Genomic DNA, 142,411 nt, shown 5'->3' with positions numbered 1-142,411 from the left:
CAGAGACAACCTGTCATGACCCCGCAGGCTCAGCCGTCCACTGCTACATGCTCATTTAGCCTCTGAGAGAATAAAGGGATCATTGCTTTCTTCATACCCTCCACTTTTTTGGTATTTTTTTTTGTCAACATCCTGCGTGGAGTGGCTGTAGATTCTTCTCCAAGGCTTCCTCTTGTTTTTATAATTGCTGCTGCTCCAAACTCCCAGTACAGTCAGTATCTGCCCCGGGGCACAGAGAGAAAAAAAAAAATAGGGCTTTTAACTTTGTTCAGCGCTATCTAAAATTACACACAAAAGCCTTTTCCTTTTTGAATATTTAAGATTATGTACAGTGCAGCCAGATTAAGAGCCCCAAATAGATTTTTTTTTTGTGATAATGTTCAACTTTACCCCTTTTTTGTGCGTAGGAGGGGTGAGAGTTAACATTGGGCCATATCCCAGATTTTTTCATGCAGTTTTACCAGAAAATGCTTTGTTGTCTTACCTTGAACCTGAACAGTACATTTCTGACTGGGGCTTTCCATAATGTACTGTTGCTTGTCCTGTCCCTGTCATTCTCTAATGGAGTCAGTCAAACAAAGCAGGGATGCTTTAATCTTTATAATAAAAATGTTATTCCCCCTATATCAAAAAAATGAGCTCCTGTGAAAGGGTTGAAATTACAGCTCGAAAATGTAAAAATCAACCATCAGTTACTGGTGCTTTTCTCTTTCACCACCATAAGGAGGTTGAGGTTCATTAATCCTATTTTCCAGGTAGAGAGTGGGGTCGGCGCTTTCATCCGTTCCCAGTCAATCCCTGTGAACCGACTAAAGCGGCGAGAGGCATCCTCCCCTCTGTGGGAGTCTGACACAGCCTGTCTGGTCGGTTTCTTGGTATTCAGAGAGAACTGAGCAAACACAAGTGGAGTTTAGATCCCCGCTCTCAGGGTTACACCGGGAGAGCCGCCCCAGAGGATTGTGGGATTTGGCAGGGGGTATCTGGAGGATCTGCGGTTTTTAAGATTCTCTGGAAGCTCGGATGCCGTTCTGCTGCAATTCTCCTTGCCGGGGGGACGTGTGAAATCCTCAGGAAGAGGAGATAACAGATAAAAATCTCACGATAAGATTTATTATCTACATATCTGAAGGTGGATCGTTAAGCAAACAAAATCGTGATTATTTTGATTTAGTCATGACAAAACTGAACGTGGATGTTTCTTGCATTTCACATCCCAGTTTTGGGTCTATGTGCATGAAATAAAACTGGCCCTCACAAGGGTCGTCGTTAACCGGGCATGTCAGCAGAGCTCGGTTATCTGTTCTGTGCAGGAGACAGTCAGCGGCTGATGTGCTGCAGCAGCCTGCGATGGGAGCTTGGAAGCTATCTGTCGCGCTCGCAGCGAACTCCGAGGCCGGCGCCTTGAATCGGAGAAGCAGAAAGATAGAAAGATTGAGCGAGAGAACGCGAGCGATCCCTTTTATGTTGCACATCAAACGGCTACATCCGCCCACTCTGCCCCGTCGACCCGGCAGCAGAGTGTGCATACGATCTCCCCGCTTTATCATTCCATTAATAATCCCCCCAGTTATCTATCTGTCCATCCACCCCCAGCCACCCCTAGATGTCCCGTTGGAGTGCACTGTCCTGTCCTGGAGTTCAGATACAGCAGACAGAGTTGAATGGGCCATGCACTGTTGCGTCCGAAAATGAACAGTCAGCCGGCGATCCCAGGAGATTAAGAATGACTTTTGCCTTGTAAAGCACACTGCAGTAATTTCTGGCCCCAGTGTAGTCGCAGAGCTTTATACGCCTGTATAATGGCTGCGTGGTGGAGGCTCCTGGGCGCCGCTGATAAGGCAGAGCGAGCATTTATCATTATTTATCCATACAGAGGATCGTATTTCACCACATGAATAACACCAATTATCAGAGCGGAGTGGAAGATGCTGAAAAGCGGGAATGGGAATTTGATAATTTAATAATTTACAAGGAAAATCATTTACAAGGGAAAACCTGCCGTGAATGCTTCATTTGCATTTATTGTATAATGTAAGCTTCTGGAGATGGGTGTAACTCGCAACTTTTGAGGCTCAAACTTTGGTGAAGAGGCAGCAGAGCATTATAGACGTTCTCATTCAACCTTCCTTTTGCTCAAAAGGAATTAAAATAGTCCTGAGATGCATTTGAGTCGGGCTGTTTCACTGAGAGGGAAACATCCATCCCCTTGGCCCTCAAGAGCCTCAGTAGTTAGGCTAATGGCCACATTGAGCAGCGAACATTACAGCAGAATCCACACATTACTTCTTCTTCATTCATGGATATAGCTGGATATGTTCTGAATTAATCAAGTTAATGAAGTTTTTACTAATTAGAACAGATCGTTCTCCCGCAGCTTGACTTAGCCCCCAGAAACACTGTGGCACTTTGTAGCTTGATGGAAAATTAGGAGGCAAACCCGCTAATTGCGAAGATTACGTAATGAGACGGCCCATAAATTACTGGAGTCGGAGTGGATTTCCCCCTTTAAAGTCCCCATGAAATGAACTCACATTACTTTTACTTCCTGGAAAACACAGTATCTTTACCAATAAAACCAGCAGATTTTTTAACAATCCCACCCCTCCCATCAAATAAAACTGCCTTTCTCTCCCTGATTCATATTCCATTGGTTACTTTAGACTTTTGAATGCTGCATTATGTCCCGCCCCAACATCCTGTTTCAAAAGGAAATGCATCAAATCCAGGAAGTAAAGATGCCATTTCATGGGGTCTTCAAGTTTTAAGCCCTAATTTAAATGAACTATAATAATCTGGCACATTTAGTGGTGTGGTGGTGAAATGTGTGTTTGTTTATGACAGAAGCCAGCGACCGTAAGCCCGGCCTCCAGGGAGGAGCCTGACAGCCGGCCTCTTCCTCCAGGCTGGAGATGCTACATGTCACCTGAGGGACAGAGGTATTACGTCAACAGCTCCAGCAAAGGTAAGCTGCAGTGTGTCAACACACACACAGCAACCCTCCGCCCGCCTCTGTAGATCACCTGGGATCAATGCATACTGTTCCCATGATGTCACATGCATTTCCTACCAAAATGGTGCTTTATCATACACACAATCACCTGTTATTCCTACCAAGATGGCCGTTTGGTGATGTAACAGAATGGAGGCAGAATCTCATTGGCTGAGTTAAAACTGAATAGGCGGAGCCAAATAATCTCTTTTTTTTTTTTCAGAGCGCAAGTTACCTAACTGGCAAACGAATGGAAAAAAGGGAACTGTGGTTAAAATATTAATTAACAAATGGCAATTACTTCTTTATTCATTCATTCATGACCGTGGTATTCATGAGCAGGCAAGCTAACTAGCTAGATAGCTATAGACTAGTATGGCTAATTTGAACTTGGAAGGTCAGCTAGGCTAACTAGCTAACCTAGACAATTTAGTATGGTTAGATTAAAATTGTTCAGTTAGCAGCAGAGCGCTAGTCTTCATAATATTAGCTTCCTCCTCTCTTACCTCTTGCCTTGTTCACTTGCCTTCAGTCTAAAAACTGTGGATCTTTGGCTCCGCCCACTGAGGTTTAACTCAACCAATGAGATTATTTCTGCCTCCAGAACTAAAACTCCAATCTGCCAGTTCCAGTAGACTCCAGTAGACACAGTAGACTCACCCTGGCTTGCATTTGATCTGCAGATGAAATGCTGTAGCCTACTTTTGATGAGTAGCCATGCAGTGAACCAAGTATTTCCACTTCACATTGCCACTTGCACTTTTTTATCATTCATCTTCATAGTTTTTATAGTGTTATATTTATCTATATTGCCTTTGTCCTTTCTGCACCACTCGACTGGACTCAAACTTACACAGGAGTTTTTTATTCAGCTGGACTTACCACTGACACTTTAGACACTTGAGACACTTTGGAATAGTTTTATATCTATGTTGTTTATCTTCATAGTTATATAGTGTTATATCTATATTGCCTTATATCTTCTCTGCACTATTTTTATTTTTACTTACCTTATTATTTTTTACCTTCCTGTACTTTGTTTTGCCATTGCACCGTACAGTGCTGCTGTGACACCCGAATTTCCCCTGGGGGATCAATAAAGTGCAATCTAATCTAATTCTCAGTGTTTTGTTTTGTTACCTCGGTGTTTAGCTCTCGCTCTAAACACTGTGAGCTCTGAGGGCTCATTACCATTCCTCAGACTCATCGTCGTCACTGCAGTCCATTCATGTGAAGAGGGGCCCGCACATCCGATCCACTTTAATCTGATTATCTTAAACGTGCGGCACTGGAGGCCGAGCAGCGCTGCCAGTATCTCAGCAGCAGTGTGATCCGTGGCTTCAGTGGAGCAGGGACGTTTCTATAAACTGTCTTCCACTGTAAAACACTGTTAACCTACAAGAAAAGGAACTCTATTAATACCATGGCTAATAGGCAGGCGACCTTTCATAAACATGTGTGTTGGTGTGTGTGTGTGTGTGTGTGTTTTGCACCTCATTTGGGAAGGAGTCCAGGGGGACAGGACAGGCTCCTGCGGGACAGACCGAGGCTGCATCAACAACAGCTCTGGCAGGGGATCGCACGGCTCTCTGGCGCACAACCACACACCGGAGGAGAAAAAAAATACCCAACGGCTATTTTTACTTTCAGCAGCCATATGCTGCAACAGTCACTTTGAGTCTCTCTTCACATTGTTACAGCATCGTTTTGTTTCATGGCGTAACCGTGGAGCTAAAATCAGTTCAGAAAGCTGTTACGGAGAGCCAAATGGCAGCGCTGCCAGTGTGTACCGCGGTGTTTAAAGTCACATAATTAGCAGAGCAGCTTGTTGTTTTTAGTCTGAATCATCTAATGGGGAAAGAGGATGAAACCTCGGCGCTTGGACCATTTGGAATTGCAAACATGACAGTGTGATTGGGAATGACCAGAAAAAAATGACTAAGAGAACTTGAACTGTTGGTGTTTATGATGGCAATTACATTGGTAGCAATAACTCTATCTATCTATCTATCTATCTATCTATCTATCTATCTATCTATCTACCTGTCTATCTATCTATCTATCTGTCTATCTATCTATCTATCTATCTATCTATCTATCTATCTATCTATCTATCTATCTATCTATCTATCTGTCTGTCTGTCTGTCTGTCTGTCTGTCTGTCTGTCTGTCTGTCTGTCTTTGACATTTATTGACAGATTGTGTCTTAGCAAAAAGAAATGATTTGTAAGTGATAAATAATTCACTGTTGCTTTAGTAGTCAGCTGTGGGTGGGAGCGTATTTGGAGAATCGGGGAACGAGCCAGTAAGAACATGAATGAATGCTGATCAGCTCAGGAAACTGTATTGGCAGAAACCATTTAGCCTAACAGGCTGTGCAAAAAAAAAAAAGGGGGGGATTGACATAAACAGTTAAGTTTGAGATAGAGTGCGTGTTGATCCAGTCAGCATGAAGGAAAAGAACGGGGGATTGAATGAATGGGCATGAAAAAGAGAGTAATTCCCATACACAGGATTAATGTGTACCATAATTAATGACCATGTGTTCATGAATTCTAATGTGCATGTAAACAGATTTGCGTGACGTGATATACATTTACAACTCCTTCTTCAAAGGATTTTATCTTTCCATACACACTCATTTGAACAGTGCTTTGGTTTTAATTAACTGGAGAGAGGGAATTATTGCCACCAGATATGTTTGTAACCGCACTGCCAAAACAGATTAGCTGATATATGCTCCAATTTTTTTTTATTTGAGAAGCAGCTTGATTGGGCGTCAGAATTCAACAACAACAGAGAGCAACACCAGTTCACCCACAGCTATTAGAGCGTAAAGGACCTCCTGCTCCACTAAGTGGAATGATTTGCAGTTGCTTGTGTGATAGACAGCGAACATATACAAAGAGAAACAGAATATTTCTCCCTGTTTTGTTTTTCAGAAAATAACCTTAACTGAGCTTACCTTGCCCTCCTCACATTTGGTGTGTTTTAAGTGGTGGTAGGCTACTTTTCTACAGAAGCCAAGAGCGGCCATGGTTGCTCATAATGTCTTTTGTAACCCTGTTATCTCAAGATCACAACTTAATTATCTCGTTATTTTGAGATAACAAATAAATGGTTTTGCGTTTATTACATACACAACATACACAATGTGCAAATGTGTGTTGTATACCATTTTTTCAATGCCACTACCAATTCCGAGTACGAAAATTGAAGTATCGGCCGATACCGAGTATTGGGGTCAATGGACAAAATTATTGAGATAAAATCCTTGTTTTTCCCACCATTTGAGAAATACAGCCTTCTATGTGCCACAAATGCATAAAATCAAGACAGTTTGCTTTTATTTCTTACATGTTACTCATGGCTTTGGGTATCGGATTTTAGTCTTGGGTAAAATCTCTGATACCGATTTTAGCCTGGTATCGGCAACGATACCGATACCAGTATCGGTTCACACTGTTAATTCACATTAACAGTTCTACAGAAGGCCATACATATGTACAGAAAATGTCCTGGGGTGTATACATAGGTGTTGCATAAACACTACATCTTATCAATATATTGATTTTACACATTCACTTAACATATCTACAAAAAGTGCTGATTAAATTATTAGCTGTCCCTTCATCAAAACTCCAGACGGAGGTGGCATATGTACATAAAAATGTGCAAAATGTGCAAAAAAAAACGCTGTGAAAGAGTTGATGCCATGTGAAATTGTTTGCTTCTCTTTTAACTCTTTCCTTGTGTCATTCCAGAAACAACATGGCGGCGTCCCTCTTTGTCAGTCGGGGAGCCGCAGAGACCGCTGGCACGACACAACTCCTCACCATATGGTAAAACGGAGCCTTGTTTTTCCTCTAAGCGTCCCTTCCACATTTCAGTGCTGTGTATGTTATCATGAACATCAGTTGGTGCTATTGCCTTAATGAGCGGCTTGTGATGTGCCATTGCTGCCAACATCCTTACTAACAACATCTTCTTAGCGGAGAGCAGATGGTTGTCTTCTTTCTGCTGGCATGTGGCCTAAACACACTTAGAGGTAAAAAAGAGTGGGGAGGCAGTCAGCTGCAGGGGAGTTTGTCAGCGTTCGACCCAGACAAGTGCGCTCCTCCCGGGGGAGACGGGAGGTAATGAAGGCCAGGTTTAGATCAGCGCTGCCTGGATATCTCCTGCAACCTCTAACCCCGAATACCGGCCCGCTGGAGAGGGAAACCAGGAAACCGGGGATTGGATTCGACTAGGCTAGACAGAAAGATAGAGTGACGCAGCGTCCAACAGGATAGGGTGCTGAGATAAGATGGTGTTTCACATACATCTCACCTTTCAAATCCTTTACACCCACCATCTCCACTCTGCACTCAAGACTCAAGCCCTTGCAAACGTACAATACAGCCCCAAAGTGCACACACACGCACACACACACACTTAAAGGTGCCGTTTGTATCATGTTTACGTCGATAAATCATTACCACGATAATTTTGAGACATTAGTATAATGTAAACATTTGAGACCATCACTGAGAAGATTGTCAGCCTCTACTGGACTCTACTCTGTATTTTACATTGTGTGACGCCGGGTCGGATTTGGCGGGAAATCTGCTGGATTGCTTTACGGCACAAAACAGGAAGAGGGTGCTGTTCTTCCAGAGCAAACGGAGCTAAAGCTTTCAGAGTTTCTGGCAACGGCAGATGATGGAAGGAGTGAAAGGTAGATGGAAAAATCACCTTCAGCATGTTTATCCTCTTCAGTAAAGTGAAAGAAGCGACATCTTCTTTTCAACAGGAAGCAACATGATTTATGGGAAATTTTGAGAAACACAAGATAGAGGCTCCCAGTCACCTCCACCATGGTGTCATTTGTTTACGGTCATTATACCACGGTATTACAATTATTTTTACAATGATATATTTAAGTTTAAAAATACTACATGTAGCACATTTAAACGTGTAACAAGGAAGATTTTCACTGTCCCCTTGCACAAAATGACCATAATATATCTGCGGGGGGTTGATAGGGTTGTTGATCAATACCAGTGTCTCAACAATTACTTGGCCAGCTGCTGAGATATCCTGGCTTTCAGAACTCACTTTCTGGTCCGTAGCCCGATTTGGAACATAAACTCCCCGCCCACTGGACTTTCAAGACACTTCCAACCCCTCAACTGCTCCATGATAGAGGATGGAGCAAGCGACTGGTGTTGCAAAACACTTCAGCTACGAAGGCTAAAAAGCCTCGTTCTCAAGCCCAAAAAAATGACACAGCAGTATTATTATTCCAGCGACGTATGTCTGCTCTAATTAGCTAGCTTACTCCTCTCTACTGTGATAATGTGACATTATTATTTATGTCAGTTACAGGCCACCGTAATCTGTCAGTGTCAGAGGCCTGTCGATACTGTTGCAATTCCTTGGTCGTCGATAGAGCTCGATAAAGGCCACAGATTATTTAATGCCCATTTAAACTCACTGAGCGTCATCACCATTTTTTTGACTCCCGTCCATTTTCTGCAGCCTGGTCCTTCTGCAGCCAGTGTCCATATCTGTGATGTGTATCCTCAGGGCGTCACACTGCCAAGCTCACGTGTTTACCTTCAGCTGGAGATGGGCCGATTTGATATGCGACGAGCGGACAGCCCATGAATCACAGGCGATGAAGAACCATTAGTGGCCTGCAGGATGAAACCGGGGACATTGCTACAGAGCTGGGCTGTGAAGCAAGAGATAACCCCCAGGCCAGTCTCATTAATGGCATCCCTATACGGTATGTGCTCCTATGCGGCTCTGGAGGAGAAGAGGAGGTATGCAGCACCTACCTGGAATAAGCAGCAGTCATTTCCCCAAGAGAGTCAGAACGGCACATCTTAGCCTTTGAGATCCCCCGTAGCATTAACAGACGCTGTGCGAAATGCTCGTCGCTTTGGTGCGAGGGCGAACAAATCGGTTTCTGTCTGGAAGATGAATGAGGAGACTTGTCGGCCCACTGTGAACACGCAAACTACTGCTTGGACACCCCAATATTAAGACGTCACATTACAACCTCAGCAGAATGTGACCTTTTCACTATAATTGAGTCATACACTGCCTCTCAAATTGTCAATTGCTTGCTCCCCGCCTGCTCATTATTGTCAAGTTATTGCACAAAAGTAAGCCTTCATCTGTCAATCTTTTCAATAACGGACACATTATAATCTATTTGTCCCCAGCCAATGGATGTCACAGCAGTAAAAAGGCCAATCACCCCGTAGAGATCGCTGATGTTCCTCTAAGGAGAGCCACCATGGATAAACAGGTACAGCTTCAGCCAAAGTAGACTATTAAAGTGATGGTGAACTTTGGTAGTACCTTGGGTTGTGTAGCTTCCTGGACATGATAAAACCCCAAAATCGACAATTCTCTGTTATCTGTTGCTCCGGTAGAGACGATTGTAGAATTGTTTTTTTCTCTATCCATTCACTGCCGTTGTATGGAGGAACAGGTCTGAAAATCACACTTCTAGCACATAAACAAATGCAAACAAAGCAGATTCTGACAATATATATAAAAAAACTAGTCATTCTGCTGATTTTTTTTTTTTAGTGAATCGCTGTTATTAAACCTTTCAGTTTGAACAAGTGTAAAACCAAAATCCGGTCTGAAGAATTTCACTGTTACAGGGTTAGGGCTTCTACCTGAGCACCGGGCAACAGATAACAGAGAATCACCAATTTTGGGGTTATATCAACATCACTTTAAGCAGTACAAATTGTCAGTTCTGTTTGCCCACTACTAACGCACATTCATTGATTTCATGGTGAGCAGCTTGCCCTTGATAACAAATCAATCCACTATCATATTCTACATTTTCCTGTACTGGGCCGGCTTATTGCAGAGACACCCAACTCCACAACACCTAGTGCTTTCTTCCATATGTGCAGCATTTTCCGGTATCAGTATTTCTGTGGGATAAAGCTGCCGCGCTCTGTCCAGTGAAGCCAGGGCCACTCCCGTAGCACCGATGAACCCGGGCCAACATCGATTACATGCCAACCCACGTGACTAATTACGAGTCAGATGAGGGCATACCGTGTCATCATCATCGCACAGGAGAGGAGATGGACAGACAGTTGGGCCATATGGGCGACTGAGATTTGGACTACACATCTCACCGAGTTTGTCGGCTTTTGAAAGGAGGCCAGCCAAGATAGCCTAAGCTCACGGCGGGAGCGCTGGGGAACACCCGGGGCCCGGGACCAGTACGCCGGCTGGACCGCCACACCCCTCCCAGCAGCCCGGACGGGGACCGTGCTGGTCAGCGTGCTGCCCGCCGCCATGTTCTGTACCACGAAGGTGAGAGCGAGAGTCCGCGGCGATGCATTGCACGGTGGCATCTTCAAAGGGTTTGTACTGGCTTGTGTTGGTGTTGTTGGCCCAGCGCAGGCGGATGTTGTAAGGAGGGCGCGGAGAGCTGCTGCCCCCCGCGGCGATCACGTGCGCCGTACAGTAGCTGCTCCGCTCCGCTCTGCGCGCGGCTTGCGTTTGGCGCCTCGGGTGTAACGCTGTCATATGAGAAAGATGATAACGATGTAGCTGCCGCTGTCTTGCACACACACATGTACTTTAACATGCAGACGCTGCACACACACACACGCATGCTAGCACAGAGGCGCGCCCGTTGCACACATAGACATATGCGGACACAAATAATCAAGTTGTCACATTATGTTTACCTCACAAACATGCATCCCTCTGCACACCTTTTAACCCCTTGCATCTACTGTCTCCACTCTGCACACAATACATTTTCTCTCTCTCTCTCTCTCACACACACACACACACACACACACCTCTAAAACACATCTTTCCAAACACCACACGTTCATAAATACACAATCAGAGAGGCTGCATTTCATTGGCTGCCTTTTTTTTTCCTTTCCTGCCCTCTCTCTCCTCTCCCGTTCCTCCAGCTTCCCTCCCAAATCGTAATTAGTCCTTTAGAGATCATCATTCAACCATTTCCATCAAACCACCACCCACCACTGCTCCCTCCTCCCTCTATCTGGCTCTCCGGGGAGAGAAGAGGGAGGGAGGTGTGGCGAGGATCATGTAAATAACCCCCACACACACCCCCCTCCTCCCCCCTCTCCCTCCCCTTACTCTCTCTGTCTCCCTTACTGTCTCTGTCTTTTCCCATTTCTCTGCCTGTGTGTTTTTCCTTCCCCTCGCATCTCGCTCTCTCTCTCTCACACTCCATCCATGTGCCGCCTCAGTGGTCTCTCTGCATGGACAGCGGGGGGTGAAGGGGGGGGGGGGGGGGGGGGGGGGGGGTTGGGGGTGAGGGTTGTGGGGTGGGGGTGGGGGGGTTACAAAAAGCCCCTTGTAGGCAGCATCTTTCTCTCTCCAGCCTTCAACCTCAAAAAACTCGTGTGACAGCGGCTTAACCGGAGGCGAGCCTCGTCACGCTCCCAGTGCCGCGACCGATCACCCCACCCCCACACCACCCCCCACTCACACTACTCACTCCTCCTCCTCCTCACACACCCCCCCCCCCCCCCCCTCCATCCCCCCACCCCCCTCCTGCAACGCGACTCCTCTCCGCTCACTCTGTAGCTTGGCAGCGCAGGCTGTGAGACTGAAGGCAGCCTCAGTGAGCAGCGGACAGTGAGAGTGAGAGAGAGAGAAAGAGAGAGCGAGAGAGAGAGAGGCTTTCCCAGAATAGAGGAGCAGGAGGAGGAGAGAGGGATGATGATGGAAGCCAGCTTTGACACTGAGGAGAGTTTTGACGATCCCTCCTGTCTCGCCCCGCAGCCCCCCGGCTCCGTGTCGCCGGCCAAGAGGCAGATCAAGGAGGTCAAGGAGACCAAGATAACTGTGAGTACCTCCAACTCCGTCTCTCCATCTCTCTCGCCTCTTCCTCTGCTGCCTTCTGCCTCTTTCTCCCCCTCTCTCTTTCTCTCTCCCTCTCTCTCTTTCCACTTTCCGCAGAAAGAACTTAATGTCTATTTTTAAAAAAAGGAATGCTTTCTTTTTGCATCATCTGCTAACATCATCTTAAAGCTCACACCTCTCCAGCACACAACAGTAAATCATAATGCATTGTGGGTCCTCGTGGAGTGTGTCTGTGGAGTAGTATGGGGAACCCTCCATAGACATCCTATTGGATACAGCATTAGTCTCAATGATGGAGCTGTCCAGGAGTCCCGCGCTAATCTTTATCTCCCGGACCGACTGGCCTTGCTCCACAGTATTGATCCTGCTGGCTTCACAAACACCTGTCAGAGATGCATTTATACTCTCAAAGATGCATTTTCAACACGCTGAAACGTGTTTTTTTTTTTTCCCCTCTTCCTCTCAGTTTGCAGAAGCAGACTTTGAGCAAGAGTAGATGCCAGGTAGCCTTGCTGTGATTTTCACTGTATTGCGATGGCTTTGAAATGCCTGAAAAGCGCAAAGCCTTTGTAGTTTACTGCAGACGGCTGTGGGTATTTTTAGAATCACACTGTCTTGTCTGTCAGATAACGAAGTCATCTTGATCTCCAAGTGTTTTTCTCATCAAGATGTTGCTCGGTATGGTACTGTAGGCACCCCTCCTCCTCCCAAAAGGGGTCCACAGATGAATCTGCGGGGCAGTGCAGGTCACACAGCACTGCAGTTGTCAGCCAGCAGTGTCTACAGCATTTGGAAAGTAAGCACTTTGTGCACAAACAACTCCCTCACCGCCTATAGTAGCAAGCATTCTGGCTACATGCTCTTTTGTAGTTATGCATACACAATCAGAACGATCGCTGATTACACCGAGCACATTTTCAAACAAAGGAAACAAAAATGTGCATCAATCTTCAGCAGCATATATTCAGATTTACATAAAATATCGCTTTGTCTCAAGTTGCCCTGACAGTGGCTCTGGTTATGTAATCTCGTGGTCCATAATGATGACTGTGGGAGGAGAAGAGGCGAGGAGAACGTGTGTTGGAGATGGCGCTCATGTGCTTTGCAGACAGACAGAGGTGGTTTTGTGTCTCGCAGGGCTGGTTTTGCGCTCGGTGGGCTCGCTGACCTGCTGCAGCCACGGGAGCCGTCAGTCTGGCTATTGTGAAAACCCACAGACCTGCGAGAGATGCAGCAAGTCCAGTTTCCATGGTGACAAAAGCAATAGCACTGATTAATGGGTGTTGAAATGGAAAACACTGCCATAGGAGAGGGAAAAACCATTCCCATATTCACTGAATATATAATGCGTGTAGAAAAATGATTTTTTTTCCAGGCCTTTTCAAAGGCTTTCACCACTCATAGATCTCAAATTCTTGACAGCAATTTGCCTCGGCTTCACTAGTATCCCATGAATTCCCATGTAGTGCTGAGCCATTACGACACTTGGCAAGCAGTTTTTCTATTTTAACACAATGGATTGCGCAAAAACGTTGCCTTCTGAAAATATAAAGAGGGTCATTTCACATAATTTGACATATTTTCACATAATTTAAGTGTAAACAGGCTTCATGCACAGCTAAATATTTCTGTTGCAGTTGAATAAAATATTCAGTCAGAAATAAAAACAGGTGTTTTATGGATGATGGGTGATAACAGCTGAATCCGTAGCTGTGTGGCTGCATGACGTCAGTCCAGAAAGGTGTCTTTTTGTTTGCCATGGTGCATCTTGCGTTACACAACCCTCTACAACCCTGCAGTTGTCATGGAGACACGCACATCCATGACTGGTAGCAACATGGACACCAAGGGCTTCTGCATCAGATAGGAGAAGGAGCTGTAACCTTGTTTTCACCTTGCCTTCTCCATCCTGATGTGTGAATGTGACCGATACGCAGCCATCCGACCGAATGCCTCAATGTTTTTCACCTTATTAAACATTCATTCACGTGCCGTTTGACTTGTTGCTATGCTCAGTACAGTGGAGACTCAGGGAACAGCAGCTTGGGAAGAGTATCATCTGGCTTCGGATGGGTCGTTTTGATTGGACTCTTCCCGGAGCGGACAGTCGCACGATAGTAGCTGATGTAAAATGAATCAGAGAAGAAAGGACCGGGAGAAGAATTGGCAACAGTGAGAATAGTGAGGACGTCTCAGATTGTTTTGTTATGGAGGATGGAGGAGGAGGGGGATGGGGGGGGGGGGGGTCCTTTACAGCAAAAGTAATTTGTCGCTTAGCAACAGTGGCGGAGCACCCTACAGTCTCATTCGCTGTAGCTGAAATCTTCAGTGCTTTTGCTTAGAAATGGGTGTGAGAGAGAGAGTGAGTGATGTGGAATAATGTGTTACAGAGTTGTTTGTTTGCCTGCCAAACCATTATTTTTATGTGTCTCATGGGCCATTTATTCTCAGACTATGTCATGTAATATTTCTGTCTATTCAGCAAAACAACAACAACAAAAAACAAAAAAAAAATACACCAAAATGTGTAATGAACCATTGCCTCTAGCTTGGATACAAAACCCCATGAGAGCGAATTTGTTTATGAATGCTGAGTGAGGACAAAATGTCCTGTTTCACTCTACAAGACTGGCACTGTTGTACATTGTTGGCAGCTTAAAAAAAACCATTATGTTGTGTTCATCTGAAAGGACATAATATGCCATATTAGCTACACAGCCTTGGGAGTCTGGACTTTACTGTACATTGGCTCTCTTCTTCTTTCATTCGCCTCTTAAAATAAGTCTGCAACACCTCCACCAGAATGGCTAGATCCTCCAAAAGGATTTATTACACCGCGAGCGTCATAAAGGTAATCTATATTAATATTTCAGTCCTAACCCCGGAGCACCTCACTAAGCACCCATAAAGGAGAAGTGAGTTAGGGAGACAGCCTTGCTTTAGATAAATGGTCTCATTTTCTGCTGGATGTGAGAGGGAGATAAACAACGATCATGATAGATGTGGAGCCGGTGTAATGGAAAATCTGGTGCCCATGACAATCAGTATGATCTCTCAGGCAGGAAATGAACAAAGTGACTGGTTGGCACGCGGAGTAAATCACGCCACCATTTCTTTAGATTAGAAAGTCTTACCGCGTGTTAATGTATGTGTTTGTATTGTTTGTGCGTGTCGTTTTCGGCGGTGATGTTTTATTTGTTTTGTTTCTACCACATGAGTGCATATGAATCTATCTGAATGGCAACCAGCTCGCCCTCTGGGTTTTAGTGAACATACCTTTCGAGATGAGAGGAAAGCACATTACTCATCTGTTTCTGCAGTTGTTTACGGATCCTATTCAAACCAAGTGGTGCAGAGGCAGTGTAGAGAATGAGGAGGTCAGTGAAGAGTGTTCACTGCCACTCCAGCTTTTTCATGCTGAATTTGTTTGATAGTTAAAGCTGCACTAAGCAAGATTTTTTTATGTAGAAATACAAACATTTTATCCACCTAAATGAATCAATAGAGGAGAGCCCCATTAATTGAGATGCTGTAGATTCATCCTATTTACCCAAATTCAATTCTGGTGCTGAGTGTGGACACTTCTCCAGCCACAGAAAGTGATGAATCAAAAGTTAAGAGTGAAATCCAAACTGTCTCCTAAACAGCAGTGAGCAGCATTAGACATTACATCTTTTTCCTCTCTCGTTTCTGTGGTTTCCTTTGGTATAAAGCATCACAAACCGGCTATATGAGCGTACTGTGTGCAGTTTACTGACATCACCTTATAGGAATTCTGGGTATTGAAGTTCAAATGATTCAAACACCAACAACGTGCAAAGTTGCCCAATGCAGCATTAAATGCTAAAATATGTTACCTTTCTTTTGTTTTTTATATCTATATTCAATTTGCAGTGGAAAGAATGAAGCAATTCAATTCAGTCAATTTGTAACGCATTCTGAAACGTGTGTCTTTGATCAGTCTTTGTAAAGGGAGTACTGTGATGGGCTCATGCTATAAATATTGTGTGTGTGTGTGTGTGTGTGTGTGTGTGTGTGTTTGTCGCTGAAACAGCATGTCTGGATGCCCATGTAGTTTGCAGCAGCGGCTGACATGGCACAGAGGGTATCTTGTTGTGCCAGAAGGGAGGGCTCACAGATGGTGAACATTACATAATTGCAGCCCTAAGAGTAATTGAAGACGCTGTGGAGCAGGGAGTGTGTATTCAGTCTGAGGGCCGGCTGTGTTTATCTGCAACACCACAAATTCCCCAGTGTATAAAGCTGATTGATTCGATTTGAGGGAGGTAATGGAGAGGGGTTTTTTGTGTTTTGAGGGGGTGGGGGGTGCTCTCTCTCGCTCTCTCTCTCTTTGTATTTTTCTCTCTCTCTCTTTGTCTTTCTCTCTCTCTCTCTCTCTCTCTCTCTCTCTCTCTCTCTCCCTCTCTCCCTGGAGGCCCATGGGTCACCTTCTGGATGACCAACAACATCGCCACATTCGTATGTTTACTCATGCCTGACCTTTTCCCTCTCATCAGCATCAGCCAAACGCAGCCCGGGCCTGCAACCTCGCTCTCCAAAAGACAAAACGTAAATTACAACAACTCCCACAGACTCCACTAGTCATGTCTTCCTCTGACTAGCGCAATCCACAGTAAATCTCAGACAGGTTCCTGGTTCACAGCCTCAGCAACTCTGCTGTTTGTCACTGTTTTGAAACACAATCAAATCTTTGTTTTTCCATCTCTGTGTTTCTCCTCTTTTGCTTCAGATCAACTGCGTCACTTTTCCTCTGCCTGGAGAAGGACCGGAGCAGCAGCTCCTCAAGCCCAATGAGTGGAGCTACTGTGATTACTTCTGGGTAAGACACTCTGCCCTTACAGACAAGACAATACCAACGACCCCTTTTATTCCCCACAGTGAAATGGGCTGATAATGATCCAATATCTTGTTATTTACCAGTACACAAGATCTGTAACTATCCCTTGTGTTATATTGATGAGAGCACCTACTGAATGTAGATACCTAGCATGGATGGAGGAAAAAGGGTGAGAGACGGTACAGTGTGTCACTGTCAGATGTTTGGTTGAATTAGAGCCACAGAACCCAGAACTACCAAAATCTGATAGATTTCAGAATTCAGATTTCTTTATAACATGTCTTTGATGGTAAATGTATGATTCAGATAAAAAATAAATGCAAGTAAAAAAAACAAGGTCCTGCACTGACGGACAGCAGTAACTATGCTTTTTTGCCAGCGATAGATGGATTCAGCGCACTCCTCCTTGTTTAACAAAGGACATAATTGGCTTTCATGGTGGAGTAGTTGGATCACAGGTGGAAGGCTGATCGACCGGCCTCTCCGCAATTGTCCGAGTACAAACACGGTGATAATCCCTGCTTCAAATGCCCCCCCTAGCGGGTCCTGTAATTTTTCAGTTTCCATAAATTTCCATACTAAATTTGATTTATATCCAAACTCTTGAGCCGAGGCCTGTTTCCTTCTCCTCTACTGCTATTTCGCTCCTTGCTTGTGTGCTGTTGTTTGTGCTGGTTTGTACATCCGGCGACCTGCTGCTCCAACCTGCTGTGTGAAGTAAACCTGCCACCTCTGTTCCACGCGGCGACGCACATCAGTCCCTGTCAAAAACAAGAGAGGGTGCTGCACCTCGCTGAACCCTGTTAGGCATTCCTTTGCACACAAACACACACACACACACACAAAGACACATCTGCCCATCAGCAAGTGACGCACATACACACACACACACACCAACGCATGCCCTCCCTGACATGCACGTGTGACTCATACATTCATGCACATAGTTTCTGACTCACCACCCAACTCCCATTCTCACAAACTCCTACAAACGTAAACAACACTGAGGTGCTATTTGACATTCTGTCCATGAACTGATAGCTGTGTATTGGTCAGTTTATGTGTTTGAGTGACAGTCTGCTCTCCCTCAGACCGACAAGAAAGACCCGCAGGGCACCACCTCGGTGGCCGGCTTCGAGGTGCTACTGCAGAAGCAGCTGAAGGGCAAACAGATGCAGAAGGAGATGGCCGAATTTATCCATGAGAGGTAACAGCATCACGCCGGAGAAGGCTGGACTGCTCCGCTGTTTGGTTGAAACAAACAAAAAGGGGCAAACAAAAGGGAGTGTGAATTTTGCAGACTGGAGTTTTAATTTCTCAGAAGCAGAGCTGCGCTGAAGGCGGAAATACTAAATTTATTGGTTGAGTTAAATCTCAATGGGTGGAGCCAACCAAAAACGGTAATTTTAAGTTCCCATGTTTCCTACTCGGAATTACCAGTCTGAGGTTGGCGTGAAAGTTTTTTCCCGTTCAGAAGCTAGTAATTACGATAAGTCCCACATGACATGAACGCAACATTAGCCAGAAAAACTCTGGTTCTTCTTTAGCTCCGCCCACTGAAGTTTAACTCAACCAATGAGATTACTCCTGCCTCCGGAGCAGCTCTGCCTCTGAAATGCTTGTAGAACTAAAGCTACAATCTCTGTTTGTTGAAATCAGCAAAAGGGAGTGTGTGAGCCGTGGAGAGAATATGCTGTTATTATCTGGCCTTGTCTTATCGCCTCTGATCTTGTTTTATTTTGAGCTGTGTTTAATGTGCCTTATCAGTGTTCAATAGGGCTCTTGTAGTTTTATCACCGTGTTATCATGGTATTTATAATCCATTCCTGTGTTCTTTTGCCCTTGGGATATATGGCACCATGGAAACTTTACGATATTTATCACTTTTTGGGTTGGGGTTTGGGGGTTCAATCAGATATATTAATACATACATCAATAGATATCACAGGGGAGACTACTGTAGGCTCAGTGGGGCTGGTTATAGCACAAATAATTCAAGTTAGAAACGTAGGTTAGAGTGGCATTTACTATGCATAATATGTTACTGCTATGCATGCAATGCTAAATAGTGCTGAACAGTAAAGAGAGCCTACTGGTCATTTGAATCTACAAAACATACACTGGACAATATCAATGAATATCTTAAGTTAAAAGGTTTTAAGATGACTTTCAGAGTGGACTTGCATGACTAATTACTGTATGTAGACATATAAAACATAGAGGCCCAGATTCACTAAAGGATTGTGCAAGGAAGAGTGTCACCAAAATAACCAAGTCAGAAACCCATGGAGAGTGTGCCTGATAGTGCTGGTCAAAAACAGCCTCTCTGCACCTGTCATGAACATGCATTTATATGTAAAAACTCATTATTTTGCACACATAATATTTCTTTGTAGGTGAGGCCATGCAAATCGAGATTGCACCCAATTCACTTTGTAACACCAACTTGGCCAAATTATTGTAGTGCATATAAGATCTTTTGAATATTGGCATAAAAACCTGGCACAGAGTTTGGCCTTTCAGAATGGCTGGTATGATTGCTGAAAAACTAATGTTGTTGTGTTTTACATGGGGCAGACATGACCATCAGAGACTAGGGAGGGGAGGTCCAGCACAGTGTAGTTCCCAGAGAAGTTCAGAGCAGAGAACGCTCCAATTATAAAGGGTGCTTTAGGGTGCAAGGGTGCCAGCCTTGGTGGATTACTCTTACAGCTGAAACAAGCAATTTACACTTGCAATCGGTAATCAAGGGGGCTATTTGCTTGCGTAGTGTTTTTTTAAGGGCTTGTTTGTGCCGTAACTTGTTTTGCATAAATTTCTCAGTATATAAGACAAAAATTGCACTCTCTGTTCAAGCAACTCGGGTACAAAAAACACATAGATTGACAATCTTAGTGAATCTGGACCGGAATGTCCAAAGCAACACGAACAATAAAGAATTCAGTTAAAAGTTTTACATCCGATCCCACGCTTCTCTATATAATTAGCTCCACCTAATCCTACAAAAGCTCTATTCACGTCCCGGTCCTGGGGAGTTAATGAACGCTCCCCTTTGAGTGTACTCGCACACTCGATTCAAGAGGCTACAGTCGCCCAAATCCTTCAAGTAGATTTCTATTCAGCGCTGACCTTTATGTGTTGTTTCGGCGGGTTGCTTTGTGCCTGGAGTATCCCGACATCAGGTCACCAGAACGGGCCTCGTGACCTTCTTTAGGTGACGGATTTGCTCAGGTGTGGATGGTTAATGTGAAATTAGTCGAGGATCTGAATGTCACAAGGGGCAAAAAGATGGCTATACTCGCTGAATGGCCCTCAGGATGCATGAATTTTCTTATTTCCCTCCCTAAAATGGAAATGTGAATGGCCATACCGAAAAATGGGGCTGTTCTGTCATATATTGCTGGAGAATTTTGCAGCAGCACAATGGGATTACAGATGTAGCGGGGGGTCATGGCTGTGTCTGCCATTTGGATTTCAGCCTTTAGCAGCAATGTATTAAAAGTTTCTGTCGTTCTGCTGCAGTGCTCTCCTGAAATTGTCTGTGTTTAAGCGTTTTTTTTTTATTTTTTCGACTTCACTAAAGCAGTGCTGGCCCTCCCTTGAGCCAGGCAGCTCAGGGTTTTATATCTGTCTCTCTCACTGTTTCAGGATAAAGATTGAAGAGGAATATGCCAAGAACCTCTCCAAGCTGTCTCTGAGCCCCCTGGCCGCACAGGAGGAAGGGTGAGTGCAGCACAGCAGTAAGATAACACTGTGTGCATCTTGGACTTGCCATCTCCCTTTCTAAATCAGTATGCTGGTTTTATAATTAACAGACCTGTGTCTAAAGATAGGCCTGTTTAAAAAAAAAATGCTTGGTCCCACACTACTTTTTGTGCATTTGATTAAATGTGTTTGATGCAACTCTAAAAGATTGTTATTGGTTCTGTTTACACCGTTGTTAGTTTGTCTGTCTGTCAGCAGGATAACTCAAAAATGTATAAACAGTTTTCCATGAAATTTGGTGGACTGATCGGCCATGGCCCAAGGAACAATTGAATAGATTTTGGTGATGATTGGGACCTGGGATTTCTACTATTGGACGATTTTTAGCCATAATTATGAAACTAACAAAGATTTGATTTTGAGGGCTAATATTCCTGCTAAGAGTCCATCATTTTAAAAACAACACATATTAAATACACTTATACAACAACAACAAGAGAGAGAGAGAGAGAGAAAGAGAGAGAAAAAAGACAAATCAACATTGCAACGGAAAATGTAGCAATAATGAAAAGACAATCTTAGAGACATGAATTCCAGATATTTATGGTCCTGTGGATGAATGTCCGTATTCAGTGTTTATCCTTGGTAAAGTGAAGTGATTCTTGTGTCTACGTCTTGTATTAACAAAGATAGGGACTTGATTCCAAATCCTAAGGAAATGTTTCAATCAATCAATCAATCAATCAAGTTAACTTTGATAGGAATGATGTCTTTGGGTGTAACCAAGAGTTGGAGAATTGTTCAGCGTTGGCGTTTTATGCTCTCCGAGTGCCTTCTAGTTCTATCAGATATGCTACACCGTTAAAGTCACAGGTTTTATTTATTTCAAATAGATTTCAGCCCAACATTTCACTGATGTGTATTGCAGGACTCTTGGGGAAGCCTGGACCCAACTGAAGAAGAGTCTCCATGATGAGGCTGAGGTCCACCTAAAGTTCTCCAACAAGGTAAGGTCTACCTCACATCCTAAACATTTTGGAAGCAAACTGCCCCAAACGTAACTTCAAATAAAAGTTACAGTTTTCATCAGGTAATCACTAATCTTAAACCGACAACATTTTGAAAGGAGTCGTCATCTATTCCTGTGCGGATGCCTTGGTTTGAGAGTTTTGTGTGACTTTCAGGTCAAGTGTTGAAGAAGTGTCATCAGTTGAAGAAGTGGGATACTTGGTCTGACCGCACCCTGGGGTGACAGGTCTTGTTTGCCTCAACCTTGTCAGTGCTGACCGCAGAAAATGACCCGCCTGCGATTCAATTAGCAGCGATGCAGAAACCCTATACTGACTTTAAATCCAGCCTTAAATAAAGCAGAGGCAGCCTCGGAGCTTTTCCCAGCCCTCTGTTGTCTAATTAATTAGTTGCGAGTCGTGACGAGCCGCCGCCCAGCGGCAGCCCGGCTCCCCCTGCCCCGCTGAAGCTCCGAGACGCCATGCCTCATCATGAGAGGGGGGCAGGTGATGTGTGGTCAGCCAGAGAGTGACAAGTCTTATAAAGAAGATGTAGAAGGCTTGGCACATTTCTTTCTCAGAGTTTCTGATGAGCTACCTTTCAGTTACAGTTGCAAACTTTTGGCGTTAGCATTAGATTCGCATTCAGCATGGAGAGCCAACAGCTAAGCTAGCTTTGGCATTAGCATTCTATATGGAAAGTATTTTTTTGGTTTATTGAAGTGTCAGTCAAAGAAAAAATAAATCAAATTATAAGATTATAAGTGTTTGGTGAGTTGAAATAAAAGCTGAGACTAAAACTATAACAGTAGCCTATCCTTTTAAGATTGTTTTGCATTATGCCATCTATCTCATTTTACATTTTTACATTTTAGGCATTGCATTAGCCATTATATTTAAGGCATCTCACTTTGTAACATAGGAAGTAGGCCTAGGCTTTACTTAAGCATTAAGTCACAAGAAGCTGTCAGTGATTTTAGAAACCTGTTAGCTGTTGTAAAATCACTGTAAAGCACAGTGTCAACCGATTTTAGAAAACGGTGGCACTGGTAACAAGAAAAAAAGGAAAGATAATAATGAAATAGAAATAACGAATCAAAAGTTATTCTTCTGCCAAGCACTGCAGTTCTTGACCAGTAGCTAAACAAAGTGGTTGCTAAGCGACACATAAGTAGTGTAGTAGTATGAGTGGGGATTTTCGGTTTAACGCATTAATATTTCAGTGAATTGCAGTGTGATCACAGGTGTGTGCAGGGTATTCTATCAGCGCTGAGGACCAGAACGATCCATTTTACAACAGGGATCGTTACTCCTACACTGCCTTGTTTTCACAGCTCCACTCTGAGGTGGAGAAGCCCCTGCTGACGTTCAGAGGCGACAACTTCAAGAAGGACCTGAAGAAGTACGACCATCACATTGCAGACCTCAGGAAGCAGCTGGCCAGTCGCTACGCGAGTGTGGAGAAGGTACTTGGCTTCTCGCGTGCCGCTGCAGATCTTAACGAGAGGTTCCTCTTAAATCTTGTGTCAATCATAAGGTCTGTTGGCCGGATGTTCAGCTGGCCCTCTGACTAATTCTGGTTGCCAATTCATTTTGGCCTGCGACACTCCAAACCCCAACTGGCCTGCAGTACAAACTGAACACACTTTCCCCTCACTGCTACACTGCTAGTGTGGACTCCCTACTCTGCAAGCAAGCACACACAGCATTTTCATGTTGTTGTGTTGTTGAGCTGCCAAAATATGGTGTGTGTGTGTGTGCGTGTGTGTGTGCGTGTGTGTGTGGGAGTGCTTTGCTGTGCTTCCTCTCATCCCAGCACCAGTGTTTATCTTACAACTGCAAGATTTGCAAACTGAATATGGTTGTACAATTAACTGAAACCTACTTAAAATATTGTGGGAAATATATCGGCCTATAATGAGACAATTAGGCTTTTTTTCTAGCTTTACATACACTATATGTGCAGCCGGCAACTTCATCTGAATTTTTAATATGTTCCTCAAAAAGTTAACTGTCTAATGTTGAAGTTATTCCAATCATGCAAATCATTTTTAGTCTAAAACAGACTTGTGGCTCCATCTCTCCTCCAGCTTGGATCAAATGCCCTAATCGGTGGGTTTAGGCTGACTTTTATTTTTGTTGGCGTCCGCTGAAAAAGAGATTTTGTGGGCTTACGGATCGTTGCTTCTGTATGTTTACCTTTCAAACATTATTACACCATGACCTTGGAGAGCTGCCTCAATAGAGAATATGAAGAAAGACTCTGAATTAAGCGTAGATTAAGGGATGGGACCAGGATTGGAGAGCGGATATAGGTAGCCGACATGAAAAGGCTGTAATGACTCTAGTAATAGATGTAGGTACAGTAAATCTGAGGATTATGCTGAATGACTCATATTGTTTCTTCATTCACACATCCTGCTCTGCTCTTTGTGTGTGTGTGTGTGTGTGTGTGTGTCTGTGTGTGTGCTGCAGGCTCGCAAAGCCCTGGCAGACAGGCAGAAGGATCTGGAGGTGAAGACCCAGCAGCTGGAGATCAAACTCAGCAACAAGACAGAGGAAGACATAAAGAAGGCCCGGCGGAAATCCACACAAGCAGGTCAGAGGCCGAGGAGTCAGAGCTTGAAAAAGGCTGCGATCACACCAAGTATGTTGTGAGTGATTTATTTGAACTTAGGAGTGTTTACTCCTCCCGGTTCGTTTCGGGCAGGTGAGAATAAATGCCATTCGAACTCGGGTGGCACCAATTAACCGCAGCGAGACGCCTGAAAATGCGAGTCTGAGTCTCCTTCCAAGAGAATTGCAGTGCGGTTTGTTAGGAGTGAGAATGTAATCATACAAACTGCAAACAAACCCATAACACAAGGGTTTATGGGTATAAAGAGACAAATGTTGACATCTAATAGCCAGCAGTCTCTCATGCTTGGAAAGTCTAGCAGAACAAAATGAAGCGAGGGTAAACCGCAGTCTGGACTGATGCTCATATTCAGCTGTTTCTTCATGTGTTTCTTAACTGGTATGAACACCAGAGGAGGGAAATTACAGCAGACAAGAGCGCAGACAAATCCATCATGCTCAGCTAAAGTTACAGGAACTGGAATCAGATTTGTTTTGACTCCCTCCGCTGCCAAAATCTCTGACCTCACAGGATGACCGGTTAACAAAACTGTCCAATAAACAAGCTTCTTATGAGTCCATGTGACTTTTGTTTGCAAGCGTAAACGTTTCAACTGTGGATTGGACCAAAGAAAACAAACTGTAGATGTGATCGCACCCTAAGATTCAGGAGTTAAACTCCCACAGGAGATCGGTACAAGCTGATTCAAAGTGGAGACCCAAAGTAAACTCAATTTAAATGAGCCACTGATTATGAATTGTTCATCTTCGCAAGGTCAGGACACTTTAATCAAGATTTACCAATGACTTATACACTAGATACATGTTACTGACAGATACATGCTCCTTCGTCAGGTCTATATAACACCAGTGAGGTGAGGGTTATGTACCCAGAATGCACTGGAAGCCTTTTCCATTTTCAGATGTGCTTAATCAACATAAAAGATGTGTTTTTTTGTATTAAGGCAGCAAATTACCTTTCCCTTCAGACGCTGGCTATTCACTTCACCCACTGCTGCGTGTCTTGATGAATCAGTCCGGTTCGGTTGAGCGACCTGCAGTTATTTTGAATAAGATGCTTTGGAGGAGCCAGGCTTTTATTACTCTCCAATTGCCAGCCATTGTGCAGCCGTTGTGTAAAGTCTGGGTGGGGCTTTGTGGGTCACTGTGAGGCATGAGGCATAACCAGAAAACCCCTTACCCACAATCCTCGGGGCTAATCCCTCGGTGTAGGTGAATAACAGTGTGTCCTGTCAATGGAAGACTTGTCTCATCCAGCGAGGCGTCCAGATACTGGGACTTGGCTGCCAAAGGTTCCTGGGTTTGAATGGAGCAGGCTGTAGACGGAGCAGAACGGGGTGGTGTGTGTGTGTGTGTGTGTGTGTGTGTGTGTGTGTATTTGTTGCAGTAAGGGTGCCAAGACATTTCATGCAGATGTAACTATGTGTAAAAACTCATCGTCTGTATGACTACAGTATCATAATATGATATGATCAGGGATGTAGTGGAGGGTAAACCCGCCTACACTCAGTTTACCCTCCTTTTTATTTGCTAAATAAAGTTTAGTTTATATCTTTTTAGGCTGACATAAACCTCTATGGTGTAAAGTCATAGCATAGATACATTTCAGGTTTTTGTTCATATTGGTGGTTGGTTGCCTGGTGTCTGTTGTAAACAAGGCCAATATATTAGAATCAAGCTTATCCACCTTTTCAGTCTAATATTAATCTTTATGGCTTAAATTCATAGTATACACTATATTGAGCAAGTCAAATTATATGAGAAAAGGGTTTTTAAGTGATAAATGGTTACCGACTGGAGTTCATAGTTTACTCACTTTTCTATTTGCCACTACATCACTGCACATGATGATACAAAATTCATTTTTCTATCAAATATTCTGCAGAGGGGGTGCAGAAAGAAATCTATAAAACCCTGCATCAAGGCGTGTTTATTATTTTATGTGAACTTTTCCTGGTTTTGCACGGTTTCATCGGCATAAACAGAAGAAAACAGAAGGAAAAGCAGAGCAAAAGCGAGAAATATTACCTGGGATGTGCGGTGTTTGAGATGTGGACGTTTTAATGAAAAGGAGCACGAGGCTACAAGCGTTCAAGCAGCTAATTTTCCAGCGAATGCGTGTCGCTACATCGCAGGTAGAAAAGAGCGAGGGCCGAGGTTGTAATTGCTCTGCACAGAGAACAGCGGAGGAGAGGCGCTGCGGGAAGTTCTCTCCTGCACTCAGTAGATTAGTCACAGTCCACAGCGCTAATCAATAGCGCTCATAAGCCACAGCTAAATGATGTCGGCCTTGTGTCAGTGATCACTGCTTCCCAAACACCGAGGCAAACGTCATTACAGCTCGCTGCATACTGTGTTGTTACTGCTCAGGCTGAATCTTAATAAGTCCGCCTGATGTTTTCTGATGTTCTCCTCTGCCTAACAGTCCTGTAAGATGAACTGAGTGGAAATATGCTGCAGTCCAAAGGGGAAATGACATCTAACTTTGATTTGGTTTGAGAGATAGAAAAAAATCACAGAATTTGAATGGATAGAACGGTCCTTCCATTGTTTGCCTTGGTAATTTGTATATATAATACACCATAAAATGGCAAATATGGAATTTTAAGTGTTGCTATGGTGACAACGTAAGTCTGGGCATTGAGGCCGTAAAGTGTGTCACACCTGCTTGAGAACTATGCAGATGTGTCTGTTAGCAAACTGTCGGAACTCAACTGAAAGCCGACGTTAGCGACGAGGTTAACAAACGATAGTGAAGCTCCTTTGGTCCTTGCTGCAAAACCTCTTGCCTCAGCAACTCTCCGTAAATCGGTTTATCCGGGAACTAGCCCAACGGTACACATCCAGTAAAAATGGCCGCCGCTCCGACCGTCCTGGAACCTGGATTTGAATGGGAATGACCGCTCTGTCCATTCAAGTGCTGTAGAAAAAAATACATGATAAAAAAGCAATTCATGTATATTTGAGCGCAGAGGAAAGCACAAGAAAGTGCTGCTTAAAATGCTGATTTCCATTGTGATCCTCGAATGGAAGACGACATCACAACAGTAACTTGAAACACAGTGAAAACACAATAAAAACATCACAGGATATACATGGCACTTGCTAAAAGTTGCCTTAATACCGGTCACTTCTCAATGTGTTCTCATGTTCTCTCGTCCCTTTTAAACATAGCTGTGGTAGGACAGTTCAATCTAAATGTAAATGTGTTATTATGCATCAACTGTGACAGCAGGAGGAATGATTTGTGAGCGCCCTCTGCTGGCCACTAGGGGTTTTACTCCATGTGCACCGCAGCTTCTGGTACCAACAACAGACACACAGACATGACAGCAAACCACATTTTTAGAACTTTTAGAAAATCTAACGTTTTGTTTTGGGCTTTTTTAAGCTATGATCCACACTGATCAATGGATCTCAAATCAAATCCCCTGGTAAAAGTGTTTTATTATTTGCTCCTGGACTGACTGCAGGTCTTTGCTGTCCTGTATTCCCTATAGGAGACGACCTGATGCGCTGTGTGGACCTGTACAACCAAACCCAGTCCAAGTGGTTTGAGGAGATGGTCACTACAAGCATGGTAAAACCACATTCCCCTTGCTCTGAAAATAATAATAATATATAATAACTTTCATACATAGAATGCACCTCAAAGTGCTTTACATGAAATAAATGGACAAAATCAAACATACAAGCAAAAGCATGACAGAATTTGTCTAGTAAAATGACATTAAAAAAGAAAGAAAGATTGCACATTTTGGCACTAGATTAGTATTGAGCCACAAAGTGTGAGAATACAATATGTTTTGTTCATGTATCCTGTACTGAACTTTGACATGAAAAACTTGTGTATGCATTATTGTATTGATCTCAGATGTGAACAAGAGAGAACTTATTTTATGTAATTTTATTCGTTTTTTTTTTAACCCCTTTAAATCCCCCTTTTTTCATTTATATCCCTCATTATTTGTCTATTTTCATGTTCTAAAGTTTGAAAATCCAATAAAATATGAATCCTAAAAACAAGAAAGAAAGATAAAAGATAGGTAAGAAAGAAAGAAAGAAAGAAAGAAAGATAGAAATAGGTAAGGAAGGAAGGAAGGATTATACTGCAGTGTAGGAAATAAGTATTGAGTGGATAAGGTGCCCAACAATATGACCTCTGACTGTTGTTTCCCTCTTGCCTGCAGGAGCTGGAGAAGCTGGAGGTGGACCGGATCGAGTGGATTCAGCAGCATCTACGCCAGTACACCACTCTGCGGCACGAAACCGACATGTTCAACCAAAGTGTGAGTTCCTCTGTCCTGTCTTTAACATTTACTGTGTCTGTGCTGGAATTGGAATTTGAAAAAAACCCCACAAGAAACAGAATTGGAATCGAATTGAAATTTCAGGAAGTTGAATTTAATTCAATGAAATTCTGTGAAATTCCATGTTTGTTTGTTTGTTTTTTCTTGCCACATAGCTGAGATTACACCTAATTGGTGTATGTGTGAATTGATCCTGTGTAACATGTAATTGTAATACATAGCCTATATTATAATTGAATGTGTTGTATTGTTTAACTGTCTTTTATTTGATTCATAATGTTTGATTTATAATGTTTAGCGAGTCAACACAAACTCTCTTAGAAGCGGAATTTCATGGAATTTCATGGAATTTCATGGAATTTCATGGAATTAAATTCTGTTCCCTGTCATTCCAATTCAATTCACATTCTGTTTCCTTAGAGCTGGATGACAATCACATTCCAATTCCAATTCCATCTCCAGGAACTGAATTGGAATTGACCGTGCATTCTGAATTCAGTTCGGCTCCACACCTGCACTGGAGTCAGATAACGGGCAAGAAATAACATGCAGAACACATTTTGACTAAGCAGTGTGTGTTTTGGCAGTTCATCAGTGACAGGGATGTAGTGGAGGGTAAACCCACCTGAACTCAGTTTATCCGCCTTTTCTATTTGTGGAATAGAAGTTACTCACCTTTTTTGGGCTGACATTAATCTTTATGACCTAAATTCATAGCATACATCATAATAAGTCAAACTAGGTTATATGAGGATAGGGCCTGTTGAGGGGGGGGAAAAGTCATAAATTAATGGTTTTCTGAAAGTATAACAGATTTTTTTAGCTTATCCACATTTTCAGTCTAAACATAAATGTTTGTGGCTTAAATTCATAGTGAGTAGTATCAAACCGGTCTAAATTATATGAGAATATGGTATTTTAAGGGAAAATGAATAGGAATAAATAGATAATAGATAATAAATAGATAATAAAATAAATACAAATAAGGAATAAATGAATGCTTTTCTGAAAATAAAGTCGATTTTTCTTTAGACCGGTGGTTATTTGCTGACCACTGATTGAAGGCCACAGTTCACCCAGCTTTTTATTCCCCACTACATCACTGATTAACAATCCGCTAAACAAACCTTTATTAGATCTCCCAGTGATGCGATAGGCTTTGACGGGATTTGTGTGCCACTTCGGCTGAGTGGAGCTGTTGTGACAGTGCGGCCCGAGCTTTTCAGCACCTCTCAGGCTCCCGGTGTCCCTCTGTCAGCCTTTCGTCGGGCGGCACTTGCTATCTTTGCTGTCATCGCTCGCCGCCCCGGAGAAGCCCGGCGAGGCGCTCCGCTTATTTAGGAGGAGTACAGTAAAACCTCTGCAAATCTAACGAGACGCGGGGTGTCAGCATCTGGGCTTGTTTACCGTAACAAGGGCGCTTCCTTTCTGACTGGCTGACACGGATAATTTCATAGAGATGATAGCACGCACTTGTGATCGGCCTAATAGTGGAGGTTAGGCTGCGAATGATATGGGCTTTTCAAGGCCGATACCGATATTTTTAGACTGAAGGCGCCCATAGCCAATATTTTGTTTTTCATGCCAAAACATGACAAGTATTAGGTGTTTGCCCCAGGATTTGATTCTTGTCAGGGTGGAAAAGCCTCTGAAACAGCAGTTAGATCATCATGGGACACTAAAACTCTCTATTAGCCTAATTAGTATGGGTTTCATACTAATTAAATTCTTTTAGGTGGGTTAGCAGCTCCTTAAGGCAGAGCAAACTGATATACTGGATTAACCCTAGTGCTTTCAGTTGTTTTGCTATCAAAGCGTGGGTCCTATGTTCCACAGTATATCATGTGTACTGATTAAGGGAAAGGGTTCATGCAAACTATTTAATGCTCATAATCAATATGTGACTCTTTACTTTGGACTGATGTTGTGGAAAATAAAAAGGTGGGTCAGCTGTGACATCCAGTTAGCGATCAGAGAGCAAAGAACCACCAATATAAACAAAAATCTATCAAAATCAATCACTTAAACTTACTCTCATATAATTTACAACAGTTTGATACTACTAACTATGAATTTAAGCCATAAAAATGTATGTTAGACTGAAAAGGTGGATAAGCTCTATTCTGATATCTTGGTCTTGTTTACAACAGACCTATACTAAGGCAACCAACCACCAATATGAACAAAAATCTATTATACTTTCAGAAAACTATGAATTTATGATTTTTTTCCCCTATCATTTAGGCCCTATCCTTATATAACCTGATCAGTTTGACTTACTATGACATATACTATGAATTTAGCTCATAAAGATTTATGTCATGTCAGCCCAAAAAAGTGAGTAACTTCTATTCAGCATATAGAAAAGGTGGATAAACTGAGTTCAGGTTGGTTTACTTACATATAACTTAATTCAGTTAATACTATTATATCCATGCTTACATGCAACCAATATGCAAAAATGCTACTGCTAATGACAAATACTATACTATATCTGACATGCTGAAGCAGTAATAATGAGATAATGCCAGTGTTTGATGGGATTGTTCTATGTGTGTGTGTGTGTGTGTGTGTGTTGTTAGACGGCAGAGCCAGTGGATCAGCTGCTGCAGAGCGTGGATCCGGCCAAAGACAGAGAGCTGTGGGTGAAGGAGCATAAAAGTGGTGAGGTCCGCCCGGTGGATATGGACATATAGACCGTAACTGACCTGGGATCAGCCGTTCTGCTTTCAGTATCGACACGTCCACAGAGTCCCAGAACACTTCTACTACTACTGATCCAGGGACAGTGCATGTTCAGGCTGAAGTCTGCTCATCCTGTCTCTCCGACCGGAAAACAACGGGAGGAAAGCTTCACACTTAACACAGTTAGAGTCCAGGAAACAGTGATGGATCAACCGTAAAAATACCAGCATGTTCCTTCTAAATTTTAACAGTATTATAATCTACATTAGCTTATTGAATGCCACTTAACATATTTTGTTGTTTACCTGTTGTCAAGTCGAGACTATTAAAAAATGCTATGTATTTTGAATTGTTTAGTTTAGCGCTCGTTCAGGTCACTTACTGTCAAAACCTTTTCCAATTTGGACGAACCAAACAAAACAACAAAAAAAAAAAGGCTCATTATTGATATTACCTTTATTTTAGATACTGATATTGAAGCATATTGCGATATCTTAGAATGAATATGATATATTTTCATATTTTGCTGGTTCATTTTGGTGGAAGTGCATGTTTTGAATATCTTGCTTTTACTGTACATGGAGAACTGCACAGTTTGTGGAATCATGATGGTTGTTTTGGTATAGTGCAAGAGTCTGATTGGTTGAATAATTTACACAAGGTTTTCTGTATCTTGTACCAAGAGTTAATCGACTCATTACGATGTTTCTCACAAGAATTGAGAGTTCATGTCCAACGTTGTGATCCAATATCATCAATAGATTAAAAAAAAACAAAAAAAAAAACACACACACACACACAAGATGTTTTGGATTGTGAATTCGGTATGTTCACCACAAGTCCCAACATGTGGTCGATCAGATTTAGGCCAGGGTCTATTTTGGATCAGTCCTGACGAGAAAAGACGATCCATGTTACACTGAAAACACCTTTTAGTGCCTAACGGTTAAATACCTGGAATGTCCTTGATATATTCTACTCTGCATCAGTGTACATTTGTATATACGGGCTAGATGTATTTTGCTGTCAAATGTTTAACGGGCCTCGGTCTTTGGGCTAATGGAGTGTTTGTACATTGTTGTGTGTTTTATTTTTGGTAAATGTACAGAGAGTATCTTTATGGTGGTGTGCGGCAAAGGGGGCGACGTTCAGCAGACTGCAACTCTAACTCACTTATTACAAAAAAAGAGGATTAGGAATAAGAAGTGGGCGTATTCTTGTAGTGGGTTCGCTGTAATTATGGATTGTAATTCACCGTTTCTATGGATTGACCTGACGAGGAAATTACTGATCGACTCCAGTGAAGCAAAAGCCAACTGAAAAAAAAAAAAAACCCACTTGCACAAATGACAGATAATATCCATCCTGACAGAGAGACTGCATGTACAGTATGTTTCTGTGTTTACATGTACGCGTGTTTTTACGTCTTGTCTTTGTCTTTACGTTTTCTCGTGGTTTTATCTGTTCTGGATTTGACTGTTTCCTTTCTGTGGTCAGATAAGACTAATTCAAGTCATAAACCTAATCCAATCCACCAGGCGCAGAAAAGAAATGCCATGGAAAAAAAAAAAAAAGTTTACCTTGCCTTATCACCAACGCATTGATGACTGAGTAATGTGCATTGCATTCACCACGTTTAACATTCCTTATTTTTGTGTCAAATGAAGCAAAGTCGTGTTTTATTTGAATCAGGCGAACTGCATTCAGCACATTTAGACTTTAACGCTTTCCCGACCTGCTGCAGGTTTAAGTGGCATATTTGTTGTAGAGGTTTATCCGTGTGTCGATGTTGTGCACTAAATGTGACAAAAAGTTATTACGTTCCAACTAAATGTTCTTAACAGAATCGAAACATTTCATAATGACGTAACTGTCGAGTTTAACTGCCCTTTGTGACGAGATATTTTTCATAGCGTGGATCGAATCAGATGTTCCCGATGTTTTAAGAATGTTTTATCATAGGTGACCGATGTCCAGACAGTGTACTGTGGAATGCAGTGTCCAAAATAAATCTCTTCCTCGAAAATGAAACGTCACGGTGCGTCATTTCATAACTGCATTGTGGGAACTTTGTGATTTACAGTGATTGTTTGTGCAGAGGGACACACACACACATACAAGAACACACCTTCCCTCATGATCAGATGAAACTTTTGGTCAGCTTACAGGGTCACCAACCCCCCCTGGATGTGGTCCAGTGCTGATTAGAGGGGGCAGTAGAAGGCAGGTGGATGATATGTATTCAGGCCAGGCATTAGCCCGAGCCAAAACAGGCTTTAGGGCAAGGCGGACGCCACCGGAGCGGTATAGTTCTGGCGAGCACCCAGAGGCTTGACTGTATGGGCTCAGAGTCATAATAATGATAGATACAAATGAGTACGCTTATTGTGTAATTTCATCTGTTGCCAAGCCATCCACAGCAATGTAATCCCTGTTGATGTAAACTACCAGTCAAAAGTTTGGACACACCACATTTTTCTTCATTTTTACTGTTTTCCACACTTTAGAATAATAGTAAAGACATCAAAACTATGAAATAACACAAATGGAATTATGCAGTGACCAAAAAAGTGCTAAACAAATCAAAACTATCTTATATTTTAGATTCTTTAAAGTAGCCGCCCTTTGCCTTGATGGAAAGGCAAAGGCTTTGGAAAGAAATTCATACATAGGATCAACTTCACTGTTTATATTTGTCTAAGAAACAAATTCCAAGCATTTAAGCAGAAGCCTTTAGATCAAAATTGCTTTGAGAGAATGAAAAACATAGAACATTCAATCAGGTGTGTCCAAACTTTTGACTGGTACTGTACAAATGTCAAACTTGAGTTAAAATAATTTGCTGCTGATATTATATTATTTGATACTGTCCGCCAACGATGAAAAACAAAGTAAAATTGAATCAAAACAATGAAACCATACACAAAGCCGGTGTAATATGGACTCTTACATGCAATACATATACAACAACTCCACACATTTAAGTTTATTACAAGCCAAAGAGCTACCTAAATCAGTAAATACATCAGTAATTCCCTCAAGATGAGGCATGAAAAACAGAGAATGCACATACACTATGTACTGCACTGCTGACATCAGTGTACATGGGTACACAGCAAACTGTCTAATGTTACGTGTTGATTTTTAAGTGACAACTATTGACAAGTGTTTATTGTGTATGAGTGTTGTTCAAAACTATCTACAAGTGTTAAATTAACTCTGTTGAGTGTGGACATTACCTTTAGAGATCAAACCTCTGACATGCAGTACACTTGGTTAATGCAACAGTATGGACTCTATAACTATGTTTGATATGCGTTACTTTTTTACAAAAGAGAACATTGTCAGATGTGATCTTTTCCATGCATTTGTAAAAGGCTGAGAAGACAGAGTTCAAACTAGACTCTTTTAATTGGAAAAAAAAAATAAAATACTTAAAGTAAAGCAGATTACTCTGCTCTTCTCTGACCGTTCACTGCAAATGGCTCCACAGTTGGCCAATTTACAACTGGCCAGTTTCTGATCCAATCTTTATGGAAAAGCTGACAAAACTTGTACTCTGTAATGTGATTTGATTTAAAATGTAGCAAAGCACGATACTTCAGTCAAAACATACTTAAGAAAAAGTAAAAGTAGCTGATTTCAAAAATTACTCAAAAGTACAATTACACGGAAAAAAACAAACTCAATCACAGTAAGGAGAGTAATTGTAATTAGTTACTTCCACCCTTGCCATTGATTACCCATCTATGTTGTAGAAGGCATATCCTTTAAATGAATATAAGCAGAAAGAAATGTCTTTCAGCAACGCTCTTGTACCTCACTGCCTATTCCCTTTCCAAAACACTAATCCAGGACAATGGCAGAATATCTCCTCTAATCTCCTGCGGTGATCGTACATCCCTCGTCACCTAGCATGCCAACAAAATGTTCACAACTAAATAAAAAAAAACAAGAAAATGACCACTTTTACTGACTCGGTTTCGAATGGGAGTTAGGACTGCCTGAAGCGTGCGAGCCCTCCTTTGTGGGACGAGCAGCATATTTAAGGAGCGTACGTATTCCTTACTGTGCCAAGCCCATATTACCCTACCTAGACACTTCGGTAAGGAGGTTGTTTGTCTCAACTGACCTTCAGCTCCTAATAGGATTGGCTGATACAGGCGGATTGTTAACTTGAGCCTAATTCCTTTCATAAGGAGCTCTTGTCCCGACTTTCCTCGCTATTAAACTAATGAACGAATCGAAGTGTGAAAAAACATGCTGGTAGCCCGCTGCCAGGGCCTGGGAGGGTAAAGTGGCTACCAGGGACGACTGGCCGGCAAGTGGGGAGGGGGGGGGGGGGGGGTCAAGCCCAATCAAATGTGTATGGAAGTCAAGTCAGAAGGTAGAGGCCTATAATGAGTTGTTTACCACCTGTTCAATACACATCCATAGTGTTATTTAGCATACCGTTTCTCAAACTCAGGGTTAGGATGTAGTGCCAGTTCCTGAGGTGTCGCAGAGTCGTCTCTAACCTGGTTATCTTGTGTACAAACCGACTGTTTTCGAGTATTAATGTAATCAGTCCAGGATGGCGATATCATTGCTTGCTGGGTACAAAGACGAAAATGACAAACACGGTTTTTGCTGGTTACCGAGACCAGAAAGAATGAGAAACGTGTTAAGTATGTAAACAGAAAAAAAGAAAAGATTTGAACAGTCTTATAACATCGAGGAGAACCTTTTTTTCTATTGCTTCTTCTCTTTCAGTTTGTCCTTAATTTTCTGGGGCTCATCGTACTGTATCAACCGCAGGATGTCCTTGTTGTCCATCACTCCCTGGATGAATTCTCCCTGAGGTATTTTATCTGTCAATTGACAAAAATCATTGACACATCATTGACACATAAATATAGAAGTGGATCCTTACTTATAGAAGAACATCAAAGCAGCTGTTTAGGCGTTATACCAATCAGAGGGAGTGTATTAATTGTGAATTACCGTTATCCTTCTTTCCGAAGAATTCCCAGATTTTCTCCGCCCTCTTCTCTGGTGTGTTTTCATCCTCAGGCAGGTTCTTCTGGTCCTCAACAGGGATCATGTTGAATATTGACTGCATGAGAGTAAAAGTTTTGAACATGACTGAAACAGTGCATGAAACAGGAATCACTCACACTATAGACTAACCGCCTACAGAATATACAGTATCCATTTACAATGGCCTTATTTTAAAAGTATTTTATGTAGACAATAATATTCTGTAAGAGCTTAATGGAAATCTCTCTCTCATAATATAGGATTTGTAAAACATAATGGGACTAAAATAAATACTTGACATAACCTGACATAAGTTCTGCTTAGCAATGCCAGTGTTTTCTGTTGTCTACTGAAACTATCTTTTCTTGTGCCTAATTGAGTGATAAGGTGATTTATTATAATATATGAGGTGATACATTAAATTATCTGCCATTAGAAAATAAATTTGACCAAGTGTGGCTACAGTATGCCGTCTTGTTTCCTGAGTTATCCATGTTCAAGTTGTGAAAGACTTTTGAGCAAATGGATACCCAGTTATTCATTATTCAAGAGTGCAGGAGTAAAGTAAATTGTTAATATACATATTTGTACAGTTCCTACTCCAGGTTGTGACTAGCATCTGAACTGAGCTGAATGAAGAAGGTAGTACCTTAACGATCTCTAGGATTTCGTTTTTGCTTATGGTCCCGTTCCCATCCACATCGTAGAGGGCAAAGGCCCACTCCAGCTTCTGCAGAGTCTTGCCGCCGGAGGTGAGGTGCAGGGCCACGATGTACTCCTTAAAGTCCAAAGTGCCGTCTGCATTGGTGTCGAAACTCCTGAACACGTGGCGTGCGTACGCCGTGGGGTCGGCGTCCGGGAAGAAGCTGGCGTAGATGCCCTCAAACTGCTGCTTGCTGATCTTCCCGCTGGGGCATTCCTTCAGAAAGGACTGGTACCAGGTGCACAGCTCGGCCTCGGAGTATTTCGTGTTGGACTTCAGATCATCCAGGAGCTCCTTCGACAGCGCGCCGCTCTTGTTATTCCCCATGCTGCAAACTGACACTCTAAAAAGGAGATGCTGCTGTCTCTGCTCTCTTCCTGTCTTGGTTTGGTGTAAAAACCTCTGTGGTCTGTCGCTCGCCCCGACGGCTCCTCAAAGTGCTGAATGGGATTATGGTCATCACTACCTAAATCCAGACAGGCTGTCTTGAAGATTAAGGGGATAACCACGTCACACCACTATGACACGTTTTTGAAGACAGTCACATACTGTGATATAAGTAGAGGATTAAGAATTAAACTCAGCGAGTGGCTAAGGTTGTAAAGGTCAACATCTGGGAGACCAGATCATCTTAAATTATATTCAAACATTGAAGTAAATACTTTAAACAATAGCGTCCTGTTGTACTCTTTCCAGTTAATGCTAAAACACTGTGGATCCAGATTCAGGCTAGATCAGGGAATATAGCAACTGATAGTGTAATAACTGCTGCATAATGAAATAACTTGTGAAAATGAATGAAATAAAATGAATGAATGAAATAAAATGTCCCTGTTAGAAACTGTAATTAAACTTGTTAATATAATACATTTCCAGATGTTAAATTATTACATCAAACAGTGATTCTCACTTCATAAGGAGTGTAATGTATTTTTAACTGATGATGTAATAAGAATTTTGACTAATAATGTGATAAGAGAATAGGAGGAGAATAAGAAGAATCATATCTGTTATTATTACATCATCAGTTAAAAATGTTACACACCTTATGAAGAAACAATCACAATATAATAATGTGATTTTATTTTCAATTTATTACATTAAAAGGTTTAATTACCATTTCAACCCATTTAGAGGGGCATTTTATTACATTATTATTATTTTATTTTATTATTATATTTGACTATCAGTCGCTTCAGGAATGTAGTGGAGGGTATCTATCTTTTTTATATGCAGAATAAAGTTTATTCACCTTTTTAGGCTAGCATTAATCTTTACGAGGTAAATTTACAAATTTACAAAAATGTACATCATAGTAAGTAGCTTCAAACTGATCTAAGTTTTATGAAGATGGAGTATTTTAAGGGGGAAAAAGCATAAATGAATGCATTTCTCCATAGTATATATAATAGATTTTTGTCACTGGTGATTTTGTGCCTTATGATGGTCATGATGGTAGTTTACACACCTTTCTTATTACTACCAGACAGATCGAGCATTGTCCACTGACTTCCAGACAGTAAAGGTCTGTCGTAAACGAGGCCAAGACATTAGACAGCAAAAAAACAAAAAGGGCCAGTGGGGGATTGAGACGAGGCCGGACACCGGGGGTCGTCCTGAAGCCCTGCATGGCGTGGGCCGCTCCTCCACAATGAGATGAGATTATTTGTCTCAGTAATTTAGTGTAAGTAGAAAGTAGAAATTTAGTGTAATAGTCTCAGGCCAGATTACAAGACCATCTGCTGCAGCGGTGCCGAGACCACGGCAAGTGAGGGTAATTAAAGAATCGGGATGAGTGTGTGCTGTGTAACGGGAGGAGCAGTGGCTCTGCGGATGAGTGACGGGGTGGCCATCATTAATTCTCCTGTCATGTATTGCTCTGAGTAACTGCAAAACTAAGACTGAGGTGTTACATGTCCATCCTAAGAATCCTAAAAACCTCCACTGGTGATGACTCAGCTTTCACAGCCAGGTCAAAGTGTATCGAAGATTTGAGCTTTTAGATATAATAGATTATCTTCCATTAATGTGGGTTGCAGTTAGATCAAATGGCACCTAAAACCACATAAATGTATTTAGGATAAAGGTGAAAGAGTGAGGCATTTGACACCATTCTCAGTGCACTGTAAGGCCCGTGTGAGACGGATATTGTGACTGGTCCAGAGAGGGCCAATTGTCTCAACTGGGACACAAATTGGCCCCCCTGTTTTTTTATTACAGCCAGTTTCGATGTTGGCCATTATTTAAAGTACTGTAGGTTTTTTTTTTCCTGCTACTGATTGAAAAATAGGCCTGTATGAAAATATAATAGACTTATCCATTTATTACACTGCAAAAAAACATCCAACTTTGGATTTAGTCTCATATATTAGTCGTTTCCAATGCAGTTTCTCTTACAAATTTTCTGACTTGTTTCAGTACCTTGAAACAAGTCAGAATAAGAAACAATCAAGAAAATGACACCTGATTCTACAAAATTCTTCAAACAAGTTGATTTGCATTGGAAACAAGTGAAATGATCAAACCCCACTGGCAGATTTTTTTTCACTTATTTTAAGAAAATTTAGATTTGTAGGACTCAATAACAGACTAAATGACTTGTTAAGATGGAGATTTTTTGCAGTGTAAACCAAGCGATTACAAAATATTTTATATTAGCTGGTTGTTAGCGAAGGTTAACAATCTACTTTTCTTGCTATTTCTTTTAAATATACTGTAAAATGGCACAAACAGAGTTTTCAAATTTAAAATGGCATCCTTGAGTTACTGATATCATGCTACTGATGCTGATGAAATTGCCTTACTAGAGATAAACTATTTGTTGGAAGGACTGAATTATAACAGACGTGGAAAGAGGAAAGCTGTTAAACAATGCTTTTAGTGGAATCTGTGTTTCTGTCTCTTTCGTGCGTGTGTGTGTGTGTGTGTGAGAAGTGACTGTATCTCAGTGCAAAGTGCTTTGGCAGAGCCGGCTGAGTCAACTGTGTGCACCCCATTAACCTACAGTAACCTATCAGTGCCTTTCATGCGTCAGGGACTGAGAGGCCACAGGACCAGATTAAGTCTGACACGATGGAGAACAAAGTGGCCTGCAGATCATCACTCTGCAGCATACAGTGCTCACATGTATGACTTCTTAATAGGACAGTTCACACAAAATTTATTTTGAAATTATTTATTTTCGCTGGAATTAAAACAGAAGAGCCAATCCTCTACTTTCCTCACCTCTGTTCCTGCTCAAATTGAATTCCTACAAACTTAAACATGATCTAGGAGCATCAATCTGAAACTCTGCATATCTACCATTACAAAACCAGAGATTAGGAAACCTCCAATCATTTCACTTTCAAGCAGCATCATGCAGTTTTACCTCATCAAATAAGCTTTAAGTTTTGTCATAAAATGCCCAGAATGTAAAGCATCAACTTGAGCATCCTTTGTGATTGTACGCATTTAGGAAAATAGACAAAGAGGCATCCAAATCCCACATCTGTCAGTTGAATACTCTGATGTTACAGGGTTTATTCCATCAAAATGAGCTCGCCCCCTGGCAGGTATGCATTATGTAAAAAGGATCATTCTCAGGAGAGATTCCCCGTACAACAGAGGCTTACTGTTTCATCAGGTCTAATGCTGGACTCATTCCTCCTCTGTTCACATTACATGGAAGTTCACAGTCAGAACAATCTCTTTGTGGTCAGAGGACAAATTACTCAGTGACTTGCTGGCTGTGGTCGGGTCACTCCATGTACCTGCAGTCAGGTATGTGGTATTTGAAAGGAAAAAATAACCCTAAAACATGATCTTGGGCAGTGAAGAATCAACATTTGTGAAGCAATTCTCTCCCAAAGATAGAAACAAGAAAGCCAAGACACTGCAGGCCTTCATGCTCAGTTCTGAATTTCTGATTCATATTTGATATTTTTAGATGACTGTTCATGTTTATTCTATGATGTAACCCATATCTGATACCAATATGAACTGATAATGATGTTGCGAAGACAGGCGTGTGCAGGTTAACAATGACAAAAGACGTCAGATCCGTTTTGTAGCTTCGCATCTCTTACCCTCAACAGGAGACTGACTTTCTGGTCACTGTGACCGAGGGTTGAGAACCGTTGGAGTAAAGGTTCTGTTCTGTGTAAAGGTTCAAACTCATCTTTTCAAGAAATGCCTGATGTCACCCTCACCTCACTGGATCATTTGCCATCTCCTCTACTCACTCTAAAATCGCTCTCAAAATCCCCTCCTCCTCTCTCCATAGCTCTTATTATTTCTTTTTCCCAGCATGTCTCTGTTATCCCAGCACTTTAATCATTACATACTCATCCTGCGGTCACTTGAATATTGTCAGGTGGCTCTGACCTTCTACTGGCTGCTTCTAATTTTAGTGATCTAGGAAATGAAGCTTCTTCTACTCTTGTACAATACTGTTGTATTGTAAGTTGGATAAAAGTGTCAGCTAAATGCCTACAACGTACGAACTGTAATGTAACATGTATACTCACCAATACTACACGTACTCTACTGACACTGCATCTACACTTGTATTTTGCTTACAATATCTCTTCCAATAATGCTGACTCCACTGGCTTGAAAAAGACAAAGAAAGGACAACATGTACATTTTTTTCAAAGGAAACATTTATTCATCTTCAAAGTAAGTAGGCTAATGTTACCAAAGATTATCTTTGGCGTGACTAGAATTGCTAACCATTAGCTACCTCTGCTATGTCGCAATACAGTTGCAAACAACTAAGCGTTGAGTTCACCTGACAAAGAAAAATCTAGATATAAAATTGAGAAACAAGCCGTCATGTGAATAATGGAATTTGGGAATATTTGCACTCAGCTCAATCCAGAACCTTGAAAAAATTAAGTCAAATGCTGTAGAGTCACATAAAGTAAGATTTTAGCCATGTAGTCCTATCTCGCCAAGTCATTTTAGAGCTTGTTTGCGTTTACTGGTGTTAGGGGGGCGTTTGTAATCACCCATTTATGAAGAAACAATGGAAGAGATCGGGAGTGGTGAAGATAATCTTTGGTATAACTGGACCCACTTTCCATAAAGTGCCATACTGCTGAAACAGTGCAGAATTTCTCAGCAATTTTCTAGCAAACGAGGGAATCTTTCTAACTCCTCTCCTCATCTGTCACGGATGTGGCACTCATGCCTCTCCATGGACCCTGAACCTCTCATCACATCCTGTCTTAACCCCTGAATCTGCACTTTGTCTGTGAGGCTTGCATTATTACCATCTCTCCCTAAGCTTCTGACAGGCTCCTCCGACATCCCTGGAACTGCCTCTTCATTCTGACCTATTTTAGGACATTATTCAACTTGGCAAGTTTTGTCGGGTGTTATTATAGTCATACTTGTCACATCCTCCATATGTTCTAATGGGTGGGAGGCGAGTCGCTGCTGCCTTTTCTCCACCCACAACCCAGTTTGATGCCTTAATGATCATCTCTATCACCGCAATGAACGCTCGAGGGGAGATTTTGCACCCGGCCATGACACCAATTTTCAGGCGCTGCCATGCTGTGGTGAATTCCAGTGTTATGAAGCACAGTCTATGTCTTGGAAACAGACTGGCAGGTTACTTGCAAAGCATTTGACTAATAATAGACTCGTCAATATGTTGTATACTGAAAGCATATGAACTTTAGGAAATTATCACTCCTAAAAGCACTTCAGAATCCTTTTTCTGCTGAGTGGTGTTTTGTTTGTGTTTTGTCAGATATATCCCAACATGACAGCGATTTATTCTGTGATTATCTGAGCCATGATAATGAACAAAATGTAAAAAGAGTGTAGGTAAAAAATCCCTATTACAAGTGACATCAGAGGTGCCCCAACACTTAGTTCTTTTAAAAGTAGACTTAAAATATTTATTTTTACTGCTGTTTTTACAAGGTCTTTTGACTTTACACACTAATGCTGTTTATTTTTAAAGCTCCTGTTTTACCTGAATTTATATGCACTGTAAATTGTCTATGTCCTCTGCATGTGTGCATGTGTATGTATGTATGTTTTTATGTATGATGACGTGTATGTTCTTATTTTATTTTATTTCATTTTATGTTATTATCTCCGCCAAGGAGGTGATGTTTTCGGTGCCGTTCGTTTGTTTGTCTGTTTGTTTGTCTGTTTGTTTGTCTGTTAGCAGGATTATGGAAAAACTACTAGCCCGATTTTCATGAAACTTTGTGGAAGGGTGTAGCATGGGCCAAGGAAGAACCCATTAAATTTTGGAGCGGATCCGGATCCGACTCACGAACAAGCAATAATAGCAGAAACCTTGGTGAAGGTCTGCGCTCTCCGAGTGCCCTTCTAGTTATACATGTATTGCTCTTGGCCTTGTGAAGCACATTGTGTTGCTTTTTGTATTAAATGTGCTATCCAAATAAAATTTGACTTGACTATTAGGGAGGGTGGGATAGTGTGGTGGGTTATTCAACTTGGCCTTAGGTTGTAGGATTTGGACTGGAGCTGAGGCCGGTCTCTTATCATTTCCTGATACTCAGCACCATGGAGCACAGCTGTGGCTGTCGTGTAAAAAGCAAAATGTCCCAAACACACAGGGACTCAAGCAGAAGATAATCCTGTCCTAACATTTGCTGAAGTACTAGTACCTTTGTAAGCTTGGATTTTTTTAAGGTTGCATGATTCATCTAATGCTAGACATTTTCGATTCAGTGTATTCTGGATTTGGTCCAGGCTCAGAAAACATGACAACACTGCTATGATTGAGGGAACATTCAGGTTTTTATGATTACATGTTGTGAAAGAATAAAGGAGTTTGATGCAGTGGTGCAGTGGTAGTTGAGAGAGTGGGTATATACTGTGGGGCTGATAGATGGTAGAGCTGGGTATAGTGTGTATACTCACTCATAGCCTTGATTGTGTTACAGTCAAAGGTATTGCTGTCTGTAGCGAAATGAATGCCTATTAAAGTAATAAAAGAAAAAACAATCTATCCCTAAACACTGAAGAATTCGAAGAATAAGGAGTCAAACTTGCTCATTTGAAAGCCTTCATCTTAATAATATTACTGTTTTTATGTACTTTCTTTCTTTATGTTCAGGTGAAACTAACATCTGCAGGCTCGTGTGGATTAAGCCTACATGATTCCTATCAAAACCTTATATCTCGTGCTGCATCTGTATTAGAAAATGGTTTTCTTTGCCCATGAACAGTGTGTGCTGTAGTTTCCAAGCAATGATGAGCTGTTCTTTCATGAATGAATCTCAAGACGCCAAGACACATTGGACTGCAGATCCAATGTGCTATTTGCAAAGCTGGAATACAAATACCTTGCTTTATTTGCAGCGGTGCAGTATTCCAGTGTGTGTGTGTGTGTGTGTGTGTGTGTGTGTGTCTTTTGATTTATTCCTCCCTTGTTCCAAGCACATGGCTGAGATCGAAGGATGTGCAAACTTTCATTCCTCTTTTGTGAATTAATTGCGTCCAGATTTCTGACTCGATCCATGTACTGAATGACTTGGACATCTCTTTCACGCACGCTTAACACAGATCCACTGAATAATCTAGATTGCCCAGCTGAGTCATAAAACACTAAGTTCTTAAATAGGATAAGACCTTTCAGAATGACTTAACATTGCTGCAAATATTAACGTGAAAGCCTTGTGCGTAATGCTGTAACAATATTGCTGCTTGTTTCCGTAAGCATTCAGCTACAGTACTTATGCATCATCATCAACATTTTGAGTATTTTTCGTCTCGAGTTGCCTTAACAACGGAGGAGCATTTCCTGTATCCTCTCTAATGTTTAATGGAGTGGCGGGCAGTTACAGAGTGGAAAAGACACATCTATCGGAAGAAAGGCAGCGTTTGTTTTCTCCGAGCATCTGTCCTCTCCTTCGCATACTTCCTAAAGTGATTTGTCTTCATTTGCAGGGTGCGTCCTACATCAGCAGGCTATTAAGACCCTGCATGCACACACATTATGGCTTCATTTTCAGCCTCATGTGAGAATGTGCATATTATGTCACACGTCACTGGCTGTAAAGCATGTATTTGATCTGATGTCTATGGCTGCGATTACTTTGAGATATACTTTGACATAACATGCAAAAAAAAAAAAAATCTGGGAAATGCCGACTGGAAGAACCTTGTGCCGGATTAAAAACTAAGCTGGAAGTAATCTTTTTTTTTTATTAATATGCTCAAAGAAGGTCTGGAATATAATTTGCCATTTGTAATGGATAATATTGCAGTTAAAGATTTGTGGAAGGGGAGGAGCGAGATGGGGTCGGACGAGCAGCAGAGAGCGAGGAGCGAGAGAGTTCAGATGAAGCAGAGAACGACAAAGAGTCGTCGGATTGGCATGGGACTCTATTGTTTCGGCGGAAGGGGAGAGAATGAATCGTTCGGTCAAGGTAGCGGCGCGTCCTTAGAGCCAGCGGCAGGATGTCCGGCGTTCTCCTTATCACCCAAGGAGCCTCAAACACAACAAGATTATGAAGATTTGATATATCTGGGACGGTGGCTACATATCGAAAGCCAGGATTAGTTGCCTTTTCATTTCATTTCATCTCGCCTGGCCTCGACCATGAGGCTAGAGCGCGGGCGGCGGGCTTCTCTGGCACTCACCCTCAACTTTGTGGCGTTTGCGTTTGCCTTATCAGCCGTGACGACCAGCTACTGGTGCGAGGGGACCAGGAAGGTGGTGAAGCCCTTCTGCACGGGACCGCCGGCGAAGGTCAAGCAGTGGTTCTGTATCCGCTTCAACAGCTCCAACATCAATGACAGCCGCCTGGTGCAGTACATCTGGGAGACCGGCGAGGAGAAGTTTCTAATGAGGAAGTTCCACACGGGGATATTTTTCTCCTGCGAGCAGGCCGCCGACATGAACGGTGAGACAGGTGGCTGGCGCCGCCCCTCGGCTCGGTCCAGGTGTTCAAAAAGAGACAACAGGAAGTGATGATGGAGGAAGCGCTTCATGCAAAGGCAAAAAAAAAAAAAGAACAGACTCACTTCTCAATCAGCAGTTTAGCTGTAATGTAGGTTTGAAATGGTGGTCACATTATTTTAAAATCGTCATTAATTTTCATTTGTTGTTCGTTTGCCACCTAAGTCAAGCTGAATCTCGGCGTACAGAATGTAAATCTTTGAAATTTCTATTACCTCATTGATCTCACTCTGAAATTATTACCATTATGGCAAGTGAGGACACTCCACACCAGAGCAAGTATAACTTCTGCTTGGCTCTTTAAGTTTATGTGTGGATTTCCAGATGAATTACCGCAAGTAATGAAATGGTTGCATAAAGTGCAACAGTCCTTATGAGATTTCCCTCCCATGCTGCAATATTAGACACTTTATGCTGATGATGATACTGTAGTAGGCCATCCTGGAGAGAAAACAGTGCAGTGAAATAGAAACGAGACAGTAGAAATCTCAAGTTCTGCTTCCAGTCATGAAATAGACCATGAAATAGACAATGCCATCACAATCAGTTAAATGTCGCCTACAATTATACCAGCAGTTGAGAGATTTGTAGACATGGTTTGGTATTTTAAGTTTCTGCTCTATGTAGACACATGATGAATGCACATGGGGGCAGTAGGTTGCCTTTTCACTCTACTTTTGTTTTTGGTGGTGGCACCATGACATAAAAATTAAGGCTAAATAAGAGATTAGCAAACACATTACTCTTCACACTACAATACTGGAATGAAAAGTGAAAAGTTATATCCCGACGGTGCTGAAAGGAAGGTTCAAGATTTTTAGAAGCCTCTCCTGTCGATCAATTAAACCAATCTTCCTTTTGCAAGATGTTTTCCTGCCAGCGATTCTGTTTTTAGCGTTTGTTAGCAATGCTAGTGCAAGTCAATAGCGGATTAAAACCATTTCTCTTAGCATTGCATGCAAGCCATCCCATTTGCTCTCATAAGCTGTGGGAATAAGTAATAGAATTTTTTAGAAGGCTTTGCATGCAATTTTGAGACAAATTGTTTAATTCTCCATTGACTTGCACCTTCTCAGAATAAAAACAAATGTCTAAGAACGAATGTCTTACTGTAAGAGCAGGCTTGGTTAGCAATGATAGGTAATTATAGCTGTCTAAAGATCCTGTTTAAAACCAAGGATAACCTCAATGTGACGTTATATCATCGATAATTTATACAACACCAGAACTGATGATAATATGATAATGAATACAGACAACAAAATGAATGAATGACAAAATACATTTTGCACATCATTTATATATGCTGTAAATTCACATACTGTTGTCTTTATATTCTTATATCCTAACTATTTCTACTTAACACGTTCTAGTGTTCAAATTGTTGGTTGTAGGATGTTTAAATACCCTCCAACTGATTTTATGTTTTGTTTGTGATTACAGGGTTTGACTGTAGAGACTTCTCAGAGATTGCACCTGAACACGAACGAGGTTGGTGAAATGACGGGAGGAAAAATCAGATGATTATGAGATTGTTGAAATACTGCCATGTTGAAGTTTAACTTATATATTATTATTATTGACAGTGTTTTCATGACTTTGATGTATTCTAGGACAGAGCTCCCCACTGTAATATGGTTGTCAGAATCAGTAATTGCCTAAATTTCAACATGTTGTCTAATCTTGTTGTGGGATGGTTTGTTTGATGGCTGGGAATGTGGACAGTTCACAGTCACCAATAAAAATCGAAGTATAACACTATATTGGAGTACTGTGGAGTGATCCACAACTTCTGACTGTAATATTGGACAATTATGCTTTTGGGAATATTAAACTTGGTGTATTTAATTTAGTTTATTGCAGCTGAAGGAGGCGTTAGGTCTTGATCTTGTCCAGGCCATTTATCTATGAGTATATTATTATTTTGTAATGTTGAAATGTTGAGAATACTAATATAATGCTAACCAAATATGTAAAGCGGGCCTATGTTGTTGTTTTCTCACCTCTAAAAATATCATCATACTTGCTGAGTTTTCACTGTCAACCACCATGTATACAGTATATCTTTATTAACACTAGAATAATTGACTGTAATCAAAATTGCACAAATTTGACTTGGCACTGACTTGGTGTGTAAGGATTATATAACACAAATGCAGCTAATTTAAATGTATTGAATTGCTTGAATAATGATTTTAAAGTGCATTCAATCTATTCCCATGTCCAGGTAAATTTGACGGGTTCTTAACTATTAAAATGATGAGTGGCACCATCTGAAAAAGAGAAATCAACTAAGGAAGTTGTGGGGTTTATCTGATCTAAGTTTCATACATTTCACAACACAACAATAGTGGGTAAAAAAAAAGGACCTGTGGGCACTTTTACTGTTGTAACACCCACGGACCCAGTTCCTTTGTTAGTTTACCTTACCGCTTCATACTACCAGGATCCCATTCATTGTCCCAGACTGTGAGATCCGCACCTCTGCAAGCCTTACATGTTATGAGCAGCTTTCATCCCATCAGTAGCTGCTGTCCTGTTTTCATAAATCCGTCCAGTCGTGGAGGATCAGGTAGTTTCAGCAGGGTGGGACAGATTACACTGGGAGGGACCCTCTGCAACAGGTCTGATAAGCATGTCTGCCCTCACACAAGTGGGATTATTCTCCAGGGACAGGGTATTACAGGGACAACACAACTCATTTCTGTCTCTCTGTCTCTCCCTCCCTTTCTCTTTCTCTGTCCCCAGGGGTCCTGTGGTTGTGTATAGTGGCTGAGAGTCTGTACCTCACCCTGCTCTTCACAGGCGGGGCTCTCATGACCCTGGAGCAGTGTCCCTGCTTCAGTGTCATGAACAAGCTAAAGCTCAATGCCTTCGCTGCCTTGTGCACTGCCTTGTCAGGTAACACTGCAAAAGAAGCCGCACACAGACGAGAATCAAGAGAGCCTTGAGCTTCACTGTTTCTTTCATCCATTGTGACATTCGAAATGGCAAACAAGACATGCTGTGTGATCCTTGCGTGGGTGTATCTTCTGCTTCTGAATGACAGCAGCTGATGCCAACCTCCCCCTGCCGTGATAAAGCTGGTACACAGCTCTCTGTTGTAGGATAGAAATCCTGCGGTGGGTCTGATTTGGGAGCAGATTGGAGTTTTAGTTTTACAAACATTTCTCAGAGGCAGAAATAATCTCATTGGTTGAGTTAAACCTCAGTGGGCGGAGCCAAAGAATCACAGTTTTTCTGTCTAAGCAACGTTAAGACTGAAGCCCAGTGAAAAAGGTAAGAGGTAAGAGAGGAGGAAGCTAATATATGAAGCCTAGCGCTCTGCTACTAACTGAAAAAAAATGCAATCCATACTAAGTTGTCTAGGTTAGCCAGTTAGCATAGCTGACCATCAAAATTCAAACTAGCCATACTAGTCTATAGAGATCTAGGTTAGCTAGTCAGCTAGCTGCTGCCCTTCAAGATCATGAATGCCATGGTCATGAATGAATGAAAAATTGCCATTCATATTTTTATTTATATTTTGGCCAGAGTTCCTTCTTTGCCATTCAAGTTTGCAATGGCTCTGCCCATTGAAGTTTTACTCGACTAATGAGATTATTTCTGCCTCCTTTCTCTGTCTCAAAGAAATGTTTGCATAACTAAATCTCTGCGATTTGCAAGTTCCACAAAGAGTTTTACACTAACAGACGATCATTTGGGACGACCATTCTGGTGCCATGATTTCCCAACTAAGACAGGCTGGCTGGCACAGACCAATCAAAGGGATGAAAGCTGTTGTCACAGTGGACAGCTTGCCACATAATCTCAATTAAAACAATACACTTAAGTATGTTAGTTGATAGTTTTATAGAACCCAATCTTAAATCTGGATTAATTCATTGGATTGCCAGTAAAGGTTTTTGGATCATTATTGTACTCCATAAAGCCAGTATTTCCTGATCCAACTGTGCTTTGTGGGTAATAAATATATCTATGCAAGTGTGAAATGCTGTGCATCGTGCAAGCTGCTGCGATTTCCAAACAGCTTTGACAGCAGCTGCTTACTGTCTGTGGCTGATTTGTTATATTAAAGCAAACTGAGGCAAAGGATTCCATACATTTTCCCCTAAAACATTTGAAATAGAAAAAAATGTGTGAATGTTTCAGCAAACTATTATACTTCGATTTTGTTCAATGAAATCTGTTCACAAAAAAAAATCAGGGAAGTGCATGTTGCCTAGTCACCCTGTGAAAAAGACATCATTTTGCACAGCATTAATCAGAGCAGGGCAATAGGTGAAGAAGACCGGCCAGGCTGCTGCAGCACTAGCTAGCAGGAGGAGCAGCAGTCTGTACAGTGTCCACTCGCTGCCTCGGAGGATTTGCCGGTTTGTGGACTAATCGGATTGGAGCTGGGGCAACGGTTTTGGGCCACGACAAGGCCTGCCCAGAGGAGCCCCCTCCCACCCGCTCCCACCCCACCCCTTCCCTTGACCCCCATCCCCCCCGTTGTTATGCGTTAATCCCAAGAAAAGCAGCTGTGGAAAGGCAGAATGTTGGCTGAGAGATGGCCAGGAGCCGGCAGGGAGAGAACAGGCAGGCGTCGCCCAGCTCACCTCACCGGTGTCCGTCTGTCTGTCTGTCTGTCTGTCTGTCTGTCTGTCTGAATATCACACACCCATGTTTGGCTCAGTGCAGCCTGCAAATGAAAGCAAGGACATGTTTCAGGCTTAGGGTTAGGCAATTAAATTTTATGTCAGCAAATATTTTCTCCTTAGATATTTCTCTTTTTGCTAACTTGCAAGAATATCAAAGCCTGCACATTTCATCATGCATGCGTAACAACATGGATGAGGAAAATGCACATGATCATCTAAGTTCGGCTTATTGATTTTTGCTCCCACAAAAGCACAAAAATGAAATGTATGTCATATCTAAATTATACGACTTTGCCACACAGTGGTTTCAGCAAAAATCATACTACAGTGTTACCAGATTCTAAAGGTAAATGCTAATAGGTGAAACACTAGCTGGAGGATTTTAGATGTTACATACATTTGACTGCACAATACACACACTGATTTGCTCTTGTTCTCAGGCCTTTGTGGGATGGTGGCCCACATGATGTTCACCACCATATTCCAGCTGGCTGTAGCTATGGGGCCAGAAGACTGGAGGCCCAAGACCTGGGACTACAGCTGGTCTTATGTGTAAGTGCTTCTTTTTATCTGCTGTACAAACAAGGTATCACCACAGATGGCTCAAGACAAACAACAAAACATGCATGAAATACCCATCCCTATTCACCATTATTTGATAGAATCTGGTGATGCTGAGATGCAATAGATCAGTGGTTCTCAACCTGGGGGTCTTGACCCCCCAGGGGGTTGCGAGATAATTTTGGGGTGTTCACAACATGATATATGGGATAGGAAAAAAACACATTTCTACTATACAAATTTATTATAGTGTAATTTTTTTAATTTTTCTCAAATTTTTGCTTTTTTCTCGTGAAATACTGAGTAGCTTTGGTTTCCTGTGGAAATCAAATGAAACAACCTGAAAAAGGGAAAATCATTTTTTGGCTGAACTGTTCACCACTCTGCATATGCAGCCTGTGGCGGGGGTTGCGAGTAGGCATCGCTTCATGTTAAGGGGTCATGAGCCAAAAAGTTTGAGAACCACTGCAATAGATGATCTCACATATACAGCAGACTGAGTTGTGGTTTATGTAACATCCATTGCATTCTATTTCCAACCCCCTTCTCAGCTTAGCGTGGGGCTCCTTCGGCACCTGCATGGGTTCTGCAGTGACGGCGCTGAACCGGTATACCAAGACCATCATAGAGTTCAAATACAAGCGGCGTAACATTGAGAAGAACCTGAGGATCAAGCAGAAGATGCTGGAGCTGGACCTCCCGGAGCAGATGTGGGACATGTACCTGACTGCCGTGCCCGCCGACACTGAGGCACCGCTAGAACTGCCGGCCAACGGGCACAAACCGCCCAGTGGCACAGCCTATGTGGTTGAAATGGACAGTGTGTCAGATCAACAAGGAGAGGCGTACTGCTAAAAACGCGGTCACCAACCCCTGGCCCTGTGCCCCACTGGAACACTTTGAGGGTTGATTCCCTGGACACAGATTAAGTCTTGTTCCTGGATTTAAAATTCTAATACAGGGGAATATTTTTTTTTGTTAGTTTGTTTTGGTCCTTGCTGCACATTAAAATGTGTCCGTGAAACCAGCCCCGAGAATCTTTTTTCCGGAGATAATATAACACGCTCGGCTTTGACACAACATGCATTTCATCAAATCTTTCCATGTGATGCTATTTGTGGAAGAGGGCTGCAATTTCAAAGTCTTGAAATTCAGCTGCAGGATGTGGAGGCTACTGTTGCAGCACAACCCATGAATATCTTTTTCCACCTCAATCATTTGTTGAATTAGGCTTTTAAGAGTTGGGTTGCATCAAACCCTTACACACCCAGCTGCTCTCGGGGACGAGGCTTGTTGACCTACTCAGTAAGACGGACAATGAGTCTGAATTGGACCAGAAACTGACTGGATGTTACAGGACATTACAGTATGGTCAGTTGATCTCATTGAGAACATTACTGTGCTATGCCATAACACATCCGACGCTAGCCAAGTGATCAGACTATGCTTGTCGACAAAAAGTACATCCTATGTCTGTCTAGAGCCAAAACCATGACTATTATAATCATGACTGTTATTCAGGAACAGATGGGATGAGCTGATTTTTACAAGCTGTGTCTGTGCTTGTTTTACCATACAGCTCATATGGGGCTGAGAAGATCAGCCAATGCTCGTTGCCATACGGATGATCACTACTTAACAGGGACAACAAATTTATATGCGTTTGCAAACATGCGTCCAAATGTGCTTGAGAAAAAGTGTTAAAAAAAAAAAAAGTTATTATTTTTCACACTTTTAATGGAGTAAATAAGCAAACATACTCAGAGGATATGTTAACCAAATCCATGAATGTATTGGACTTTAATTTGAGAAAATCCAATAGCAACACTGCCGCTGATGCTTTCATATGTCATTTGGATCCACTCCTTTCAGTCCCTATCAGCTTGATTTCTGTTTTCAGACGGTTTAAATATTCAGCTTTGTATGTATTTTTAAAGCAAGACTTGAAGACCCTAGAAAGACCCTTGAATGACAGATGCCAGCTTTGATCTGGGACCAGTGCTTTTTGACGGGTTCTTATAGGTGTAATGCATGTTAAACATTTTCTAATTTAAGGTATCAATCTAACACCGACAGTACTGAGCCACATTGCAAGCCAAGGCAAGTGTCTATAGTGGAGAAAGACTGACATCTATTGGAAAAATAATGTAAGTTTGTGATACGGTTCTGTTTTTGGATTTCCAGTACAACACAGAAATACTTTTTCTGTATCTTTTGATCGAGCAGTGACAATCACTGAAGATGCGATGCAAAATAAAACATTATGATGCTGTTACTTGAATAGTGACTCAGACTGATTGCATAAGATGCTTCTAACTGCAAACTATAATTGGTCAATGCCTTTTTCCAAAGCACCTTACAGCACCTTGAATGCATGTGTTTGTAGTATGGGAGACCACATTGGAAATCAAAAGCCTGATGCTTTGTTCATCTCATGCTTTACCTGGTAGACATGGCCACTTCGTAGATTCTATTGAAGCTGAGCAGCCAAACTCCTGCCCTGTCATTTGGTTGGACCTCAGGTTGAAGGAGTCACTCACGACTATCTCAGAATGTGGAAGACCTGAGACTATAACTCAGTAGCACATTGGAGCAATAGCTGCACAGACATTTCTTGAAGGCGAAGCTGCTGTGGAGGCAGAAATAATCTCATTGGTTGAGTTAAAACAAAGTGGGTACAGCCAAAAAAAAAAAAAGTTTTAAAGGCTAAGTAACATTAGACTGACTGAAGCCCAAGGGGTAAAAGAGGAGGTAACTAATATGAAACCTAGCACTCTTGCTACCAACTAAAAAAATGCAGTCTAGCCACAAAGCAAAGTTAGCAAAGTTAGCTAGGTTAGCTTAGCTGATCTTCCAAGTTCAAATTAGCCATACTAGCCTACAGCTCCAGTCAAATTCACTAGCCTGCTGACCTTTCATGATCATGAATGAATTAAAAAAGGTCATTACAATTTATATATTTTATCTGTATTCTCACCAGAGTTCCTTCTGTGCCGTTCAAATTTATCATTTAAATTAGCTGCCAGCTAGCTAACTTCTGCTCTGAAAAACTGTTAATTTGGCTCCGCCCATTGAGGTTCTGAGAAATGTTTGTATGACTAAAACTCCAATCTGCAGCTCAGTATGGGTTCCTCCATCAGTCCTGCCAAGGCTGTGGGGCTGGTTGCTGCTCTCAGGTTTCTTCAGGCAGGCTGGAGCCCTTGGATTTGTTGAAGAAATGTTTGTGATGCAAACCCAAGACGTCCAGGACCCTGCCCAGCTCCAGCAGCAGGATCACGCCTTAAACTCTCACCATGGACAAAAAGGTCCATGGCCAAGGAGGAACGCAGGGCACCTCTTTGGACGCAGGGCATGAAGGCCTCTCCAGATGGAGCTTCACAGGGAATTCACAGTTTCTTCTCATTTCCATTATGGACCATTAAGGTCTCAAAGGTCGGCACATCAGATGCCTTGTGGAGGTGATGCAGCAAACCCAAGGGGGTACATATTAGACAACAACGTGGAACACCTTTAAGAAATTCAATCCCATTTCTTTCCCCAGAAATTAAAATATGCAAGTCAAATTTCATGAATACCTGCATTAAACTAGTCTACTAGTCTATATTACGCATTATTCCCATGGCCTAGGTTTGGACTATTTATACTATTTTTAGACTATCTGTGATAACTCGCCTGGAACCTAATCTGGAAGTCAGACAGCTAAGACTCTTATCTGATGTCATGCTGATGTCCAGTCTGGAGATGCACCACTGACAGCTGATGGGGCGCGGAGTCACTGAACATTTGAATTTACAAAGTACACACAAATAAGCTCTCTATCATACCAGACTGCGATATGTTCAGAATCAGAAAACACAAGTTGAACTTTATCCCCGCTAAAATCGATCAACTGTTTCCCAGTCACTCTCCACTGAAATGGAATTTCCAGTTATTTATGCAGTTAATTTTCTCGATCACAGTGAATAAGCGGGACAAACACATCTCTTTCTCACCTCTAACCGATCCGCTAGCAGATGTTCTCCAGTACCTTTTAAACCCATCCCTGAGGGTGGAGGGGCGCCCCCATATAAAACCCCTCCTGCTTTGTCCCAGTGCTCAAGAAGGGATGCCCCACCGCCCTGAATGACTACAGGCTGGTGGCACTGACTTTGCACATAATGAAGACCTTTGGGAGGCTGGTCCTGAAGCACCTCAGATAATTTGCATACCAAGTCCACAGAGGCGTGAACGACACCATCATTTCCCTGCTCCACAGGGCTTATTCCCAGCTGGAGAGGCCGGGAAACATGGTGAGAATCATGTTCTTTGATTTCTCTAGAACTTTTAACACCAATTGGGTCCTCCTGCTCGGGGAGAAGCTTAGGAGTGGAACGGAGGGTTAGCGTTAGCCACCTGGGAATAGTACTATCACCTTTCTTGTTCGCTCTCTACGCCTCTGACTTCAGGTTCATCTCTGAGTCTTGCCACCTCCAGAAGTTCTCTGATGACTCCTCTATCGTGGGATGCATCTGCATCAGCATCAGCGAGGAGGAGGAGTCCAGGAGTCTGGTGGAGAGCTTCATCGAGAACCATCTGCAGCTCAACGTCAGTAACACAAAGCAGCTGGTAGGGGATTTCCAACTGATACCCGTGGAGATCCAGCATGAGGAGATGGAGGCGGTGCAGTCCTCCAAGTAACTGAGGGTTCACATCAACAACAAACTGGACTGGTCCGACAACATACTTTTTTTTTCATACTTTGAGACGCTTTGTAGCTACGGGCCCAGGTCTTTCAAGTTACGCAACAGACTACATGTACTACCAATCAGTGGTCAGCGCACTGTTTTTTATGCTGAGGATGCAGGCAGGATTAACAAACTGATGAAACAGACTGGTTCTGTTGTGTAGCGCTGAGCCTGGACACCCTGAAGACTGTGGCTGTAGTAGAAGTAGGGAGGGGAGGGGAGGATGAGGACTAAACTGAACTCATCCTCAGCTTCTTCCTCAGCACCCCAAGCTGCAACACAGAGCGTCTTGGGCGACCTTTTGTGCTGACAGTCATCAGACTGTGCAGTGCTTCCTGCCTAAACAGCCCCCGCCTCAGCCAATTAGGAGGGAGCTGAGACAGGGAAGCTTGAACTGTCTCTACCCTGGGTGGCTTTTTGCATTCCTGTGCTCTGGACAAATCTATTACTGAGCTCGCACAGTTTCTGATCTGCACATATTTCTGACTGTTCCACGTTCATGTTCAGTAAAGAATCATCATGGGGTATTATTTATTGCTTCATCCATGGAGCATTACTAAAAGATCATAGACACAAGAATATAAAATCTGATATGCAAAATAAACAATTTACTAGTTTCAGAATTACCTGAGGACATGTTGAGTAAATGCACTCAGCACTGGTGCTTCAATTTGTAAGCCATTAAATATTATAGGAAATATACCTAAACCTAATGTGATTAATTTCGTGTTTTCAGTATTTAAGGATAAAGCCAAAGTATAACAATCAATTTAAATCATCAGTCATAATCTTAATTTCACAGGACACAAATTTTCCATTTCAAGCATACTTCACACCTCCACTTGGCCTTTATGGGTAACACAACACCTGAGGTTTTAGTTGACTTGAGGTAGTAGGCTCTGTAAGATAATATACTGGACAAATTAACATAGCTGATCAACTATTGTTTTTGTTGGCTCTATATGCAGTCAAGCAATGACAAAGTCTTTATAACCAAGCAGTGGGTTGTCCTCGATATATTTCTTAATGTACCAGCAAGAGACGTGAGCCTTGAGGTTTTCTTCAACCAGAAAGTCCATGGCAGCCTGTAAAAGGAACATTCAAAATTACATTTAATCATACAAGTTTAGAAATGGTCACAACATCAATGTTAATTGAAGCATTTTACATTTGACATGAGATTGCATGTAGATACATTTGTGATTTAATTGTAAATTTGCACTCTCATACAAATCTGCATACAATCTATTTTACCGTATCTTCAATAATACACTGATATTTTGTTTGTCTAACCTATCTGATGTGGTGGGCACTTGCACAATGTATTCATATTATTCCTATGATGTCACATGCATTTCCAACCAATATGGTGCTTCATCATACAGCTCATTGGCTGTGGCATTCATTTGATTATAATCACCTGTTAATTTATTGCAATCACCTGTTATTTCCCTACCAAGATGGCTGTGGAACAGAATACTATGTACAGAGTTGATTAGTGACTACAGCATTTACCCGCTTATACTGATTATGACTTATTCTGGGAACAAAGTGGAGCAATGACTGACCAGATATTATTTGGTTAATGTGATGTTAAATTATCAGATGTAGGCCACCAAACTATCAGCTTACAGGAACATTAGTCCCCAATGCTCCCCTGGTGAGATTTTCTTTTTAATTAAATATGGCTTACAAATACATTTCTGTTTGTCCTTTGCTCTCCAATATAATGTTGAAAACTAAAAGATCAAATTTGGACTTGCAGTGCCACTCCTTGTTTCTCACCTTTGACAACAGCCCAGCAACACCTTGGCCCCTGAAAGACTCGGGTACAGTGGTTGATACTAGATCCACCTCCTTGTTCCCGGTGAATCTGTAGCGCAGCACCGCACATTCATGGTCCCCTGTGGAAAGAGAATGCAGTTCAAACTAGTCTGAGAGCGCCAAACTCCATTCTAAAATCTGGCTATTAAACGCTCCCTTGCTCATTGGCAAACGATACATGCCTGGTGTAACACGACTTAAGACCTTTTATAAATCACTCTGATCCAGTGGCAAATTCGGCATACAAGTAATTCACCAATGAGAACCTTACATCAAGGAAATCTCAACCAAAGTGATTCTCAATGCTCGCTACCCGTCCGTGGGAATGACGGGCGAGACCGTTAAATAAATTTAAATCGTACTAAAAATACGTGTTGCTTTGGTGGATTATATGTATGCCGAATTGAAGTGTGGCCCATAATCATTTGTAAAACGTCTTAACTAATTTACTACCACGTATGTATCGTTTGCAGATCAGCAAGGACACATTAAAGTGCCAGATTTTTGAATGGATCAGCGTAACGTTCTCTCCTTACAACAGAGAACGGGACGTAACACCTGCAACGTGCTCTCTCATTGGAAACTATAATGCCTATAGTGTACAGGAGGCCGTGAATGAACACCGGTCTCCAGTTACAGTATCTCCCCTCCACCTAAACATCCACCCCAGCTGTCTGCTTACCCCCGCCGCCCAGACTGACGGTGAAGCGCCGGTTCTGTCGGTCATGATCCACCGTTAAACTGCAGTTGGAAGTCAACGTCCTGAATGCAGCCGGATAATACTTGAACCGCCGGGTACTGTTCAATGCAGCGAGGCTGCAAAATAATTTAAAGGCCATTTAAACAAAGAAAAAACACGCATGTAGGCCTGCTAACAACATGTACACCGACTGGAAGTTGTAAAGAATGTCCTGCAGGGGGCGCCAGTGTGTTGCATTTTACACTCCAAAGGTTACATTTATGAAATCACCTTTTCATGACCTCTGTCAAAGACAAGAGGGAAATGAAACATTCATGATGTGGCTTTACTGCTCCCAAAGTAATCATAACAATAGCAATTACCGCCCAATTCACCATCATGATATAAATATCCAAATAAGAGCCATTCTTAAACTGCAGCACCTACTGGAACTGGTCCTGATGGGTGCAGGAGTGGAACAAAATCACCCCCATCCACCAAATCTACAAAAATCTGCAGGAAACACTACAGTAATTTAGCCATTCAGTCTGATTACTTTCAATTACTATGGGATTAATCTAATTTGCCTTAAAAATACATTGTATATACTGTACGGTTGAATGGAAAATGTAGCCCACTCCAATTTACAAATCGTTTTTTGAACAGCACAATTAGTATAATCACATGTCATCGCTGATGAGTCTGTAGTATCACTTCAAACTGTTCTGAGTTGGCTCAATCTCTTTGCCATAGTAATAGTAATGGATTACAGTTGCCTTTTCTTCCAATAAAGATGTGTGTCTCTATCATGTTATTCCTAACCTTCAGTTAGAGTTAAAGCAGCACGTCTACATGCATGGCCGACATCTTAACCTTGTCTACAATATGTATCAGGCCACTCAGGATGAAAATGTGGTCTTAACTGAAAGAAAAAGCTCACAGTGAGGCAAATTTAATCCTACTCTCTAATACGTAAATGTCTAAAAAGTCTTACTCAAACTCAAATGCATCTGAGGCCACACATATAACATGTCTTAGAATATCTGAAACTGAATAATATGAAAAAACAGTTGTTTCTGATGGAGAAACTTACAGCCAACCCATACAGTACAGATGATTCAAAGACACAATCTGAGGATTCATTGGTTACATTTATTTCAAACATTTTATTCTAAAACAAAATGGGATGCACACAAACAACAGATTTGAATATTATTTCTTGATTGTTTGCATGGATAAAGAACGATTGTGGGCAAAAAATGCATCTTCTCAAACCCTTCTCTCATTTCTAGCTATCTTTAATTTTTCTAATTTCCACACATTTGTTTCACTTCCAACTCTCAGTGGAGACAACAAATCTCATTTCAAGTATCCAGAGTGATTACAATGCGAGGCTATATCCAGCAACACTACATGTTCTCTAAAGCAGCAGCATTCTTCACTCCGGCGGCCATCACAGCAAAGAAAACATTAGGGAAGAAGGATCTGGCGTAGATGGCCACCTTGGGGAGCGAGGGAGCAATTACCACCTCTTTCCTCTTACTGCTTAAAGTCTTCACAATCGCAGTGGCTGCCTCATCTGGGGAAACGCCAAGGGGCTTCTGACTGTACAGAACTGAAAGCCCAGAGGGGAGAGAGGTTAGGATGGAAGAAAGCTGAAGAAAACGCTCAATATTATACAATCAGGGCTGCAGTGGAGGGTAAAGTTACCTGGTCTACCCACCTTTTTATTTTTTAAGAGTTTACCCATCATTGTAGTTACAGAGCTTATTCATTGTATACATTAGAAAAGCAGTGTCAGACTGATGGAAATGGAAAATAGGGTGTTTTCAAGAATATTAAACACAGTATTAGTCTGATGATTTGACTGTTGTTGGTTCTTCTGCCTGATGTGAGTAGCCACATTTTTTATTTACCACTTAATAAAGGTCCAGTGCGGTGAGAATTGCATTTCTCAATTTCATGGTATAATTTAACAAAGGACCTGATAATGTAAAGTTACACAAATTATCATAACTGTCAGCATTGTGGAAATTTGACTAACACCCTTTGAAAAACTCAACAGAATCACACAGATTTAGAATTCCAATCTACTTCCTGGTGTAAATGATGCCACCTACACCCAGGCTTTAATGAATGCTCTGATTGGTTCGACAGTATGCATAGTTAATGAGGTGCCCCATAGTCTGTCAGACAATATCCAGCCAGCTACTTGTCAAACTACCCAAAATCTTTGTGCCTCCATTGTTGCTGTGTGCCGAAGGTCCAACTCTGGATATTTGTTCCTCAAAGATAGAAATATTGTCTGCAGTGGAAGACACTCAGTCCTACAGGCTTTGGACCATCTAACCATCAAAAACTGAACAAAATGATGCTCATTGTGTTAGAAATCAACATCAAGCTTTTCCTGACTGAGTTGAAATCATCGCACTGGATCTTTAATCTCTGTACACAATATCTACAAAAATTCATTGTATTTTCTGATGTAAAAAAGGAGTTCCAAGGCACTCCTCAAGCAAAAAGAAGAGAAACTTTACACCATTGCTAGTTCAAAAGACCACACCAATACTTTCACACACCAAAAGCCAACAGAAGCACTCTCTGTCCTCTCCTCTTTGAATGTTTTATAGATGTGTAGTGAGAAAGACACCGACACTCTGTCTGGTTATACTTCTGTCTGGTTTCATCTGACTGAAGTTTACTCACAGGACCAGATGGATTTGGAGGCGGTTTCCGTTCCGGATGCCGAGCCGCTGATGAAGGTGTGGCTCACGGTGCTGACGGAGATGCCGTACTCCTCCACTTCGGCCCTCAGGCAGTCGAAGAAGGCCTGAACCGCATGCTTCGAGGCTGCATCTGCGACAGAGAAAGCGCAGAACCAGTATTCCTCCCTCCTCCATTCATCATCTGCTTCTATTTTATGAATCTCCCATTTCACAAGCAAACGTGGTTTCTTGTTAAAGATAATAACCCCTAGACTGTTTAAAGGTAATTTTGAGACATTAGTATAATTACGGTAAACAAACAAGACCATTGCAGAGAAGGCAGCTTCTACCAGCCTCTACACGGCATTTTACATCGTGTGCCGCTGGGTCAGATTTGGCGGGAAATCTGCTGGATCGCTTTACGGCACAAAACAGGAAGAGGGCGCTGTTCTTCCAGAGCAAACAGAGCTAAAGCTTTTTGGCGTTTCTGGCAATGGCAGATGAAGGAAGGAGTGAAAGGCTGATGGAAAAATCACTTCCAACATGTTTATCCTCTTCAGTAAAGTGAAAGAGAAATCCTTTTACCTTTGAAGAGGCAAAGATTGTCTTTGTGACAGCAAGCAGATGAGTTTATGGGAAATGTGGTCTTAATTTCACTAACAAACAAACTAACAAAACCACTGGCATAGAGGCTAGCAATCGACTCCACCATGGTCTCATTTGTTTACAGTAATTATACCAAGGTGTCCCAAGATGATTTACTCATGTTTGAAAATGCTACATGTGAATTTGCCATTCTAAACTCACATGTAGTGCGGAAGGGCACAGCTAGTTTCCCTTGGATGCTGTTGACCAGCAGCAGGTGACCGGTCCTCCGAGAAATCATGGAGGGCAGCACACCTGAAACAGAAATGGTAAAGTATACTGCAAAGTGAGAACAAGCAACCCAAAAAAAGAAATGTGATCAAACCATTCAGCTCTCTCAGGAACAGGATCTGTCATCCTACAATATTCATCCACTCTTTAGGCAATTTTCTCCCCCCATACAAACCCAAAATCTCACTGTTGTATGTGTTCTTTGTACCTTTACATACCTTTATATACCTTTATATCTGTCATATGTACCTTTGGCCAGTGTGACGGGTCCGAAGTAGTTGTTGTCCATCAGCAACTTGTCCATCTCCAGAGACACGCTCTGTGCCGGAGCCTTCACCTTCAGGCTGCTGTTGAGGATGAGAATATCCAGGCAGCCGTAGCACTCCAGGATCTCTGCGATCACCTCAGGCATGCTGTCCATGTCGCCGAAATCCAGCAGCACCAGCTTCGGGGGAAACGTCTGGGGAAGAGAAACGGCGGCGGCAAAGGAGGGTTGAGGCATTCTGTGAGGGGACTTTGATCCGTAATTGTCCCAAACAACCAATCAACCAACCAATCAGCAAGGGTGGAAGTAACTAATTACATTTACTCACGTTACTGTAATTTTGTAAGTAATGTACTGTACTTTTTTGAGTGTTTTTTTTATTTAACAGTAATTTTGCTTTTAATTAAGATATGTTTTTACTGTAGTATTTTAAATCACATCCATTACAGAGGACAGATTTTGTGTATCTCCATAAGCAACGGAAACTGGACCAATGTAATTTGGCAAATTGTGGAGACATTGACAGTGAGAAGAGTTTGTAATTTCCAGATTTTGTGGTTAAAAGAATCTAGTTTGAACTCTCTCCTCTTGTCCTTTTAGAACTGCATAGAAAAGATCACATGTAACAGTGTTCTCTTTTCTAAAAAAGTAACGTTTACTAACTCTGTAACTAGTACGTTTTAAATGAGCTACTTTTTACTTTTTCTTCAGATTTTACTTTTACTTCTACTTAAGTAAAATATCAGCAAAGTAACAGTGCTTCTACTCGACAAGGACGTTCTAATACTCTTTCCACCACTGCCAATCAGTCAGTCAGTCCATCGGTCATCACGGTCTTTCATCTTGGTTCAAAGGTGGCATTCTTACTAAAGTTGGGTCTGAAGCATTTGCCAAATCATCAGCGATTCCTTCAAGTTTCTCCCAACTTTTCCCACACAGGATCAGCCTCGCCCCTCCTTGGTGAAACACACTCGCGCATTCTTCATCGATGAATCCGCAGCAAGTTGAGATAAAAGAAACAATGGGGACATTTGTGTGGAAATGAGATGATAATGAATTGGTAATAAACAGTTACAATCCAAGTACTTTGCAGTGAAATTCATACACTCTTGTTCCTTGTCAACAACCAAACTGAAGTCACCTTTCCCGAGCCCAGACAAGGCGTCAGTTATCACCACCACCTTGTTCCGGACTGAAGTTTTGGACAACAGACCGGCAACCGCGCCGTAGAGGTAGAAGAGCCCAGCTGTGATCACAACTACACAGGGCACCAGGAGGACAGTGGTGGCCACTGCTGGGTCCATTTCCTGGAGGATATCCTGCAAATAGATATGATTTGTATATTAAATGTGCATAATTGTGAAGAAGACAGAAGAGAATTCATTGTAAATGCGCACACAAAATAAAAAAAAAGTGAAAAAACACCCTTCATAAACACCCACTGTTTATATGTGTCATCATGAAGGTCAGGGTTAGCTCGAAAGCAACGTTTTTTTTATTGTCAAAGTATGTTCAAACTTGTAAACATACTTTTGGATGGAAAATGCATTGTTTGAGGGTGCAGATGAGGTGGGATGGGATGTCAAAGACCGTCTAGGATCTAGTGAACATGATTTAAAAGGAGCATTTCATACCCAAAAGCTCTCCGGTTCCGTTCTATTGGAATCCAACTGACCCTTTACAACCATTTTTAAATCTAGCTATATTCTTACAACTCTGAAATGAAAACAGAAAAGACATTTTTTTTTTTTCACCGTGTTCTTACACAACAAGTCAAAGACGAGAGGGCAAGCTGTGACACAAGGGGTTCATGATAAATACTAGGGATGGGACGATATATCGATATTCAATATATCACGATAAAAAAAATTGACAATACGTAGCATGGGGCAGAAAAATAAATCTAAATATTTGCTACATTTAATTTTGTTGTAGTAATCACAAATGAGACGGCTTGCCCATCACAATTTCACAAGCTCTCCATCCACATTATATTATCTGCACTTTATGTGGCTCAGAAATAAACATAATTCTGCACAGTCAGACTTTGTTGTCATTGAACTTTTATTTATTACATCGTATCGTGGTTGTATTGAATCGTGAACTCCATATCACGTATCGAATCGTATCGTGAGAGAAGCGTATCGTCCCATCCCTAATAAATACCACAGTTAAAGTCCTCTTATGGGATTTGTGCCTATTGGAGTAGCTTGTGAGATATATGCCAAAAACATGAATGAATAAGCTTTCTACAGACAGTCAGAGTCTCTTTCATAATCAGCTTGAAGAGACAAGCTTCCCTTCCCACAAAGCTGTTCTCTGTTAGCAACCGCTTGACAATTCTAGTTTTTTTTTATTGTCATCAGAGTGTAAATACTGGTAGTTACACGCACTAGTTTTGTACTGGGAATTACAGGATAACCCTGTGGCAGAAGATTATCACGCAGAGTAAAGTGTGTTTGTCCAAGAAGGGACGTCTAAATATAAACTGACCTAGAAATGGATACTGTATCTCTCACAAAAGCTCAGTGTCACAGAGTACTATCAGCATTATTCCTCGACAAAGTCAACAGATCCAAAAAAACACAATGAAAAATTGAACAGAAATGAAACACTGTCTTCATTTCATTGTACACACAGCACTTGTCTAGCATGAAATAAAACTTGTGAAAACAAACTGTCGCACTCATAAATCCTAAATTTGCAGCATGGCGTCTTGGCACGTCGCTCGCAAGAGGCTCAAGTGACGCTTTGGTAGACTAAAGGCAACAGTTCATTCTGACCAACTGAGCTGTCTGATGTAGATAATCGCAAGAATGAATTAGCAACCATGCAGCACTTACTGCTTGGGTTTCTTATGGGCCTCTGGAGGTATTCTGCGCTCTCCGTTTAATTCCTCTCATGAGGAGCTGGAGCTGCAAGCCTCGGCTCATTCAGCCAGCGTTCCTACTCTAGCAATACTCTGGGATTTGAGCTCTTTTAATAGCAACACAGCTGAGTCAGTTATTTTCCATGTGTGTTGTCAACATGTTATGTTTAGAATGACAGGCCAGGGAGGTGGGGGGTGGAGGGGTGGAGGGGTAGAGGGGGGGTGAGTGGTGTCCCATTGCTTGAGTCAGGCTTCCTTCATAGGTTACATGTTATTTCTTATAGTCCATCACAAAGAAAGGATTAAGCGCGCGCACACACAAACACACACACACACACACACACACACACACACACACACTCACAGATGTGTGTGCATGTGTGCGCATATGCATACATCACACACAAAATGAGAGAGACCAAAAATATGAGAGCAAAAAGTATTCTGAATGGAAAGTAGCCTAGGCTATGTTGTTAACTGTTGTGTAGTTTTTGCATATTATAATAAAACACTAGAAATTGAATTATTACCATATCAGAGAGAACAGATCTGTGTTGTACTAAGTAGATGTTGCATGAACTCACAATAAAAAAAAAAACTAAAATTAAATTTAAAAAAAAGAAAAGAAAAAATATTAAAATGTTGGGTCTTAGATTGTCCAGATTGTCTGATTTGTAAATGTCCGGCTGGATTGATTCATATTCACTGCTACTGAACAAGTCTGTCATCATGTTCTATGTGTGTCAATGCGTGTGTGTGTGTGTGTGTGTGTGTGTGTGTGTGTGTGTGTGTGTGTGCGCGCGCCGCCGCCGGCGTTCGACTCCTGTCAAGAAGGCTCGAAAATTCTCGTTCAATCAAGTCACACAAAGTTAGACAGACTAACCAGACCAGAAGTAACTGGATGTTACCTTCAAAATAAAAGCGTTGTTCGTCACTTTGTAAACGGCCCTGTAGTTACAGCTTTTCAGAACTGGGTCCCCCGTTCTACAGCTTTTAGGAACAACTTTCCACTTAAACAGGTTAAAATGAGCTTTAAGACTGTAGACACCCGTCCAAGTTGTCAGGTAACGTTATAAGTTTGGTGTTTTAAAACTTGATTTTTGGTAGACCTAGGGCAATCATAAAGCATTTCAATTGTGTTTTTTCTGACTGCTAATTTTTAAAATAATTTCTTTTTTAGATTTCACAACTACTCACTAAACGTAAAAGCTAATGTTGGACACTATGGGTTTTATTTTGAAAGTTTAACCGGAATTTATATGTTTATTCCTATCTGCCTTGACACTGGAGAGAATTTTGTGGTTCCCCCTGTAGTGATACAGCACGGCAGGCTGGTTTATAGCTGCCCCAAAATTAGCCAAACCTGCAGTAATTTTATATATAAAGATAACTGCTAATATGTCGGATTTCGAGGAATTTGAGAAACAGCTGAGCGAGAATCGACAAGGTGAGTGTTGTGTTCTGTGCTCCAATTTGGTTTGCAGGCTAGCATGCTACGTAGCTCCCCATATTATCTTATGCATGAATAACCTGACAAGGGCTTTACTGTGCAGTTTTCTAGGCTACGACTGAGCCTGCTTATTGCCCATTTAATGTAATTAATATTAGCTGTGGCTTTGTCATGTCGGTAACCTTAACCTCACCCTAGCCGCAACCTAGCCTGCATTGCTAAACCTTACATACAGGACTGAACAGTGTCATGGACCAGTGGATGTAGTTATTGCTAGGTTATTGGAATTCCCGCTACCTGTCATTCTCCTGCACAGAGAACAGCACGCCAAATTCCATTCAAAATCGGGTAATATAATATGGTATTGTTTATTGGCAAAGACACATACCTGGTAGAACATAATTTAAGACATTTTCTGAATCGTTATGATCCACTTTTCAATTCGGCATACATTGAATACACCAAGCAGCACACGTTTAAACAAAATTTCACCTTTTAGCACTGGTTTGTCAGTTATTCCTACAATCTTCCACCAAAATAAACAAATTCTAAAAGTTGACATTTTATCGAAATAGTGCTACTTGGTGGATCAGATGTATGCCGAAATGAAGAGTACCTCTTATCGATTCGGTAAAGGTCTGAAATCATGTTCCACCAGATATACACGTTTGCCGACAAGCAAGGCCAGATTAAACTGTCAGATTTCTGAATGAAGTACGACTTGATGTTCTCCTCCTGCGAGAGAGAGAGAGAGACAGAGAGAGAGAAAGAAAAAAAAAGAAAGACATGAACGTATCGGGGCTAGGAGGTTATTGGTAGTTAACATGGGTGAGGATGGCTGTAATACAGCGCTGAACCATTGCTCCATCTCTCCCCCCGACTGCACAGAGCGAGAGAAAGAGAGACACAAAAAGCGGAGCCGCAGCGGATCTACCGGCCGAGGTGACAAGCATCGTAGCTGGAGCAAAGACAGAGGCAGCCGCAGCCGAGAGAAGCGGAGCCGCAGCAGGGACAGGAAGAGCCGCGACCGGAGGAGCTCCTCCCGGGACCACAAGAAGCACAGGTCGGTGTGTTCAACCAGCCTCCAGCAGCCCAGCACTGAGCCAGCTCACCGGTACAGAGCGTTGTGTCAAGTCTTAAAGTTGCACTAGGCAAGATTTTTATGTAAAAATACACCCATCGTATCTGCCTAAATAACAAAGTGGGGCTGCAAAAGAGAAAAGCGCCCTATATATTTGTCTAATTTGGGCTATGAACACTTCCCTGCCCACAGTAAGTGATAAATCAAATTTAAGGGAAAAATCTGTAAACACTGTTGGAACAAACTACTATAGTGATGTGCATTTCTGGCCCCATTTTGTTGGTAGTGTATTTTTCTTATTCCTGTAGATAACTAGCTAAATGTAGACGATGTGACATTACGTACAGATATTTACAGTGCAGCTACAATGGAGTATTTTTGGAGGAGGTTTTGGTGTCAGTCCCTCAGAATCAAAGAGCAAAGGGTTTCTTTCTAGACTCACCATTTTGCACCAACGTTCAACAATCATACAGGGAGAAATCCATCGTAGAAGAGGCAGATACCAATTTCTCCACCAACAGTTGCCTCAGTAGACCAGAATGCAATGTACAGCTTGTATCTTTGTGGATTTGTCAACTTCTGTCTCTCTCGTCCCTTTGTTATCCTTTGATATAAAGCGTCACAGACCGGCCGGTTTGGTAAACATGAGCATGTTGTGTGCAGTTTACTGACATCACCTTAGATGAGTTCTGGGTATTGAAGTTCAGATTTTTCAAGCAGTTACCTCTCGCTGCCATTTGGAGCCATCAATGTGCGAAGTTGACTAGTGCAGCTTTCTTATCCCCTCTGCTTGAGCTTCTTTTTTTTTTTTTTTTGCTTATTTCTTGTATTTAGCTACTCTCCAAGAAGAACAAGGAAGAAAAGAACCTGCAAGTACTGGGATGTTCCTCCTCCTGGCTTTGAACACATTACACCAATGCAATATAAAGCTATGCAAGGTATTTGTTCTCTTCTCTTTGCTTGTCAGCCTTCTTCAGAGTATTTCTTGTAGGAGGTTTGCAGTGGTTCATGCATTTTAACTTGTATCCAGGCCTGAACAGAGCTGCAGTCAAGACCACCTTAGTCGAGTTCAATCAGTTCCAAGACCAGGTCCAGTTGAGACCAAGTCAAGACCGAGACCAGAGCGAAGCAAGTCCTACTGAAGACTAAAATAGGCAATAATACATTTGCTACATTTCTTTCCAAATGCAGGCATAATGATTAAGGAGTTTCTTAAGGATTACCAGAAAAGCAGATCTCTCTGTAGGAGCTGTTCGCTATATCTTTAAACATCCAACTCATCAATGCACAGGAATTGACTAGAAGTTTTAGGACCACTACATATACAGGTGTCTAAAGGCGAAATCCCTTGAATTGTTTGTAACGCTGGGGAGAAAATAAACCAAAACATCAGGAAAAGTATACATTTTTGACATTTTTAGATAGGCAGGAAGAAGTTGAGTCCACATCCAGTGGTTGCAGAGACCAAGATGAGTCAGAGTCAAAATAGGCACAAGAACCAAGACAAGTCCAACAAGTCAGAAAAGGTGTTCTTGAGCTACTACAGCTCCGGGCCTGAGTATCTGTCATCAGCAGTCAGTTGTGTATGGTGTTACTCATTTTGCGCAGCCTCTCCTGCTCTCTGCATAATCACAGGAGAGCAGCATGGATTCTGCTGCCTGACCCTTTTATAAAACCAGCTGTACTTAGTTGACATTTACATGAACTGGAGGGGGTTACATTAACGCTCGCTCCAAATGAGTCATCTGCAAATTAGTCATCCCTATTTTCTTCTTGTAAAAAAAAATATTAAGGAGCGGAGTTTGCAGACAGTCACTGTGGGTCATGCTAAGTTTCCCATGCTTCTCTCTTTCGTTCTCCCGCAGCGGCTGGGCAGATACCAACAATAGCTCTGCTGGCAACATCCACTACCAGCGGAGTGGCTGCAACACCAACCCAAGTGCCCATAGTTGGCAGTCAGATGACAAGACAAGCCAGACGCCTTTATGTTGGCAATATTCCCTTTGGGGTAACTGAGGTAAAGTTCCTAACTCAGCACCTTTGTCCTCCTATGACCAGACACTGATATGTTTTAGTCGCGGTATTTCAAGCCAGGGCTTTGCAAACATGTTGGATGCATTTTCTTTCTCTCTCTCTTAGGAGTCCATGGCAGAGTTCTTCAACGCCCAGATGAGGCTTGCAGGCCTTTCACAAGCCCCTAGCAACCCTGTGCTCGCTGTGCAGATTAATCAGGATAAGAACTTTGCATTCCTAGAGGTGGGTGATTACAATTCTGTCATTTCTACAAAGTCGTTCCTTAAAAGATCCCATTATAACTAAAGTGGTTTGATGTTAAAGGTGCAATAAGTAAGGTTTTTACTGCCCCATGGCACAAAATGACCATAATATATCTGTGCAGGGTTGATAGGGTTGTTGATCAATACCAGTGACTAAATGATTAGGGCCCAATCACACAGGATGCGTTTTTAGCAGCAGATGACAGCTTTTGCTAGCTGTTTTCAATGTGAGTGAAGCTTTTTGCGTGCTGCTTTTGTGTTGTTGGCGCCTCATGTTTTTCCGCTCTATGTGGCTTTGGAAGAGCAGCTTGAACTCACAGTGGAAGGATCGCTCTACATCACTGTTGTGTTTTTCTCTACTGTCCAATCGGATCAACGGAGAGGTGGGGCATCTGTGGTGACTCTTGCACACAATAAACATGGCGGATGAGCGAGAGCTTTAGCTCAATTTAAAAAATGACTGTTTATGTCAATTACAGGCCACTGTATGCCAGACACCTGTCAATGTTGTTGCAATTCCTTGGTCACCATAGAGCTCGATAAACGTCATAGATTACTTAATGCTCCTTTAACATGTTATTATACATTTGTATCATGTTACTGCAAGTGGTTGTGGACTGAAAAGGAGACTGTTACAGAAGGACAACATACCAGCTCGCACTTATTTGCTTGTCTCAAATCTCAAAGTTATTTTCCTCTCTAGTTTCGGTCTGTAGATGAGACGACGCAGGCCATGGCCTTTGATGGAATCATTTTCCAAGGTCAGTCGCTGAAGATTAGAAGACCTCACGACTATCGGCCTTTGCCTGGTATTTCAGAACAACCTGCTTTCCACGTCCCAGGTTTGTTGCTGACAGCTTTTGTCGTTGCCTGGCAATTGTACGCTATAATATAAGACACATAACACTAAGGTGGGAGACTTGACTTTGTTTTGCTTGTTGTTTTGGTGTGTGTAGGTGTCGTTTCCACAGTTGTTCCTGATTCCCCCCATAAACTGTTTATAGGAGGCCTGCCTAACTATCTTAATGATGATCAGGTATTTAACTCAAAACCGATAAAACAGGTGCACTCACGTTTCCTCATTTTTTTCTCACTTTTTGAGGTTGTTATCACACTTAAACATGCACAAAATATTTCTTTTTTTTTATTTCCTTATGGGACAAATAAGTCTACCACACTTTAAAATGTGTTTTTGGTAGAGAGAGAACAGGAACAACATGTCATCCTATAGCAGCCAAAAAGCCTAATGAATATGTGTCATATCCAAAATTAGAACTTGACTCCATAGTTTTTATGCAGTGAGATCATTCTGGGACAAAATTAACATATCTACCTTACACTTGTGATCATGGTGGGACAGAGTTGCAAAAAAGTTTACATCCGCACTACGGGAAAACCATTTTTTTGTCATGCTTGTAAAATCTTTACATAAAGGAAAAGGAAAAACTGACATTCGAATAGGGCAGGATTTAATTACTTACTTACCACGTAATACAAGATTATCGTAATATGTACCTAATATTTGAAACTATTCACAATTTCTGGGCAATTCTGCAGATCCTTAGCTCTGTCAAAATAAGTCTTGATAGCACACTTGATTATATTGTTGCTGTTGTCTCACATTAGAGCTACAGTATGTCTTAACCATAAGTAACAATTATAAAAGGGGCATACAAGGCTTTTTGTGACTTGGCTATCTAAGTAAACTGCTTATATATTTCTCATGTTAAGCATACTGATTTAAGAAAGGTAAGCAAAGTTCAATTCATAATGGGCCTGTGAACTATCATGCTGTTGTTTCTGCGTGGTATGCAGGCCTGAATGTTGTTCCCCATCAGCTTGAGTCAGTTGTTAAAGGAAAAATCCACCCTAAAACACTTCAACGCTGTTAGAAAATGGCTATTGGTGATGTATCTTGCATTTCTGGACCCGTTTTGTTTTTTGGTGCTGTATTTTTTCTTATTCCTGCAGATAAGTGGGCAAACGTAGACAACATGACGTTGCTTCGAAATATTTCCAGTGCAGCTTGGTAGCAGAACATTTTTAAACAATCTGAAACATTAGCGATAAACGTCAGATTTTGGTGTCAGTCCCTCAGAATGAAAGAGCAAGAGCTTCTTTCTAGACCCCAAATTTTACGCCACCATTCAACAATCATACAGGGAGAAATCCATCGTAGAAGAGGCAGAGAAACCAATTTCTCCTCCGACAGCAGCCTCAATAGACCAGAATGCAATGCAGCCACAAGACATGTTGTGTTTTGAGTAAGGGGGCGTGGTTGCCATCATAGACACGCCACAATGTTCACAAACTAGTTGGCTAGCTAGCTATATTTATTTGCCCATACGCCCATTTTTAAGTGAAAGTTCACACCCGTTCCCTTGGGGGTGTCAAAAGGCATTCTGGGAAATGTAGGAAATCACTGACTAGTGAAGTTCTACTGACAAGTAGAAGTAGACAAGGCAGGTTGAGGGAAAGTGGGTTCACCAAAACAGTAAATTACAACACTTTTCACCACAAAGTAACTCCTGGAATGCATTGAACATCACAGATTGATGATACATAACAGTGTAACAGTGTGCAAGGGTGGATTTTTCCTTTAAGTACATCAAAAGTTAAGTAAATATTTCCTGAAAACACGGCCTAGATAACTGACCCTAATAGACCAAACAGTTGCACAGTAGAGGCCCATGTTTGCTCTCAGGTGGGGAGATGGTGTAAATTTGCAATGTCATGCAATGAATTGGATTCTAACTTTCCATTCTGTCTCATTAATTCTAATTGGTTAACATAGTGAATGTAGCCTGGTGTTTATTATTCATTGATTTATTTCTTTATTTTTTTTATACTTGCAGTCACTGCTACTGCGTTGATACTCACAGCTCTTTCATTTTTGTTCCCCCACTTTGTCCCCAGCTAGGGGCCTGTAAGATCGTTAAGTCTGCGCTCATAATTTGTTCAGTAGTACTGATCTACTGCTGCCATGCCAACATGTAACACAAGGCAAGTAAGACATTCTGGTCCTCACACGGATACACTCCTAGCCAGCAGGCTCCCTTACTGGCTACTTTCTTTCTCCCATCATTCTTTTGGAGCGCGTTTAGGACCCAGGGATTTGGGGTAAAGGATTGCTGATTAGGACAGGCTTGGGCTTGGGGTTGGTGGGGGGGGTGGGGGGTGGGGGGGTTGTATTCAGCTTTAAAAGTAAAGGTAAGACTGTATAAACATGCTGTCTTCTCACTGTTGTGGTGCATTTTGCCTGTAGCTGGCAAAATACAATACAAGGCGGAGTTTTTTTAACTTCTATAAACAAGACCAAGTCAGTTTTGTTGATTTCTTTTACCTTGCACCATTTGCAGCACAGCTTGTGTTGTCAAAATAATAATATGTTTGGATATATTAGAATATTATTACTCCCTTAACTGTATTTGCACACATATAACTACAGTATATCTCAACACAACACTCAAGACTAACTCAGTGTCTTTCTCTGTGCCTCTAACATTTCATGCAGCAAATTATTTACATGTTGTTACCCAGACGACTTCTTTACGCTAAAACCCTCGAAAATAATGTCTTTTTTTTTCCTAAATCAGCATAGCAACACACAATCTTATTTCCAGAATACGCAAAGACTGTCAAATGCACAAATGTACAGATGACCTGAGCAATTTATATGGAATTTGTATACATTTTGTTTCCATTCATCATGTCATTAATTAACGCTTTTTCAGTCCATTCACCATGATATGATTTTGAGTATCAAATGGAGATTTAGAATTCATTCAGTAGGTTGTGGCAGGCTGATATACTGACGCCCGCCTCATGTCTGTGCCGGTCTTCGTCTCTTGTGCAGGTAAAGGAGCTCTTGACATCATTCGGACCGCTCAAAGCTTTCAATCTTGTCAAGGACAGTGCCACGTCACTGTCTAAAGGTTACGCCTTCTGCGAATACGTAGACATCAGCGCCACTGATCAGGTAGGGCTGGATGTGTTGTGTCTGTGTGTGGAGATTGTGACTGTGCTGTTTGAGCTGTTGCTTAGCGGTCTTTGTGTATTCTTTGTCAGGCAGTAGCTGGGCTCAATGGAATGCAGCTGGGCGACAAAAAACTCATAGTCCAAAGGGCTAGTGTGGGGGCTAAAAACGCCAATCCTGTGAGTAGGAGTCCGTCCTCTTAACCCTTAGCCTCCTTAGAGGTGCTACAAGTAGCATTATAACATGGATAAATTATTCCTGCAATAATTTTGAGATATTAGCCTAATTACCGTAAACAAATGAGACCATTTCCGTGAAGATTGTCAGCCTCTGCCGGCCTCTACACTGCATTTTCCATTGTGGGACGGATTTGGCGGGAAATCTGCTGGATTGCTTTATGGCACAAAACAGGAAGAGGTTCTGTTCTTCCTGAAGCAAACTGAGCTAAAGCTTTCAGAGTTTCTGGCAACGGCAGATGGTGGAAGGAGTGAAAGGCCGATGGGGAAAAATCACTTCCAACATGTTGATCCTCTTCAGTAAAGACAATGATGCAAGTGAAAAATTTTGAGAGACACTAGCAGTTGCAATACCACTGGCGTGAGATAGAGGCTTCTAATCGTCTGGTGTGTCTCATTTGTTTACAGTAATTATACCAAGGTACCTCAATTATTTTTACAATGATATATTGATGTTTAAAGACCCCATGAAATTGCATCTTTACTTTTTGGATTTGATGCATGTCCTGTTGAAACAGGATGTTGGGGCGGGACATAATGCAGCGAGGGATCATTCAAAAGTCTAAACCAATTTTATCTGATGGGAGGGGCGGAATTGTTCAAAAATCTGATGGTTTTATTGGTTAGAAATGTATATTTACACCTACTACTGCAGCATGAGGTCACCATGAAAGATACTGTGTTTTCCAGGAAGTAAAAGTAATGGGAGTTCATTTCATGGGGACTTAAGATGAAACTGAGTTGTAGCTGTTGTTTACACGCCCCCTCTGAGCCATGTCCCTCCTCCCCTGGCAGACCTCCATCATAGAGACCCCGGTGACGCTGCAGGTCCCCGGCCTGCAGAGGCTGCAGAACTCGGGCATGCCCACGGAGGTGCTGTGTCTTCTCAACATGGTGATGCCCGAGGAGCTGGTGGACGACGAGGACTACGAGGAGATCCTGGAGGACATCCGCGAGGAGTGCTGCAAGTACGGCAGCGTTCGCTCCATCGAGATCCCTCGGCCCGTCGACGGCGTTGAAGTCCCTGGCTGTGGGAAGGTGAGTCCCGTGTCTGTAGGATACCGTGTGTTTCAGGGCGAGAGGGTTTTCCATGACGCACTGTGCAGCTCTTTGAGGCTTTTTGCACTTCATGTGTTGAGAATTTGATCAGAGTTCCAGTTTAGACTCTAAACTGTTTCAACAAAACTCTCAACAAAATTATCTAAAAATCATTGTACACTGTAAAAAGTAAAGCTACACTCAGAAAATGGAGGGCTCTTCAAGTGTTCTTTGTTTAGGGAACCAAAATGACTCAAAGTACGCTCTTATTGGTTAAAATAAAAAACTGTTGAATTCGAATGAAGAAGCCACACAGGAGAAAAATCCAACAACAGGAGCAGAGGTGCAACTGCAAAAATAGCTATAAAATAGTTATTAGATTTGGTCATGCTCTTTGATAGACACCAACCAATCAACAATCATGGTGTGTCTCTTCCTTTCTTTTTTGATACATATCAGACTGTTTGAATCCTAGTTTATGATTGGCTGTCTGCTTTATGTCCCCACCCAACTGGAATGACTCCAGCAATTCGGTGATCACTTTGTTTCTCCCCCCACTGCCTTTGGTGTCTATTTATTGGTGCGTTTTTACCATTCTCTGCTTAAATAAATATCACTTTTAATTTTAAATACCATTTTGTACTTGAAATTTGAATAAAGAACCCAGTGTGGTTCTTAAAAAGTTCCTATGTAGAACCGTTTGTGCATGGTGCCATAGAGAACCTTTCTAAAAGAGTTCTTATAGCACCAAAAAGGGCCTAAAGCCTAAAAAAAACATGTTCTGGTGCCTTTTTGTTAAGAGTGAAAGCTGCAATTTGCATCAGCTTTTATGAAAACCTGTTGGATTTACATAAAAAGCCACTGTCAGTCGCTGCATAATTTTGGAGCGCTTTGTCTTGGACACACAGAAGGAACTTCACAGATATATGAGGAGGTTTAATTTCTCTGTGCTGTTTGGGTTTTGCCCTGCTGATTGAAAAAGTTGTTTTCATTCATCCTTTGGCAGCTCACTAACTGTTCTTTGTTCCAGATCTTTGTGGAGTACGTTTCCGCCGCAGACTGTCAGAAAGCCATGCAAGCCCTCACTGGCCGCAAGTTTGCCAACAGAGTGGTGGTCACCAAATACTATGATCCAGACATGTATCACAGACACGAGTTTTGAAAGCACAGAGTCACGAGTCTGACGGCAGCGTGTCGAGAAGGTGTGTCCGCCCCTTCCTTCTGTTCTTCAGCTTGGTTTCAGCACATTTCTTTCTCCAGTATTTACTTCTCTGAATGTTGTGAACGTGTCTTTAGAGACTAGACCTGGAAAAGACTTGCTTTGTTACACATTTATCCACTTCTTCTGACTCCAGAGTGTATTTCTCCAATACTGAATATCTAACTCCCAGCCTTAGCCTAATATGTGTACAGTGAACTGATCTCATTCTGAGTAATAAATAAAAAAATACTGTAGTATACATTACATTTGCAGTAGAATGAATGTCACATGTATCTTACCTAAACCCTACTAATATTGCCTGACAATGCCAGAGTAGCAGTCTATCAAATATGCACTATAAGAGAAAATACAACAGTCAAATGTTTAGATTTCCCTTCTGAGCACAATTTATTTCTCTGTGAGATGAGAAGCCATCATAATGTGTGTATTGTTTGGCTATGAGGAAAAACTGAATATTGTTTTATTTATTTATTTTATTTTTTTGCTAACTTTACGTTTTCCTCCATTTGTCACACCTTAATGTTATTCCTTAACCTTATACAATGCTTAACTCAGAAACTTGTACTGCTTATATAGGCTAGCAAATATCTAATTGTTTTGTGAAAGAAAAAAAAAATAGTATACATTTTGCTAGAAGGCCTCAAAGGTCATTCTTTGACAACTGTAATTTTGTACATAGTAAATATTAATGTCAAAAGATGAATAGTATATCAAATTGACAATGCACACTTTTGTTGGAAATGACCTGAATTAGGAAATGATTTGCATAAACGTGTTGAGCTTCCATGTTGTGGTTCAGGAGAGTAGGAAGAGTCTTGGTTGATGAAATAATATATCAGACACTGGTAATTGTGTCCATCTTACCAGCAATAGACTTTTAATTCCACCATTTTTAGTTTTCAAAATCATCAATCTGTTCTCATGGTCTAATTTAAAAAGTAAAGGAGATATGCACATTTTACGAAACGCACCTTTAAGTCCTGTAGATAACATACTGTATGAAGTTTTTAATTTATGTATCAGGCTTTATTTCTTGTGTGCTGTTATTTTGCATCCCTTGGAGAAACTGTATTCATTTAAAGCATTAATTTATTATGGAATAGGTTTTTAGCTGCTTGAAGAGTGCAGGCACGAATATATCCAAAACAAATCGGTGTGTGGTGTAATTTATATGAAATATACCAGAAATGTGGATATGAGAAAATATGCATTTGGATATTACCGGGTTTGCAGACACAGCAAACGATCTGCTCTATTTAAGAGTGAACAAAATGTATTTTAATGTAATAAGTGCAACATATCAAATGATATTAAACAACTACTGTATTTTATACATTTTTGGATGGCCAAAAATTGAGAACATTTTTAGTTTGTACAATCCCTGCCACTGCCATTGCCTTGAATAAATGCTTGCATCCACCGTCAGTCTTCCTTTGGAGGATTCCTTTGTTATACATTATCTGTGAAGATTGATTATAACAACCTGATTGAGATCATTTATGTTACCGGTCTGATACATACCTGTAGGAAATATATTGATTACAAGATGTGAAATACTGACTTTACTTTCGCATTAACATTTTGTTGTCGTCTTCTTTTTTTTCTTTTTCTTTATTTTACTGCTGCCTTTTTTCTTTTACTATTATTATTATTAGTTGTAGTAGTAGTAGCAGCAGGTAACAAGTCACTAGTAAGAATAATAGTAGAAGCAGTAGTAGGCCTAGTTATAGTAGTAGTAGTAGTAGCAGTAGAAGTCCGGTAATAGTAGTAATATTGGTAGTAGCAGTAGTATCAGTCTAGTAGTTGCATTTGTACTTTGAAACATTTATTTTGAAAGTTTTTTTTTTTAGCAAGTTAAAGCCATGCTTTTATTTTTTATTTTTCCCTTTATTAGCCAGTAGAGGGCGGTAAATGCAGGCTACCGGTTTTCAGTTGGTCAGTTGTTTCCCTTCAAAATAAAAGCACAATTATCAGTCAACTCATTGCAACGCGTGCTCTTCGTCAATAATGGTTTTATTTTGAAGGTTATAACCGGAAGTCGCATTTTGCTATTGTGTTTAGCTTGACATAGTCAACACAACCCAGACTGATCTGACAGATGTTCCTCTTCGCTCAGGAGGAAAAGCCGCTCCGTTCAATGCCAAGCGAACGGCAGAGCGTTTTGCGTTTGGATTTATGACCGAGGAGAAGCACACTGACTGAAACATGTCAGGGGAAAAGGCTACGAGTCCCTGTAGTAAATTTCAAGCCAATATTTTTAATAAAAGTAAATGTCAAAACTGCTTCAAGTCTCGGGAGCTACATCTGTTGACTGACCATGACATGGAACAGGTAACTACGGCTGGTTTTAATTGTTTTAGTGAAAAACTGCAGGACTACAGCATAGAACTTCCTTTGCCTTTACTTTAAATAGTTTCTTGAGAGTGAGTCCTTTTTCATAATGAGCTTTCATTCTGAGTCAGCTTTTATTCTGAGTCAGATGAAAACGCGCTGTTTTTCTATTACAATGTGGGAAGTAACATACAATGTCTCCTGCTGTTATGTTGTTATATCCTATTCACTGACAAACTGAATATTACTTGAACATTACCTTTGTTTTAAATTGTTTTTTTGAGAGTAATTCCCTTTTCACAGATAAATGAGCTCAGTCTCAGCCTTCATTGTCATTCAAAGTCAGATGTTATATTGTCTCCTATGTTATTGACATCCTATTAACTGACTAATTGGTGCTATGTTACCAATCTGATGCCCCCCTCCAAAAAGAATATTTTTTCAGCCGGGTGTGTGTGAAGACAGTCATGTCAAGGTGATGGAGGGAAACTATCATGACAGCTTAGTACATGCCGCACATTGTTAAAATATGTTATTACTAGTCTGTCCCCCTGCCCTTGCACTGCGCCCTGTAATTTAAGCGGTGTTGCACAACCAGTAAACATGACACACTAGTTGGCTCATATGCATGGTATTAGTCTGGCGTGGTCTACTGTGCTTTACAGACATCTGCTACTGTGCAGTCTTTGTAAACATGCTGCATCTTGATTGTCTTCTTTTCGACATCCTGTAAAACATTTATTGTGTAATGTGCATCTATCTACAATTACTTTGATAAGCCTGTGTACAATCAATGAAATTTAGATTCAGATTCAGATTTTATTTACTCTAGGCCACACATCGTGGTATGGAGTACAAACATAAAACAAAACAGCAGTACAATGGTAAACAACCAGAATAGATCTTTAGCACAAATTAAGTCATTTAAAGAGAGGCAGAACATTACTCAAAGTTTACATACTACCCATGGTTTATCTGTCTGCAATAATAATATAAGTTTAAACATAGACGGATGGTTTACAAAGTATGTTGGCAGGTACTTCTTTCTATTCTCAACAATGCTTGTGTTTTTACATTCGAACAAAACGTGATATTCATCCCCCAGACAGTCATTACATCAATTACAAAACCTTTTATTCCTTTCCAGACCTTTGTATCTTCCTGTTATTTTGGGAATTCTGCTATTAGAAACTCGAAAATTACAAATAGCCTGGCCATACCTCCTGTTTTCACAAAGTAGATACTTTTCAAACTTAAAGTCCTCTTTAAATTCACAATATAAATCACATGATGACATACTCTGAAGCTCATAATGCCACTTCTGCAAAAACGGATCTTTTAACCTCTGCTCAACTGCCAGCTTCAGCCATTTAATATTATCACACCTCTGATCCAACCAAAGGTAGGAGAAACCACATTCATCTAATATTTGCTGAACAGATGTAATCCATGGTGATACATACGTTCCAGTGATATACAAGTTAAATAAACAATTATACATTGCCCGGCTGATGTTTGTTTCCTTCCTTTATCTTGCCAGGGTGTCTATGCATTTCCTCTTTTCCCCTTGGTTTGCTTAAATGATAGAAAGAGGAATCTTTGCACTTTCTTTTCCTGCATAAAGCCAAATCAACTGGCAGAGCATCAAAACATCCCAGTCCATCTGGGGACTTCAGGAGAGCACAGATACTTGTTTATTCTCTTTCATTAACTTAGTAAAAACCAGATCACGGATGGGACGATATGCTTTTCTCACGGTGCGATTGGATACGCGATATGGGGTTCACGATTCGATACAACCACGATACGATGTAATAAATAACAATTCAGCGACAGCAAAGTCTGACTTTGCAGAAATATGTTTATTTCTGACAAATCTTTCTAGCGATAGAATTGGCTTGATAGAATGTAAACAACGATTTAAAAATGTCATTACAAAGTGTAAATAATATAATGGATTGGATGGAGAATTTGTGAAATTGTGATTGGCAAGCGTCTCATTTGTGATTACTACAGCAGAATAAAGCTAATATCACGATTCATTTTTCTGTCCCACGTTACGTCACATTTTTGTATTGCGATATGTTGAATTTCGATATATCGTCCCATCCCTAGCAGTTTGTATCTGAACAAGATGATACTGCACATTTGCCATATTTTGGCTAAATTACACAGTTAAGCTCAACACTAACCAGCCAGTCTCCACTTTCTCCCTCGACCGATAGGCAAAACCCGTCTATGGCGGCTGGCTCTGCTTGGCTCCCGAGGGGACGGATTTCGACAACCCGATGCAGAGGTCAAGGGTACGACATGGCAAGACACCGCAAGTGTGAAACTGAGTTGAAAAGAACCGTTTGAATGTGATGTTGTTGATGACCAATTCTTTATCACGTGTCTCTCAATGGCAGAAATGGCAGCGGCGCTTCTTTATCCTGTATGAACGCGGCAGCCTGAGCTTTGCCCTGGATGAGCTGGTGAGAAATGGCTCTTAAACTGTAAAACTCTAAAACTGGGCCAACACACACACACACTCCAGTCAACATCAACACACAGCAGGTAGCAGTGTAAGGTCTACTCTGTATCTGTGTCCACATTTACAGTATGTAGGGATCTAGCAGGCATATTTAGGCCAGATGTTGTGTGCAGAACCGCAGCAGATGATTCGGGCTTAAGTCTGTCCTCTAATGCACACATCCCCCCCTCTCTCTCTCTCTGATCTCCTCAAATCTCATTCTGTCATCTCTTTTCATTTCACACTTCACACCACAGGCTAGTTTCCTGCCTGACTCTCATTTATCTGCGTTCTGATAATGAATCGTAGCAATATAATTCAGGGAAAATTTCATAACTAGGTTCTCAAAGTATACCCCCCCCCCCCCCCCCAACTCTGTAACTGTCCTCCAGCCCAGCACTTTGCCTCAGGGGACGGTGAACATGAATCTGTGCACGGAGGTGGTGGACGCCGAGCCCAGGACGGGCCAGAGGAACGCGCTCTGCATCGTCACACCGGAGCAGGAGATCTTCATCCGTGGGGAGAACAAAGAGATCATTAACGGGTCAGTGTGAGGGGTTTGATGTTACCGTACCTTTCTCACCTCTGAGACACATTGCACTGCACTCTTCCATGTCGAGGAGCCCCCAAAACGATCCGCATTAGAGCAGCGTGGACCCCGATTCGATAGGATTTGGTCCCAAGAAACCCCATCTGACATATATACAGAATTATATAACTGCATACTATAGACAGGAGAGTGAGACCTATGATCAGAACAGTCATCGTTATACATTCTCTCATTGCACTAACTTCTAGTGAGTTCAATTGTAGATCAATTAAAGGGCCGTTAACTAGGAATTGCAACAACATCGATGGAATATATCTCCTTGTATGAATTACGGTGTAATTGACACAACCAATAAAGTCACATTTTCACGATAGAGAGGAGTAAGCCAGCTAATTAGAGCAGAGATTCAACAGAAATGTCTAGTGAAGAGGTGATATATTACCGTGATAAATACTGGAATATAACTGCTTTGGGATTTTGCTTTTTTGGCTTGAGAACGAGGCTTTATAGCCTTTGTAGGTCTTGGAAAGGGAGTTTTTGCTCCAGTTTTTGTGCAGGCTGGAAAGTGGGTTTTGAAAGCCAGAAATCTCAGCACCTGGTCAAGTAATCATTAGGTTATTGGTATTGATCAACAGCCCTATCAACCCCCTGCCGATACATTATGACCATTTTGTGTAATTTCACTGAGGACCACCTGGAGTCTAATCTAATGGGTTTTCTCTGCTGTCGCTGGTTTTCTTCACCAGGTGGAGCGAGCAGCTGACGGTGTATCCACGGGCCAACAAGCAGAATCAGAAGAAAAAACGCAAAGTAGAACCTGTTGCCTCCCAGGTAGCAAAGAAAACATCCATCCAGTGCCTCAACGCACATTATAAAACCCCCTTTTGTTTCATATCTTTCTGGATTGTCTCAGTGGTTTTGGTTTTTATTGAACATCAGGAACCCAGTCCAGCAAAGATGGCAGCAACGGAGCCGTGTTTCCCCACCATGGAGAGCGCTGCGGGGCCCGGCTCCAGCCTGTGGCAGGAAGAGCAGCCGGGTAGGGGAGCGGATGTCACCCCTGTCTGGACTGTCACACACACAGATCCCCTGGGCCCGGACCAGACTGCTGCAGGTGCTGCAGAGAGGCAACACACACACACACACACACACTAGAAAGAGACATTGGGCTTTTATGTCCGTCAGCCGCTCGCAGTCATTTCCTGTCCTCTCATACTGTCCTAACGTCCTGCAGATGTTCACACACTTACAGTTAAGACATCACATCACATTGTATTTATACATTTCATTTTAACCCTTATTTAACCAGGCATGTTGACTAAGAACACATTTTGTGTTTATGGGAATGGCCTGAGGGAGTTGCTGTTGTAGCGGGAAGCAGAGCTGCGTAAACACATAAACACACACACACACACACTGGGAGATGTGCAGGAAAACCCTGTTTTCTTTGCTGAGCAGCTCCACTGAGGATGAAATGCTTTGCTCAAGGACACATCAACAGTATTTACTGCAGTAGAGGAGAGGCTTTCCTCCTCGGCCCTGGAAAACTTGCCTCTCTCTAACCTTCAGGCATCATAAAAGCCAAACTTCAGACATAAGCTATAAAAGGCTGTTTAACAAGTGCTAAGAGGCTTGCTGATTAGCGCAGAGCAGATATTCCTCCGTACTGGAGCTGGGTGGTGTGCCTGGAGTGGACACCAGTTTGACTCTGGCGTCAGTCTCATTGCAGGGTCTGGAAAGGTCTTGTAATAAAGGCCTGGATTAACCCCTGCTGACTCTGCCTTCATTAGACTGATGGAGATTACAGTCATGGGCCGATGAGAACAAACAGGGAGTCTCTCTAATGAACGATGCTCTGTCAGGATTGGATCAGGTTTCCCACTGGTCATTGAATTCCTGGAGTATCATGGAATTGCGAGAGGTGTTTTCCAGACAGGGCAAGTCAGGGAATTTGATAAATTATCTGAAGAATTCAAGGAATATCAGGAACAAATGGGTCACTTCACAGGAATAAGCCAGAATGTATTTTACAACCTGTTTCACACATTTGTTCTATTAGATGGTTTTCAGCCCAACTGGAGTGGAAATCAGACTGTTTCCCTTAGGAAAAACAACATAACAAACCAGGAAGGAAGAGCATCTTTAGGTCATGGTAGCGCCCCGACTTAGTTATGGAAAGTCACGGAAAAGTTAAGGAATATGACATCAGGGCCAGAGTGGGAAAACTGAAATAGCCCTGTGTGATTAAAAAGAAGGAATAGATTCAGCTACTTTTGGTGGACGGTGGATATCTGTAAAAAAAAAAAAACATCTTTAGTGGTACAGAAAAAGCAGAAACCTTCCATCAGGGTTACATGACAAAGAGACAATGGGTTTTCAATACCTTTCCAACCAATCGCCCTGTGTGATTACATGTTTCAAAATGCGATCCACGCAGCAACAAGTGTATGAGATTGCACTTGCAGTATACTTCAGTATTTCTTCAACTCCAGTTTGAAGTCTCTCTGTGTTGCTCTCTGTATCCAGGCAACATGTCGCGCTACCTGTGCCCGGTCTCCAGGGAGTCCTTGGCCTCGGACAGCAGCTGGCTCTCCGGCACTTTCAGCGGCTCACTCAGCTCCTTGGACTCGGTGGCCAGCGGCAGCACCGACCCTGGCAACGACAACCAGCCGGCCGAGTCCGGGCCAAACAACATGCACACACCCACCAACAACAAGAACCAGAGGGAGGACACGAGGTTAGAAACGAATCCAGGACAGTCCAGTCATTTTTTTGTGATAATACAGTGTAATAACTCTCCTACACACAGTATTCAGCAATAATCTAATGTTTATATTTTATGTATGTTTGCATGTAATCTGTCAGTAATGCAAGCAGTCATTTAAACTGTCCTGGCAGAGGAAAAGGGGGCAATGTGTAAGCAATTAGCACAAAGGACATCTAATGCCTCCCTGCCTTCCCCTCAGCATAAAGTTGAACAGCCATCACACACCGCTAAACACCAGATCAAAGGCTCGTGCTCAACCCCTCCATTAGAGATCCGACTGCCGCGTTTTTAAATTTAGCTTAAAGAAACCCTCCCATTCTGAGCCCCAGCAGCATATAAAACGGTCATGTGACAAGAGTATCTCAGTTCCTCACTCATTGCCTTTTTGGGAAACAAAAACACAAAATACTTGAAACCCCCCTCCCTCAAATAAGGCCAGAAATTCCAAAAGGCTGGTGTAATTAGATATTCGTGGCATTGTTTCTCAGGACCTTATTGCTGACTGTCAGAGAAAGTAGACTTCATCTTAAGGTTTATATTCAGGGCACAGAATGTATTCCAGAAGAGGAAAGAGTAATAGCCTAATAATAACCTTAATTTGTGTAGCACCTTTCATACACAACATTCCAACATGCAGCTCAAAGTACTGTACATCAATAGAAGGCAGATAAAAAACATCTAAAAAGATAATATATATATATAAAAGAACAAGCAAAATGCATTGCATTAAAAGAATCAAATCAAGTATAAATAGAAAGATAAAAGAACACAGTCAAATCAAATAGTAGTAAAGTATCCTGCTCCATTAGAAGTATTGTTACTTTGCTGAAATTGTACATATGTACATATAAAATTACTGGTGTAATAATGTAGCTACTTAAGTAAAAATAACGTTTCCCTATTTAAAACGTACTGAGGGAAACAGGTAATTTTACATATGATTCTTCCCATCCTAAAACCCATCCAGAAAACTCAATATATGTAATATTTCACGTTTTTATAGACTATGTTGAGCTTCGAAAATATGTCATTATTCGATCTGTGATTAAGAAAAACTAAAAATTCCCATCCTTGTATTCAATAATACTACTGGTGGTTCTTTTGCTATTAGCTATTTTGCTATTAGCTATCCTGTCCAACTAGCTAGCAAGGCTAGCAAACAAGCTAGCAAGAACCAAACAAACGCAAACCAATATCTGCACGTATAGCTTTTTAGCTAAATGTTAACTAAGCTACTATCATGGATAAATTTGAGCATTTAACCTCCATATGCTGGCACATATACAGTTAACAGTTACGCCAGTTTCTGCTGCAATGCTCATGGAGAGCCTACAAAATTGTAACGGATGTAAAATCCAACAAATTATAATACTGCAGTCGAAACATACTTAAGTAAAAGTAAAATTACTGACTTCACAAATACTCAAAAAAGTACAATCACAGTACACACATCACACACATGTCCCAACAGATATTCACTTGCTGTGTCTTGCTGTTGCAGAAGAGATCCTAAACCTGCCATTTAACTGATGCCCCTTTTCACTGTTTTATATTCATGTATTAATAATATCAGGTTACTTTGGGGTATTCAGCTCATGTTATACCTGCTCTCCTTCAACACAAAACTCCTCTGTCACCGCTGGGAAGGATGTCACTTCTTATTTTGTCTCTCAGCAGCAACAATAGCAGTAATGACACTCAGAGAAACACTCAGATCTGGGCTGCATGAGTCTCCTCACGGCTCTTTTCTGCAGTACAGGTGCTGTTTGGACTCCATTATTAAGCTGTCATTCTCAATGTCATGCTGGTGGAAATGATGTCAGAGCCCACCTGTGTGAGAGGGGGGTCAGGGAAGCCACACAGTGTGTTTTTCCTCCCGTTGAATGATTCACTAATTTGTCGTCCCCGTTTTCCAGCCACCTCAGGCCGACAGAGGGGTCGGTGGGTTTGGAGCCGGCAAATTCGAAGGCAACTGACAAAGAGCAGGAAGGGGATCCGGCTGTTTCCAGGAAGGGCAGGAGTGAGACTCGCACCAACAAGCGAGAGGTAACAACACCAACTGTGGGAAACACGGTTTATTTCACATTTTCAGTGTTGATACTAGGGTTCGGCCGATGTGTTGGTTTGCTAATATATCAGGACAATATTTTCCTTTTTATGAAAAATCTGATATCAGCCAGTCAGTGTCATCTACCTCCAATATGATGGATATGATGCAGTTTGATCACATGTTTATTGTAGAATTGATCAATACATTGGCTGTCTATAGGAAGGCTTACCTGAATTGATTCTAATGAGACATTTTGATCCATTGAGATTCCATACAAGTATGCATGAATATGTATTTAGTATTAGTATAGTATAGTAGTAGTTAGTATAGTATTAGTATTAGTATCAGTATTCTGGGTTTCAATGGAGAGTTTTCAGTGTCTCATGTTCTGTTTCAGAGGCTTTTATACCTTTGACAAGAATCAAATTCTGGGAGAAACGCTCAATACTTGTAATTTTTTGGCATGAAAATGGTCAAATATCATCCAGACATTCAATATCAGCACAAAACATCAGCTATCAGCAGCTTCAATCAAAAAATATCAATATAAATCTTCAAAAACCAGACAAGTCGAACCCGAGTTGATTCACAAATACAGTGTTGCCGTGTCAACAGAAAAAGATGAAAACCCCATTTCCAGATGTTGCTACCATATGATATTAATAATATTAAGTAATGCCGATTGATCTAAACATGGGTTCGGTCATCTGTCATTATTAAGACCAGTCACACTATCCAGCTGGTTGCACTGGGCTGGACTGGTTTGAACATGACTCATGAGACCAGGTGTTATGCAGCGAGACGTCACCTCAGCGATAAAACTCTGGCCTGATTGTACGCTGTCGAAGGCTTCTGGACGAAGGAGGGATGGAGCGCTTACATTCCTCACTGTGACTGTATGTGTGTGTGTGTCTGTCTGTGTGTGTAAGTATGAGGGAAAAGGATATCGATTAATTCAAGCCTTCGCCTCTCATCTCTCTGCATCTCACAGTTGGGTGTGTTGCGCCTTCAGAGTCCGTGCTCAGCAACTGAAAGGCGGGTGATGAGAGTTTGGCATGAAACGCGTGGATAAGTCAGTCCTCCCCTGGTCGGCCCTGTCGAGGCATGTGTTTCTGCATGTGTGTGAGTGGGTGCGTGTGTCAGCAGGTGGGAGAGGAGCGGTGATTCATTCTGTAGCTGTGTTTTGTTTTCTAACAAAACTGGTTTTGATGCCCCGGAGGTGTTCAGTCTGCCTCCTGTTGTGTGTTGTAATCTGGGAAACGGCATTCCTCTGACAGACATTTTCCAGGGATTCCTCATAGCCTAAACAAGGATACAGTGTACAGTGTTAGGAGCGACTCTCAAGGGCTCGACTCCTGCTAGCTCATTACTAGGATCTCGGTCCTTGGGGGTTTAATAATTTCTCTGCCGACCCGGGGATCCGAACTGTAGAAGCGCGGACATTAAGCGAGCTCTATAAACTCTGGGGAAGCTCACAGAGTAGAGCCTCCATTTGCTTCTCCTCGCCAAGTGCACATCTGTTTGTGAATGATCGTCACTGTGTGTTGTCAGGCTAGCTCCTAGTGATTAAGGAGGTGACTAAACCTTAACAAGTGTCTGTCTGTGTGTGACAGCAGCAACAAAACATGAACATGCGGCATAAACAGTTCAATACGTAACACTGAAGTGGGAACACGATGGGTTTGCATGTAGAAAACAGCGCTATGTCCCAGAGCGTATTGTATGGTTATATTCATTCGGACACAGCAACACAGATGGTCATCACTGTGGGCTTAAGGTTAATCTTTGATTAAATACACAGGCTCATTCCAAAGGATTTTCCTTTTAAATACTCCAGCAGCACATTTTATCCCATGCGGTGATTTATGTGTCTTTGGGTGCGTTTGTTTTGGTAGGCAGGAGAAGGTCAAAGGCCTGTCCGGAGTTCATTCAGTCCCCTGGGCTCAGATTCCCAAGATAGGCTCGTCCTTTTCCCCTCTCCCAGCTTGTCCTTGGGAGAGGAGGCGTCTTCACAAAGCGGGGGACAGACTCTGTCTGGAGCGGTCAGCGTTTGTTTGGGAAGAAAAAAAGGGCAGCTCACACTGCAGCCAGAGCAGAGCACAGTGTTCCCCCATGTTTTGTGTCCTTGGATAGTTTTCAGTGTAAATGCCTGAAAAAAAAAGACAAAGAATGTTCTGTATCTATTAAAGTGTTCATTTTTTTCCATTAAGGGAGTTATATAAGAGGGAAGAATGAATCTTTTGAAGAGCAGAGGAGCTCAAGTAAATAAAAAAAAGCGAACTTACCCTTGTTTCATTCAGCGGTGTGTAATCTAGACTTGAAAGAGACCCTCTGATATGCTCTATTAAAGCAGTTGTATTAGCCAGGATGAAACCTAATAATAAGAGGGATGCAGGAATCCTGTTCAGACAAAGATTTTGGACTTGTAGCATCTTTTTGAAATGTAAGACAAGAAAGCCATGGAGCATCAGGGATTATGTAGCTTCTAAAGCCTTTTCATGCATTCCATCGCCAAATCCAGTCATCCATGTGCAATTCACTGGTGATGTGAGTAAGAGTTTACCAGGCACTGTAGAAAGCCTCTTCGGCTCCCTGCGGTGCTCTGTAGCAGGCCTAATCCTTACAGCTGACATCTCTGCCAAGGCTCCTGACTATCGGTTACTCTGTCCGATGGAATGCGGGCCGCACATACAAACTACCGCGGTCCTGATCGAGGAAACACATCACGTTTTTTCCCCTCAATGAAAGCCTGGATCTCATAAAGCCAAACGTCGCTGATGAAAGGAGTTGTTATAATTTCAATACGCGCCGCATGGTTTTCCACTCATTTGATTCTTGACTTGTTGTCTCTACCAGAAACTCCAGTCGTGCGGAGACATTGCCCAGCTCACCGCACCCCCTCCTCAGCGAAGAGCCAAGTCTCTGGACCGCAGGACTTCAGAGTCCGTCATGACTGTGAGTGACCGAACAGATTTAGACAATTTAGTAATCCTCCCTCAATGAATTTTGGAATAAAAATACAAAGTATTCGCATCTGGAAACGTATTTAAAGCCGCACAAGGCAACTTCACACGTTTGGCGGCTCCAAATGGCAGCGAGAGGTCATTTCAATACCCAGAAATCCTGTAGTGTGACGGTCACACTACAGGACTCTACACACTACAGGACACTCTCGCTGTCGGTGTGGGCTGTGCTGATTCATGGATCTTCAGTTTCAGTCTTCGTTCCAAGGAAACTGATGGGATTGGATTAACCAGGAACTGTATTTCCCTTAAGGGTTAGGGTTAGGGTTACGGTTAGTGATGTTACTCATCAGTGATAAGAATGAAGACCCTGAACAGTGTTAATGTCACTATGCAGGAACTAATGTTTATTCACCACTTAAGTGACCAAAGAGGGAGTTAATTATATGACTATAGAGGGAAACATAGAGAAATTGCAACCAGCTGCAACTACAGCTGATCCATGTGTTCAGCTGATGTTTTTACGTTCACATAGTATTCTCAACAATAGCACATCTTCCATATAATGCTTGCACTTGATTTCTCATAAATTCTCATTAGCCTTCCCTGTATATCCTATACTGGATGATTATTGTTTATTCACTGCTAGCTGAATTGAATTTGCATGTCTGTTAGTCCACATTCAGAACTGGAAACTGAACCTTCATACCATAGTTTGCCTATTTTTAATGACAAAAACGTGTCTATATGCTGTATCTTTTTTCAGCCAGATTTACTTAACTTCAAGAAAGGATGGATGGTCAAATTGGACGAGGAGGATCAGGTAAACAATCTTTACAATCCTAACTGGATATTGATGAAGATTGGAGTGATGTTGGCCATTTAAATGATTGAGATAAATTGTTCTTGAATACCTTCCACATGTCTTTTGCTTCCCTCTAGTGGAAGAAATATTGGTTTGTGCTGTCGACTGATAGTCTGAGATACTACAAGGACTCTATAGCCGAGGAGGTATTTCAGTGCTACTGTGCATGCACTCATTTGTTTTTAACAGAGCATGTTTATTTGTGCTTCATTCAAGACTTTCAAATGGCTGTCTTCTGTCTTCTGCTTTCTCCTCCCAGGCTTCAGACCTCGAAGGGGAAATCGACCTGGCGAAGTGTTACAGTGTCTCTGAGTACCAGGTGCAGAGGAACTACGGCTTTCAGATCCATGTGAGAGTTAAATAAACAGCTCATACACAGCCTTGGTTCATTCTATGGTCTACTTTCTATTCCCTACATTTATAAGAAGTGAAGTTAAATGTTCTCGTCTCATAGACCCAGAAGGGTGTCTTCACATTGTCGGCCATGACGGCAGGGATACGCAGGAACTGGATCCAGGCCCTGATGAAAAATGTACATCCATCTAACGCTCCGGATGTAGCCAGGTAAATTCAGATTACACTTTTGATATATTCCTGTAGGACAGTGTCTTAATAAAATGGCAATATTGTTTTGCACTATTATAACATGGGTGCCAATTGGGTATTGCCAGATCTTAGCCTAAGTGAGTCCAAATTTGATCTTATTATTATAAAAGGAGAGCAAAAAGGAGAGCAAAGATCAAGTAAAAATTGTCAGGAATCTATTTGGAAGCCACATGTAAAGAAAATTACACCAGGGGAACATTAAAGACCAATGTTCCCTCTAAGCTGATAGTTTGGTGATCTACATCTCATAATTTATCACATTGACCAAATACTAATAATAATATCTTGAGTCAGTCATTGCTCCACTTATACCCAGAAATGTGATATAACTGGCTTTCGAACTTTGGGTGGCAAATTATATTAATAATAATAATAATGCATTTTATTTATACTGCACATTTCATTCACAGTGAATCTCAAAGTGCTACAGAGTTAAAAACAAAGCAAAACAAAAACGAAGAAAAGCGGGGACTTTGCCGTAGCTTAGGGTTTAGTGAAATGACGCCTCTGCATTATAATATTCTCCCATTCTCATTCTTCTCGCCATGCTGTTGTGTTGCGATACAGTTTGCCAGGACACCATGTTCCCTGCGGCCCGCCTGAAGCCCTCCCCAAGCCAGATGTGACTCAGGACTCCTCCTCCTCCGCCGAAGTCCCCGCAGAGGCAGACCAGCACCCCAAACACAGGAGCGTGATGGAAAGACGGCGGGAAGGGCGCTACAAGACCTTTGACTGGGCCGAGTTCAGGCCGCTGACCAAGCCCGCGCTGGAGCCGGACGCTCAGAGGCCTAAGGGTCCGTGCTCATTTGAGGTGGGCGACCCGGAGAGGAAGAAGAGGCGGGAAGAGAGGAGGAAGAGGTATGAGAGCATGCTAGGCTTCCCTCTGGCCTGGGAGGTGATGGGAGATCGCAACGGAGCGGGCGGCGGCGGCAGAGCGTCGAGTCCCCGCTCACAGCAGAAGGTGGAGGAGGAGATCGAGCAGTGCTGGCAGCAGGTGGAGAGGACTGTCTTCAGGCTGGAGAAGACGGTGCCGCTCCATCATACTGAGGCCAAGGACACCACGGAGATGGAGAGGCTGCTGGACAGCTACAGGAAGGGGGTGAGAGGACTGTTAACTATGGACTGATATGGGATTTTGAAGACAAATATTTGAAGACAATATTTAGATAGACGATATTTTGTTCTTTATATTTGACCATTTTTATGCCCCCAAAAATACAAGTATTCATTGTTTCCCCCAGAATTGTATTGTTGTCAGGGTGGAAAAGCCTCTGAAACAGCATTTAGACCATCATGGGACACTAAAACTCTCAAAACCCAGGATAATGAAATTCTTTTAGGTGGGTTGGAAGCTCCTGTTCAATAGTAGGGGAAACTCTTGGATACTGTTGGGCTGTTTTTATGTAGCTCTGGTCAAGGAGGAAACTCCATCATATAGGAGGTGGATGACATGACTGGCCAATATCCTGTGTTTAATAAAAGGCCAGTATCGGCCTATCCCTACTGTACCTTGAGACCTTATATCCTATGGGATAACATCTTCTGTCTCTGTAGTGTCAGGCAGGTTGATGACCATAATTGCCTCCTGGACAGGAAAGCATGGTTACACAGACCTGGATGTCTTTCTAAGTTCCTATCAAAATCATTATTGTAGCTACAAGCTTAGGATGTGAGAGGCCTTCAAAGTAACTAGTTGGATTTGTGTTGTTGAAGGTTGAGGATCTGAAAGCCCAGCTGGCAGAGTCGGACCATCGCAGACTAGAGCTGGAAGCTGAGCTGAGTACAGCAGGTTATCATCAACAGCACGTCTGCCCATTGGTAAAGCAAAACAGACTGTTTGGCTTCATCTACTTGTTTTTTGTTTGTTCATTTGTTTTTGATGTTTGGGTTTTGTTATGGAACTATCGTGCTGTGATAGATTTTGATCACTCTCAGTGCCTTAACATATGGTAGCTAATCCTCCCATTTCCCTTTTCTCTGTTCCCTTTCCTAAGCTTGACCCCCCGCTAAGTTCTGAAGCGGATTTCGGCCCGTTGGGGACAAATGAAAAGCCATTGAACAGTCACACACAGAGCCTGAGAGACATGTACAGAGATACCCGAGAGCTCCTGCAGCAGCAGAACATGATAAGACAGAGCATGCAAGAACAGCTTGGCCATGTGTTGTCTTCATCAGCACCTCAGCACCCAACTGAATGTCAGACACCCAGCATTTGGCTGCATGATACTGAGGGCAATCTGCGAGAACTGGTGGATTTGCTTCCTGACTGTCCTGTGACAATAACCACACCTTCACTGTCGCCTGCTTTAGACAGCCAATGCTTATTGCTCCAGGAAGGAGAAACCAGAGGGCCAAACATGGACAGTAAAACAACTGGCCACCAGAATCAGCTGGATAGAGAAATCCATCAGCAGGTTCTCAGCTCAGAAACACAAATAAATAGCAGCGAATGGAGTGCAGATCAAAGTTTGCCGATCAAGGAGAAAACCAAGGAGGGAGACGACGACTCTCTGAACTACTGTGACTCCCTAAACTGCGTGGAGCAGCATATGGTTCCAGACCAGGCAATGATGAGGGGGCTTTCCCAAGAAGTGGAGCTGCTCACCAGCCAGAACGAGGCCCTCAACCAGCGCAACCAGGAGATGCTGAACCAGCTGACAGAGGCAGACCGGGAGATCGAAAGGCTGAAAGCAGAGCTAAGCGGCAGGTACACCGAACCCCATCACCTGCCCGAGGTGGAGCAGCTGAGCCAGACGAGGGCAGAAGATCTGGAGAAGGAGCTGAGCGTGAGGAACCAGCAGCTCCTGGAGGCCCAATCGCTGATCGCCTCCCTGGAGGAACGTCTGGGCGAGTCGGAGATGCAGCTACAGCTGAGAGAGGCCGCTCTGCCCGACCTGGGGTCAGCAGCAGAAACAGAGGAGGCAGGAGAGGAGAAAACCGACGCTCTGCACTACGATAAGAAAGCAGAGGGATACTTTCTCCGGTGTTTTGAGGCCACCGAAGCCAAGCTGACAGAGCTGGAGAGGCAGCTCTGCCAATCAGAAGTGACCTGCAGGGAGCTCCAGGCCCGCAACGCGGAGCTGAGCGAGGCTGAGAGACTTTACAGCCAGAGAGCGACAGAAGCAGAGGCTGACATCCGGAGGCTGAATCAAGAGTTGGAGAACGAAAGGTTGAAAGAGGGAGAGAAGTTGCCAGGTAGAAACGTGTCAGTTTCAGGCGAGGACAGGATCCAGCAAGTGGTAGAGGGGATGGTAATGAGGTTGAAAGCCTTAGGGAAATTACTGGAGGTGATTGACAGGTTGGATTTGGGAGTGATGAAGAGATCAGAGGAAAGTGAGCAGGGGGAAGAGAAGCCGGCGGTGGTCAGCCAGCTTAAGTGGGAGGAAGAGTTTTGGGGCGCGCTGCTGAACGAACTGAAAGTCAGCTCTTCGCAGCTGAGCGAGGAGAAGCACGTGGATGTACTTCTCAGCGAGGTGACAGAACATTTGGTAGTGGAGAAGCAAATGCTGCTCTTAGCCCACGATCTACTCTCTGAGACAGATTCATGCGCAGAGGATGGGAGGGAAGGTTTGGAGGGGACATGTGAGAGCGAGCCTTTGAAAGACCTGGATATCATTGGGAATATCGCAAGTGTAACAGTATCGGAAAACGAAGGGAAGGATGATAATAGCGGGATATTTGATTTGAGTAGCCAGCATGGTGACAGAAGCATCAAGAGACATTTTACAGAGATCACACAGACGAAGATTTCTTTGCTAAACCACATCGCCGCCTCTGTCGGCGACTCTGCCAGTGACAAACTCCAGTTCATGGCTCACAAGCTTTGTGACTTTCACATTTCGGAGCATCGCTGGTCAGATTTGATTCACTCCGCAGCAGCTGAAGCATTGCACTGCTGTCACATAAGCAGGCTTCATTCAGCGTACCAGAGGGAGCTTGAAGAAACCAAACGGAGATTATTACTCACCTCCTCTCTCATCTGCAGCAACTGTGCTGGGCTGATGAGTGAAAACGAGGAGTTAAGGGCGAGATTGTCAAACCTAGAACAACAACGGATTCCTTCATTGGACGCTGAGATGCCCACACTTAGCCAGACGGAGCACAATTACCTGCAGGACATAGATAATGAGCTACAGGTAGCGGACAGCACAGATGTAAGTATTGCAGAGGAAATGGAGGAAGAGAACACAAAACAGGAGACGGCTGCTGAAGAGAAAGCGCAGGAATTCGAGATGGTCGAAGGAGAATCCTCGCTCAGCAGCGCCGTGGAAATCCCCGTTTCAAGCGCCGAGGGTCAGAGGAGGATCCAGGCGGAGATCTCAGATGAAAACACAGAGACAACTGAGGAAGCCGGTCCGAGCCTTGAGCCGGAGGAAGTCGTGTTGTTGAGGAGGAGAGTGAAGGAGCTGGAGGAACAGCTATTTGTCTTAGCGGAGCAGATGAAAGCAGAACTCGATGGGGAGATGAGTTGTGTTCAGCTGCAGCATGAGAAGGAGATGGAAAAGCTTAAGGTAAGTAGTACTGGGGTTTGACTGATATGGGGTTTTGAAGGCCAATACTGATATTTTTGGGTTGAAGCTGCCGATAGCTGACGTTTATTTAAACATTTCTTTAAAATTTAAAGTATTCAGTGTTTCCCTCAGAACTTTATTCTTGTCAGAGTCACTAAAAATCTCCACTGAAACCCAAGATGATAATAATAATCACAATAATAATAACATATTCATGCATACTTGTGTGAACTCTGATCAAAATGTCACATTAGAATCAATTCTGGTTAAGGTCTTCCCATAGACAACCAGTGTAGTATTGATCAATTCTACAATAAATATCAAACAAACTGCATCATATCCATCAGAATAGAGGTGGACAACACTGATTGGCTGATATCTGTCTATACATCAGTCTAACCCTAGGTAGCACCCGATTTAGATTGAACATTTTGACCAATGACATCAAATGTAAATAACCACAAATCTTCTCAAAACAGCCCTTAGATGATAGAGATAGATGTATATAACAGTAGTCCATACTGTAATATACTGAAGGTTCTAAGCGTGTGATCCATGTGAACGTCCCGTGTGCCTCCAGGTCACATGTGAGCGTGGGTTCGCCACCATGGAGGATTCTCATCAGAAGGCGCTGGAGGAGCTGCAGCGCCGACAGCAGCAGCAAGTGGAGCGCCTCCTGCTGGACCGGGACAGACTGCTGGAGGAGGAGACCGCCGCTACTGTCACCGGTGAGGGAGGCTGTGTGTGTGTGTGTGTGTGTGTGTGTGTGTGTGTGTGGTTTGAGCAGAGAGAGAAAAGAAAAAGAAATACAGAGAGGGAAGGAGATGCAGATGAAATTAGTTTAATGTCTGTACACTATGTCGTTTGCTGATATTGGCTTTTTATTAAAAATCAGATGTGCCATGGTATTTATCGTAGAATTGATCAATATTACACTGGTTGTCAGTGGGAAGCTCTTGAACCTGAATTGATTCTAATGTGATATTTGATCACATTCCACACAAGAATGCATTAATGTGTTGTATTATGTTGTATTAAGATATATATTATTATTATTATTATGGTTTTCAGTGGAGAGTTTTTGTGTCACATGTTCTAAATGCTGTTTCAGGCTTTTCCACCCTGACAAGAATAAAATTTGGGGGGGAAACACTGAATACTTGTAATTTTTTGGCATGAAAATTGTCAAATATCAGCCAGACATTCAATCTCTAGGGGAGTCTAGGGGAAACACAAAATCCTTGTCATGGATTTTTATGGCATAAAACATACAGACATACAGATATTGATAATATCAACACAAAATATTATACATAAAATATGAAGCATTCGGCAGCTTCAAACCCTGCTTCACAGTATATACATCAGGCGAAGGCACAAGCTGCCGGAGAATATGAAGTATCTCACATTGTGTCAACTCCTCTTGTCTCAGCGATTGAAGCCATCAAGAATGCGCATCGCCTGGAGCTGGAGAGGGAAGTGCAGAGGAGACGCAGATCAGAGAACAGCGCAGGAAACACAGAGCTTGAAGAGATACGGCGGCAACACGGGTACAACTGCTGATGAAATTATTTGAAAATGATTTCCCAGCTTTTTGATTTTTTCACGCTCCTGGCTTCCATCGTCCTGGACAGTGTGTGCGGCCAAACATGCTTTTACGCCACTTGCTGTTTTGGTTTCAGTTAATTTAGACAGAATTTGGCATTTAGCGTCTTATGTTGTAGTTTGTAACTGATGTTTGAATTACCACCGGCAGACAAAACAGTCCAAATATACTGTTTTCTGTTTCAGTTTTCTGAGTCTCAAAAAGTGTGTGTGTGTGTGTGTGTGTAAAGTGAGGAGCTGGCCTCCTGCGAGCGGGAGCTGGAGGTCTTGTCGCAGCAGTTCTCTCTGAAGTGTCTGGAGAGCGGACATCTGGCCCAGGCGCTGGACGCAGAGAGGAAGGCCTTGTGTCAGTGCCAGCAGGAGAACCAAGACCTGAGGACCAGAAACCAGGTGAGAGTCCGGACACACACTCTCTCATCCGCCCAGTGTGTGTGTTCTTATATTATTGTGTACATAATTTATATCTGCACAAACATAGGGTATGAACACAGAAATGCTAATTGGTCTATTCTGGATTTTTCTCATGGTTTTAATTACCGCCCATATTCTGGTCCATCTACCAGGGTATCCTGCTGGTCCTGAAAAAGTCTGTAAAAGTCTTAAATTGTCCAAATATAAGGCCTTAAAAGTATTAAAATGTCTTAAATGCTGTAAAAGGAGTGCTGTAAAAGTGTAATGCAGGTTGTTTTTAGGGCTCCATTATCAACAAATATATCAATTATTTTTCAGATTAATCATTTAGTCTATAACATGTCAAAATAATGACAAATGCCCAGTTATCAGAGCCCAACAGGATCTTAAAGTTGCTTACTCAGTCTGACCAGCAGTCAAAAAACCCCAATGTATTCATTTTATAATCATATGAAAAGGAGAAAAGCAGCAAATCTTAGCATTTATGAAGCTGTAACCAGCAAATGTTTGACATTTTTACTTGATAAATTACTAAACGATTAATCGATTATCAAAATTATAATTGATACATTTTCAACTAATCGTTTAATCAACTAATCGTTTCAGCACTATCGATTTTTAATTACGTGTATGATTTTTATGCAGCTGCAAAATTAAATAGTGATATAGACAGATTGTTTACATTTGTTATATCTAGTTGAGGCAGAGTTGGAAAGTAAGGCAAACAAAATAAGGCAAATGGCATAAATTGTGCTGATTCACCAAAAGAGCTGAATGGGACCAGCAGCAGTGTCAGATTTATCTTCTCATGTTGTATTACCTGACTTCCAGTCGGTCACATTATGCATTTCCACTCTTAGATTAATACAGGACAGAGTTAATACAATATGCCAAACATGTTTTGCTTTCATCCCATATGCTTTAATAAACACAGTTGAGCATCTTGTCCCTATACATTTAAATTCCTGGTGCCATTTTTCTTATACTGCTGATTTATAGTTTCATTAGCTATGTGCAATTGGAAGTAAATCTGTTTTTGCTTCTTTATTTTGGCTGTTAAATTGGTCTCCAGCTCCAGGTAGCATTAACAAGGTCTTAAAAATCTCTTAAATTTGGCTTTCTGAAGCTTGCAGATGCCCTGATTTATGTTTGCAAATTGACTGAGTGCTTGTGCAGTAAGTGAGAATCCTAAGTGTTGTTGCTGACCTGTCCAGGAGCTGAGCGCTCACCTGGCTGCAGAGATCACCAGACTGTGCTCCCGGGCCAAGCAGGACGCCCCCCCGCTCTGCCAGGGGACGGACGTCTACCAAATGGAGGTGAGTCTTGTCTGCCTAGTGCAGCTTTAAATACGTTTTGTCAAATGTCTCTATCGTTTCGACCACTAGATGTCCCCCAAGGCAAATATACTGCGCAATATCAACCTTGTCCTAACGCTCCTCATGTGTTCTCAATCAATCAATGTGAAGAAGTTGTTTGATTTCTATCCCTCTATAACTATAACTAACTCTATATCTATATTCTACAAGCGTCATTGAAGAAATACGTTTATTTCTCAGATCACCCTGCGAGTGAAAGAGTCGGAGGTTCAGCGTCTGAAGCAGGAGATCACGTCTCTCAAGGACGAGCTCCAGTCGGCACAAAGGGTGAGACCGTCACACCGCCGGAATAATAATAATAATAACAACAATAACGATAACAGTCTGGGGGGGAAGCAGACGCGCCTGTCAGACTAGAGGAAGCGGAATAAACAAACACAAATCTCTGTAACCTTATAGGACAAGAGGAGCGCCACAAAGACGTACAAGGACGCGTGCACCGAGCTGAGCGCGGCGAGGGCCAAGGCAGAGCGGGACCTGGATCAGCTGAGGGAGAACCTGAGGCTGGCCCACCAGGCTCTGGGGGAACAACACACACCCTGAAACACATCTCCTTTCCCCTCATCTTTCCAGCTCTGAAGATACCTACATCACACGATCACACCTGTCACATAGTGTATTCCCTGTAGCTTTGCCCACAAGGGATTTATTTGAAAGGTGAGATCTTATATAAACCTTCCGTAACCTGTCATTGACCTATTTAATACGTGCAAGAGCTTTTTTTTTTTTTTTTTTATCTGCGATCCCATCCCACACTCCTGTTCAAGGTTTTGGCCTCTCAGTGCTGTTTTACCTGTTATCTGTCATGTCTACCATACCAAATATTAGCCTTTACCTAACTGATAAATGGTGTTTGTGATTTAAATTCATTGCTTTGGTTACTGTTTATTTGATGGAAAAAACTGCACAAATTCTGGTATTAGTAACTGACAGTTAGATTATTTTTCTTTTGTGTGTCTGCTGAATGCAACAATCAAACATCATCGTTAAAGAAAATACTTCATAAATAATCAGAATAGATTTAAAAAAAAGACATTTTTTGCCACAGAAGCATTCTTTGCCTAGGAAATCCAAACTGCAAAACTGTAGCCCACAATGTTGTATAAAATGCAGTTTGTACAGCTGTGTAAGACACACTTATTTTGTCATTGTAATAGATCTATCTTTTATTTTATTTGTCTTACCTTTACAGTATGACATTATATTTAATTAGAGTCATTCAGGAGCAAGATTACATGTCTTTTATACATCACATATCTAGTTTTCCTTCCTCATCATTTTCCCTAAAGGTGATACATGCTGTATGTGTTGTTATACTGTTCATGTTCAGTTCTTTTATATAAATTTCATTTTTTAAATTGAACTCATTTTTTAAACCTTTCTGGTAGTCTATAACTGGCAGATGACACTGTCATACACAAACTGTCATTTATATTTGTGCAATTCAGTGCTTTTCTCCTAAATGGATTTTTTCATTAAATGGCACTTTTGGACATTACTGTTGTGTTCTTATCTTTTATATTGTCCTCTGTAGGCTACAGGTTTCTGAGCTACCATTGGACAGTCGCATGGTTGGTCATGTCAATGAACCGTAATGGAAGCAGATTCTGAATCGACACTGTTAGCAGTCGGTATATTAGCGTACAGTTCATACAGTCAAGTTAATCTGATATCTTGTTAGTGGGCAGCGAGATAATATTCCAGAAACCCTTGTATTCAGCTGGCTGAAGTGTGCTCCACCCTCTGGAGGAGGAAGACCAGTGTCAAGTTACACAGAATAATAAGTACTTCCGATCACACCGTTCAAAATAAAAGCCCGAATTGACGAACGCTTGTAACGTTTTTTTTTATTTTATATATAAAATAAACAGGGTAATAAAGGCTTTTCAGATAACAAAAGGCTGTCCTCTGGCAGTCATATCGGCTGAGTTCAGCTGACTGCATTTCTAACTGCTTCCTCAACAACAGTAAGTAACGTTAACGGTTAACTTCTGTGCTACTTTGGCTGAACACTTTTTTGTCACTGATGCACCTGATCAAATCTGTGTTAGCATAATGTTAGCTTGTTAATTCACTAGTTAACCATGGTGTCAGGTAACGTAGTCTTGTTACTATAGTATCTGATTTGCACAATAGCTAATGTTACATTAATAGGTAGTCGCATGTTAACATTTAACAGTACTTGATTTGTTGGCTTGCTACTAGCTTATTAGCTTGCTGATTGGTTAACAAAGCCACAAAAGACCAACTGATTGTTTAGGTCAAGCAAGCTCACTTCTCAAACTAACGTTACAACTTGTAGTGCTTATTGGAGTAGAGGCTGGGGCTAAAGACAAGACAGTTTAATGTGTCAGTGTTCTACATTTGGAAATTAATCTACATTATCAGACCGTTCACTTCTACTTGAAACATTACTGAATGGACCACAGCCAGTTCTCCACTGGACCTTTACGATGGCCCAGCCACGGGTTGCTAGGAGATTAGTGTAAAGCCTCGTGAAGCTTTTATATTGAAGGCAAATTGCGTACTTCCGGCCTTATTGTCGCTATCTCCGGTTGGCTTGACGCTACTAGGAAGAGGGTATCCATGATGACAACTTTAAAATACCAAGAGTATGGACTCTAATTGCTTAGCTACACTTAAGGAAAATGTTTATCTATCTGGCCGTTGAGGTGCACGTCGTCTATATCTAGAAATAACATGAGCTTGCTAACGTTAGCTAGCCTGCTAGCATGAACTCGGGCTGTCGCTGCTTTTGTTTACATCCAGTCCTGATGGGCCTGAATAGGTGTGTTAGCTAACGCAGCTACCCGAATTGTTTGCAAGAAGTGTCATCCTCAGCCAGCACTTTGAGCACTGGGGTCAAACACCAACACTGCTGGCACCCTCGGGGGTAAGATTACCAGTAGTTTTAACTTTTGAAATCCGATTTAGATCCACAGCACTTCAGAGTTATTAGTTACAACCCTGGTTACATTTTCTGTTACAGTAACAGTTACTGGATGCACGATGTGATGCTATGTAAGCTTTTAATGTGATGCTTTAATGCTTTGTGGAGCACTGGTTTTAAATGGGGAAAACATTGTCTGTAATAGTAATGTCCATATGTGATATTTTTCACAGTGATGGAAGTGTCCTCTCAGGATCCATCTCCTATGGCTATGGATCTGTCAAAGGGCTACTCAGTCAATCCCCTGACCCGCAGCCACACTGAAGCCATGGACCTGGCCAAGAAGCCGGAATGGTACCACAGACGGCCCCCGAGCTGCAGCACAGAGGTCAGCTCCCCTTACAGGACCAGGTCCAGAGCCACGTCCAACTACAACTCGCTCTCCACTCGGATAATGGACAGCAGCATAGGAGATGGCGGCGTTATCCAGCTGCACCCCGAGGCGGCCGGGCCTGTCCACTGCAGAGACATGGAGCCGGGCCCCGAATCTCTGGGCAACTACATGAATTCGACATTAGCTCAAGGGCTGGGTCTTTACCACGAGGGGGTTCACGGCAACCTGTGGCATCCGGGCTTCTACCGGTCCGACCAAACAGGCGGCCAGATTCCCGAAAGCAGCGGCGGGGAGGAGAGCGACAGCGGCTCCGATGTCATTTTCCTCGTTTCCTCGGCGAAGGATTCACTCTTATGTAGTTCTTTCATGCAGGAGAGTGTGAGCCATATCGTGGAGCCCCTGTCCCCTGCTGCTCCCTCGCTGGATGAAGGGAGAGGTTGTTATCTCCTACCTCAGCCGCTGAGCTCGCCCAGTCCTGACAGCACGTACTCAGAAGACTCCTCAGACAGCTCAGCAGACATACCTGTGCATCACACCAGGCCCATAGTGCTCCTGTCAGACCTAAGCGGCGTTTATGGCAACCCCGTCGAATCCCCGGTAGATATTTCGAGCGACGACAGCGACGTTATCGAAGTTTCAGTCACCAACGAAAAGAAAAAGAGTCACAATTTCCCCGGCAAAACTCCTTGTAAGAAAAGCCTGGTAGGAGATCATCAAAGTGATACCGATGAACCTCAGCCCAGAGAGTTACGACGCAGCACCAGAATTAGGAAGTCCCCTCCAGAAATGCCTAAATTCACCCCTAGTGTCTCTCAGCACAATTTGAGGAGCCAAGTCAAAAATGCCAGGGTAGGTTTATATAATGAATGTTATGATTCTGATGACGTGATGGAGTTCACAGAGAGGTTGTCCAGTTCAGAGGCAGAGTCCGTCCTACAGCCAAATCTCACGCAAAGAGACAGCAGTCATTCAGATGACTCTGATACGGACACTCAGACAGACAGTAAACGTCCCTCCAAATCGTCTCAGAGCGAATCATCCCATGCCCATCAGCCTCGCCGCAAAGCCTCCTACGTGAAAACCGTTAAACGGAAACAGAAAAAGCCCCTTAGCATTCATAAGACTAAAACGTTGCGGACCGAACCGAAAGCCCGCCAGAGAATCCCCTCAGAGCAGCACCCAAAGGTCTCAGGCGGCAGTAAAGCGTCAGGAAACAAAAGCGCCGCCACGAAACGGAGGCGAAAGAGGCGCACCCAAACCGGGCCGTCCGCTCTGTTTTCCCCCAGAGAGCCGGAGATCAAGCTCAAGTACGCCAGCTTCAAAGAGGAGAAAAAGGACAGCAAATCGGAAGGCTTTCGGCCTTTCGTCCATGTGGAGCGGAGGCTGTGCACCGTCGTCAACTACCAGGAGGAGGAAGCGACTGTGCGGTGCAGCAGAGGCCAGCATCCAGCAGCCGCCGCCGCCGCTGCATCCCTGTCTGGGTTTGTCCCCAAGACCTCTTGTTTCCAGCCGGGTCGACTCAGCTCAGAAAGCAAGTGTCGGCCCACGCAGGTGTGCTGCCTGTGCGGGCAGACGGCCAGCGTCATGGGCCTCGGGGACCTTCACGGCCCTTATTACCCCGCCGGGCCGCCGCTGCCGGACTGCCAGAGCCAGCGGCAGAACTGCACAGCGCCGCCTCCGGAGGAAAGGCAGAGCAGACAAAAAGAGGAAGAAAAGTTACAAGGACTCAACAACAGCCACGCGGTAAATTCCACAGATGAGTGTTGCGATGGTGACGGCTCCACGGTGCCCTCTGTCAAAAGTCCGCTCGGGAGTGACAGTGTCCCAAAGGTGCCTCTTCACCCGGATGAGTGCTGGATCCACGAGGACTGCGGCATCTGGTCCGCTGGTGTTTTCCTGGTCAGAGGGAAGCTGTACGGGTTGGGAGAGGCGGCTCGGCTCGCACAGGGAACAGTGAGTGACAGAGACTTACCTCTTTTTTTTTTTACTCAAGATGATCATTAAAAAAAAAGATGTCCGCTCTGCCTTTTTTCACCGTATGCTCCTCTTTTCAGGTCTGTTCGACATGCCAACAAACAGGTGCAATAATGGGTTGTTTCCAGAAGGGCTGTCCCAGAAATTATCACTACAGATGTGCCACTCAGTCAGGTACAGTGTAAAACATATATATAAACTACCAGTTAGAAGTTTGGACATACACATTTTTCTTTATTTTTACTATTTTCCACATTTTAGAATATTAGTAAAGACATCAAAACTATGAAATAACACAAATGGAATCATGCAGTGACCAAAAAAGTGTCAAACAAATCAAAACTATCTTATATTTTAGATTCTTTAAAGTAGCCGCCCTTTGCCTTGATGGAAAGACAAAAGGCTTTGGAAAGAAATTCATACATAGGATCAACTTCACTATTTATATTTGTCTTAAGAAACAAATTCCAAGCATTTAAGCAGAAGCCTTTAGATCAAAATGGCTCTAAGAGGATGAAAAACATACATTCGTACATTCAATCAGGTGGGTCCAAACTTTTGATTGGTAGTGTTTATCAATCATGTAGTGAAAAAATGGGAGCTGTTACCCAGTGGACTTACATTGTCATTATTTCCACTGTATGTATGTTCCAAAATTATTGTATTTTAAGGATTTGGAATTATTTTATACTGCGATTTTAGATTTAGCAACAGTTGCCTAAAATGTATTTCTGCCTGTGTTAACACTGGCAAAGATGCAGCATTTTCAACATCATTATCACAATGATGTTGAAAATGCTGCATCTTTCCAGGGTGAGAGCTTGACTCACTTCTGTTTTTCTTATGTGTGTGGGAAGGCTGTCATTCGTTTGAAATGATGAATCCTGAAGGATAGTTTTGTTTTGTTTTTTTCTGTCTTTTCAGGCTGTGTCTTAAATGAAGACAACTTCTCAATGAGATGTCCAGAGCACAAGGTAAAGACTCAGGGTTTTTGGTATAGCAGATGATGAACATTTGAACATTTTCCTCCCTGTTAAAGACGGTGTCAAATATATTTGCAATGGGAGATCAAGATATGAATTTGGTGGGAAATAACACTTTTGTCATACTTATTTGAAGAGGATGAAATTAAATCTTATGATCGAGAAAGTTTTGTAGGAAATAAGGTGGGTTGAACAGAGCTTTACTGATTGGTTGTATAGAAAAATCGGTCACAAGGCAACCTGGATTCATTTTGTTTTCTACTGTTTTGCACTAGTTTTCTACAACATTTTTTCCACAACTCACTGCATTTATCAGATTTTCACTGCATGTCCTGGTTTGGCAAATATGAATTTGGTGAGTGAGTATATTCCCAGTGACGTGTGTTTGTATCCATCAGAACAAACTGTTCACAAGTGTAACCAGACAATCCAGGAGGTGACAGGAAAGACATGTGGGGCCACAGGAGGTATGTAGTGCTTACTTGATCATTTTGAACCAATATAATTGTAGTAGAAATAAAAAAAAATCATCACCCTTATAGATTTAGAAGAAAAAAGCAGCTTACTTCCAGAAATACTTTTGTTCTTCTTCAGTTTTATTTATTTGGCGAGGGGCTTTTTAATGTTGCATTAGTTTCCCAGCAGTCACATTTTCCTCCTTTTACCTCAGATGTGTGTGTGTTCTGGACCGGACTCCATTTTGACATGCCCCTCCTGTGTTTGGGACATTCGTTCCCGGGACGATCCGCACATCTCCTCAGGCTGCGACGCGCGGTTTCCCCGATTTCACCTCTGCTGTTTTTATAACACTAATTAAGGCCAGCATGTTTGCCCGGGCAGAAGGCAAACCTTGTGGTAAGATCCCACCCATCATGAGACAAAGATCAACCAGGGGCCACTTTAGGATTTTTTAAGATGTGTCTGTTTTTTGTCTCTATTTCTGTTTTCGTAGGTCTTTAACACAGGCAGTTTCACCAATTGGACTGACAAACTGAGCCGGGATGGTGTGTGTGTGTGTGTGCGTGTGTGTGTGTGTGTGTGTGTGTGTATGTGTGCGTGCGTGTGTGTGTGTGTATGTGTGTTTATTTATTCCTCTCCTCGAAGATCCACACTTGGACTAGCCGCGTCACAAATGTCATTTACTTTTTAAACAGAGTAATTCTACAGGGGTTGAACGGAGCTTTACTGACAGGTTGTATAGAAAAATCGATTACAAGGCAACATGGATTTGTTTTGTTTTCTACTGTTTTTTACTAGTTTTTTATGAACTGTTAGTGTTTCAGTCATCACATAGCCTAACTTCTGTTTCATCAGTTGCATGCACAGTTGATGTCTGTTTTAATACGATGCACTTTATATATGATTTTTAAACATCAGTTACTATTTGTGTATGTTTAGTATTTGTAGACTTTGTTTCTTCCCTCTTTACTAATGTAATTCATAGGAATAAACTGAATTTTAAAGCGGCACTATGCAAGAATTTTATGTATAAATTCACCCGTCGTATCAGCCTAAATCACAAAGTTGGGGCTGCAACAGAGAGGAGCGTCCCATCCCCACTGACTGAGACGTTATAGATTAGCTCTGTTTGACCAGGTGAAGTAGGGACACTATTCTGCCCACAGGAAGTGACCAATCAAAACTTAAGAGTGAAATGAAACTGTCTCCTAAACAGCTGGGTGAGCGCTCCGTCCAGAGAAAGCTGGACTCCAACATTAGAGCTGCATCTGGATCCACATGACCATGCTGTCTTCCCCTCACTGAGCCCCCTAGTGATGAAATGTCTGACATACAACAAGTTAAAAACCCTTGTGGTTCTCAGCAAGGGCAGAAAGGTGAGGGATTAACATGAGTCAAAACTGAACAGTCCTCATAACTTTATATAGGAAGGAAGTCTGATACATTTATTACTCTCAGAAACAAAATTTAAAAAAAAAAGGCTTTTCCAAGGAGAAGCTTTACTCCTTTGAAACCAAATAAAACGTAAATAAAAAGTTTAGTCTCTATAAATTGTTTAGTCTATAAATCAAATAAAGCCTTTTTGAGGATATTGGGTTATTGAAATCCTTAAAACGCTCCATCTTTTGACAACCTGCCCACTTGTGAATGGGGCAGAAATATGAAAAAATGAAATGCAGAAACTATATAAAAACTGGAAGCTGCCAAATCAGGTTACATTTATACATGCACAATTTCTGTCAGCCATTGTTCTGTTACATTCAATGAGGATCCAAGCTTGTATTTTCTACTCTTTGTGGAAAGGATGAAGAACAAGGGAGAGTAAATGCTCCCTTGTTAAACAGAAGTTGGAACCAAATTCCACTTTGTTTGTCAGCCATTTTGGGGCGTTCCTCCCTCCATTCAGGGGAAGACGATATCCAGAAGAAGGCATGTTATGTGGAACCGAATGCAGCCCTGATCTTTTTCCTCTCACCTCTTTTGTATCTGTGGTCTAAAGCATCACAGACCGACATCACACTACAGGATTTCTGGGTATTGAAGTTAAAATGTTTAAAACAGTTATCGCTGCCATTTGGAGCTGCTAACAAAATTGCCTAGTGCAGCTCTATTTATGAATTTTTGTCCTTTTATATTTCAGTTCACATGACTAGTGTCGAGGCTGATATGAAAGGCGACTTGTTAAACAATCAGTTAAATGTATTGATTACTTAAAAAGTAAGGGGTTCATTAAGGGTCTCAAAAGGGTTCTTTGGTGGTTTGTTCATTTTTTAGATTTTTCTTTTTTATTTGAAGAGCACAGATAGTTCAGAATGTTATTTAATACACGTCAATAAAATTGAACCCATGTCTTTCACCTGAAATAAAAAAAAAAAAGTGATTTATAAATGATAACCTTGTCATTTCTTAATACTCTGTTTTAGTCATTTCAAATATTCTGATATGTGATGGAGAGGTCTTGGAGACAATTGATTAGATTGATCGATTAGTCATTCCTCCTACATGTGTAAGAAAACATTTTGCAGCATGAAAGCCTGTGTGGCTGGGTTGTGGTGGGAGTACATTTACTAATCTTATTTTTTCCTAAAACAAGTGGAAAGATCTGCCAACTGTGTGAGGTAATACCACTTGCTTCCAATGCAGTTTCTATCTTTCTATCTATTGTCACTATCTTGAAATGAGGCAGAAATAATAAAGGAAGATCACTGTGCTAGTATCAAGAAAATGACGCTACAGTCAAGACAATTCTTGGAAATTTGAATTTAGAAGTTCAGTCTCACCCCATTGGCGTTCTTTTCCCCCACTTCTTTTCAAAATGAGGTTTTAAGACACAATACTAAATTAAATGACTTATTAATGGGGAGTTTTTGCAGTGTAGAGGACAACTTTTGATACACTACCAGTCAAAAGTTTGGACACACCACATTTTTCTTTATTTTTTATTATTTTCCACATTTTAGAACAAAAGTAAAGACATCAAAACTATGAAATAACACAAATGGAATTATGCAGTGACCAAAAAAATGTTAAACAAATCAAAACTATTTTATATTTTAGATTCTTTAAAGTAGCCGCCCTTTGCCTTGATGGAAAGGCAAAGGCTTTGGAAAGAAATTCACACAGTGTATAGTGGCAATTCCGTTTCAAAATTATAGCCACTGCCCCGCAATAGAAGAGTTGTTTTAACGCACCTTTGTTGTAGATCCAGGCACCATACGGATGTTCATTGTTTGAAAATAATAAACTCAAATATCCTACCAAATCGTTGTAGGCTAGCACAATAAACAGCACAATAAAGTATGTTCAAATGTGTGTGTATGAAAGAGAGAAAATAGATGATGGATGTATATAAGATGATACTATATTCTTAAACGATGAGATGGTTAAAAAACTGTTTGCTCCCAACTAAAGCTAGGACTCCATTGTTCCTCAAACTTTTCCCACTTCCCTTTGTTAACTTGCACCACACCCCAATTACTATGGGTGTGGCCAAGTTGCCAATCAGTGGCCAAGCTGCCAATCAGTGGCCAAGCTGCCAATCAGTGGCCAAGTTGCCAATCAGTGGCCAAGTTGCCAATCAGTGGCCAAGCTGCCAATCAGTAGCCAAGCTGCCAATCAGTAGCCAAGCTGCCAATCAGTGGCCTAGCTGCCAATCAGTGGCCAAGCTGTCAATCAGTAGCCAAGCTGTCAATCAAAATCAGTAAATCAGAACTATAACAAAAAGATGGCAAGTCTTGAAATTATAATTATTATTCTTTAAATATAAGCAAAAATGCTATTTTGGCTCCTACACATAGGATCAACTTCACTATTTATGTTTGTCTAAGAAACAAATTTCAAGCATTTAAGCAGAAGCCTTTAGATCAACATGGCTTTAAGATAATGAAAAACAGTACATTCAATCAGGTGTGTCCAAACTTTTGACTGGTAGTTTATATGTAATTCCATGTTACAGCTAAATGTGACTTATTACTGGGGGGGGGGGGGGGGGGTTCAGTCTGGAAAATGGTTATTTGTTATTGTCTGTGAAGTAGAAATGCATCGGTTATGAATGGCGTTTGAAAGATGCAGAAATCTTCTCTTTATCTTCCAAGTCCAGGCTTTTATTTTGGAGTATACCGTGTTGATGAGATGCATTATGTATCGATGCAGAGCCGTTAACATCCGAGCATATGTCAGCGACACCGAGCACAGACGTTCACACCGACTCCCAGCTCTGCGTTTTGAGTCACGTCCCACTTCACTGGAGATACTCCTCTTCCCCACCACGTTTTGACAATTGAATGCAACTCCGGTAACGTTCTCCAGCACTTGTCTGCCACACAATTATCAGGCTGCCGTGCTGACCTGTGGGAGGGAGGGAGGGAGGGGGGGCTGTTTCTCGCCCTGTTGAACCCAGAATAGACTCCCTGCTCTCACCTGCTGAAATAGCCCGGCAGCCAGCGACTGTGTGAGGACACAGATTTAGTTTCCGTGGCAGAGAGCATCATTTCACGCAGTTTTTAACAGCCTTTTTTCTTTTTTTGCCAGTGGCAGGTTACAACAGCTGCTGTGTTTCCTCCCTGTGAAAGACGGTGTCAGATGCATTTGCAATGAGAGAGAAAGATATAAATTAGGTGGGAAATAACACTTTTGTCATACTTATTCGAAGGCGATGACGAAACAAAATCTTATGATCAAGAAAGTTGTCTAGGAAATAAGATATTTAACAGATAGTTGGAGCGCAGTTCGTCTTTCCAACCCATCATCCCCCCACTTGCTGATTATGAAGTTGATGAAAACTGGGATCACACAGTGAATTCATATTCACTTATGAATTGATATTCACTTCATCACTGAGCTGTTGTCACATTGCTCATCCAAATACAGCATTTTCCATAAAACACATGTCAGTGTTATCAGCCAAGAGGGTTAGATCTGTGTCATGTAAAGAAATGCTGCTAACCCTTTAAATTACAGGCCATTAATTACATAGTAATGACTGGAAATAACTAAGTAATATCCAAGTAAAATAGATATAATAACTAGTTATAGCATTAGAATGATTGGTAATTACTAGGTAATGGGGTTTCTGTTGTTTTCTGTTGTTGTTTGTGTAGAGTTGGTACAGAGTAGGTTTGAATACCCATGTGAATATTGTATATAGTCAGTACTGGTATGTCTTTTCTAAAATATATAATGTATTATTGTATGTATTCTACATAATGAAAACCTAATGAAAAAACATTGTTTCTGCACAGGAGTCATCACTTTCTGTAATGAATGGCAGATAAATGAATGCAGACAGTGTGTTTCTTCCTTTTTCAACTCATTTATCCTTCGTTTTCAAAAGTGTGTGTTAGTGCCACTTATCTAATACAGTTACTGGCAAAAGCACCTTTTTTTTCACTTGTATATTACTCAGTAATTACCAGTCATTCTAAAGCTATAACTAGTTATTACATCTATTTTACTTGGATATTCGGTCATTAGTGTGTATGGCCTGTAATTTAAAGGCTTACTGAAACGCTGCTCTGTATGGTTTCTCTAAACTAAAGCCAGTGAGCAGTGACCTACATTTCAGCCGTCTGTAAGTCAGCAGTGCACTTTTTAATTGATGGGTCTTCTTCTGAGGGCGGTGATGCTGCCCGGTGGTGTCGGCGCTCGGAGGACCGATTGTCTGGGTTTATATCTCAGATAAAACGGTCAGTCCGTCTGGTTACAGTGTTCACGCCTGCAGTCACACCTGAAGCCTCCTGCCCCCTCTCTCTCTCCCTCTGCCCTCGTTTATTCCTCCCTCTCATTTATTGCTTTTCCTCCCTTTTTTATTGTTTTCCTTCTCTCTCGCCATTTTCCCTTATCTCCACTTCTCAAAGTCTGCCTCTCTTACCAGTTCACCCCCCCTCGCCCCCCTCCTGTCTCAACACACCCCCTCCCTCGCTCAGGGCGCAGGCTTATCTGTGCTTCCAGGACTGACAGGCTCTTTCGATCACAATCCCTCTCACTATCTCCGCAGCGCAGCTCTGTTGCCTTTGCAGATTGTTCAGCACAACCTCTCCCGTACACTCTGCACAATTTACATAAAACGCTGCCGCCAGCCGGATGCCGAAGCTGACACAAGTCAAATATGCAAATAACGTTCAGATTTCCACTCTCTTCCCGCCCCGAGCTACGATTTGTTGCATAACGTATAAAAAAAACTCTCTCTCTCCCACAAGATGTACCTGCAGCGGCTGGGGAACGTGTTGCAGATCAAACTCCACGGCTTCAAATCATGTCAGTGAGCCCACAGTAGATCATGGAGACACAGTTTTGTGCCCCTGTACTGTGTCAGCAGTATAAATCATCTCAACAGCACAAAACCACAATCAATTTCCCACCCTGTTACTACAGATTGGCGTCTGCTGTCGAGCCTCAAAGGAAGTCTAGACAAATCAGTATCGCTTGCCTGCTGGAACCGACTGACTGATGTTTAGCAAAAAGACCCAAAAGATCCTCTCTCCTCTGGACCCAGTGGTTCCTACAATGACTTTGTGCGTCATTGCCTTTAAGAGCGAGGATTGCCAAGGCTGATTTTTTTTTTTTCTTCTTCTTCTGGGTTTTCTCCATCTTTACAATCTTCTATCTGCCAATTAGATCGGCTTAAATGAAGGCCGGCCATGATCTTAAGCAAAATAGGGGCCACAGACGCCATCGGTAAATTGGACCAAGAAGGGCTGGGGAGGAAATTAACTTTAAGAATGAACAATTGCAGCTCTATCTCACGATCATAAAGCGTTTTTTGATGTCTTAAAACTGATTCTGTGTGCCTGTATTTGGTAGGCTATTGTTGGAAAGACTTAACATTTTGAAGTTGAATGAAAAATGAGACGTCCATAGCTGCTACCTGCATCGTTTTTGTCAAATCAGGACCTAAATATCAGTATCAAAACAGTTTCCAAAGCTATACTTGAATATGAATCTTTGCTGCGCCACAAGATCACATTGCTTGTCTGGGTCGACATTGAACCCGGCCGCCTCCCGCACATCGCCGGCCGTCAAACGCTTGCCGGATCGCTTCTCGTCTTTGAAAGGAGCCTCGCTGCACGCTGGTCTGCGGAGACCCAGCTGTCAGCGGAGCTCTTAAAAATGAATCCAATTTCTTTGCCTGTTCTCACCACAAGGCCACAGAGCCTTTCTCAGCTCTGTGACCAGTATCAACCTGATGCTCACACCTAACAAGCACCAGTCGAGGGACAAGGAAGGAATTAGGAATTAAGCTTTAACCTGGTGCGACTTCACTATTTGCCAGTTTAGCATTGCTCTCACATTCCTGTCTGATTGCTTTTACCTCCTCAAGTGCCTGCACACCACATAGCATTTTGATGGAACTTGTGTAAATACCAAACTATCCCTTCTGCCTCCTGTGCTTGTGCTGAATATGTAAACATGGCGGCGGGAGAAAGCACTGAGATCAGTGAGTGCGGCGCTCTGCGGTAATTGCTATGCTGAACATGCAGCGGCGCCTGATGATTCCCCTCTCTCCGGCTCGGGGTTTGGGTTCGGTGCCTTTTATACCCGAGCGGATCTGCAGACTCCGGCTGGTTTGGGTTGGGCTGATGCTGCGATCCCTCCTCCCGCTCATCAGCCCGTAAATAAGCCGTGAAGTTCACAGCTGACTGCAAAGAGAGCCGATCTGCATTCTGGATGAATGTTGCTGTTTCTGTGCTGCATAAGCAATACGGTCTTTAGCCTCAGTTGGCTGATGGTTAAGCTCAACAATGAAGCTTGTAGATTTTTTTTTTTTTTTTTTTTTTTTTTTTTCCACTGTAACAGCCAAACTGCCTCGGTCCTACCTGGGTGGGTGTGTGTTATGCAATTCAGCTTTAAACTAGGTTTTGGAGGCTCTCACTGCTCATTACAGCCGAGCCAGAAAAATGCCTCAGTGGTTTCAGCGCTTTGTGGGGCATCATGAGTTTATTGGGGCATAATTATTTGACCGACATAAAGCACGATTTATTGCACAAAATGATCTATGGCCTAGTGCATTTTTGCGAGGGTTTTCATTATCATTTGGTTGAACATGCTGCTTGATAGAGCTGACCTCTGACTTTAAATCTGCCGTCTGACACATTGCAATACGAAGGGATTTCCTGTTCGCCTCACGGCCATTTCACACTTCAAAGTCGCACAGAACACATTCGGGCTCCATTACCGAGTGCATTATTTCATTTTTAATGAATGGAGAGATAGACTGGAGGAGGATGATGTCAATATGGATCAACTAAACCCCGACATTATATCCTGTGGTGCTTCACCTACAGTCTCACACGCTACACAGTACAATGACACAACACAGCACAGACTGTCACATCAAACAAAAACACAAGGAAAAGATTTGTCACTAACAACACAACACATGATGCCATGACACAATTATGAGGCTTGAGAGTCCACAGCTGACGAAACCGCTGTTTTCCACGCGCACTGACTTCAAAAGTGTGGCTTATAACAAAAGCATCGTTATATTTCCTCCACTCAACACAAGTCTCATTTCTGAACAGGGGTTTTCATCATTAAGAAAAAATAAAGAACAGTGGCCACTTTTGACTCTAGGGATGTTTATTTCAACAATATTCCACCAGAGCAATATCAATTCATGCAAATATTTTTGGAAAAACACAACAGAGAGAGGGGGCAGGGGCGGAGGGGAGGGGGGGGGGTATTTTTTTTGTGGTGTCCATATTTTCAAACAAACTTCACAGCAAAAAATGTAATAAGAAGTTGAGGAGAAAGCAGTCACTGCCTCTATTTTGTTGAGGTTGAGGTTCTGTTGGCTAGGTAGAATCCCTCAAGTCCCCAAATACTGCATTTTATCACGTTGGAAGCGTATTCCAATTACCGTATGTCATTTCTATGACAATTATTTTCACTGCCACACAAACTTAAAGTTGAGATTTCCATTTTTCTCTATAAACCATGCAAGTAGAAAAATGAGGGCTACTCATATTGCCTCAGTATGCTTTCCTCTCCCGTTTGCTAATAAATCAATTTACCAAGTAGATAAATATGTGTGAGTGTGAACGGTGCAGTTTTCCCTCCTTTGAAATGTACGTTTTAGTTCATTCATCACATAGGCCACCTTACAAATGAATCATAAAAAATGGTAAATTACCCCTATTCATGTCACTATGATAACTTGACTGAATAGAATTGGCAGCCATCTCAGTATTCAGTAATGGTTCCAGGATACTGCAGTTTTTCAGGGGAAATTGCTGCAGCCCTCTGTGACTTCTCGAATATATCTAACTTGGAAATGCCTAATAAACACTGATTGTTGACCATGAGATGTGTTTTCAGCCGTTCCTGTTGTGGTCTGCTACTGTACAGTAGGTTTAGGGGTCACAGGCAAACATGAAAAGGACATTTTAGGTGAACAAAACACCGACTCAGTCATCTACATCTAGTTACATGGAGGTCATGGGTTACAGTACACCAACAACGACTATCAAACAAAACTGAAAGCAGCTCCTGACAGGATGATTAACATTTTCTTTTCCTTATTTGGGGAGGAAAATGAAATTTCCACTGGTAGATGGAGGGCTACATGACACAATAAATGAAACATGGGGGGGGGAGGTTTAAAATAGGCTTCAGATCTCTGATGCTACTTTATAAAACAAATCGTAAATATATTCATCTGACATAAATTAATAATTTAAATCAAAATTCAAAACAAAAACATACTTTACAGAAACGTCCTACCTACCAAACATAAAAATGGTATAGTTTACTACAAACACACAATAGTACCTTCGGTCACATTAGGTCACACTGGAGACCATTTTTATGCACAAATGTTCTTACCGATGCAGTTAAAGCAGGTTATTTCTTTCCCCTTTTCTTCACATATAATTTTTGCAGTGACTGGATTGTTCCCAAAACGTTGAAGATATTGCTTGTGGATCATGACTGTTTTTTTTGTCCTGCAGCTCTATTTTTTTTAAAAGTTGTTGTTGACGTATAAACCACATGAGGAGGCTACAGCTTGTGATTGTCTCACTGTCTTGTCATTCCCTCAGAGTGCATCTTCATCAGAAATGAATGAATCCACAGTGAAGCTACAACCAATCTCAGACCGGCGAGGAAGTCTCACGATGCTGAGCACCAGCCGCCATACTTCCTTCTTCTTCTTCTTTGTCCTCTTTCTCATACTCGGAAAGATCTTCCTCCTTTGCACATACCAACCCTCGTATTACACAGGCGCGTTCACAACATCTACATGTGTGCGCATGTAGCCTAGAAAGTAGCAGCAGCCGCCTCTACACACAGATCTCGATGGGCGTGGCTACCAGGATGCGCCCGCCGCCGTTGTTTTCCCGGGCGACCCGCTCGTAGCTGCCTGTGGAGGAGGGGGAGCTGTTAGTGGACATGGAGGAGTAATGTGTGTCCATCAGGATGCTGCCCTTCCCCACCACACAGGCAGGCGACAGGGTCTGCTGCTTCAGTCTGTCCACTAGGACGTCCTCTTCAGACGAGGACGAGCTGATGTCCAGGGGCGGCCCGCTGCCCCCCAAGCCCCCGCTACTACTGTTACTATTCCCGTTCTCTGTGTCCAGCATCCAGCACTGGTTGAAATAGCTGAAGACCTCTTTGACGGAGCAGCGGCGCTCCTGCTCGATGGAAAGGAGCCTGCGAAACATGCGCAGGGCCTCGTCGGTGAAGCGGCGCCACTGCGAGGGAACGGTGCCCGTCCGGCGACGCTGCCAGCGGACGAACTCCTCGTAGAAGGCGTCGGCCGGCATGGCCTTCTCCCAGGGGAAGTTTCCCGTCAGCATGCAGAAGAGCAGCACGCCGAACGCCCACACGTCCGTGCTGTAGTCCACGCAGAAGCCCTCGTGCCGCGAGGTGTCGCACAGCTCGGGGGCGGTGTACGGGATGGTGCCGCTCACGCGCTTCACCGGGGAGCCGGCGCGCCGCGTCATGCCAAAGTCCGACAGCTTGACCTTGCGGCACTCTTTGTCAAAGATGAGGATGTTCTCGGGCTTGATGTCCCTGTGGACCAGCTTCTTACAGTGCAGGTAGTCCAGGGCGATGGCCACCTGGTGAACGCAGCGCTTGGCCACGGGTTCAGGAAGCCCCACCTGGAGAGAGCGGGACAATGAGTTGGCTTTCCAATTCCAAAACACTTGATCCATCTCATCACAACACTTGATCAACCATAAACTGACAATTTAATGTCATGCAGAAGGATGCCAGGTTGTACTCCACAGGGACTCTGCATATATGACATTAGCAGCGGGTGGAAATGACGGTCTAAAAATAGTTTTCAATATTTGGGGGATTAAGAGATAATGATTTGGATTACGGTACAATGAAATGTCCTTTTCCAAAGATACAATCATGGAAACAGAATCTCATGTTTGCTGAAATATTTATCATGTAACACTCTTACATTATTCTACAGCTGCAACACGACTCACTCGTGTTTATACCCTTTATCAGCTACAGTATGTGTCTTTCTTTATTGCTTCAGCTCATCTCACCTGCGGAGGAATGATGTCAAAGAGATCTCCTGCCAGGGCGTACTCCTGAGCGAAGATGTAGTAGTCGTCGGTTTCAAAGGCGATGCCGAACATGTTGATGATGAAGGGGCAGGGCGACAGGTACAGGGAGATGCTGTACTCCCTCAGGAAGCTCTTCAGCTTGGTGGTCTTCTTCCTCAAGAACTTCAGGGCCATTTTTGTGCCTAAAACGGGAGAGAAACGGGTTACATAACTCACGATTTTCCAATCCCATTCCTCTCTTCTTCTTGTTCTTTCTCACCCTATTAAACTGTTGGGGGATTTATTTCATGGCTGCATTAGTTGTATACATGAAACCTAATTAAAATCATTTTCATTTCAAATTAAAATCAGCACCGTCACAGAATTAAATCCTGACTTCTTCGCGAGGGATTTATACTGTAAATATTTCAAATCCTCTGACAAAGTATGTTTCTACAGAGGGAGCAGAATGGCGCCTCAGCATCAAACGGGCTGATCTGCTTTGATGTAGGGGATTTTGCAGCAAAATTGAAAGCGACTGTGATGTTTACAGCTGTAAACACATCCTCATAGAGCCGGTAATAAGATTAGAGGGGCAAAGACAAGGGGGGAAAAAAAAGTCTTCTTTGGCCTGAAGTAAATCTTTGGACTTCATATATAATGTAAAGACACTGGATGCACCAAAACACATTTGGTTGTCCGGAGGGAATAGAGGAAGGCAATTTGTGAAGACGTGGTTCAGAGCCTCGACTCACCCCGTCTCTCCTCACCAGCCAATTGCTCCCCAAAACCAGAGGAACAGTGAGGAGAGAGAAATTACCGGGACTAATCTGAGAGCGGGAGAAATGCCCCAGACAATAAGATGGAGGGCTGCCAGACTAAGAAGCTGCCACGTCTCTGCCTCTCCCTGCACCAACAGCCGGTTTGTCAGCGAAGACGAGGGGCGGGGGGGGTGGGGGTGGGGGCTTCTCCAATACCACTGGCTCAGCTCTGCAAAACGCTTTGTGCATTTTACAGCGTGCAGCCACTTCTAGGAAAGGTCAGTTTACAAGGGGAGGCTTTCTGTTCCTTCTTGATTCCATGATATAACGACAAAAGCAGGCAAAAAATGACAACGGAGAGCTGAACAAATGGACTTGCGATGAGCATTCAATTCTCGAGACACTATCCTGCAAATGCACCTGCTCCTGTGTTGCACACCAATCAACCTTGTAACCCAGCCTCTTTAGCATGTAGGCTACATTTCCTGAACGAAAGACATGAAACCGCACACTGGAACAATACTCCCCAACACTTTCACGTCAACGTTTTGTCACCATTGGGTCTTCTTCAGGCCAGTCTATTTCTGTGTATAGATAATGTCAGCTTGTTTGCTAGTAGTGTCGGGTTAGCTAACCGTCACTGTCTTATAGCTAAAGTATCTAGCAGAAACTACAGTAGCTTTAGTAGTCGCTAGTAGTTGTATGTTCATTAATATTTGTTGATTTGCTAAATTATCCTGCTGGCTAATATAGCAACAATACCCCAACTGAGCTGACTCTTCTCATGCTACAACTCAAAGGGCTTTTGAGTAGAAACTAGGCTAAAGACATGACGGTGTCACAGTAACCTACATTTGGAAACAAATCTGCCTCATCAGACTTTCTTGCTGAATTGACCTATACAGCCACACCGCAACAATCTTCTTCAGATATCTCTCTTTTTCTCGCCCGGTTGTTACATATTTAGCCATGGCACTTTAGCCATGGATGCTAGATTTGTGACGCATTGCAAAGCCTCAATGGGCTGTTAGTCTGAACACTGTGACTCAGGGCCGGAGTGGGACTCATTTTCAGCCTAGCTCTTTTGATGATCTTATTTTAATTATTATTTTTTAATCAAAGTCAACAGGTATAAATACTGTATTTAAAAAAAAAAGTTAAAAATAACAATAAATACGCATGGCACTATTCTCTCAACCCTGTTATTTCACAGTATCCTTTTCTAAGGAAAACAAATGCATACTATAACTTCAAAGCTTAACTTGTCACGTCAGATCAGACCAATCTAAAGTGTGTGCCACTCTCTGACCCGACCTCTGACCTCCCTGTGGAGAGAGAATTTACCTACGGACTCAATAATATATCAGATTAAAATAGGAATACTTTAAAATGAGTGAACAAAAGTCCCTCTATTCATCATAGTAATATCACACACACACACACACACACAGTCTTCCCCATTTCGGAACCATTATAATTCCTCTGACTTCTGAGTTCCCTGCCTCACTAAAACTCATTTACACTGTATTATAATTCAAAGGTCAGAAATTTACTTTTACCTTCAGCCCATTTATTTCCATAGTTAACGTGACATTTCTACCGAGCAACATTTGGGATTGTAGGGCACGCTGTTAAAGCTATGCAGCTTCTCGAAGGCTATGTGGGTGATACCAGATAATGAAAACCTAGTTACAAACATTTTGTACAGTGACGTGGTGTTTTCTGAATTGCCTTTCAAGCGGCAGGGACATCCATCGTTCAACTGTGCACTTAAGTGGTTTGAAAAGGTCAGTGTTCCTCTTGGTGACAGAACGCAAGCACTCTAGATGGTTTATTTTGCGATGGCTTTGTGCTCCATAAAAGAGACTGTTAAGAGGCTTGGAGCAGATGGTCAACATTTTGGCTTGCTTTTTATGGGAAGAGGTTGAACAGATTTGCTATTAGTAAAGTAGTGAATTTAGATAAGCAATCTGGATCTTGATTTGTGCTAGGCTGCTATAAAAAATGGGTCTACATCAGCTCGAATTTGGGATCCAAAATTAAGTCCAAAAGTAAACACTACAGAGCCAAATAAAAGTCCTTAGCTCATGTATTGAATAAATATTTGAACAAATCATTCAATACATCTACAGAGAAAACAGGACGTTATTTTTGATACTCTTGTTGGATGCTGGCTTAACATTGCCGTGATATGAATTGAGCAAAGAAGCATTTTAAAGCTGCGCTAGGCAAGAATGCAAAATGTCTTATCAGTCTAAATCAAAAAGTGCCGCTGCAATAGAGAAGAGTGTTTCATTTCCACTAATTGAGACGCCATAGACTCACCCAAAATACATTTTGGTGTCGGGTATGAACAGTTCCCCCTCCTCACTGCCATTTGGAGCCGCTAACATGCAAAGCTGCCTAGTGCATCAGTAAGCTTTACAGTTGGTAACATCCAAAATATTTACCTCTGATCTTGTGGATGACCAGGTCCACTTTCCCATAGGTGCCCTTGCCCAGTTCTCTGATAACCTCATAGTATTTGTTGATATCCAGTTTCTCCAGGTTCTGTGCAGCGATGAGCTGCAGTTCCTCCAGGATGTCGATGGAGGCGCGGGAGCCATGAGGCGAGGAGCTCATTCTTCTGGAGGGAAAGGCCGGGACAGAGGGCTGGACCGGAGACGAAGGTTCCTGTGGAACAGGAGGAGCAGGAAGGAAAGCCAGGTTACAGAGAAAGGCGTTCACTGTGCGAACAGGATCCACCCATTCACACACAGCCCTACTGTATACAGTGCACACACACCGTATGCAGTAGCCTCTGTACTGTTATCACCATCAAGGGGAAGACAGAATGTTTTGTATCCGAGCCAAATGTGCTCTTATGTAACTTTGAATCCTGTAGTAAACACACATCTGCTTCTTACTCTGGGGAAACGTTTTCAAGTGTTCAGGATCACACATTACCTAACCAGAGAACACTGCTGCACCAACATGACAGAAGAAAGGGCAAGGAGCTGTTTGCACTCCTACTTCTGCTTTTTGTCAGTAAACAACATCTCCCCCCAAAAGAACATTTTGAGTTTGTGAAGCTGGATGTGTTGTTCAGCATGTTGCAGACAGTAGGCTGAAGTAACCTTCATTATAAATGGCTGCAACAAGAAGTGAATTCATGTCTATAATTCATTGCTATCCTGCTAAGAAGTTCAAGCAAGGGTGGCATGGTAGCTCAGTATGTAGCGCTGGGTTTCATTCCCAGCCCTTTCCGTGTGGAGTTTGCATGTTCTTCCCGTGTTCGAGTGGCTTTTCTCTGTGTGCAAAGACATGCAAGTCAGGAGGATTGGAGACTCTAAATTGGCCATAGGTATGAATGCAAATGTGAGTGTCTGTCTATCTGTGTTCGCCCTGTGCTGGACTGGTGACCGGTCCCGGGTGTTTCTCTGCCTTCTGCCCTATGCATGCTGGGATACATTAAACCCTGAAAATGATGAAGAGGGTAAAGAAAATGATGACAGTTCAAACAAATTGGTCAAATTGGATCTTAGAAGGGTAAACTCTTGCTATTTGTGGAGCTGATCCTGTGCAGAAAGGCAACAGCTGACTGATGTTCTTCCTGCATTAATGAACGTCTAATTCTGATCTGATTTTTTTCTTTTCTCTCTCGCCTGCCTGGCTACGCTCTCAGAAAATCTGTCTCAGCTCCCCCCCCCCCCCCCCCTTTCTGCTCGCAGACAAGCCAAGCAACACTCATTTGCTGTATCCTTTCTTTCATCACCCGCGGTGGCCAAGATATCCGAGTGACTGGATAGACTTTGCAGCCCTGATGGCGCAGCAGAATTGCACCATCTCTCATTAATGAGGATGAGAAAGTGTTGAATGAGACAGGATGCTAGCCACATCCTGTGCAGAAAGTCCATCTGCGTGTGCCTCGGAGACAGCTCCTGTCTGGGGTGTGTGTGTGTGTGTGTGTGAGCATGTCAGGGAGACGTGTGTACCCAGCTGAAGAGTGTGAAAACACTGAAACTAAACAGAAATATATGTCCCTCTGGAAGGAACTGCAATGGGAAAAATAAATTATGTTCTGCTTTATTCTTTTATTCAAACACAAAATTAGAAAGTAAAAATGTAGAAAATCCTCCACTAAAATCCATCTACTATCAACACATTGATATATACTAAGCACATCCCAAGGTAATCCTCAAACACTGTATACTGAAAATAAATACAGTGCAACACATTCAACACATTTAAAAACATTAAAATTAATGATGAAAATGAATGTATGGATGGTTATACTGCAGTGACAGTGGCTTGTGAAAATGGCTCTGGACACCAGCAGTATGTAGCTGTGCATAACGAACGACAAGCAGATAAAAATGAGGAGTCAGTCGAACCCGGAGGAGCCAGCTGGCTGTCTGTCACAGCCCCGGTCTACTCAGCATCCCTCTGACAAGGTCAATAAAACAAACGCACACTGGACAAAAACAGAGAGCTGCAAGCAGAAATACCTTCACACATCTTAACGTTCTAGATTAACATTTTAAGTCTTGACATTTTAGATTTTGATTTCAATTTCAGTTTATTTTAGATCGTTTTCAGAGTGTCTTGGATTCATTTAGTTTTCACCTGCCAGAAAAGTCAGTTATATAGTTTAAAAATCACGCCTTAGTTGTAGTTGCAAACAGAAATACCTACTCACATTTTAACATTTCTAGATTCATATTTAAGTCTTAAAATTCTAGATTTTGATTTCAATCTCAGTTTATTTCAGATCGTATATCTTGGATTTGTTTAGTTTTCATCTGCCAGAAAAGTCAGTTATACAGTTCAAACAGTAAGTCTTAATATGAACGGTAATGTCTGCATGGAATATGTTGGATGCATCTGTTTTGGCTGCACATGAGTAGAGAATTGCCTTGGATGGGCGTCTCAGACATCGCTGATTGGATTTGCTAACTGTGAGGGGAAATGATGCATCTCACCACTGCGTTCCAGCATTTTTCAAAATAACACTGACTGGCCCAAGGAGGGGTGGCGGTATATCGTTTGTTTCCTCGTCCATGTGCCACCTGTGATATCTCAGACACGTACTGATCGGATTTTGACAAAACCCGGTGAAATGATGCATCTCACCACTGCGTTCCAGCATTTTTCAAAATAACACTGACTGGCCCAAGGAGGGGTGGCAGTATATCGTTTGTTTCCTCGTCCATGTGCCACCTGTGATATCTCAGACACGTACTGATCGGATTTTGACAAAACCCGGTGAAATGATGCATCTCACCACTGCGTCCGGCCATGCTCAAAATAACATTGATCGGACCGAGGGGGGCGATGCAGTTCCAGGTCAAAAACAAGATGACGAATCTGTTACTGACTGCATCATTCATGAAGGACGACTTGTTTACTGTTGCCGTGTGTTTAGTTTCAGTGAACCATAATTACCTTGACATGCGTGCATATGCTCAATTTCACACACACTCTCTTTGTCTCTCTGTGCCATATACCCTCATGAACACAAGCACACACACTCATATGTGCACACACACGCACACACACACACGGCTGTCATATCAAAGAGGCTGGAGATGAAAGAAGACACACCCGCCACTAATTAGGAGTGTCCTCTTCTCCGCTGCGGCTGTGATGCAGCTCCCAGCAGCCCCGGTGCTCCTTCTCAGGGTAACGGTGCCATGGCTGCTCCCCAGAGGGCCTCAGGGAGGAGCGCCAGGCCCTGTTCGCTTCCTAGATGGGGGGGGGGGGGGGGGGGGGGTGTCGGGGGGGTCGGGTAGGACCGGCTTGCCATGTTTCTTCTCAATGGATTTTCACTCATCTGTATTCAAGGCACGGCTGAAACTCTGCCAATCTGCCTTGCGTCATAGCTGCTTTTCTTCCTGCCTGCGCCTCGCCCTCCCAGTGTTTCTCGCCTGTTGCACAGCGCACAGGAGGAAAGGTGAATGCTGAGGTTCGGCCCTGGGAGGAAATGTGGGCGAATCACTGCGGGGGACACTGAAGGCCAGCGGAGCGGTGAAAAGCTCACAGAGTGTAAGGACATTTCACTTCCCTTCCTGCAGCAACGGCAACAAGGTGGCATGCCGGTCTGCGCGCCATGTGACTGGAGGTAAATGTGACGGCTGCCAAAAGCACTGAGCAATCGCCTCCCTGCTGTTTGCCGCACGTGTACACACACACACACACACACACACACACCAAACACACACACACACGCATTCAGTACTGCCTGTGCCACCTTATTTGCCTTCCTGCCAAAATCAGCTTGTAAAGCACTTGCACCGAATTAATCATTTGTAATGCCAAATCATTATGTTACCCAGCTAAAAAAAAACATACTTCATGGAAAAATGTTACTATCTTAGGCCAAATTTGGCTATAGGACTCCAGTGTAGAGATATAATACTTGGTCAATTTCCATGCAGTTTAATTATATTTGAGGAGTAATTTTTGGATATTTTGTTCACTACAATGCAAAGTAACAAACACCAGGAGAAGCTACTGTAATCCCTAATCATTGCATTTCTTAATAATCAATGTCCATCCATTTCTTGGCCAAAAGCCCACCATCCATATTATGTGTTGGCCCTTGGCCCGCCATGTCAATCTCTTTGGGCACGCTTGCATTATTTTACGAGCCTGAGTTACACATTTGGTCGTCAAGAATCTGGCTCTGCGCTCTACTCAAAACTTCATTCACGTTAATAGAGATATAAAATGTCCAAAGCCAACAAGGCAGGGAGCCCCTTTGTGTGGAGCGGACTAATTTGCTTGCCTATGAAGCCCATTCATGCATTGTGAAGTGTGACTGCATGGGTCTGAATCCGGCTCACGCTACGCTGCAACATCTGTGTCCTCTGCTATCTATCTGCAAATAAAAAGGAGGATGGAGCGTCCGTTTTAAAGGAGTTCAAAACACAAGGACAGGATAAATGAAATGGAGTCAGTGCTGTGTGATTTATAAACTCTGACAGAGCATGTCTCGCATGGTTACGATGTGGATGATAGCCTGCTCATCATGATTAAATGAAGACATTGGCACTGTCATCCACTCTGCTCCCGTCCTTTCAGCCTGCTCTTGTCTTAGCTGCTCACACATGCAAATAAGATACCGAACTGCAGCTTTTGCAACAGTAAACAATATTCTGTGGTGTTTCCTTTCAGGAGAAAATGAATTGTTAGTTAATTAGTGTTGATCCGATATAATATTAGACACGAGAGATTGTCGCTGGTTCAATGGAATTGCAGTTTGAGTTTTGCTGGTCTGGCAGGTTGTTCAATTACCTGGGCCATTGACCTCCTGGGCCAGTGGAGCTTGTGCTTTGCCCAAAGAGAGAGAGAACAGCCACAAAACGCAAGGTTTTCTTTTCTTAACTGGAGACTGGAAGCCATTTAACCTCTATTAACTGTACATTGTTAATCAGCAGGAATAAAATGCAGAGTTTCATTCCGTAATGAGATATACACCTTTTGAAAACTGGACAACTACAAAGTGGTTCCTGGCTAGAAAATAAAACCCACAGTGAAATATAATTTAAGTTGTAACTACATTAGGACCCTTGCTTAGAAAAGGTTAACATTGAGAGGATGTAATCTGTACGTTTGACATGTTGAGCCGTGAATATCAGATAACATTTTGGGTTTTTTTTTCAAAGTGGATATATGGTGTCTTGAAATGAAACCCTTCAAATGTGCTGAAATCAATATTCCATGCTTATTATTATAGATGTTCCCTTTACAAGTCAAGTTGAATATTTAAGTGTAACTACTGTTATAGTTACACGTGTTACACGTGAATAATGGAGGCCACCATTTCTCTAATATGGAATGTTAGGAAGCATGGGAAGCCATGTGCGCTGGAAGCCTCAATCCTAAACAGACTGGAGTTTAGTTAAACAAACATTTCTCTGAGGCAGAGCTGCTCTGGACGCAGAAATAATCTCATTGGTGGAGTGAAATATAAATGGGCGGAGCCAAAGAACCACAGATTTTCTGGCTAAATAACATTAGACTGAAGCCAAAGGCAAGAGGTAAGAGAGGAGGGAGCTAATATTATTAAGTCTAGCACTCTGCTACTAACTGAAAAAACATAATCTAACCATACTAAGTTATCTAGGTTAGTTCGTTAACCTAGATGACCTTCCAAGTTCAAACTAGCCATACTAGCCTCTAGCTATCCAGGTAAGCTAGTTAGCTAGTTGCTGACCTTCCAAGATCATGAATACCATGGTCATAAACGACAGAATGAAAAGAAATCCACATCTGTATTTTATTTATATTTTAACATATGCTACGAAAAACTGTGGTTCTTTGGCTCCGCCCCTTTGAGTTTTAACTCAACCAATGAGATTATTTCTGCCTCCAGAGCAGCTTTGCGTCTGAGAAATGGTTGTATAACTGAAACTCCAATGTGCCAGTCCTAATAACGCTGTCACAGATTTATCTCGAAGTTGCAGCTCCTCTGTCCCTGCGGCTCTCAGTTCAGTCCCTCCTCAGGAGCGTTAGTGCCAGTCTGCTGGCTGCTGCTGCTCGCCCTCGGCCCCATCCGCTCCCACAACGTTCATGGAGCCGTGGAGCACTTCAAAGCAGCAAGGCTTTGACTGGCTAGGCCATCTCCATCTGTGAACACTGGGGCTTTGTGCCTGCACGCTCGGCGGCACATCACTGGGCGCTCCTTTAATGCCAGCCCATCTCTGTGAACTCCACGCTAGGTAAAGTTCCCCCTTTGTCAGTTTTAATCTCTGCATCTCCCTCTGTCTCTCTGTCTCACTCTCGTTCCCCTTCACTGACTTTCTCTGTTTCACTCCCTCCACTGGTACACTATGTGATCCGTTCTGCAGGGCTGTGTGTGTACAGTATGCAGCAGCGTATAGTGTATAATGACAAACAGCAGCCAGACAGAGACATCTTGGTGTCTCTGAGGTTTCAAAAACAAACAGCCGAGGGCCCCGACGGTAATGTCTGCAGCCCAATTTATTTCTCCAAATTGCTTTTTATATACTTGCTGTTTCTCCTAGATTTTCACAGTATTACTGACAGTAATGCTGGATGCATCAGAGTATCTGTTGAGGCAATTTCAAGAATCATCTGAGAGGCAAGGGAAGCTGATGTCAGTATCAATGACACTGTTTACAGCCGCTGTCTGAGACTCATAAAAACCTGCCACAGAAACCCTACTGGCTGATAACCGCGGATGATACAGAGCGGCTGTGGCAGCACAAAGAAATGAGCTGAGCATCAGATCTGCCAACACAAAGCAATTTACCTGTGACAACATTTACATAATAAATCAAGATGTGTGTGCACGTGTGTGTAGTTGTCTGATGTGTGTGTGTATTTGTGTGCTGAGCATTTGTGTGTGTGGGGAGAAAAAAGGGGAGAAAGCTCATGTAATGTGCAGAAATATACAGTATAGTGTGTAATTAAACTAAAAAATAGATTTTTTTTTTTTACAAATATGCAAATTAGAAAAATAAAGTGCTCATGTGATCCACAGTTTACAGATGTGCACCTGGTACACAATAGATTGACAGCAGCTCCATTGTTCTGCTCAGTGTATTGTCACATGGTGCATTTATAACTTTTTATTGTGTACTACTGCTGCATGAGAATTGAACACACAATTAAAAAAAAATGCATGTTAAAAAATATATATTAATTAGTAGAATTGCAACAATGCAAAGCCTTCATTAACCAAACAAAGCTCGCTTGTAAACATAACAGTAGTCCAGTGTAATGCTGTGCAATGAAACACTGGAGCCACACAGCAGCACAAAGACATGAGGAGCATGCAATGAGACAACACTTCTATGCAAAACAGATTCTGTGATGTAGACACATGAAAACGCGTTTGGACACACAAACTGCACATGCCAATTAATGCACAGTTAATTGTTTTGGTCCGGTGAAGAAATGAGAAGGCATCGGATGGGATCTTACCTTTCAAATTGTGCTGCATGCAATATCTGCGGCTGTCAATCCATCCAGAAAACACTTGACTCTTTTAACTAGGGAGAAAATGTCGCAGGCTGAGATCCTTGGATTTTTTTTTTTTTCCTCCTTGTTTCCCAGACTGTGCAGGCTGTAGTTCACCTGCAGAGGAGGCAGAAGGGAAGCTGAAACCTTCCCAGGCTGCTGTGCCGTGCTGTCTGGACCGCTGATGCCTGTGACAGCCTCTGCTTTTCCCTGGAGCCGCTCTATTGTCTGCGCACTCCACCGGCAGGCCCGCCCACCTGCTCCCGCCGGCCAATCAGAGCGCAGAGCGGCGGTGCGCTCCTCTACCCTGTGTCCGCATCGATGCTGCCTTCAGGGCCTGTAGGAATTTTCAGCGGTTCGATTAAATCACCGAGCAATTTGTTTGAAGCTGGTCTAAGTGCGCCTAAGTGAGTTTTTTTTGTTATTGTAATGAAGTGCAAAAATCAAGCAAAAATGCCAGAAATGTATTTGGAAGTCCATATCTAAAGAACATTCACATCAAAGAAGCATTCAAGACCAATGTTCCCTCTGAGCTACATTTAAAAATTTTTACCACCCTGACCATATAATCAGTCATCAGTCATTGCTCTACTTTGTACCCATAAATTTACTTGACATAACCGGGTTTGGAAGTTCTGGGGGTAAATGGTAAATTATATTAGATGCAGCGACTTTGCTCCTACCTTACTGAATACTCACTGAATTAATGGCCCTGAGCAAATAAAAATTAAAATAGTTGCTCCCTGCCATGACATTGCAGAGTTATGATCACAAAATTACGCATATAATGGAAATCATTCATTTTGTTCATTTTATTTCAAAATTAATGTATCATTCCCTACACGGCTGCAGATTTATTTTTGTTGGCGATGTCCGGAAATTCCATCAGTTGCTAAAAACCTCCAATTTCCCATGTAGTAGGCCTATTTACCCCCTGAAAGCTGAGGTGAACAGTAGTTTCAATCCGTATTTGCAATCTGAAAGCTGACATGCACGGTATTTTTAGGTAGGACAGTCGTATTTGCTATGTTTCCCACGTGCAGTGAACGCAGCATTAGGAGAGGCACAAAGCAAAGCACAAAATGTACCGGAGGAAACGTGCAGCTGTGAGTGACTCAGATGCATATTTTAATCAATCACAATGAACGGCTGTCTGCGGGCAGGAGCAGGAGAAGGTGTGAATGGAAAGGTGTGAGTGACATCAGATGTGTCATTCACTTACAGTTCATAACATCGCCTTGTTTCCTAGTGAATAAAGAGTGGTGAAAGCTGCCTGAGTCCAGAGACTGAAGTGTGCCATTTATGAATAATGAGTCCATGACACTGTGGTTTAGTGTATTGATTTATGTCTACAAGGGGACGCCTGGGGACAATTGATCAATGGGATTATGTTGTAGTTTCTCTGGTGGAAGACCTGGGGCTATGATGTTAAATTATAGGGGCATTTATGTCTACTTTAGGGACAGGAGTGTGGGCCAATAATAAGGTGGGTAAACGATTACCTCCAGTAGGCAAACAACCCCCAAAATAATAAAAAATGATCAGAAATGTATTATTTTATGCTGTTCCCTCTTTTAAAAGACCCTATCTGCATATAACATACATCGGTTTGTAGGGATGGGACGATATATCGAAATTCAATATATCGCAATACAAAAATGTGACAGTATGCATTGTGGGGCAGAAAAATGAATTGTGATATTAGCAACATTTTATTCTGCTGTAGTAATCACAAATGAGACGCTTGACCATCACAATTTCACAAACTCTCCATTTAAATGATATTATTTTCACTTTGTAATGACATTTTTGAATTGTTGTTTACATTCTAGCAAGCCAATGGCATCGCTAGAAAGATTTGTGTCTCAGAAATAAACATAATTCTGCACAGTCAGACTTTGTTGTCACTGAACTTTTATTTATCACATCGTATCGTGGTTGTATCGAATCATGAACCTCATATCGTGTATCGAACCGTATCATGAGGTAAGCATATCGTCCCATCCCTATCAATTTGATACTACTTAACTATGGATTCATACTATGAATTAACCTCATAAAAACTCTATTCCCCAAATAAAAAGGTGGAAAAACTGAGTTTGCCTGGGTTTTGTACATCTGAGTGTGGGGCAAGGATCAAGGTGATAGTAGACTATGTGGTGTCAATGGCAAATGTCTCATAGTTATTCAATATAAAAGTGGATGATTTCCTATGCGTCAGAGAGAGATACAGCCTCTCTACGTGGGCATCAAAGCACCAGACAGTGTTGACACTAATGCATACCGAATGGAGAGCAGAGTGGCAATATTGGTCAGCAGTAATTTGGTTATTCTGCGCGCGTCCCGCTCACCTCTGATGGCCCGTTCCCTCGGTAACATTATGCCAGTGTATCATTTTAATTCATCTGCTCCTGAGTCATCGGGTGCGTCACTACTATGGATTGGTATTCTGCAGGCAAAGGAATTAGTCTCAAGGAAGACAAGTCGAGCGCCACAGCCGGACAGGGGAAAGCAAGCAGCGGCGGGGAAGGAAAGACATTGATTTTTTGTTTTTTCCACAATGCAATCACTACTGAATTAATTCAGATGCCACTGTTGATTATTTTGTTTTTATCATTAACATCTCTGTATTGGCTTGAAAGATTAGATGAACAGTCTGCATCTTTCAATGACTTGCTGCTTTTAAAATTTCGCAAAGTGCCTTGGAAAGCCAAGTTCTGCAGCCGTGTCCTCTCACTACCCAGAGAGCACTCTTCTAAAAAATTGAGTAGCTGACAACACTTTGAATCAGACTGGAAGGAAAAGCCCTGAAGAGGAGGAGAGGGAGAGTTGAGGCTTGCATTTGGGTATTTCTCGAGGGACGGGTGGGTCCTCAAGGTTAGTAATGGTGAGAGGGTGTGTGTGTGTGTGTGTGTGAGAGAGAGAGAGAGAGAGAGCGAGAGAGAGAAATGACATGGGTATACAGTATGCACAGATATCGAAGGCCTCTAAACATCAGCCCTGCAAAGAAATATCCATTTTAACAAGTCACTGAATCTAGTATAGAGTCTTACAATCTGCCAGTGGGGTGAATAGAATTTCACTTTCCAATGCAAATCAACTTCCAACTGTCAAGAATTTTCTTAGTGGATTGATCTGCCTTGTTTCAAGACACTGACAGCTAGTTTCTAGTGAAACTAAATTGGAAACAAGTGGAATAATCTCACCCCACTGGCAGAGTTCTTAACTTGTTTCAGGAAAAAATAAGATTTTAAGACTGAATATGAGACTAAGTTGAGGTTCTTTGCAGTGACGTACAACACTGGTCTGCTTCATATCAATCAGCATGGTCAAAATAAAACAATGTAACCACCGGTTACATGGCAAAAACATACAGTGAACACATCTGTCCTCATTAAGGAAAGACAATCATCTCTACTGACTCATCTTTTGAGCAGCAAAACAGAGAGTGTAACCAGTTGTTGGTTAACAGTGAAACATAAAAACACACACACACACACACATACACACATCCTGGGTCAAGGACGCTGTGTACGGGCGCTGGGCCGTTTCCCTGACGGACGCCTGACAGCAGATAATTAGTGGTGCGTTTGACTGCATTGTTTGATCAATTCCCCTTCGGCAAGAGTAATGAGATCCCAGGGTTGTGAGAAAACACTGTGAGGAAGACCTGCGGTGACGGTACAGGCTGCTGTCCATCACACACACACACACACACACACACACACACACCATCTAAAGCAGCAGGTAAAACAAACTCGAGTGCATGTAGGTTTATCGTTGTCGCGCAGCAAAAGTGCTTCCTATGAGGATTTGTGTGGCAAACAGCCTCACATTTGTCCTCACCGGCACCCACTTTGTTTACCAGACAACAAAAAAACAGAAAACAGCAAAAATCCACTGAACATCTGGGGTTCCTTCAATCAAGGTTACGGTGGCAATCTCCCAAATTGCCGCACAGCGCCGTGAATCCCCCTGGGCTGATATCCAGTGCTTTTTTTTTTTAATCTCAGCAGGGACTCAGACAACAGGGGACCCAGTTGCTGCCCCGTCTGCTGCACCTCCCTTCAGATAGCCAGACTCAATTTCCCAATACCTGATGACAATCTTCCTCAGTACACCGTGTCTCTTGTGCACCGGCAGGCCTAGGCAGAGGGAAAAGATTAGGTGAAGATTGCCGCCGTTATGTAAGTATGCCACGGTGGATGTTGTGTCTGCGCAGCGAGGGGAATTAGTCAGACCGTGGGCTCGTGTTATGATTCGTCCTGACGGTGACGGGGAGTGTGTGTGTGTGTGTGTGTGTGTGTGTGCGGAAGGTTGCCAGAGTGTTAAAAGGTTAGGCTATCTGGCAACCATCTGCCATGTGGCATGTATGCTTTAACCAGCGGAGTCAGCAGCCGCCCCCACACAGGCCAGAGCACTCGAACAAATGAGAGCTTCACGTGCAGCAGACACTTCGCCGCGGCGCGCGGACACGTGCGCGGCAGGGAAAATAAATTGCAACCTGACATTCGCTCTTGCCTTGGTCCGGTGTTTTTTTTTTTGTTTGTTTTTTTTTTCCCCTGAACGCTTCCTTGACAACAGTCTCGTAGGGAGACTGTTCATTTCCGTCCTGTCCACACTGCTAAACCAACTGTGACCATGTGAATAAGAACGTCTCCTTAATTGAACCGACTAGTTAATACGCATGAAACACACAAGGTACAATCAAATAAATAACATGTGCTTGTTTTGATGTGGTGGTTTCCAGCTGGTGACATAATGATTAAAGTGACTAAAATGAGCCTTGGCTGCAGTCAGAATCACAACAACAAGGCCTTCCTGTACAGTGCAAATCTGCTGTACAAAAACAGACTATGGACAGTTGATTTACACAGCATTCTCTGGCTATATAGGTATAAATACAAGCAGCGGAGTACAGTGTGTTCATAGCTGTCGAGCAAACCATACACACCTGAAGTACACAGGGTTGTGCACACATTGCAGTCGAGCAGTAATATGCTAAACTGGCTAATAGTGATAGCAGTAAGGTTTTCAGACCTGGTGAGGATGATCCCAGGGACAGTGGGGGATTTCCATGGGAGTGAATGTGGATGTGTTATGCTATTAGTCACAGATGAGCATAACTCACCGTGTCCAACGTGCTGACTTTGTTTTGCAGAGTGTGTGTAATTAATGGACGCGTGTGCATGCACATGCTTGTGTATTTCCCTCTCCATAAATACACAGCATCTCAGGAAGATTTGTCATGCTTTTTACACTCCAGGAGGCCCGGGATATATATTCGCGCGATTCAGCGTCGCCACTCCTCTGACCCCGAGCTCTGATGCCCGGCTCGCCGCACAGAATATTAACGCTGTCTTATTATCAAGGTGCTGCAGTCGACTCTTGTCTGAGAGCAGAGGGAGGATTAAGGATGCACAGACAGTGGCAGCAGACCTCCACACAGGAACTGAGAGAGAGAGAGAGAGAGAGAGAGAGAGAGAGATGCTCTATCACCACACTGTAAAAAATGGCTTACCTCTTGCAGCTCAGAGCTCTTTTGTCGTTTGGACTTGGAGTGCCTGTTGACATCAAAACCGCTCCTCTCTGGTTGTGTGAGCAGCTCAGACAGCATCCGCTGAGTGAAACAAGGCACAGATCAAGTTGAAATGACTCACAATGACATTAAGGGACTTGACTCTGTTTGGAACTAGCTCTCATGCTGCTTTATTTCTTGTCTAGCGCATGTTAGTGGGCTGCAAGGCACTTGAAATAATTGTTGCACCAACGAGCAGAATGGCTTCAAACAACTGGAAATGTTTCTGACCTTACTGAACTCACTGAATTTACCTTTGCTGAACCTTTAATTTCATTTACGTGTGTCTCATTTGTTCATTTGTCCAGTCCTTCTCTTGTTTGTTCATTTGTGTCGCACAATAAAAGACACCACTGGTCCAATTTTGATGAAACTTGGAGGAATGACACATCTTGCCATTTCTTTCAAGTATGTACAAAATGACTCTGATTGGCCTTAGGGGGGCGCTGGGTCATGTGTTCATTCATCAGTCCATCACATGTCCTTCTTCAAAGCATCAAACGATGTTGTTGATGCTCTGAAGAAGGTCTATGACCGAAACGTAACTACATGAAATTGTGATGGTGTGCGGGAGCCTTATATATTTTTATGTTGTTTTTTTCTCCCAGCACCCACGACTGAAATTGTCAGGTGTGCAAACTTTATTCTATTATACTATAATAAGCAACAAAAGCAGTAGATAATGTTGTGTATGCTAGCAATAATTCAGACTTGTCTCTCTGTAAAGTTGAGTGAGATTTCTTGTTGACTGCCACTTGCACAGCAAGTTTTATATTTGTGAAGTTATGTCTAGTTAAAATGACTCACCAGATATGAGCTGATCTGAGCAGACTGTACTGTCTGCCTTGACGTCTTAGCAATTGACTGAGGTGATTCATAGTTGTCTTCTTTTTTCTGATAATTGTTTTGGTTTTTCTCCTTGATTTTTGGAAGTCGATAAAATGCTTTCTTCTCCACCATTTTCCTGCCTTATTGGAGCAACCAACCACACAGAAAAAGCAGACCAAGGTGTTTGCAGTTTATACAGCAGCAAGGCAGACTAGGCAGCTGAAATCACATGGTGGTCTTCCAACATGGCCGCCAGGATGCTTCTGCAACGCCTCAGTTCATTTCAAATGGGAGAATCTGTTACTGCTGCATCATTCTGTTGCAGATGCGTTGTGTTGTGATGAAGGTGTCGCTGATGATGCATGTGCAAACTAAAACTGCTGTTGTTTTTGTCCCATTTTTTAGTAGCTCTCAGGGAAGTTTTCGTGATGAATGTTGTAGTGCTGCAATCAATAACCACATTTAATCAGTTTCATCTCAGTAGCTTTGAGTCACAGGATGCTTGTGTAGAACTCTGCACACAGTTTGCATTAACAAGAATCCATCTCAGGTTAAGTTCAGTGTGACACCTGGTCTAGGGAATAATGCCTCTTCCACTGCATTTCCACTAGGGCTGAACGATTTTGAAAAAATATCTAATTGCGATTATTTTGACTGACATTGCAATCGCGATATGATTTGCGATATTAGAGGGAATGATAATTTTTACATCATTATTCTCATTTTCATTGAAAAACGTATTAAAATGATTATGGTGTGATTTTTGCGGGGATCTGTACCAAACAAAGACGTTTTTGTTAAGTCTGTAGAATATAATGTGTAGGCCAGGACATCTCTGCAGCACGACAATATTTCATTTAAAATGGTATTTTGACACACATTTCGCCTTTAACAAATATTGCGCCTCCTGCGATTTGAAAATTGCAGTAGGCCATATTGCGATTTCGCTAAAATTTTGATTAATTGTTCAGTCCTAATTTACACATTTACAGAATTACTGATTGGTCCAAGGGTGGGGCCACAATTACAGGTTAAAACAGGGGGGACAACATGTTAAGTAAGTAAAACTTTATTTATATAGCGACTTTTTAAAACACACAGTTTACAAAGCGCTTCCAAAAAGAGAATAAGAATAAAGAAAAGACATAAAAGGACATGATAATTTTAAGATCAGACAAACCCTTAAAAGCTATCTTAAAATAACACAATCATACACATATATAAAGTAAAACACATGCAACATCAAACATTTACAAACCCCATTATGATAAAGAAGCCAAACATAAAAATACACATATAAAATCATACATATTGTGACAATATACACAAATCATAACTAATTGTTAACTGTTGCCTTGTTTGTTTTTTATAATAATTGAGACTCATTGAAAATGCTACACAGATAGGCTACATGTAATGCAAGAGTCATCAAATACCAAAAACAGACAGATTTAATAATGTAACTTGTGAAATACTGGGCATTAATGTTTTTAATTTAAGTTCACTATGTCTGCAGTATTATATAAATTCAGCTGGACATAATTAGCACCTACGTTGTTACAGTATTTACTTTGACTAAATAATATGTAAATAATGTAAATTACGCTCACACAGCTGAGCATTATACTTTTGACTTAAAATCCCCAACCAAGCTGTTTTGGTTGTGATAAATAAGTTGAAGCAGTAGAAGTTCTGCAAAGTAAAGTCACGCTCTTCATTCGTTTCATCCATCAGAAGCAGATGTGTTCCTCAGTAATGACCTTCCAGGACCAAATAAATAAGAGTTTCACATTCACCTCTGAGTGGAAATATCGAATTAAATCTACCTTGGAAGTTGATGTTTTGTTCCCGTTGATAGAACTTGGAGACACATGCGTTAGATATTCCTCCTCACGGCCATCCAAATAAAACCATTTATCTGCTTGTAGCCTGTGGTACAGAATATTCTGTTTGGCTTGACAAAGTCTGACATTAGAGGCTACATCCAATTTCCTGCTGAAGGACCGCACAGAAACTGAGCTTCATGTGCTTATCAAGTGGAAAGCTCACATCTGATTCTCAAGGATGGCTTTGAAATTTCAGACATCCTGCAAAAGATGATGAAACTTTGCCTCAATAAAACAAAGTTGAATTCAGGTAGAGATGATGGCCACTGGCTTTGTTCAGACACACAATGCGTTTTGATGAGAGTCATAATCTCTTCAAGAGGAGTTCTTTTGTGCTTTAGCCTGTGAGTCAGAATGCACCTCTTAAGGAGTTTTTATTTTACATTTTGTTAACCAAAGCTTTCACTGTAAACTGGAAAAAATTAAATGAATTGTTTCTTCACAGATCAATAGACACATTCATACTATCACTCAACATAGTGCTAAAGTGTTAACATGAAGCCTACTATCACCCAACATAGTGTATGCTAAACTATTAGCATAGTGTATGCTAAAGTGTTAGCTATCACCCAACATAGTGTATGCTATACTGTTAGCATAGTGTATGCTAAAGTGTTAGCTATCACCCAACATAGTCTATGCTAAACTGTTAGCATAGTGTATGCTAAAGTTTTAGCTATCAGGCAACATAGTGTATGCTAATGTGTGTATAGGCTATAGTGTGTAGTGTGTAGTGTATGCTAAAGTGGTAGCATAGTGCAATGCATGCTAAAGTGGTAGCATAGTGCAATGCCCACGGTCACACAACATGCTAACGTTAGCATGGAGCCCACGGTCACTCCGTTATCATGGAGCCAATGATCTACTGGGGACACATGGATAATTTTGGTGTCTATCTTCTCATCACTTAACAGGTGAGTTAACCCACATGCCAGTCTCCTAAAAACGTGGTTTATTCCTTTAACCCTCCTTGGGGCAGCTAGCTGAGGTCAGTGCTCCCCAGCCATATTAGCCGTGACTGAGTAGCTTCACAGCTCACAGCCAGGCTGCATGTCACTGCCATTCTCAAACTGCAGAATCAAAGCCAAGGGATTAAAAGCTGTCTCCTGCCCTTTCGTTAAGCTCTTATTTATTTATGTCTACAGAGGTAAAGGCAGTAAATTAAATTCCACTTTGAACCAACTTCTGAGGAATGTTTTCAAAGCAATCATCTTTTTTCTTGTCATGATTAGGTCCCTATCAGAAGAGGGGGGGGATAGCAGCTTCACCACCTGGATGGAGGCAAATAAACTACGAGCCTCAGCAGAAAACAGCTGAATCTGATGAGTTGCATTGTCAATGGCAAAACTGACAAGCACTGACATGTACAGTACTTGTGCATGTGTTAATATGAGTCACGTGATGTGTGGGCTTGACAGATATCAATCATGCTGACATTTCCAGAACATACTGGGGTTCTTTCATATAGCCTACCGGAGAGAAGGGTTTATGTAATTCCCACTAGAAATTCCTTTAAATCATATCAAAATGGTAATTTCTGAGGATGCAACACTTTCAGCTTTCATTTTCATCAGGTATTTTCATCACTTTGCTCACATTTAAAGCTGCACTAGGGAAGATTTTCTATGTAAAAATAGACTTTATCAGCCTAAATGACAAAGTGCGGCTGCGATAGAGAAGATCTTTCCCTAAATGAGACTAGATTCACCCTTAGATTCACCCTATTTACCCCAATGAAATTTGGTCGCTATAGTGGGAAATCCTCTCCACCTATAGGAAGTAATGAATCTAAACTTGAGAGTGAAATACAAACTGTCTCCTAAACAGCAGTGAGCAGCGCTCCGTCCAGAGAAAGCTGGACTCACCAACGTTAGATCTTTTCCTCTCTCGTCTCTTTGGTTTCCTTTGATATGAAGCATCACAGACCGGCTGGTAAACATGAGCGAGCTGTGTGCAGTTTACTGACGTCACGCAGGATTTCAAGGGTATTGAAGTTCAAATTTGATACCTGTCGCTGACATTTGAAGCCACCCACATGCAAAGTTGTCTTGTGCTTTAACATAACAGGAACCCTCTATCTATCTATCTATCTATCTGTCTATCTATCTATCAATCTATCTATCTATCTATCTATCTATCTACTTGATCGATCGATCCTCTATGGCTGCACCAGGAGCTGTTACAGTTGCGGCTTCACTAAACAAACACCCGATCCATCTGTGAATTCAGCACTATGGGATTACAAAGCAAGAAAATGAAGAAAAACACTGTGATTAGTCTCACTGTCAAGAATAATTCACCCTTTTGTCTGGGCCCTGCTGCTCCGGAGCTGCAGGCAGTAATTTATGCAGCAATATAATGGCCTCATGAAATACACCGGATGCTCGCCGAGCACCTAAACAGCACAGGGAGCAAATTTACATCAATTTACATCACCGGCACAATGGGCCAAAGGTACTCTGACAGTTTAATTATTTTTTTACTATGGTTTTGTGCGGATTATAGAAAGAGAGCAGTATTCATTATTCCAGGTAGCAAGAGCCTGAAAAAAGGTGAAATGTGCCACCAGAGTTCCTGATTTATTCAGCATTGACACCATTCACCATCTGTAACCCCTGAGAATCACATAAAATTAAAAATATCTTCTGTGAATTACACCTTGCAGCAACTGATATTGTAATGCTGGATAATGTGATAAAATGTGATGAAATGTCCCTCTAAATGAGTCCAAAATGTAATCAAGCCTAATGCTGTAATAATGTCTTCCTCCTGATATTGTATTGGTACATTAACCTGCAATTATTACATTATAAGGGGTGTAATCTTTTTTAAATTACAATATCAGTCTGAAGATGTTATCTGGCAATTTATTAGATTAACATACGTACTTTTATTACATTTCAACCAAATTAGAGGGACATTTTATTACATTTTGACCAGTTATCAGTTGCTACAGACCTCATATTCATTTTCAGCTGTGTTGTGCTCTGCTCTCAAGTCCAAAACATCACCTGCTGTTAGAGATGCCCCTTGGTCTATAAATCATGTGTTGCCAAAATGACTCGGGGGACAAAATAAAACAGGACTTTTCCCCCAGCTGTGTTGGTGGATATCAGCTCAAACACAAAGAAAAAGTTGAACACTGTGAGATATTTAGACTCAGTGAAGCAGTGAAGGTGGAAAGCGGGCCGCAGAGATGAGCGAGCGCCCTGTCATCCCGGCCCGGCGATAAGGAGTCTGGCTCCGGCCGGGACCGGGAGGTGGGGGAATGACAATAGCCCCTAACCGGCCTGTTCGCCAGTCCGGCCACGCAGGGACAGGAACACCCACTGAGCCTCAGACCGGCCCGGACGACGACAAGAACAACAAGAACGACGACGCTTGACTGAAGCCGGAGCGGCAAACAGCAGAAGGAAACAACAGAGCAGCAGAACACAGGAGGAGAATACCAACTAACCTCCCAGCAGCAGCCGGCAGAGAGGAATGAGCAAACACTTCCATCCCAGAATCAAGATGTCTGCTCTCTCTAAAGAGTCCACTCTCCTCCAGACTAGACAAACTGGATGTGTTTTCAGAATCTATTGGTCTTCCTCTTTACTTTTAGTCTCATGTGGAAACAGTATGGACAGACATGAGTTTGACCAATATGGGTTTTTGAAGGCCAATACTGATATTTTTTTGGACTGAAGCAGCCAATTAGCTGATATTTTGTTCCAAGATTCAATATCTTTAAATTTGACCATTTCCATGTCATACATTAAAAAAAAAAAAAAAAAAAAAAAAAAAAAAAAGGTATTTAGTGTTATTGTTGGCAGGAGGGGAAAGCCTCTTATATAGCATTTAGAACATGGGACACTAAAACGAGAAGAGAAGAGAAGAGAAGAGAAGAGAAGAGAAGAGAAGAGAAGAGAAGAGAAGAGAAACTCTCATTATCCCTGTTTGCAGCAGCAAATAGAATAAAATGACTATTTCAACATATATTAAGTAGAATGTATGAATGGGAAATATGGGGAAAAAGTGTGGACTACAGCATTATTAGGGTGTGCAAAATAGTAGCAGTAGGAGTTATTCAAGCAAAGAAGAAATTAGTTTAGAACAATTCTAAAAACATAACAATATATGCAGTATGCACAAGGAGAGCGATGTGGGAATCTGAAGAAGCAGATGATTTTGAGCAAACAAACACACATGATGTGCAAATACAGTATGTGTTGTTTTCACATTAACAGTCCAGTGAAGTAGACCTGTTTAGTCCAGACTGTAATTAGGAAGTTCCTCATACCTGCTTCCTTCTGTGAAAAACCCTGAAAGAAAATGTTTGAATATTCAGTATTTTTCATTGATATCCTTGATGTTTGAGCCTGATTTGCCTGCCTGCATTGTCAGTGCTGGACTGTGAACACCGGCTATGAATATTTATGATGAACATCTCTGCAGGTGAAGGAAATTGCATGAACATGAAGCAGATTTGAGTTTCAGCTTTTAGATGGACTACGTGGCTTAACTTTTCCACTCCGAGCCTCTGCAATGTCAGCCCACTTTTCCTCATACCAAAAGACTTCAAGCCCTACATGTATGTACTGTGTGTGTGTGTGTGTGTGTGTGTGTGTGTGTGTGTGTGTGTGTTCCCTCAATTCATCACTCATTCGCTGAGCTCTCATTGCACTTGGCCCCTCCTGCCTTGATCTTGTAGCCGGTTTCTGTCTCCATGAAATTTTGATACCCTAAAAGATCCTTTTTCCGTGACAGTTGTGCATTTTCAGTTGGACATGTACTGCAGAAGGACTTCAAAATGCATTTATTTGGCTCATTTTATCTCTCTTCAATACATCCTAATGAGACTTTAGGATGTAGATAATGTCTGACCTGAAATGTGTAAGAAGGACTTTGCAAAAAACGCAGACAAAAGGTACAAATAAATGAAGTTCGAAGTGTTTCTATGACAAGACAAATGTGCAAAATGTCAAAGGGGTGAATATTTTTAAAGTACCAGTTGTTTTAGCATAACTGTAACTGTACATGGCAACATACTGAAACAAAGACAAAGACAAAATCTGTAGACGAAAAACCAGTAGAGTCCCATTTAAAAACCAGTAGAGCACCATTTATATATGACAACAGATATGATCCATGAACCAATATCTGACCCTGAATCAAAATATTAATTCATAAGTCAACCTGTGAACACTGGCACCTAGTGGCAAATCTAACAAGTGTGTGTAAAATGCTAATAAGCGCCTCATCAGTTTGATTCAATGCAAGATCTGAGCTGTGAGAAACTCTTTCTGTTGACGAGTCTGAGCTGAAACAAAAGGAACGAGCTTGTGCGCTGAATCCTCTGTTTTGAAATGCAGTAGATCCTTTCATTCACTCATCGGTCAAACCTTCCTATAAATCACTGCATGTCTGAAGGCCCCATTCCCCTGGCAACCAGTCAACAGAGTGATTCAACAGGCAAGAGAGAGAAAAAAACAACTTCCCGACAGTATTACAGGAAAGAAGAAGAGGCTTTCAACAGTGAGTTACGGCTGACCGATGAGAGGTCCTGCCTTTCTGACGGAAACTGAATACTAATTGAATGTAAGTCATACTCACAAGTTGTTACAGAGACTGTGGGGTTCGACTGATATATCTGTTTGCTGATATTGGCCCATCCACCTCTGATATGATGGAAGTGATGCAGTTTGATTACATATTTATTGTATAATTGATCAATACACTGGTTGTCTATGGGAAGATCTTAACCTGAATTCATTCTGATGTGACATTTTGATCAGATTTCACACAAGTATGCATGAATATGTTTAATTATCATCATCATCCTGGGTTTCAGTGGAGAGTTTTAGTGTCACATGATGAGATATAAATGTGGTTTCAGAGGCTTTTATACCCTGACAAGAAGACAATTCAGGAAGAAACACTAAATAATTGTAATTTTGGGGAACATTTTCAGCATAAAATGGGTAAATTTAAATATATTGCATTTTGTCACAAAAATGTCAGCTATCGGCAGCGTCAATCAGTCATTTCAGTATCAGTATTGGTCTTCAAAGAGCTGTATCAGTCAAACCCTAGCACAGACTATGTAGGTCATACTTTGAACACAATGTAACCCAGGGGAAATAAGCCTGATGGTTATATAACACAATGAGTGCTGAACTCAGTTTACATCTTAAGCTATTATAAAGTGTGTACGGTCATTTAATAATATCACTGCTCCCAGGTCTGTTTTCTCCTTTTCAGGGATTTCTGCATGAAGGAGCAGGAACTGGGGCGTCCTCGTGTCTCTTTCAGTTCCTTTTTAAGCCAACAGAGGGCGCTGTAACATAATTTTACGCACTAAAATACTTCCTTGCAGGAGTGACCATTCTTTGTTTTGATGGCTATAGGAAGTTTTTATACTATTGATAGCATAAATGACTGATGTGATCGTTCTAAGTTTACCTGTGGATACTATCATGTGAACTGACCTTTCCATGAACCATGCAGACGGT

General features: G+C 42.2%; 9 protein-coding genes across 12 annotated transcripts; 5 read left to right on the top strand and 4 right to left on the bottom strand.

Moving 5' to 3' along the window:
• The first annotated feature begins 11,716 nt into the window (after nucleotides 1-11,716).
• Nucleotides 11,717-31,154, top strand: gas7a (growth arrest-specific 7a). Its single transcript, XM_071896144.1, has 10 exons — nucleotides 11,717-11,845; nucleotides 16,614-16,703; nucleotides 17,813-17,928; nucleotides 20,370-20,444; nucleotides 21,355-21,433; nucleotides 22,768-22,899; nucleotides 23,909-24,032; nucleotides 27,571-27,650; nucleotides 28,261-28,359; nucleotides 30,963-31,154. Exons 1-10 carry the CDS (start codon nucleotides 11,717-11,719, stop codon nucleotides 31,074-31,076), a joined length of 1,038 nt encoding a protein of 345 aa, XP_071752245.1. The 3' UTR covers nucleotides 31,077-31,154.
• A 4,629-nt stretch (nucleotides 31,155-35,783) lies between these two features.
• rcvrna (recoverin a) lies at nucleotides 35,784-37,114 on the bottom strand. The gene is made up of 3 exons (XM_071896136.1): nucleotides 36,734-37,114; nucleotides 36,049-36,160; nucleotides 35,784-35,915 (listed from the first exon to the last, which is right to left on the bottom strand). The coding sequence occupies exons 1-3, from the start codon at nucleotides 37,112-37,114 to the stop codon at nucleotides 35,797-35,799; spliced, it is 612 nt and encodes a 203-aa protein (XP_071752237.1). The 3' UTR covers nucleotides 35,784-35,796.
• Nucleotides 37,115-45,362: 8,248 nt separating this feature from the next.
• On the top strand, nucleotides 45,363-51,781 carry LOC139909169 (germ cell-specific gene 1-like protein). The gene is made up of 5 exons (XM_071896153.2): nucleotides 45,363-45,666; nucleotides 47,166-47,213; nucleotides 48,471-48,623; nucleotides 50,806-50,917; nucleotides 51,478-51,781. The coding sequence occupies exons 1-5, from the start codon at nucleotides 45,363-45,365 to the stop codon at nucleotides 51,779-51,781; spliced, it is 921 nt and encodes a 306-aa protein (XP_071752254.2).
• Nucleotides 51,782-56,361: 4,580 nt separating this feature from the next.
• LOC139909174 (protein NATD1) lies at nucleotides 56,362-58,316 on the bottom strand. The gene is made up of 3 exons (XM_071896158.2): nucleotides 58,157-58,316; nucleotides 57,436-57,554; nucleotides 56,362-56,735 (listed from the first exon to the last, which is right to left on the bottom strand). The coding sequence occupies exons 1-3, from the start codon at nucleotides 58,311-58,313 to the stop codon at nucleotides 56,619-56,621; spliced, it is 393 nt and encodes a 130-aa protein (XP_071752259.2). The 5' UTR covers nucleotides 58,314-58,316; the 3' UTR covers nucleotides 56,362-56,618.
• A 1,131-nt stretch (nucleotides 58,317-59,447) lies between these two features.
• On the bottom strand, nucleotides 59,448-63,303 carry dhrs7ca (dehydrogenase/reductase (SDR family) member 7Ca). The gene is made up of 6 exons (XM_078284877.1): nucleotides 63,141-63,303; nucleotides 62,867-62,979; nucleotides 61,984-62,194; nucleotides 61,666-61,758; nucleotides 60,860-61,009; nucleotides 59,448-59,768 (listed from the first exon to the last, which is right to left on the bottom strand). The coding sequence occupies exons 1-6, from the start codon at nucleotides 63,301-63,303 to the stop codon at nucleotides 59,563-59,565; spliced, it is 936 nt and encodes a 311-aa protein (XP_078141003.1). The 3' UTR covers nucleotides 59,448-59,562.
• A 2,892-nt stretch (nucleotides 63,304-66,195) lies between these two features.
• On the top strand, nucleotides 66,196-77,563 carry LOC139909146 (splicing factor U2AF 65 kDa subunit-like). The gene is made up of 11 exons (XM_071896114.2): nucleotides 66,196-66,315; nucleotides 67,207-67,381; nucleotides 68,234-68,337; nucleotides 69,265-69,416; nucleotides 69,539-69,655; nucleotides 70,379-70,517; nucleotides 70,632-70,711; nucleotides 73,532-73,654; nucleotides 73,744-73,830; nucleotides 74,683-74,925; nucleotides 75,956-77,563. The coding sequence occupies exons 1-11, from the start codon at nucleotides 66,267-66,269 to the stop codon at nucleotides 76,085-76,087; spliced, it is 1,401 nt and encodes a 466-aa protein (XP_071752215.1). The 5' UTR covers nucleotides 66,196-66,266; the 3' UTR covers nucleotides 76,088-77,563.
• A 711-nt stretch (nucleotides 77,564-78,274) lies between these two features.
• LOC139909143 (uncharacterized) lies at nucleotides 78,275-100,174 on the top strand. Of its 3 annotated transcripts, none has more exons than XM_078284724.1 (22): nucleotides 78,275-78,478; nucleotides 80,704-80,781; nucleotides 80,887-80,952; nucleotides 81,383-81,534; nucleotides 82,287-82,371; nucleotides 82,480-82,654; nucleotides 84,067-84,277; nucleotides 86,224-86,353; nucleotides 89,214-89,312; nucleotides 90,087-90,143; nucleotides 90,263-90,331; nucleotides 90,445-90,504; nucleotides 90,640-90,749; nucleotides 91,359-91,890; nucleotides 92,505-92,609; nucleotides 92,786-95,302; nucleotides 95,883-96,030; nucleotides 96,735-96,852; nucleotides 97,138-97,297; nucleotides 98,533-98,634; nucleotides 98,875-98,961; nucleotides 99,094-100,174. In XM_078284724.1, exons 1-22 carry the CDS (start codon nucleotides 78,353-78,355, stop codon nucleotides 99,235-99,237), a joined length of 5,331 nt encoding a protein of 1,776 aa, XP_078140850.1. In that variant the 5' UTR covers nucleotides 78,275-78,352; the 3' UTR covers nucleotides 99,238-100,174. The 3 variants fall into 3 exon arrangements, with proteins under 3 accessions (XP_078140850.1, XP_071752207.2, XP_078140851.1); XM_071896106.2 differs by having other exon boundaries at nucleotides 90,445-90,534; XM_078284725.1 differs by lacking the exon at nucleotides 92,505-92,609 and having other exon boundaries at nucleotides 90,445-90,534.
• A 2,110-nt stretch (nucleotides 100,175-102,284) lies between these two features.
• Nucleotides 102,285-107,748, top strand: LOC139909176 (uncharacterized). Of its 2 annotated transcripts, XR_013504986.1 has the most exons (6): nucleotides 102,285-103,931; nucleotides 104,033-104,126; nucleotides 104,877-104,926; nucleotides 105,334-105,402; nucleotides 105,606-105,790; nucleotides 105,888-107,748. XR_013504986.1 is itself a non-coding variant. In XM_071896159.2 (5 exons), the coding sequence occupies exons 1-4, from the start codon at nucleotides 102,345-102,347 to the stop codon at nucleotides 105,373-105,375; spliced, it is 1,773 nt and encodes a 590-aa protein (XP_071752260.2). In that variant the 5' UTR covers nucleotides 102,285-102,344; the 3' UTR covers nucleotides 105,376-105,402; nucleotides 105,606-107,748. The 2 variants fall into 2 exon arrangements, 1 of the variants encoding a protein (XP_071752260.2); XM_071896159.2 differs by having other exon boundaries at nucleotides 105,606-107,748.
• Nucleotides 107,749-113,570: 5,822 nt separating this feature from the next.
• Nucleotides 113,571-127,761, bottom strand: unm_sa1261 (un-named sa1261). Its single transcript, XM_071896137.2, has 4 exons — nucleotides 127,590-127,761; nucleotides 120,110-120,332; nucleotides 116,899-117,101; nucleotides 113,571-116,496 (listed from the first exon to the last, which is right to left on the bottom strand). The coding sequence occupies exons 2-4, from the start codon at nucleotides 120,279-120,281 to the stop codon at nucleotides 115,675-115,677; spliced, it is 1,197 nt and encodes a 398-aa protein (XP_071752238.1). The 5' UTR covers nucleotides 120,282-120,332; nucleotides 127,590-127,761; the 3' UTR covers nucleotides 113,571-115,674.
• Between the last annotated feature and the right edge of the window lie 14,650 nt (nucleotides 127,762-142,411).

The sequence above is a fragment of the Centroberyx gerrardi genome, chromosome 7, assembly GCF_048128805.1.
Source record: "Centroberyx gerrardi isolate f3 chromosome 7, fCenGer3.hap1.cur.20231027, whole genome shotgun sequence".
NCBI lineage: Eukaryota > Metazoa > Chordata > Actinopteri > Beryciformes > Berycidae > Centroberyx > Centroberyx gerrardi.
The sequence above is the reverse complement of the archived record's forward strand: the minus strand, read 5'-3'. Positions and strand labels throughout refer to the sequence as shown.

Coding starts and splice junctions, on each gene's coding strand:
- LOC139909146 (XM_071896114.2), top strand. CDS start 66,267: ATGTCGGATTTCGAGGAATTTGAGAAACAGCTGAGCGAGAATCGACAA. Junction 69,417..69,538: donor TTCCCTTTGGGGTAACTGAG/GTAAAGTTCCTA, acceptor TCTCTCTCTTAG/GAGTCCATGGCAGAGTTCTT. Junction 70,712..73,531: donor ACTATCTTAATGATGATCAG/GTATTTAACTCA, acceptor TCTCTTGTGCAG/GTAAAGGAGCTCTTGACATC.
- dhrs7ca (XM_078284877.1), bottom strand. CDS start 63,303: ATGGACCCAGCAGTGGCCACCACTGTCCTCCTGGTGCCCTGTGTAGTT. Junction 62,980..63,140: donor CTTGTCTGGGCTCGGGAAAG/GTGACTTCAGTT, acceptor TCATCGATGAAG/AATGCGCGAGTGTGTTTCAC. Junction 59,769..60,859: donor CTCCAAATCCATCTGGTCCT/GTGAGTAAACTT, acceptor CTGGGCTTTCAG/TTCTGTACAGTCAGAAGCCC.
- LOC139909169 (XM_071896153.2), top strand. CDS start 45,363: ATGAGGCTAGAGCGCGGGCGGCGGGCTTCTCTGGCACTCACCCTCAAC. Junction 47,214..48,470: donor TGCACCTGAACACGAACGAG/GTTGGTGAAATG, acceptor CTCTGTCCCCAG/GGGTCCTGTGGTTGTGTATA. Junction 50,918..51,477: donor GACTACAGCTGGTCTTATGT/GTAAGTGCTTCT, acceptor CCCCCTTCTCAG/CTTAGCGTGGGGCTCCTTCG.
- gas7a (XM_071896144.1), top strand. CDS start 11,717: ATGATGATGGAAGCCAGCTTTGACACTGAGGAGAGTTTTGACGATCCC. Junction 17,929..20,369: donor GCCGAATTTATCCATGAGAG/GTAACAGCATCA, acceptor TCACTGTTTCAG/GATAAAGATTGAAGAGGAAT. Junction 20,445..21,354: donor CTGGCCGCACAGGAGGAAGG/GTGAGTGCAGCA, acceptor TGTGTATTGCAG/GACTCTTGGGGAAGCCTGGA.
- LOC139909174 (XM_071896158.2), bottom strand. CDS start 58,313: ATGGCCTTTAAATTATTTTGCAGCCTCGCTGCATTGAACAGTACCCGG. Junction 57,555..58,156: donor CGTCAGTCTGGGCGGCGGGG/GTAAGCAGACAG, acceptor CTCTTTCCACAG/GGGACCATGAATGTGCGGTG. Junction 56,736..57,435: donor TTGCTGGGCTGTTGTCAAAG/GTGAGAAACAAG, acceptor TTCCTTTTACAG/GCTGCCATGGACTTTCTGGT.
- unm_sa1261 (XM_071896137.2), bottom strand. CDS start 120,281: ATGAGCTCCTCGCCTCATGGCTCCCGCGCCTCCATCGACATCCTGGAG. Junction 117,102..120,109: donor GGTCATCCACAAGATCAGAG/GTAAATATTTTG, acceptor CTCCCGTTTTAG/GCACAAAAATGGCCCTGAAG. Junction 116,497..116,898: donor TTGACATCATTCCTCCGCAG/GTGAGATGAGCT, acceptor CGCTCTCTCCAG/GTGGGGCTTCCTGAACCCGT.
- LOC139909176 (XM_071896159.2), top strand. CDS start 102,345: ATGCAGGAGAGTGTGAGCCATATCGTGGAGCCCCTGTCCCCTGCTGCT. Junction 103,932..104,032: donor CTCGGCTCGCACAGGGAACA/GTGAGTGACAGA, acceptor TCCTCTTTTCAG/GTCTGTTCGACATGCCAACA. Junction 104,127..104,876: donor CAGATGTGCCACTCAGTCAG/GTACAGTGTAAA, acceptor CTGTCTTTTCAG/GCTGTGTCTTAAATGAAGAC.
- LOC139909143 (XM_071896106.2), top strand. CDS start 78,353: ATGTCAGGGGAAAAGGCTACGAGTCCCTGTAGTAAATTTCAAGCCAAT. Junction 81,535..82,286: donor AACAAAGAGATCATTAACGG/GTCAGTGTGAGG, acceptor TTTCTTCACCAG/GTGGAGCGAGCAGCTGACGG. Junction 98,962..99,093: donor AGCTCCAGTCGGCACAAAGG/GTGAGACCGTCA, acceptor GTAACCTTATAG/GACAAGAGGAGCGCCACAAA.
- rcvrna (XM_071896136.1), bottom strand. CDS start 37,114: ATGGGGAATAACAAGAGCGGCGCGCTGTCGAAGGAGCTCCTGGATGAT. Junction 36,161..36,733: donor AAATCCTAGAGATCGTTAAG/GTACTACCTTCT, acceptor ACTCTCATGCAG/TCAATATTCAACATGATCCC. Junction 35,916..36,048: donor CTTCGGAAAGAAGGATAACG/GTAATTCACAAT, acceptor GTCAATTGACAG/ATAAAATACCTCAGGGAGAA.